Consider the following 121,896-nt stretch of genomic DNA (forward strand, 5'->3'; position numbering starts at 1 on the left):
AAAACAAGCAGTTTTCTGGCTGTGTGAAAACGTTTCACATGTAGATATATAGATATATGTATGTATAGATTATTATTTTAAATGTTTACTAATATTTACTTCAGTTAGTTCATATTTTATATATTTGTTTTTGTCTAGCAACCTCTAGATGTTGCTAGACAAATTTCATCCAATTCTGATGTGGACTTTCAAAATAAGAGCCATTTGAAATATCTCTATACATAAAGTAATTTTGACCAAAGTTGCTGTGATGGATGTAACTCAATAAATTATTAAAGAGAAAACCGGTTTTGTCATATTTTTTTTTTTTATAATTTTTATTTTTACATTTTTATTTTATTATCTATGGATTTATTTATTTTGTAAAATGTAAGTGCAGATTGTGCACATAGCAAAATGGCAAATTTCAAGGAAGGATTATATGTTATTGATCTTGATCTCAACTGCCCACACTGAATAATTTCCATGAATAGACACTTTTTGACCTTAATTTGCAAAATTAAAAAAAAAGAAGTGATTATGGTTTATTTTATGACACGTAAAGTATTTTCCAATTGTATGAAATTGATACGTTTCATTCTGAGAGATTATATTTTATAGATCTTGCTGAACAAAGCCCCTCCAATGCTGAAAAAAAAAAAAAAAAACAAATAGACACAATTCTCCTCTGCTCTTCTCCCTGTACACCAACAGCTGCACCTCCAGTCATCAGTCTGGCAAGCTTCTGAAGTTCCCAGACGAAACCACTCTCATCGGACTTATCTCTGATGGTGATGAGTCCGCCTATAGGTGGGAGGCTGACCGTCTGGTGACCTGGTACAGGGAGAACAAACTGGAGCTCAACGCTGTAAAAACAGTGGAGATGGTTGTGAACTTCAGGAAGAACTCAGCCCCAGCTAACCCCAACACCCTCTGTGACTCCAACATTGAGACTGTGGAGTCTTTCCGCTTCCTGGGAACTATCATCTCCCAGGACCTAAAGTGGGAGCTGAACATCAACTGCCTCACCAAGAAAGCCCAGCAGAGGATGTACTTCCTGCGTCAGCTGAATAAATTCAACCTGCCAAGGACAATAAAGGTGCACTTCTAGTCCTCCATCATTGAGTCCATCCTCACCTCATCCATCACCATCTGGTACGCTGGTGCCAATGCCAAGGACAAGAGCAGACTGCAGCGTGTCATCCGGTCTGCAGAGAAGGTGATTGGCTGCAATCTTCCATCTCTCCAGGACCTGTATGCCTCCAGGACTCTGAGGCGTGCAGGGAAGATTGTGGCTGATCCCTCGCACCCCGTCCCAAACTATTTAAGACACCTCCCTCTGGTAGGAGGCTGCGGTCCATTAGGACCAAAACCTCACGCCACAAGAACAGCTTTTACCCATCCGCTACCGGCCTTGTCAACAAGGCCAAGAGCCCCCCGTGACACTGGACACTGCCTCTCTCCCCCGTTCAGCACTTACAAGCTTCTGTTTTACATTAACGCATAGTCTACTGCGTATATAGCTTCTGTATATATATATATATATATATATATATATATATATATATTTTTTTTTTTTTATTTTTATTTTTTTTTTGTCTGCATCATCAACACCAAGTCAAATTCCTTGTTAGCGCAAACCTACTTGGAAATAAACTTGATTTTGATTCTGATTCTTAAATTTGACTATTTCACTTGCCAAAAAGTGATTAAGGAGGGACATGAAGATTGCTAAAAGAACTTTGTGAAAATAATAATCAAGCCTTATCCTGGATTCTCAGTCATATTCTAGTTATGGTTTTGACATTAGGACATTGTAGTTCAATATTTAAAAAAACATTAATAATTGAAATCTGGTATTGCTTAAAATATTATTTCAGTAGGCTTCATTATGCAATCTAAAAGACCACCACAAGTTCAACTGAATTAATTAATTTTCTTAAAACTGAGGTAATTTAGAATAAAAGTAATCTTGAAGACACTTTAGAGGGCATACAATCAAAGTAGCTGCAGTACAGAAAAGCTGCTCCACAATTCAAAATGTGTTCTACATACGCCCTCTAGTGGCAACTGACAGTTTAGCAGACAATTTCTACTTCTTGCATTGGATTGAAACACCTGTCCCCCAGTCTGTTTTGTGCTTCAAACCGCTGTGAATAATGTAACTAAAGCTAAACTGATGTGTTTATTCTTGGAGTCACAGTCTGAGAATTGGATCATAAAATGATTTAATGTGTTGCACAAATTAGAGGGAAAGCAAACTTTTGAGTATTAGGTACTTGCTTATATCTAAGTGTGAAATACAACTTTCTAAACATCGTCACAAATGAACAAAAGACTGGAAAGTGGCTTGAATGCAGAAAAAAATAAAAATACAGAGTTAAACATCTAGTTCTATGTAAAAATATACATACCATTAAACTTTTCAAATATCACTTCATGTTGCAACATTAAAGGTCAACCCTGGATTTAGATCTGGGCATTGACTTAAACATTCTAACACACAAGTTTGCTTTGATCTAAATCAACTCATTGTACCACGGGCTAAATGCTGTTAATGTCCTGCTGCAGAGTGAACCTCTATCCCAGTGTTATTTTTTTGCAACCTCTAAAAAGTTTTCTTCCAAAATTATTCTTATTCAGCTCAGATCATCGTTCTATAAACTCTGACATGCTTCCCTGTAACCAGATGAAGAAAAGCATCCCCACAGCATGATACTGGTTCCATCATATTACACCATGGAGATGGTGTATTCAGGGTGATGCACAATGTTAGTTTTCCTCCACTTTTCCTTTCTGCTACATGTTTGCTGTATTTCCTACATGGCTTGTAGCAAACATTAAATCTGACTGTAACAAACTGGTGTTTGTAGGTTATAAGTAGAAACGAGCACATCCACCTTTTTACATGACCACTTTTGCTTGCATATTTAGCACTTTAAGTAGCACGCAGCACTTGAAGCAAGCATATTTGCACATTTCAGAAAATAATAATTGCATACAATTTATTTTGGAAGTGTTTGTTGATTATTTATTGTCTTTCCTTTTTCCTGTTCTTGGATCCAATTTGGTCTTTAGTGTATTTGTGTGTGTTGTATGGTATTTCAAAGTGTTTTAGTGAATTATTTTTAGTGTGTTTGTACCTACCTTGTCCTTGTGTCCAAGTCTGTCAGCTAAGGGCTGGACCGAGGCAGGGAAATGAGAGGTCTGGTTGTTTATTGGCTTACAGGGTTTATATTTATCTTTTGTGTTTGGTTTAAGAAGAAATTAAAAATGGTGGGCAATGCCATTTTCTACCTCTGCCTGTTAACTTCAGCAGCTCATTTACTCCATCCACTGAGGCAAGCCAACGGTGCACATTCTTATTATGCTTTCTAAAATACCAGCCTCATTATTGCCACTCTTCCATAAAGGCCAGATTTGTGAAGTGCACATATAATAGTTATCCTGTCAACACATCCTTTCACCTGAGCTCTGGATTTTGCAGCTTGTCTGGAGTTAGTGTCTAATCAATAATCTCCTTGCCCAGCCTGTCAGTTTAGGTAGATAGGCATGTCTTGGTAGCTTTGTAGTCATGCTGCAATATTTTAGATGATAGATTGAACAGCACTGTGTGAGATGTCAAAAACTTGGAAAATGATGATGTAATTTCAGTTTTAGAATAAGACCTAATATAAACTTTGACACATTCTTATCTTGGTGTTCAAACTACATTCAAGTGGAACATATCTACTTCAGACGGCAATTGGGTGCACTGAATTTTACTTAGGTGAAACAGTTTTAAAAAAAGGATAAAAATGCACACCACCTTTTTAGTTTTATTTGTAAAACATTTTGAAATATTTTCAAAATGCTATTTTCTACTTTATGTCACTTAAAATCTAAATGAAAAAAGTAAGTTATATATGTAATTATACCTCTGTAAGGTACTAGCAGCAACAAGCTTGGTTCTAAAACTTTAACTCATTTGAATCATTCCATCCTGCTTGAATATTTAAGACCATTTAAGAATTAGGAAACCTATATTGTAAATGTAAAAATGTTTAAAGGTTTATTGGAATAAAGACCAATTTGATGGAGACAAGCATTGAAATCACAGTGTAATGCAGAATGCAGTGTATGTATCAAGTCAGAGCAAATGTCCGTCCAAAATCCTCTGATGGAGCATTGTTATGAAACTCCAAAGGCAAAACACTAATAATGATAAACAGTAAACTGAATGAGTAATAATATTTGATCTAATTGATTCCAGTGTAGCTCTGGTTGTAGGTTTAGGATTGTTGTCTTCCTGGAGGGTGAACCTCAGACCCACTATTAGTTTCAAAGGAAAATATATATAGCCTAATAATAATGAAAAATAATTCAATTAAGCCTGGCTTAAGTGAGACAATTTCTACTACTCTGCAGCCTCTAGCAGCATTAGTTTGGTACGTGGTGAACATGCAAATGTTACTAATGGCGGTTTTAACCACAGCAACATTACAGAGCTGTTTGAAGGAAGGCGGAGCTTCCTTCCGACGCCGCAGGTTCAGGGGGGAAAATAAAAAGGCTCCGCCGGCAGATGAATCAGCTGCTGGAAGGTTTTCAGGTCGTTGCGCTGCGCAGACGGGATGGTCCGCTCACACTGACGCTGAAGATGTCGCATTATGCTCTGGGAGGTAGGCTGTCTGTAAGACTTTCACTTATATTTTTTACTTTTATCGGATTGCGATTTTATCATCACTTTGATTTAGGAAAAGTAAAAACTGTGTAAAATTCATTAGGTTTCAATTTTTTTTTTTTGGGGGGGGGGGGGGGGGGGGGGATTCAGGCTCGTACCCAATCTCGATAAGACAAAAAAATGTAAACTTCTAAGTGTAAAAGAACATCATCTATGAATATGCTATTCTTAACGCAATAAGTACGACAGCCTAACATCATTACTCTCAAGAATGCAGGATGCACAATTCCCATCATTACTGGCTATATTGGCACTTCTTAGTGTAATTATTTCAGACATAATGGGCAATAACTGCAGCCTTTAAAAATCATATTTTTTTCAACATCACTGATTTAGCAGTGGACAAAAAATAAAGATTGTATTTCTTCCTGAGGATATAGAATATTAGACAGAAGAGCTGGCCAGTAGTACATTTTCTTGTCAAAACCTGTGCAATATATATATATATATATATATATATATATATATATATATATATATATATATATATATATATAGATAGATAGATAGATAGATAGATAGATATATACTTATACATACATATATTAAAGAGTAAATGAACAATATCAAACATCTGGGCCACACGATGTGTCCAGGGTTCCGAGAACCATTATTTTAATCCTTAAGTTTACTTTAAAAGTTGATGTAAAAATGGAGATTTGCTGCCTCTGTGCTTTTTAAACTGCATGTGTGACAGCAAAAACTGAACTGAAGTTGCATTGTTGTAATGGTGCGAATAAGTTGAGGTAGTCACTCTCTAATTTTACTCTACAAGATCCCACGAAACTGCATAAGAACATCTGCATTCATGGTTTTTAGTGTGGATGATTGGAAGCTCTGCCATGGAGTGGCTGGGGGGAATTAGATTTTGGAGTCATAAAAAACTTTATTCACAACTTATAGAGTTGGCTTTAAGTGGCTAAGTGTGTTTGCCCCCTCAAGGAAGGGTTGACTAAGAATAATTACCGGGAGACAAAATGGGAAAGATATTGTTACAGCACATTATTCAAATCAATTCCATTAAATTGTATTTATATAGCGTCAATTCACAACAAGGCTCTTTACAAATTGTGTTGCATAACAATGGTAATGTTGTTGTGTAAAGCAGTAGGTGAGAGATGTATATTTTAAATACAATTTGTGTTAATAAAGATGGCTGGTATTTCCTGTAACATTTGTGACAGGCATGCCTTTTATTTTGCAGTGATTCATTTCCTGATGTGGTCAGAGGGAATCACACCATTTGTACAAAAGACTCCCAGAATTGTAACAAGCAACTAGGATTGTCCAAAAAAAATAAATAGTTGCAGGGTGATTTGTTTGACTTTAATAAACAATTATGCTGGATGAGCAACTTCTGACAGATTCAGGCGTGGATTCTGATTATCCTGAAGTCTGAAAGAGGTTTTACGTGAAGAACAATACAGAGTGGAGAGCAATGACCAGACAGGGAGAATTCAGCCTTATATGTTTAAGGCAGAATATGACTGACAGTACACAAGGCATGATACATTCGGATGTTGATGCCCAAGCAAAACAAATAGTCAAGAGCATGATAGTCTTCATTATCCTTTTTGGCAGGTTTTTAGTTGTATTTATAAGTACCACATTCTAAGATAAGATAAGATAAGATAAGATAAGATAGGCTTTATTGATCTCACAGTAGAGAAATTCACTTGTCGCACATCGACTTAATAAACAAAAGTGCCAAGAGGACGAAAAGGTGCATAAGGTATATAGAGTGTGTCCACATATATACAGTGTGTCAAAAATAAAAAATAAAATAAAAAGACAAAGGAAATAAAGCAGATATTTAGGATGACTTATGTACATTCAGGTGACTTATATACAAATGGATTGACGATGTACATTAAGTGGTACCAGGTAAAGAACAACAATGAAGTGGTGCGATAATTATACAGCTGTAGTTGCTTATTTAACAGGATTATTTAACAGTATTATTGCACAGGGTATTGCACAGGTTATTGGTTCTGCTGGTATCATGTCACTAGATATGTGTGATGCTCATACAATGATCATACGATGATATTAAAATCTAGTGTAGTCCACATTAAACACTCTACGAAGCATGAGAGTGTTGCTTTGTAGAGTTATGACTTGTGCATAACCAAATCATGTTCTGCATTCTAGATGCATTGTTTCTCATTCTTTATTTGGTTATTTATAACCTCAGGCCATATTTCATATAGAAGCAGGGCAGTGGTGACTAACTGGTTTCAAACTGGACACATTGTGAGCCCATCTGCTTGGTGATGATTCAGACATTGTATGTAGATGATGCAGAAGTGTTGCTAGTTCTGGCAGGATGTATTGGTGTGGTGTACCCATGTTTTTTTTTTCAGCATACCACTGAAGAAAAAGTTGAATCAAATGCAAAAAGCCCCACAAATACAATAATTCAGTGCAATTCAATTTTATTTATATAGCACCAATTCACAAAATATGTGAAGGCACTTCACAAAGTCAAATTCAATCAAATCCAGCAGATTGCATTGAGTCTTGACAATCAGCATTCACTCCTCATGAAAGAGCGTAGAGCCACAGTGGATAGTTACTGCATTGTCACTGGCTTTGCAGCAATCCCTCATGTTGAGCATGCATGAAGCGACAGTAGAGAGGAAAACTCCCCTTTAAGCCGGGCGTACACTGTACGAGTTTTTCAGTCGTGGTACTTATATACATCTCAAACTGTGCGAGGGAACCGCGGGGTTTAAAAAGTTCACCGCTCACGATCTGTGCAGCGCGACGCTCGGACGAGACCGGACTGCTCACACTGTACGTCGTGTCCCCTCTGGGACCGCTCGCTGTGGGGACAGAGGCAGGCGAGCGACGGTAGGTGACAGGGACCCAGAGCAGGGGTTTGAGGCCCGCAGGAGGCACCGGGCGTCGGGGGAACGGAGGGGAGAGAGGAGGGACGAGAGGCATCGGCGGCCACGCAGCACGGCAGGTCGCCCGCCCCCCCCCCCCGCGAGCGGAGGAGTGCCGAAACAGGCGGCGGACCGCGGAGGAGTGCCGAAACAGGCAGCCAGCGCATTGCCGCCCTCCCCAATGCCCCCGTGAGCGGGCCGGGCGGAGGTCGCTTCAGGGACGCCCGCTCCCCTCCCTCCGCTGGCGGGGACGGAGAGGAGGGGAGGGCGCCCCCTCGTAGCTCTGCTTGAACAGCAGGATGTGCTCACAAAAACCTCACGACAGCCGACTGAATTTCAAACATGTTTGATTTTCACCGATCGTCCGATTCCTGATCGGGAGGTAGTCGTGAGAAGCCAGTCCCCCCTCCTCCCCCCCTCTACGATCAAGCTGAAATTCGGCCGATTCAAAAAATGCTCGCACGACTGAAGAATCGGACCGAAAAGGGGAAAAACTCGTACAGTGTACGCCCGGCTTTAGCTGGAAGAAATCCTTCAGCAGAACCAGAACCAGGCTCAGAGTGAACGGCCATCTGCCTCGACCAACTGGGGGTTAGAGAAGACAGAGCAGAGACATAAAAAGCACAGAAGCACACATTGATCCAGGAATCCTTTCTATGTTACACGGTAATAGTGGATGATCTGCTTCCCCTGGATGATTTCACAACTAACAGAACGCCAGACCAGATCTACCTACTATGAAGAGAAGACAGAGAGAACAAAAAGTTAAACGTTGAAATAACAACAAACAATGCAAATTGGAGAACAGTAGGAGAACTCAGCAGAGTGAGAAAAATAAACCTTGACGTCCTCCAGTAACCTAAGCCTACAGAGAAAGCTCAGGGTAACCTAAGCTACTCCAACTAGAAGATTTGTCAAAAAAGAACGTCTTAAGCCTGATCTTAAAAGTAGACTGGGTGTCTGCCTCATGGACTAAAACTGGGAGTTGGTTCTACTGGAGAGGAGCCTGATAACTAAAGGATCTGCCTCCCATTTTACTTTTAGAGACTTTAGGAACCACCAGTAGACCTGCAGTCTGAGAGCGAAGTGCTCTGTTAGGAACATACGGGGTAATCAGAGCTCTGATATATGATGGAGCTTGATTATTAAGGGCTTTATATGTCAGAAGGAGAATTTTAAATTATATTCTTGATTCAACAGGAAGCCAATGAAGGGAAGCTAAAATTGGAGAAATATGATCCCTCTTGTTGATTTTCATCAGAGCTCTTGCTGCAGCATTTTGGAACAGCTGAAGGCTTAGAACTGCATTTTGTGGACTTCCTGACAGTGAAGAATTACAATAGTACAGCCTTGAAGTAGCAAATGCATGGACTAGTTTATTTTATTTTTCTTTATTTTTTTATTATTAGCAGAGGCCAATTTAATGCCATCTTGATTAAGTGATTGATTGCAGGTGTACTTTGACTTGGGTTAGGGGTTCTTGGACTAAAAATGTACTTTAAGTACCCTAGCTGTATCATGCAGAAACTACATAATTGTGGTTGCTTTTTAGAGTGGACTAAATGTAAAGTCAGTTTGAAGCATCATCTGGCATGTCTATGTTCATAAGTTTAACCATAATTAAGTTTTATATAATTTTATATGATAGATTCAGTCAAATATAACAATTGTTAAATTAAACAAATTTATTTAGGTACATTTAGGTTGTAGATTTTGCATAGTTTCTACTCAGTGATACTGCTTAAAATCTTCCTAAACAAAGTATCTGCAATTTTTACACCAATCTAATTATTCCAATGGCTAATCTAAATTATATGTTTCTTATCAGTGTAACTCACTGCTTGTCAGCATATTCATCTCTTAATGGAGGGCAGCTGCCAGCTACTCTCTCTTCTGGGACTGCCAGGCCTGTGCTGGGAAAGTTAACGCTCTGCTGATGAATAGTGATCTCATCTTTATGGATCTTGGTGAATTTCAATCTCAAGAGCTGTTATGGTCTGATGAGAAAATATTTTACTGGAGGAACACACCTCAGGTTACACCAGATTAGAGTAAATCTTCCTTCCTAATGACGATGTACCTTCACATTTCTATTGACAGGGTAAACAATTTACAATTTGTTGAGTCCAACATCGTCATTGGCTTATATAATTTATATAAAAATCCTATGATGGTGGATGAGTCATCTTAATACACCCCCACTGCGTGACGTTGAATAAGCACAACGAATTCTGTGACTCCATTCTATTTTTATATTAAAAACCAATTTACAATTGCATGCAAATACCGATGACCGTGAAAAATACCAAAGATTTGGCTGGAGAACATTATACAAAACATAATGTATATAAAAAAAATCTGTATTGAATTTTATTCTTCCTTTTTTAAAATGTTGACACCCCTGATGACTCAACCTTGATTTTGAACGTGTAAATTGAAACCCAACTGAAAGTTCAATACATACAAAATGCTAAGAAAAATAATAATATAATGATTTGCTAGTGTGACCAAGTAACTCCATCTATATCGTTCCTATAATTATTTCAACATTTCCTCTTTGATTTCATCAAGCACACAGGCTGCAGACCAAACAAGATAACGGTTTACAGCAGGATCTCTTTCCAATGAATTCATCTTCATTTGGAGTCAAACACTGACGACGATTTAATTTGTCACTCTGTGATAATCTTAATGCCTGTGTTTCCTTTCTTGCAGCCATAATCCTATGAACCACTGTTGGGGTTCTTTCACATTCTGCTTTTCTGTGACATAAGGACATAGAGGGATATATAATATTACTTATGTAAGGGTTGCGTTCATGTGATTTATTAATCAGTGCCAAAGGATGCTATAATACTTTTAACCTGATAAACTGAAGCACTGTGTAGCCTACCTTCTAATGCCTATATGTAAATCTGTGTTTTTGTTTTCTAGTCCACCTGCAGGTTGTGCTGGCTGTGGGTCTGGCTGTGTTCTGCTACTGTCTGGTTCTTGGCTGCGTCCTTCTCTGTCGCAAAAAGAAAAAAAATTCCTCTGAGGACAAAGAGGCCGTTTTCCTGCGCCCCCATCCCGCTCAGAGTCAGACCGTGACATTAACTCATTCTCTGTGTACTCAGCCTGTCAAACAGCAGTATCAGGAGCTGGACGGGGATGTGTTGGAGTTCCCTTCTTCTAAAAGTAGCTCATCTCCATCTGAAGATGACCTCAGTACTCTCCCATTCGACACCAGCCCTTCCAGATCAGCCGAGCTGGTTCAGTCTTCCGGATCTACTTTCCCAATGCGGCGCCTCAGTACTCCTGCTCTTCCCTGCTCTCCCAGTAAAGCTGCCAGTCACGGCAGGGCCTCTTTGCCCTCCCTCACCAAGCTCAGCTTTGTATCCAAATCCCGCCGGGCGATGAGCAGACGCAGAACTGTTAGTGGAGAAAGTTATGCTTTCAGTGAGAGCAGTCGTCTTACTGCAGGTGCTCCCAGTGTTCTCGGCCAGCAGGGGGAGCTATGTCTCCCCCAGTATGGCTCCAACTCTCTCTCTGTCTCCCCCAAGCAAGCTCCTCTCCTGCACTACTCTCTGCTCTTCAGCTCTGTTTCTGGCACCTTGGTGGTCAACATCCTAGGGCTGTCTGGGGAAACTAGAAGGCGCAGTGGGGTGTTTGTCCGAGCCAGCCTCCCCCCACTTCACCCCTTGCCCCAGCAGACAGCCCCACGCCGACGCAGCCTGAGCCCGGACCTCATTGGCCAGAACTTGGTGCTCCAGGTGGGCTCTGTGGAGGATCTCCGCACCTGTACCCTGAGGCTGGCTGTATACAGCAAGGACTTCTCTGGGCTAAGAGAGGCTGCTCTGGGGGACGTGGAGCTGGCCTGTGACGAGGTGGAGTGGGAGCCTGACGCCATGACTACCTACACCAATAAGCTCATACCAAGTAAAAGCAAGCTGAAAAAGGTAGATGTATAAGGGTCTTCTCAAAATTGTTTAATATGTTTGTTAGAAATGACAACACAATTGCAAAAGACTACAAGTTTCTTGCCGTGATGTTTTTGAACTCTGACATGTTACACATAAATCTTTCTCACAACAGTGAACGAAATGACAAAACACCAATAAAAATGTGCTTCCTTAAAGCATTTGCCAAAGAGCAGGTACAGTCCCTTCGAAAGGTTTTCATTATGCTTGAGCTTTTTCATTTCACTAAGTATCCACAAACATCAATATACTTTATTGGGATTATTGGGATTGAACAACAGGATGTTGTGCATAATTGAGAAGTGGGAGGGGGAAAAATCGCAAAGAAAAATCTGGAATTAATTGTGTGCATATAGTTGTTCGGCTTTTACTGTTTTGGCACAACCAATTGCCTTCAGAATTCACTCAATGAATGACTGGGATCCACCTATGTTTAAATTCTCAGGGTGAAAAAAAAAACAGCTGTTCTGTGAAGGCATTAGAAGTATCCAAACTCTGGAGGAGCAGCAGAGATCCATAGCTCAGGTGGAATGACCTGTTGTCAACTAAACGCCATTCACTCAAATCACCTAAGATTATTCAGTTGTTGTTGTTGAATGAAAGCCATAGAGGGTACCTTGCAGTTTGCCACAGACCATGTGAAGGACACACCAAACATGTGGATGAAGGGGCCCTGGTTAGGTAAAAGCAGAATTATACTATTTGTTTTGCATATGTAAGCGATGTCAGTGGTGGAAAACCCAGCACTTTACGTCAAACTGAATACATCATCCTTGCTGTGAAACATGGTGGTTGCAGCACTTTGGTTTGGTGATCCTTTTCTTCGGCGGAGAAAGGGAAGCTGGTCAGAGTTAATGGGAAGGCGGATGCAGAAGGAGCAGAAATGCAGAGCAATTCAAAAGAAAACCTGTTAGAAGGTACAGAAGACTTGGGACTGGGAAGGAGGTTCACATTCCAGCCTGACAATAGGGCCAGAGATACAATGGAATGGACTGCATCAAAGCATGTTCATGTTTATGGATAGCCTCGTCCAAACTCTAATTAAGAATCTGTGGCACGTGTTGAAAATACTGTATGTTAACGGATACTCTCCATCCCACCTGACTAGGCTTGAGCTATTTACTACAGAAGAATGGGCAAAAATGTATGTCTCTAGGTCATTGGGCGGGCACCCTGGACAGTCCATCACAGGGCAATGCAGAGACATGCAAGACAAACAGCTATGCATACACACTCTCACTCATTTGACACATTTTTAAAACTTTAAAGAGGTGTGAAAACAATTGCAAGTGGCAGTAGAACATTCAATCCTAAGTTAGATGGGACACAAAGTTGTCAAAGAGATTTTACTACATTCTGCTACACTGAAGTTGGGTTGGAGGCTTTACTGTATTTTTATGCATCCGATTGAAATAAAAACGTGAAGCCTAGGCAGCATCAATTTGAGTCTAGCCTCTATCCAAATAAAAAAGAAGATGCTCATCGGATGCTCATACACTGAAACTGAATTAAACATGGTGAAAAAGAGATGTAGTTTTAAGGGTATGCACATCCACAAAGCCAGGTTATTGTGCTTTTTTTGTAATATATTTTATTTATTGTACATTCCTTCTTTTAACATATTTCCTTTCAGTTTAATTGCAGAGATAAATATCACATTATTAGAAATATTATGAGAAAAGGTTTTAGAGTTATTTATTCATCACCGTCTTTTTAAATCATAAAAACCTGGCATTTTAACGGGTTTGTAAACTTTTGAAAGCTGTTGCTTGTCTGTGAATTTCTTTGCTTCCGTCTTTTGTTTACTTTCAGTGAATGCATTAGAGATTCGCTGAACAAAGGCCTTCTCAAGGTCTTTGCAAAGTCTTTATAGTTGATTTAATGGATAGGGAAAGTTTTCTTGCACCCCTGAAAATAACATATATTTAATCTATGATCGCATCGAGCATCTAATCAACTATGCCATTAGCCAGTTTTCCAGAGATGTTAGTCACGGGGACCTTGCTGTTAGTGACTGCAGAACAAACAGGCCGAGTGAAACAAATTGGATGAGCGCCCACACAGTGCTCTCTGTGACTCAGCCGCAATGCTGCCAAAAGGCATTAATAACAGCCTTTTGGAGGGAGGTGAGCCTGAGGTTTCAATTGACTTTATTTACTCGTGAGCTGCACTGTTCTTGTTGGGAAACCCAATTTCCTGTCCCCGCCTCATGTCCAGTCATGGGTTATCCTTTCCATTCCACAGCATCATCATCCGCAGTCTTAGTGAGAGCAGCTGCTGGATGAAAACATGTGGATGTGGGACGGTTATAGAAAAGGCAAGGAGGCTCTTTATCTGGGAAAATGAAAAAATGGTGATGTCTATATAGAGATCGGACTCTGTGGATCCTGTAGGCCTTCGCTGAGTATGGACAACAACATCATTTTTGTAATCGGTGTAATGTGGCAGCGGGGGTATTGACGATAACTCATCTGCACGTTATTTGTTTTGACGTTTCGTTACCATAAAAGGCTATGACATTGCAGGCAGTTTCAGTTAGAGCTGATCATCGACATTTTTTTTTTGCCGATTTTCTTTTTCTGTTTGCACGCTCTGTACTTTTTAGTATGGGTATCCATAATTCACAGCAAACATTACATTCTCCCCAGTCAGAAAAGGCAGAATGCCGTAATGCGTGTCACGCTGAGCAAAAAACTGGTCTTCAGGTTTGAATAAGGTGCTGCGGCTGCAGGCCAGATTCCAACGCACAGGGGAGTCTGCTCGTTACAAAACAGCAGCAGCCAACTTTCAACACACCAAACAGATTAATTCATCGGGGGAAGAAAATACCTACATCTCCAAATTCAGTTCCATTCCAAGTACTCATCCCCCTTAAACGTTGTCACATTTGGTCACATACAAACACAAACTTGAATTAATTTTATGTGAATTTTATGTGATAAATCAACACAAAGTAGTGCATATTGTAGCTTGGGATGAAAAGGATATGTGATCTTCAGTTTGTTCTTACAAATAAAGATATTTAAACTGCACTGTGCATATGTATCCCCCTGAGTCAACACCTATAAAACCACCTTTCACACCAATGACTGCTGTAAGGTTTTTGGGTATTCTTCAGAAAATAGGACAAGGTTAGGTGTGTGAGTTGTGCCACATTTCTTTCCAGTAACTCCCTTTTGTTTTTTAGATTGCTATGTTTTTGAGTTTAGCATCAGCATTAATACATTTCTGTGTTCCATTTGTGGAAATGACATAACATCTTTTTTATGTTTCTTGGGTAATAAATATTTGTAATGGGGTTCATTGAAAAGAGGATGTGGCTGCACTCCAAATCCACAAAGGAGCAGCAAAAATTGATTTCACTCCATAGTGATTTGTTTTTTATTTATTTATTTATTTTATTTTATTGTCACTGAAATAAATAATGTTTTTTTTGTTATTGCTAGCTAATGTTGAATCTGCCGTAAGACTACTTCCTTTCTTGACATTTGTGCTGCTTTATTAACAAAATCTATGTTAAATGGGTCTAAATGTGAGCGAATTAAGCACATTTTCACATCCTTGAGGAGTTACATCTGATGCTCTCCTACTTTTGATGGTGCATGTAACTTAGGATAAAGGCTGTGGAATTTAGCGTCCAACTCTATAAGGATGGAGTTATATTTTTAATTTTTATTGTATACCTTATTTTATTTCTATATTTAACTGATAGTCTGAGCAAAATAAATTTCAGTATCCTATTCATATCCCAAAGTAGTCAGATACTTATCAGAAAAATTTATCAGAAAGTAGGTCATGCTGCTGTTTTCACTTTCAAGCAACCCACATCCTGAGGTGAGTGGGTCGTCATTATACAGCAGGGTGTTTGAACACTCTTACCTGCATTTAGGTATTGTTATTGTTGGGTCATTACTGAAATATCTGAGCAGCAGCTGTGTAAATGCTGTAGCAGAGTCGTACATGTGTCTGGAGAGAGGTGCAGCACTCAGGATGCAGAATTATTCAACATGTCCAACAAATTGCAGCCTTGCCAGGTGGTAATCAATATTTTGTTTGGTACACTGCTAAATGTGTAAGAGAGTGATGCTGAGGCATTCTTTACCTGCGGCAGATTATCTTGCTGGGTCATTCAAATGCAAGGTATCTCTTGATGAGTTTAAAACACGTGTTCATTTACATTCACATTGAAAAGCAAACTCGTCCTTGGTGTATTACAGCTATCACTTAAAAAGGTGTTGTACATTTGAGTAACATCCTCTGAGTTAAAGTGATAGCGACAGTGGCAGTGAACTGTAACACACTTGTTGAATAAAATTGCATTTGCTTTCCAGCTTCCACCAGTCTCTTGTGGGCTAACACTTGTTTAGCTGACAGGAGAAAGTGACTCTCAGGACTCTTCACAATTCAGGCTAATGAGAGCTGACGTGAAGTGACCAAGAGAATAAACATCTATTCGTTTTCATGGGTAGTCAAATGAAAGTATTGATAAAAAAAAACAGAAAATTGTTGACTATTAGCTTTAAGTGGCTCACAATATAATAGACACATGCTCAGACTGGCATGATTTTTAAATACATTTTTGCTTGAATCAAATATTTACTTTCTTTTATTTTGTCTTCAAAAGAATATAAAGTGAATGTCTGTTGAGAAAAAATATTGTTTTCCTTCTCACTAAATTTGGAAAGTCTGCATTTCTAACGTCTAGATTTCCCCTATTCTTTTTCCGTAGAGTTTCAGTTCTCAGGAGACTCTGGGACGCAGGAAAATCTCTGTTTGCGTGCCACGGACTTTGGGACAACTCTTCATCTTGCTGCAGTACCAGGCCTTGGCTCAGCGAATCAAAGTGATGATTCGAAAGGCTGAAAATCTGGTCAAGCTGACACGAATCCCAGGAACTCCAGGTGAAGATTCGCTTCTCACCAAAACTACATAATGTTTGTCTCGGACGCTTCAACTACTTAACATAATGAAGTGTTTAGTTACTTCATCAACATTGTGGACAAGGTTAATGAGAGAAGTAAAATAAAACTGATCATGCATGATTTGTATTAAACTAAACTCAAAAGACAAACATTTTACTTTATAGATTTTTTAGGACTCTTTAATTTTAGACCTTTTCGCTTGGGACCTATTAGCTTGATTATAAGCCCCAAATTATTCACACCCCTGAGAGATTTATCCATCCATCCATTGTCTGTACCTGCTTATCCATACAGGGTCTAACTCCAGCAGTCACTGGGCTAAAGGTGATGTACAACCTGGACAGGATGCCGGTCCATCACAGTGCAACACAGCAACACACAGGAGAAACAGCCATGCAAACACACCTAAGGCCAATTTAGAGGGACCAATTAGGCTACTCATGTTTTTAGACTGCAGAAGGAAGCCAGAGTACCTGGAGTGAATCCATGCATCCACAGGCAGAACATGCAAACTCCATGCAGAAAAGAGCATTTAAACCCAGGAACTTCTTGCTGTAAGGCAACAGTGCTGCTCCACTATGCAGCTCCTGACAAATTTAGATAAATTTTTTTTCACTCAAGAAGTTTATCAAAGAAAACGAGACGAGGATATCTCAAAATATAATAGAATGATGTAAAAGGAGTACCAATTAAAATACATGTATTTTTACAATTTAGCTTTGGTGAGAAGACCTCAACCTAATCTTTAGCTTTCACTGCAGTTTATTTGTCAGATTCAAGTTGAGACATTACAAACATTTCTATCATGATGTTATAATAATTATATTTTAAAGGTATAGTGGACAGTAATTTTTGGCTTCGAATGTTGCTTAGGTGTGAGGGTGTGCGTGCATTGTTATTCGTCTTGTAGCCCCCCCAACCCACCCCCACCTGAAGGTGAATAATAGAGCAAACAAGAAGCTTTTTCAAGTCAGAAACAAGGCCTACCAGATCTGGTGTCAATAAAGCTTTTCTTGCAGTGTAACATTTTTCTAGTTATAGCTGAAAGTCGCTTTCTATTGTTCACAAACCTCCTAAGAGCCAGCGTGATTCCGATTTAATCACGTCCAGTGATACATGGCCTCAGAATAACCTTCAATCGTCGTTTTCATAGGGTTATTGTGGACAGAAACCCCAACTTCATAAGCTAGACACAAAAATTGCCACCACAAGGTCAGCATGACTTGGTCACTTCGCTTTTAGAGAAACAAGGGAACGTTGTCTGCATCATTTTTAGCTCAATGCTGAAGTTAGTTACACTATAAATTGAAAAACTGGGTCATTGTCTCAATTTGTAAAGCTAATATTAACTAGAATTTGATTGGATGGGTGCCATTATCCTGTTCATTCCAGTTGCAGTCAGGCTGACCAGTTCCTTGTTTGGCGTATAACATAATCAGATCAGAAACTGATCAGCACTGAAGTCATTTCCCCTCCTGTCTGTGCCATATCTCACTGTATCTGATTTTCCGCTGTTTACGAGAGGAGGAAGCAGGAGAATCTGTACAAAGAAAAATGTTTGAAAACATATGTGATAGAGCCACAGCATTTTTCTATAATAGTAATCACATTAACTTTCTTAAATAGATTATCAACAGGGATTATATTTTCCAAGTGGTGTCAGAGATATGCAAAAGCGGAGCTTAGCAAGTGTCAAGAGGAAATAAACAAGCTTGTTTGGATTAACAGAGCATTGCAAGGATTTTCTGTACATGAACAATGACTGCCAATAATAAGGTAAATAATTGTGCAGGGTTTGTTTATTGATTACTGTAGAAGGAAGCTACATATAAACAATTTAATCAAATTGTTCCTTGTCAATAAAATCCAACATTAAAAATAATATTAATCAGTCCTACCAAACTGAAGGAGGAATACATTACCTCTTAATTGAATTACCAATTGTTCCTTGAAGGAGAGGCGATTTCTCTATTTTCCGAGAGGTAATTTTTTTATGAGGAAAAAAAAAACTACACAGTGAAACCAATAATTAAATCTACTATGAATAAACTAATGTCAACTTGCTAATGAAAAACAAAATGTTATGCGACTGGTTCAACGCAAAACCAAAGCACTTTAACAGTCTACAGAATCTGAATATTAATACACTTAGTATGTAAATGTTGAAGCCCAGATAGCAATACTCATATAAACATCATCCCTGCAATGAGAAGATGAGTGATTTACCCCACCAGTATAGCAAACTTGATATATAGAATACATCTCGGTTGACTTCACTAAACACTTAAACCTAAAGTGGTCTCATCTTTATATTAAGGTTGGATCTAAAAATTGGATCTATAAATTGCGAAAATATCTACAAGAGACAAAAAACAAAACAAACAAAAAAAAAACATGAAAAAATAGTTTCCAACACATCACTTCTACGATTTTTTGCATGCAAGTCTGGGGAGACTAACAGAAAGTTAACAGTTTACCCAAATCAATTCAGAAAGACCAGCAGGAAAAGTAGATTTGAAACTGTAAAAACATGAAAATAATTAATTAATTAATTAAAAATATTTAATACCCTTTCAAGATACAGCATATTTAAACACTAATAAACTATTCACCCAACGCTCCTACATGTAGCTGGACTAAAGAAAAGCACCCATCCCCTTATTGTCTTGTTTGGCCACATCCTAACATCTACAAATGGAAATATGGAAATAAAAAAGAGGTAGGCCTACCTATTGCCAATTCATTTTTTTTTTTCATTGGTATTTGGCATTAAGACAGCTGCTGCTGTCTTAATGCCAAAGAGAGGCCAACATATTTTACTTTCACAAGTGGAGCATTACTGCTTTCTCCATAGTTCTCCGCTTGATTTATATGTGCAAAAGGCTTTAGTAGATTTTATTCTGGGACTATTTCATCATTAATAGACACAAAAAATGGGAAGGTACAGTAGGAGAGAAAAAAAGAAGAGAAAAAGATAAAAAAAATGCTAAAAGGGAGAAAAGGGGATAGAATAGAGGAGAAGAAAAGGAGAGAATAAAATACCATTCATAATATGAGATGTATATAGTTACAGCTAAGCTAATAATAGGGGTTTTCTGTATAGATGTGAATCTGTAAGTACCTGAATCCAAGCACCTATAAGTGTTTGTGAGAGTACGCCTTTGTATGCAAGGTTTATCCATAAGAAAAATGCTCAATAGTGGTTGTGAGAAGCCAAAGACCCGCCCCCCAGAGCAGAGGCAGACACTGGGGAAACCAGAATCCCAGACGCCCGAAAGGACCTCCAGACTCCTTCTGTTGAGACCTGAGATGTCTCAACAGCAGGAGTGGGGGCAGTACAGGAGAGGGGGCAGAACAAACCCAACCTGACAGAAAACACACACATCCTTACTTAGAAACGAAAGTTTCTAAGTAAGGATGTCATAAGACAGTGGGGCTGGGAAATCCTCCCCACTCCCCAGCCATGTCCTACATGTGTGGCATCGTGATGGAGCAGGAAGAGGGAGGCATTCAGGGATGGAGAGGAAATGACTGGGGAGCAACAAGGCCTCCCAATTTAACAATCCATTCAACCACATCAAATATTTTACCAGATGCTCCAACAGCAGAGGCTTACATCATCACAGAGCCGAGGATGATGGAGGGGAGTACCAATATGTGCCGCTGGTTACATAAAGATAATTAAACACAATGTACTTATTAATGAAAGATTAATTATCATTAAATGAGGAACTTCAGCCAAAGTAAGATAATCAAAAACCCAAAAGTTATTAAAAGAGAATTTATCTCTCAGAAGCCAAAATAAATATTTATTCATGGCATAATTCTCAATTTTAACCGCTTTATTATAAACTCATAATATTGTATAAAGGAGAAGAAAGCATCCAAGACAACATTTATCATTCATCATTTATTATTATTATGTTTTAATTTATTTATTTATTGCTCCATGGCAAAAATCGCAAAAACTGTCACTTTCTGTTATACATTTCTCATGAGCAAAAGGGAGCAGAAAAAGGATAAAATCTTAGTTTGTCCACCCCTTGTCAAAAAACTAAATAACTGCTGAGAGGCTTACAGCCAAAATAAAGCAGTACCTTAACAAACATCTATGTTCAATTAAAACAACCAACATTTTTTTGAGGAAAACTTTAACATTTGCACGTAATAATACATACACAATCCACAAGGCTATATATATATATATATATATATATATATATACACACACACACACACACACACGTACATAAATACATACATGCATACATACATAAACCCAATACATTTACGGAAAAAAAACCTAAGAGTAACCTCTTCATATTAATACTGACTAAATATACTTTGTTTATACATATACTTAAATTGATAAATATTATTACAACTTTTGAGATCTTCATGAAGTGAATTCTATGGTTTTACCAATAATGGAAGGACACATCTGTTTAAGTGTTGTATGTGCAAATTAGTGTTTCAAATTATATTTTCTCCTACTAAACTCATTTTCTAAATGGAATGTGTGTTGTATTTTTTTTCTGGTGAATTTCTACAGAAAAAAAAAAAAAAAAAAAATATATATATATATATATATATATTTTTTTTTTTTATTATTTTTTTTCAGATGAATTTCTACAAGGCTGCACAATGGTGCAGTGGGTAGCGCTGTTGCCTTGCAGCAAGAAGGTCCTGGGTTCAAGTACACCCCTGGGTCTTTCTGCATGGAGTTTGCATGTTCTCCCTGTGCATGCGTGGGTTCTCTCCGGGTACTCCGGCTTCCTCCCACAGTCCAAAGACATGACTGGTAGGTTAATTGGCTTCTCCAAATTGTCCTTAGGTGTGAATGGTTGTTTGTCCTGTTTGTCTCTCTGTGTTGCCCTGCGACAGACTGGCGATCTGTCCAGGGTGTACCCCGCCTCTCGCCCGGTGAACGCTGGAGATGGGCACCAGCAACCCCCGCGACCCCATGAGGGATTAAGCGGTTTGGAAAATGGATGGATGAATTTCTACATATAGCTTTAAACATAATCAACCTGCTTTTAGATAAATCATAAAATTCAGCTAACCCCCTGGTATCGGCAGGAGAAGAGCCTTTTTACGTCAGTGGAGAAATTTAAGAGGTGTGTATTGTTACAACAAGCTGAATGTGCCTATTTATTTCCTTTTTTTTTTTTTTTTTTTTTTTTTGTCCCAGTGTCCTGTCTAGCAATGTGGCAATAAAAATTGATATCTTAATGCCAAATAGAGCTCGACAGATTTTACTTTCACAACTGGAGCAAACAGCTTTCGCCATAATGCTCCGCTTGATTTGTGCGTGTAAATAGCTTTATTGTGATTCCTGCAGGGAGAATTTCAAATTATATGGACACTACAATGGGAAAGTAGGAGAGTAAAAGAAAAACAAGAAGAGAAAAAAAAGAGAAAGAAGAGGTGAAAGAAAGAAGAGATAAAAGGAAGAGAATGATAAAACTTCCTCTGTCTGCTCCATCACCTGGAAAGAGACACAAAAAGAACAGCACAACCAACAGACATAAAGCAACAGATACAATCGTGTAACACCTTGATACCATTGCTAAATCATATGTATTATTATTTAAGCTGACATGTGTAATGTGATACCTAAAAAAAAAAGTAAAAGAAAGTAAATAAATTATAGCCTTTCTATATATAAGTGAACATTTAATACCTGGGACCCAGCACCTGTGGGAGATTGTGAGAGTGCACTAGTTTAGGTGAAAATTATCCAGAAGGAAATGGCTTGATAGTGATTGTGGAGAACCGAAGACCCACCTTCCCCGAGCACAGAGGCAGGGGTCAGGGAACCCATAACCCCGGACTCCCAAAGGGGCCCCCAAAGCAGTGCGCCCGAGAGGGGCCTTCACAGGAAATCTGCAACCCCCCCCTGAGGAAAGAGGAGAGACGACCCCGAGGAAATCCCCCAGCCACCGCAATGCCGACGCCCTCAAGAGCCGCGGGGACGAGCCCGTGGGCTCCGCCGGCAGCCGGCCGCGCTGAAGTGGTCCTGGCCATGGGCCCTGGGGGCCAGAGGCCCCAGGGGCGCCCCGCCCCCGCGGCAGGGGCCCCGGCCGCCCCCCGGGGGGCCAGGCCCCGCGAAGCCACCGCCAGGAATGTGCCGGCGCCCACCCGGGAACCCGCCCCGAACCCGAGGACCGTCAACGCGCCAGAGGGTCAAGGCGCCCGCCAACGCAGCGGAGGAGGGCAGGACGTGGGGGGATGGGCTCCGCACCTAGCGGAGACTTGAGATGATCTTGGGAGAGGGAGCGGACCGAACCCAAACCTGGAAAAAAAAAAAAAAAAAAAAAAAAAAAAAAAAACACTCATTCACACCATCCCTCCCTTGTGCCCCACTCGCCACACACAGACACCAAAATAAATAAATAAATAAATAAGATAAAAAAAAAAGAAAAAAAAGGACGCTTTACACACATTCCCACATAGCATTCACATCCAAAAATCCCAAGTGGGGGGGGGGGGTCACCACAATTCAACAATACGACTGCCTGTGCCCGACCCCCAGCCCCGCCCCCGGACCAGGCCCCCCAAAGAGGGGGGGCCGACACGACCCGTACGGGCCATCCGACCAAAGCCCCCCATCACCCACTATATACCTAATAAACCCCCTCCCACCCCGACCTTACCCTAGCCACCCCTGCCCCCCATCCCTTCCTGGGGAGAGCAGAGGCGTCAGCCCCAGATCCGGTAAGCCGCCGGCCAGCCGCAACAGCCCCCCGCCAAGACCCCGTACCCAGTGGCCCGCACCTCCTCCAGGCCCCAGACTCCGTGCCGCGATCGGAGATCGGGGGTGTGCAAAAGACCCCCGATCCTCCCTACGCCCGCTCAGATGTTGTGTTGTTGCATGTTGTTCTAAAACTGGGAGCACCGAAGGGGGTGCACGGCACAGCCCACCCCCCCTCCGGAAGGGAGCTGGTGCCAGCGCCCCCCCTCCAAGCAACTACCTAGAAGAACCCTCAATGTCTAAATGCGAGAGGGGGTGAAGGGAGCCGCCCGGGGCGAGGCTCACACAACATAAGCCCCCCCCCCCCCCCAGACGTCTTCCCCCCACCCCCCCATATCGTGGCCTACATGGATGTGCGTTGTGAAAATGTTTGGAGTGAAAGTGTCTAAAATGCATGATAAAATTGGGGAGAGGGACGTCACCAAAAGGTGGCAACCTCCAGTAACGCCCTCTCCCCAAGGACCTACATGTGTGGCGGCGTGATGGAGCAGGCAGAGGGAGGAGTCCGGGGATGGGGAGCAAAGGACTGGGGAGCCAACCCAGGGAGCCAGCTCCCCTACTGACTCCAATAGGCACCCCCGCTCCCCGAAAGCCCCACCCGGAGAAAGGGGCCCCTCCAGCGGCACCACCATAGCCCGGGGGCTGGGGAGAGGCCGCAGGGCCCGCCAGCCAACCACCCACCAGGACCAACACCTCTACCTCCCCCAGCCCACCCCCCATGCCAACTGTATTTAACCCCCCCCCCCAAAAAAAAAAAAAAAAAAAAAAATATTAATAATAATAATAATAATAATAATAATAATAATAATAATAATAATTACATTAATTAATTAATAAGATGGGGGACCCTGGCCAGCCAGCCCGCAAGAGCCATCCCAAACCCCACCCCCCAGGTGAGACCCGCACCGGGAGACTACACGGACCAGGACCGGGACAGGGGGCCGGACACAAGCCCACCAGAACGTCCACCAAACCCCCCCCCCCCCCCCCCCCCCCCACACCACCCGTAGATTTAAACCCTCCCCAACACTAACATTCAAACATCTCACCATACATTCGACACTAGACATCCAGGCTGGGTAAGTCACTACTCCCCCTCCCTCCCCTCCCCCCACTAGCAGAATGCCAACCCAAAGAAGGGGAAGAGCATCTGCCCTGAGATGTTAATGACCATGCCCCCCTACCAGCTCAACAGGCCCTGAGGACCCCCAGCGCACCAGAGGCCCCGTGCAGGGGCGGACACCCGGGCGCCCGCCGGCTCAGACCCCAAGCGGCACACCCCCCGGAACCGGAACCCCCGAGGCCCCGCCGGGGCCCCCGCCCGAGGGCGGCGCGCCCCAGGGACCCCAGGCCCCCAGACCCACCCAGGACCCACCCAGCGACAGCACAGCTACCAGGTCAGTAACCCACGTCCGTCCCCGCATAGCTCCCCAAGAGCGCCGCAAGCGGTGCTGTGGGCCACCCGTAGGCCTCCCAAGCTCCTCCCATATGGGGGCAACAGACCCTGGAGTCAGACCCACCAAGCGCCCCACTCCAAGTGCCCCCAGAGTCCCAGGAACCCCTCCACCCAGCCACTGCGCCCTGCAGGAAGCAACCCACCGCCCCTCATTCCACTAAGTGATAGTGCTAATCAAAGGAGCCCAAAGAGATTGCTTTAAACATAATCAACCTGCTTTTAGATAAATCATAAAATTCAGCTAACCCCCTGGTATCGGCAGGAGAAGAGCCTTTTTACGTCAGTGGAGAAATTTAAGAGGTGTGTATTGTTACAACAAGCTGAATGTGCCTATTTATTTCCAACAGATCACTATGTTGTTATCAACTTACTTCACGATGGTAAAATAATTGATACAAAGGAGACCAAACTGGCCAGTGGCCCAAACCCCATCTGGAACGCTCCTTTCCTGTTTGACCTTCCTCCTGGTGACATCACCCAGCTGCCACTGGCTCTCGAATTCATCGTCATGCAGGTTTGAGTTTGGGAAAAGTGTAGTGGTGTTCCCTAAAATGAAAATACACGCTGTTAATGAAAGATGCGATGCCCGGTCCAGTAACCGAATCTTGTATTCATTATTACAGGGCCGTCTCTACACTAGGAACAGTATTCTGGGGCGCGTGCTGATAGGCAGCGATGCTTCAGATGCAGGACAGGAGCACTGGAGGGAAATCTGCTGTCCGGGACAAACAGAAACCACCCGCTGGCATGTCATTCAGTCAGACGCAGTGTAGAACTAACTATATGTAAAAAGGAAGGCTCTGCCAGGAGTATAGAGGGTGAAACACTGAATCTACTGGGGTGGTAGGAATTTCCTCTGATATAACAATCTTCTCCCCCCATTGCATTAGTGATTGCTTCCCCGTGATTCCTTAATGCTGTAGTTTGTGAAAGTGTAACAACTCTGATGTACTGTGAAACTTGTATTATGATAATGTTGTAGGATTGTTTATTTTGTGCCAAGAAACTACAAATGCCAATAAGAGGACTAACATACAGTACATGCTATGTATTTTACAACTTTCTGTAACTGTTCCAAAATCTGTCTTCAAACTGATGTCTTTCACGTCCTTATATCTATCATTCTGTTCAGAGCTGTCCACAGTATCATTGTCATATTTGGCATGCCAACTGATTTTTTGCATCATTTTATTTATCCCCTGGTGAAAAAAAAGTATTTATTCTATTCGTCTTCTTGGATTCATTGGCAAAGGAAGAGCAATCTGCCATGTTGCAGACACCGCTTACATGTTGCTAGCAGTAACAACTGAATAGACTCTCTTCACAGTAGATCACAACAGCATGGAAAACCTTATTACATCAGATCAAACACTATTAGGATTTTCATTACATAGCTTTTCACCAGCATGGCCGGATGTAGGTCAGGAAGGTTTCTGTACAGAGCACGCCATCCTGCAAAACAATATTAATCTGGCATGGTGGTCTGCACATAAGAAGGAACAATGAACCACCACTATGTCACCACAGACGTTTGGGCAACCTCCGAGCATTTTGGGAACCCTCATTCTCCATCATCCTTGACAGGAAATACACATTCTGTTCTTGGTGCACCTCATAAAACCTCTTTAAGTCTCTACAGACATCATCTGACGGCTTGGTGAGAAGACTGGTACTGTTAGGGTCCTTGACGTTTTGGAGAATAGGTATAATTTAAAACGTACCATTGGTACAAGGATGTATAATCATGTCAGTACTGTAATGGGACAACAGGTGTCAGCAGAGCCACTTCTCTTGCTGCTTGGAAATATGCCTCTCTCCCATTAGAAGGGAGAGATGGAGGATGTTAAGTCACTTTCAATGAAATCCCTTGGCTCAAGTTTTGTGACAAAATGTGACCCTTTGAACAACTTTGAGGATTATTTAGATTTATAATATATAACATATTGGCTGATTGCCCGAGAGGTAAATTGGAAGCAATGGAAATGGACTTAACTTACCAAATGCACTTGTATGTCAAGAAGTGTTGGAACATCCCCTTATTATCTGGAGGATAACTGTGGTGTGTTTAATGCATATTTTGACAAGTTAAGATGAAATAAATATAAATTACAGGAAATCTAAAGTAATAAGTAAATAACTTATTGTCATTTCATGTACATTCACCGGCCACTTTATTAAGTACACCTTGCTATGACCAGGTTGGGCCCTCTTTGGTCTTCAAAACTGCCTCGACTCTTGCTGTCAAAGAACATGTCTCAAGAGGTTTTGGTCCACATTGACATGACATCATCATGCAGTTGATGCAGATTTGTCTGCTGCACATCCATGATTTAAATCTCCCGTTCCATCACATCCTTGTGTTTGGGTCCTCAGATCCCCACATGTCACACAATAGCTTCACTCGAAAGTCTAGAATTTATTTTCTTTCTACTCTGAGAAGAAACCATATGTTATTATATTAGACTTGTTGGTACCAGTGGACACCTTCCTGCCCATGGATCATTTCACAGAACTGCAAATCATCAGGGTTCCTTCATGTGCCCAGGGGTTCCCAGTTGTAATGCATGCAATTTAAAAATAAATACACTGTATCACATCACAGCTGAAGGTTGATGTGCCATACATGCAAATAGCCTGGGCATAAGCAATTTGTGTAATTTCAAATTTTCTACAAAGGGAATCAAACTTTTAAAGATGAAAGACCAAAACACCAAATCTGTGAAGTGTAAACGGTATGAAAAGAATCTCGGCATGAGGCTGTAAAGCGTTTGACGCCAACATTCCTCCCTGTTTTGTCTCCTCTGATGTTCCCACTCTTCTGTGGGAGGCAAAGTCAGTGAGATGTTGCTGATGCCTCTGCAGTCTTTTCTCTGTGTGGGCCTGCAGCCACTACGCTGCTGCTGCTTCAATCATTTCAGCTGCCTCAATCTTCCGCTTTGAGGCTGAACAACAAAGTTTGTCAAATGTCATGTTGTGCACTCTCTAGGTGTTTGTGTGGGAAAGACAGAGTCACAAACATAAATTCTAAATTAAAGAAGTTATCCTGACCCTTTAGAAGTTCTGGGTTTAAATACAAAAAGGTAAAGATAATACAGAAAAAAGCTGGAAGCAACATTTACTTACCAAGAAAAACAAGAGCCAAATATGGTGGGATCAAAAATCAAGAGCAGTTTTTTTTTTTTTATCTCAGGCCACTACAATGTCTGCAGTATTGATCCAGAGCTTGTTTACCATCTTGCTGAGCTCCAAGTATGCATGTACTAATTTGCAATGCACAGCATATGGGTAAAGCTTCATAATTTGGGTGACAGATAATGCCAGTGATAGAAAAACACAATATTTGTGACCACTGAATGGTCACAAATAACATCCAACATATTCCACACTGCACTTCAGGGCACATTAGTGACTCACACCTTCGTTTGGTTTCTTTTTGCACAACCTGACGTCTCCTGCCTGTCAGAGGGCACCTGCTTTTATCTGAAGAGACAGCAGGACCTTTCTGTTTAAGGGAGGAGGGGACACGTTCTTCTCTGTTGTAATACACAAAGCTGAGTTTCATGGATTTTCCCCACCGACTTTAAAAATGTTTTGCTGTTGTTGCACTGCCACGAGAAAAATAAAGAGATAGCATCGTTTGTGAGTTTGTCCAGACTAAACAAAACAAATGATCTCTTTACAGTAGCTCATATAACAATGTACAGCTCCTTTTAGTATTAATACCCTTTGAGCCAAAATCTTTAATCAATTTTACTCGGATTTTATATGATATGCAACAAAACTAGCAATCTGGAAACTCTTGTATGCCTTTATGGTCAGCCCTACTGAACTTTGTAGAACCACTTTTCACTGCAATTACGGCAGCAAGTCTTTTGGGGTATGTCTGTACCTAATTTGCACATTTTGTAGCAGAATTTCTATTAATTTTTTTGGCCATTATTCTTTGCATCTTAACTCAGGTTCGGTCAGCTTGGATGGAGAGCATCTGTTGGTTTTCAACTCTTGGCCCATATCACCAATTGGATATATGCCTGGACTTTGATTTTTTTTTAAACAGAACAGAATTAGAATCAAATGTGTTGTTCTATGAACCAAATTGGTTCATAGAACCTTATTCTGATTTGTCATTGTAGTTTTTTTAACTACCCTAAAATCTGGTCACGCTGAAAAGGGAAATATTTGTCAGAGAAAAACATGAAACTTTAGATTAGTATTTACTCTGCACTTTACATCCTTACTGAAGGAATTTATGAGAGTTGAATATATGAAAATAGTTAGAAGGCTGACATCTAGTGGATATCTGAGATAAAGCATATTTTGGTTGAAACCACATTACAAGACAATACATTAATGTTGTTTTTCAGATTTATAATACTTTTTCAAAATAACTAACTCTTAACAAGTTTTGAACATAATATTTGTTAGGTTCATATTTTTTTATGTTTACAAATGTAACTAACCTGTATCATGTGTTTTCATGTAGGGAACTGAATAACATTTAAATAACATTCTAAATTACTGAATATGATTACATGAGAATATTGACATCAATGTGTGATTTCTGGCAGCTGCTTCCTTGGCTCTGCTGGGGCTCTGCTGGTGAGTGGTGTGCCTTTGGGCCTCAGGTCTCTGGGCCCCGAGGCTGGATCTGCTCTGGCGTAGCTGACTGCTGGTGGAGCCCATGGGCTTCTGTGCACTCTCAAAACACCCACAGGTGCTTGGATCCAGGTGCTTATAGATTCACATTAATACAGATAAACCCAATAGTCAGCTTTGGCTGCCACTAAATGCATCTTGTATTAAACAATCATCATTTATCTACAGCATTTTGATAGTACTATTGCACAATGTCTCTATGACTGGAGCACTTGCTGTGTATTGTTACTGTTACGTCATTGTCTTCTGTCAGTGTTTTTTATGTGTAGTGTGTGTATGCAGCCCACTCTTTCTACCTGCAACCAAATCTACCCTCAGGACCTTGACCTTGATACTACTGCTTATTTTTCAATGATGTCATCATAGGTGTTGGTTGTTTGTATCTGTGATACTTTTTGTGTTTGTTCTATAGTTCTTTCTATCTCTCTTTCTGCAGGTGTAGAAGCTGACTCCGAGGGTGTTATCTTGTATTGTGTTTTTACTCTACTCCAATTTTGTTACCTTCTCTCCCTTTTAACGTTTTGCCTCACCTTTATCTCTTCCTTTCTTTCTCTTTTACCGTTCAGTTCCCGTGTCCATTGAATTTGAAATAATTCCAAAATAATGTCCAATAAATATTTTTTGCATACATATCAGGTGGAGTACTGTAGGGAAAGCAGCAATGCTGCACTTGTGAAAGTAAATCTGTTGGGCTCTCTTTGGCACTAAGAAACCTATTCTTAGTCCTACATTGCCAGATAGGACACATAAAAATAAATAAATTAATAAATAGAATTATTGATTCGAGTCCAGGTCAGTTACATCAGTGCATATGTATCCCTGTGTGAGTGCTTATGTATGCCTAAAACTGAGTTGTTAGACAGAGGAAATTCTGCTGATAAGCATTTCCAGGTGAGAGCTGTAGTCTCCACATTTGTTCACCACTGATTTAAAACAAATAGGCCCACACATGCATCACTGTGCCCCCTGCTACTGAAAGGTAAACGCCCTTCATTAGCAGGGGGTTTGATCATGGTATTTGTGTGCACTCTTGTTGGGATGTATGTGTGGGTGTGAGTGATTAACTTCACTGTCAGACCCCACATCTGTAGCCCACAGCAGACTCACAGGAGGATATGAGAACCACAAGTGAGATCAGGTTTTCTCCTCTCTGTTGTCAGATGTTTGTGTGACTGTAATTAATGGATGCTCTGTCACCATTAGACAAATTTTCACGCCCCTTAGTAATGGCTCAGGTTGCTGTTGCCCTTGAAACTGCAGCCCGGTCAGAGGGCTCGAGTTCAACTGCGCTGGATCAAAAGGCTGCCTGATGAAAATCGACAAGAGTGCAGCCAAGTTGGCCGAGACCATGATTGACAGGTGGAGAAAACATGTAAACATGTTGACACTCTTACTCACATGTGATGTAAGGAAGCCTAAGGGGACGTCCAGACATCATTAACAGGGAGGGGTTGACGCCAACCACAGGCGCTAACACACACATGGTTTTTAAGCATAAAACACAATTACTGATTTTGTACAATTGTTTTCTGCATTTATCTGTGAATAAGAACTATTTCTGCAGTAGAGAAAAGCCTAAAGCTCACGCTAAATAGTCCTTTAAATTTCAGCAATTACCAGCACATATTTTTCCTGTCCTTTATGCCAAACATGTCAACATATTTTGTCAGTTCTTTCATGATTTTCCTTCTTTAATAATATTGCTACATTGTAATTTTTGAAATATAGAAAGAGAAGATGGGAAATGCAACAGATCAGTAACAAATGGCCCCTGCTGTGCAACCTGTGGGACGGCATGGTGCACTGTTACAGCTGCAGAAATATTCCAGAACAGCTGGACTCAGTGTGGCTCTCAGCGTAAACAATGGACCAGGCAGCATTTAAGCAAAAACACATGAGATCCTTTGCCCGTAAACCATCTCCATTGTTGTTTTGGCTGACAAGCCCATCAGCGTAAAACACATTATTAAACCTCAAAGAATCTTGGATGGTTTTAGGAACAATGGAAATGGGTACTATTAGTGGTGTCTCCACCCCAGAGAATGTCAAACCATTTAAAGACTAAATTTCAATAGAAAAAGCTACATATTGGGTCGTTACAAAAGGAATAAAAGGCTATAGAGTGTTACAACAAGTGTTCAGCAAATATTTGAACAGTTCTTCTTGGATATTTTTGCATAGGTTGAGCATCAGTGTTTTACAAAACTATTAACAGCCCTTGAACATATCGCCAAAATGCAGTCACAAATTCCCCTGTAAAATATTAGGATTAACCCACATAAAGTAGTGACTAATTGTGAAAAAATTATTGTGCTTGAAATTGTACCCATCCATACAGATTCAACCCACCCTGGTTTATTAACTTTTTTTTTGCTGCTAATATGTTTCCACTGGTTTTGCACATGCAGAGACAAAACATTTTGCCCAGTATTCCAAATAAAATAGCTCATGCTTAGTCAGATTGGATAAAGAGCATATAAACAACAATTGTTATGTCTTGTCACGGGGTCTCTAATTTAGGTCTCAACTTTGACTGGGTCATTCTAAGACATTAATGTGTTTTGATTTAAACCATTTCATTGTTTCCCTGGCTGTATATTTAGGGGTGTTTTGCTGCTGAAAGGTGATCCTCCACACCAGTCCTTTGCAGCCCTGAGCAGATTTTCTTCCAGAACTTCCTGGGACGTTTTCCTTACAACTCTGACCAGAGTCAATGTTATTGAGAATAAATACAAAAGGTATGCATGCCACAATTTTGGAATTTTTATTTGTAACAAAAATGAAATCAATGTATTGTTATTCCTTGCACTTATAAGTTACGCAACACTTTCTGTTTGTCTGTCCCATATGATCCCAATAAAATGCGATGACATTTGTGAATGCTTTTGTAAAGTACTGCATTCTTTTGGTCAACCCTGATTGTAAATATTACAATAAATATGAACCTTTTAAGTGTTTTGTCTGTTTTACCATTATTAAAACTGTTGTTTTAAAGGTTTCTGTTCAAAGCAACAGTTATTAACAGCCTTTTGTCTCATATTGTTAGACCAGTACAATTAATATATGTAGGAATAAATGCTACAGCCAAAGACAACAACAGATTTCTTAATTGCTCTGCCACATATTCTGGAGCAAATGCATCTACAGCCTATTTGATCATAATGTCGTTTTCTAAACTGCCGAGTGAAGGCAAGCAGCCTGCTGCATGTATTTACACAGCATTTACACAGCCTGCAGACTGTGTCGACTCTGCGTCACTTCTGCTCCGCTCGACTGCCAGGGGACAGAAGAAAACAAACAGGGCCAAACCAACAATGGAAGTCAGATGATTATGTGACAATGACGTTAAAGGAAACATGTCAACTTAGCTGGGAGCGTTGTGTTGATTTGAGAGCAGAAAATAAAAGCTCAATATTTAAGATCTAAGCAGTCTTTCCCCCAGTATTACTTTGAACTTGAAATGGAATTAAAGCTCATCCAGTGTTACCACAATAAGTTCCTAATTAATAAAACTGGTTCAAAGTCATGATATATGATTCAGAAACAGTTTGACATTGTTTCTGTCTTTCAAATCAGTGCTCAACTCAACGAGGCTGGAAGTCCAAAACGGCCCACTGAATGTACAGGATCTCGCAAATGTATTAAACAATAAGAACTTTTTCATATTCTCAGCTTAAACAACAGTGAACTTTACTGGAATGTTATGTGACGATTCAATAAAATGTTCTTTGTAAATTGTGAAGTGAGACGAAAATTTATTTACAGTTGAAACCAGAAGCTTACATACATACTTTTTTTTCATACTTACTGTCAGACATGAAATCTGATTCTTTTCCTATTTGATTTCTGTTGGAATTACCACCATTATTTCTATTTGCTAAATGTCAGAATATTAAGAATTTGATTTTTTTTTACAAAAATTTATTACTTTCTTCATATCCAAAAGCATACATACACTAAGATCACTTGCCTTTAAACAATCTGGGAATGCCCAGATGATGATGTCTTGTTTTGGAAGCTTCTGGTAGGTTTATTGACAACATTTGAGTTGATTTGAGACACACCTGGGGATGTTTTAAAGGCACACTTTAAAACACTTTGTCTCTTTGTGTAACATAATGGGAAAGTCAAAAGAAACCAGACAAGATATCAGTAAGATAATTGTGGACTTCCATAAGTCTGGTTCATCATTGGGTGCCACGTCTAATTCCGGAAGGTGCAACGTTCATCTGTTCAAACAATTATACACAAGTATAAATACCATGGGACTGTCCAGCCATCATACCGCTCAGGAAGAAGAAGGGTTTGTGTCTCAGAAATGAACATGTTTTGGTCCAAATTGTTTATACCAATTCAAGAGCTTAAGCATAAGACCTTGTGAAGATGCTGGCTGAAGCTGGGAAGAGTGTTTTGGTATCCACAGTGAAATGAGCTCTGTACCAACATGGGCTGAAAGGCTTCTCTCCCAGGAAGAAGCTGTTACCCCAAAAGAAAAACATAAAAGCCAGATTAAAGTTTTCAAATGCACACTGTCCTATGACCCAACAAAGCTAAAATTAAACTGTTTGGCCATAATGACCATTGTCACATTTGAGAACATCATCAAGCTTGAGAACACCATCCCAACTGAGGGTAGCACCACCATACGTGCAGCTGCCACGCAGGGCTTACCTACCCCCTGCCCATAAAATGCCACCGCCAGGGGCAAAATGGCAGAGAGCACGCCCATCAGATCAGAACGTTCTTTTGCTAACAGCATTATAAAGTTATGAGATACTTTTTTACTAGAACTGTTCCTCTGAAAGGTGATTCTGTTTTGCTGTGTATTTATCCTTTACAAATAGGCTCATACGAGCCGATGGGTGAGAAGGGGTCTGACCACCCTGCAATTATTTTCTGTCTCCCATAAAGAAAGGAAATGATTACCAAACACTTGCCACAACTGTCAATCGCTGCTTCTTTAACCACTTTACTCCTCCTTTGGTTACCATATTTCAGCACAAAGTAAGACTTACCTACAGACAAAATTGTGCTCTTTCCTTGCGACATTTATTCACCACTTGCCTTGTCTTTCCCTGCCACTGGACCCGGGTTTCCAGGACAGACCGGTATTATTGTTTGCAAACTTGTTGGATATAAACATATTAAATTTTTATCCGTGTCTGCGACTGTTGCTGCTTATGAGTCTCAGTTAAACACGACAGATTTTCCTAAAAGATGAGTCTCCACCCCAGATTAAAGTATTTTGCAGCCTCTGACAGGTTTCCTTCAAGTGTTGCCTGATGTTTACCACCATCCATCTTCCAGTCAACCCTGACCAGATTCTGGTCCCTGCAAAATAAATAGATACCAGCAGCATGACGCTGCCACCACCATGTTTCAGTGTGGGGAAGGTGTGTTCAGGTTGATATACATTGTTAGTTTATTACAACACATGGGGTTTTACACATACAGTCACATGATAAAATGAGGCAGATTTTTGGCTTTTGAATATTTGATATGAATTTTATCAGCACTGACATTTTCAGGGAATATAGTCAAGCAATCAAATCATCATAAAATGCCTTTTAAAATGTTTGCACAATGTAATAAAAACACAGTTTCTGGTGATTAATAAATCAGGACTCCTCCACATTCACTCCCTTTTCATATCTCTAAAATCAGAAAGGCATGTCAAATCAGGTACATATGAATTACATCATTTTGAATGAATCCCCTGTTTAAACCTCAGACGTCAGTGTGTTGTGCTACTGACTGTTGATGTTGCAGCGAACACCATGATAAGATCAGAAGAGCTGCATGAAGCCTTCAGAATGAAAATTTTGGCAGTGCCTGAGTCTAGTAATGGAGGTAAAAAAGGACTCGGTATAATTTGAAATCCGACTTTCCACTATATAGATATTAGTCCACAAGCAGAGAACATTCAAAACTACGTTCAACATGGACAATGCAGGTGTCTGTTGATACAGATATCACTGCACAACTTTAACTTTCATGGGATGAGTGCCAAAAATAAACAATTGCTCTCTAACAAAATCATAATGGCCCAGACTAAAGTTTGCCCCAAAAAACAAACAAAGACAAAGAGCAGCACTTCTGTCATAATATTCTTAGGACAGATGAGGCTAAACCAGGATTCTTTGGACAACAGAACTGAGGACATCTTTGGCATGAACTAAACACTGATCTCCAGGAAAATAACCTTATATGACTGTGAGACATGGAGGTGAAAGTGGCAAACTCATCATCATGAAACAGACCATGACTTCTGTCTCAGAGAATGCTTGGAGAAAATGTGAGAACATCTAAAAAAAACTACTGCTCCAGAGTCACCAGCCTCTTGGCTGCTCATCTGATTATTCCCCTCTTTGCCTGGTCAGTATCAGTTTAGATGGACATCCATGTCTTGGTAGGTTTATAGTTGCATCACACTATTTCCATTTTTAAATGACGGACTGAGCAAGTGTTTTGTGAGATGTTAAACACTTGGGATACTTTCTCTAAACCCGCTTTAAGCTTGAACTTTCTGTCTGACCTGTCTGCTGTGTTTCTTCTTTGTGCTCTCCAACAAATTTCTGACGCCTTTATTGAACAGCGAGTTGTATTGTGAGATAAAATTGCACACGATTGGACTCTATCTTTATTATTGAAATGACAACTTTGTGCACTGGATTTTAATTAAGAACATCAAATTAAAAGTGGGACGATTACATATTCATGCTACACTTTTCAGAATAGTCTTTTTGGTTAAAGGTTTTAAAATGTTCTATAGTATTTATAAGGATTTATCACATTAAATCCTTATAAAACCCACTAAAGTTTGTGGTTGCAACATGACAATGTGTAAGAAAGTACCAGCTGTGTGAAGACTTTTGCACGGCCCATGTAAGTTGTTCTGCTAAACAAGCATTAAGTTTAAAAATATCCAATACCATGACAAAGAGCAACATCACAATGGGAGAATCACGTTAAATAGAGCCTTGTGAAACACAGAAACACACATTTGTAAACATGCACACTCTGTTCTCGTTACCTCTTAGAAAAAAAACAATGTTTATGTTTGAAACATCACACAACAGTAATCTATACTTGATAATCATTGCTTTCTACTGTCCAAAACATAATCTTGTTGAGGTGCTTTTAAAAGTGAAGATTAAACAGGGATACAAAGGTAAAAGGAGAGGTGGACATGCTCAGTACTAGATTTAGAGGGCAAAGCCCAATTTAAAATGAATAAAGTTAACTTTATAGGCCATGTGGTATTTACTTACACAATTCTGCAATGTCGTTTCCCCGCTGAAAATGGACACATTAGTCTGATTTGGCTATGGTAATTAGCATTATTAAAAGAAATGAGCCCACAAAACAGATCCAGACATTTACACACTGTAAAACAGCCACCTGGGGAATAAACAAATGGGCTTTTGTATTTGCTGACACTTTAAAGGAGACAAGTTGTTTTAAATACACTTTGTTCCAGGTTAAGAGAGTTACCAGCTGTACTATTATTATTGTTATAGTCGTATTTTACAGCTATTGTCAGCACACGTCCTTCTGTATATGTTTGTATTGTTGTATTAAAGTAGATGTCTCACCAAAATGTCATTACATTTACATAATGACAAAATTCTGGAGATGTATAATCAACCATATAGTTTGATTAAATGGAATTAATACATGAATAAAATCTTGTTCTATTAATAGTGATATATCCAAATGTATTTATTTCACCTTCGATTAACTCAACAACACTGTCGTTGATATGAGCTGACAGATTCTCATAATCGATGCCAGCCATGCATAGTATTCTAATTAAGCTTAAAGGGGACATATCATGCAAAATTCATCCCCTAAATACATTGTATTGTGTACTTGGAGTCTCTAGGAGTGCAGGAAATTATAATGCGTCCAGGTGCTGCACAGATTTCTTCATATTCTTTTTGGGTCATATTTTTCAAGTTTTCTAAGTTTTCCTCTGTTTTCTATAATGTTTTTTTTTTTTTTTACTATTTTGTCACAGTATTTGCTGTGGAACTGCTAAACAATGTCACAGACTTCCAGCTTACTAGTCTTGTGAATCTGCCATTTTTATTTCTTGGAGCTATTTTGTAGTCCAAGCTGAAGAATGCCGAAGCTGCAAGTTGATAAGTCATCAGTGGTTCATTACGCCGTATCCCAGTATCCTACAGAAATGGTCAAACTGTGTGAAGTAGAACACTCTGTGATCTGGAGGGAGGCATGGTGTGAAGGGCCTCCTTTAGATTTAAAGAGACAACAACAAACTGAGTTGTTCTCAGACCCACCTCAGAACCAGGGGAAAAGGGGGAGGGGGGGGGTAAATTAACGAGGAATTCAGACCAAAGCACTGCAGTTCCACTTTAACTTCAGATAGACCACAACTGAATGATTTCAATGTGAAAAGGAAGAATTAAAAAGCATGATATAGCCCCTTTAAAGTTTTACGATGATAAAACTGATGTTCACTGACATGTACGGTTGATATATACGGAGAGTAAATGTACAGAAAAAACCTTAACAACACAATTATTTCACTATAGAATTGAATGGCTATTATCACAAAATCCTTTGCAATGTAAGAGAGTTAGTTTGGCTTTCTCTCCTTTCTCACTTCAAAGATATGAGTCAGAAAGCCAGTCCTGTTGCGCTACAGGCTATGGCTGTTGGCTTTTAGCAGATGAAAGTTACCTCCTCAGCGCTCTCGCTCTCTCTGCAGCAGGCCGACCATTGCTCCTCCTCTTATGGTTTTGATTAAGAAAATTCAATGGTTTTAATCTAACCCAAACTTGTTTGTTAATGACACAACTTCCCTCTGACTTGCATTCCTCGTGTTAATGCGATGACGCCATTTGCAGAGAACAGTGGAAACAGCTGAAGAGCAGAACCAAACATTAACACGTTGTTTTCAAGAGCCCACAGATCAAGGAAGATGTATCTGTTGTGCCTGTCTGCTCCTGCCCATATGTACTTTTATGATTTTAAATTTTCCAATGTTTCCCATCTGCCACTTTGCAAATACAAAACCAACCTTGTCAAAAACAATTAATGCACATAATGGTATTTGTTACTATATTCCAGTGTGTTTAGTATTTGTTTATATTGTATTTACCCTTAAATATGGTGGCCATACAAACTAGGTGTGACCTGTGACATTGTGGGGAACAGTGCTTAGCTGTCAAGCAAAGTATGAGAAGCTACCTGTTTTATGGGTCAGTGAACACGGGAACACTGTGGGCCTGTCTTATCGGCATGTTTGCTGGTAGCTGTGTAAGTGAAAGGAAACTGTAAAACAACAGGAGGTTTCAAATGAGCACTTTGATTGGTTAAAGACATGCTCCAGTCATACTGTTGATCCCTCATAAACATGCTTAGTGTTGCTTCATAAATAACAAAGTGGGAGTCATGTCAAGTCCTGTGGCAACTAAATCCTGGGTTGGTGTGTAAATCTTGATTTGGATCTGCCACCGTGTTGTGATTTTAGTAGTAATTTTATCTGATGTCTATTATATGTAATGACAAAAATAACAGATTTATGATTTCCACTTAGGGTAAAACTCTTGGGTTTTTGTGTTTATTGAGCAGATTTATTTCTATTGATTTGCTAAGGAAAGCTTTTAGAAAGTTAGAATAAACATAAATGCATAAAGAATACAAACATAATTCTTTGCTAATTCCTTTTATTCTTTTCTAAATAGAAATACTCATAAACATGAATCTGATTGTCTTGATTGTCAGTGTTGAAATCTGAATGAAGTAATGATGGTGGTTTTGCTGGATGAAAAACAATGAAATATGTCCACATTCTTAATCAGATTATCTTCCTGTGATTTACTTCTCTGGACCTTAAGCAAAAGTAAATCACTTTGGGAACATACAACACTGCATTCATACAGAACAGCCTACAACAGTCTACGGGCAAAAATGTTCAATAAACTCGCGATTACTGAGAGGTTATAGAATGTTTAAGTAGAGCAGCAACCCAGCACAATACATAAAGATGTTTACTGTGGAGCAGTGGAACAGGTCACAGGTGAGAGACATGAGGCTGATTACAGTGGAGCAGGTGGCATGACAGAATTCAGAAAGCAAAAGGGCCTAAATCATAACAGCTTATGTTATTTTTAAAGAATAACCACCGAATTATTTGTTGTATGTGGTTGTAGCAGGGAGTGCCTTTATGTGCATCCATTCATGTTATTTGTGAGTAATCTTTGCATCAATAGATTCTGCAGAGCTCCGTTCCTCTTATGTCTGATGATATTTTGTTATAGTTGTCTGCCCTTCTCTCACTTAAAGTAAATTGTGGATTTGAGATAGTGTTCTCGGGCTAGTTAATCGGATTTGTGCAGTCACAAACTTGCTATCTGTGTAAATGACAATTCAATACATTAAACCCGCAGCAGACTAAAAAGAATAGAGTGCGCACTGATAATTTTCCTCTCTCTGTTCTTACAGATTATTGCAACACTTTAGCTTGCTTTTTTTTTTTCTTCAGCCACACACATACAGAACATATGTTTGCATTGTGTTATAGAAAGACCTCACATGGAGCATGAGATTTAACGTGCAGCTATAATTGGCTGTTTGTGGGTTTCTCTGATATGATTAACATCAGGTCTTTAGTGAGCACTTTTAATTAGACTGCAGTGATTCAGCTGTATTTCTGGCTGCAGTGTGGACATTGGTTCTGAATGTGTGTTGTATCCCAGAAAGATTGGCTGCAAGTCTCCCTTCTCTTTGCCTTTCATTAAATACTGTGTAAATAAATGTTGAATAAGCCTGTGTTTTCCATTAAGAGAGCTTTATCACCATTTCTGTTTGTGACTTACTGTCTGTTGTAATATTTCTTCTGGGCCACACAGCTGTGCAGCGCGGTCTGAATTACGACAAACGGTTTCACATTATCTTCCCAGAGTTTTGCCGTTTCAAACAGGGAATTCACACATTTTTCTCATTGCATACACTGCTGCATGCTGGCAACATGTAATGAAAAATCGGTCTTGGGAAATGAACTTCAAACATGCAATTTTTTTATTGGCTTATCTCACTTTGTGGTGTAGTTAAGTTAATAGGCCAAGATTTTGAAAGGTGCACAGCTGGATATCCTGTCGTAATGCATTCTTCAACCGTTGTTCAATAATGCTGCAGCCGTTATCAGATAACCTAAAGCTATAAGGCATTACTTAACAACACCACCGAGGTACAAAGAAGTAATAAATACAAATGTTTTTCTGTCACCTCACATCTAAAATATCTTTATTGCGCTTTAGTCAGACTGGAGTCAGTCAGCGGGTCTTTGTAAACATTGTAAACCTTGTTAAGCCTGGTTGTGCAGCAAAGAGAAGAGGCCAGCTCGTAACAATCCTGTTCTTCCAGGCTGTGACCCCATGGGCTTGCTGATCAGCAGTTTTGAGGATCTGCCCACCGTGTAAGAAACGGTCCGTCCTCTCCCAACAGCTTCTAATCCCTCTCATCCAAGGAGGTCATGGCCGTGTTGGGAAACATTCCAGACGTAGCCACGCTCTCTGCCCCATTAAACCAATCGCTGAACACACACAAAGTGGGAGCTGTCTCTGGATCGTTGGGTGATGGTGCTACAGCAGGGGGGGGTGACACCTCTTTGGCCTGACTGGTCAGGGAGTCGAATAGGGTTAACCCCCTACATTAGTTTGCACAGCTTCACACTTAAGCCACTTACAATGCCACTGGCAAAACTAATGGAGGTCACACACAGGATGGAAGCTGAAACTTGTGAATCATTTTTACAAGTCCTCCCCAGACTCGGGGTTCAGGCTTGTAGCTCATGATAGTTGTATCCCTTTTCATGTCTGAAATTGGGAAATACACTCGCAAAGTATGAAATACAGAAACCAAGCGCAAGAAAACTAAGAACACAGCCAAAAGTTGCAAAACAGGGGAAGCATTAATTTTGGAATACACTCCATAATATGTCCACACAAAATAAAAGTAGTTATTGTAAGCAGGGGTTCGGGTTAGGTAAAGATTCCAGCTCTAGTATGAATTCATTGTATAAATATTTATATGCCAATCCATCCAATGAGGAGGAGAAGGCCAGGAGAAAAGTTATCTGAGAGCAGTGGCTTAGAAACATGACAAACTGGCACCCCATAGGGGATTTAAAAAGACCGCATTGCAACCACAGTTTTTCTGTAATTCATAATACTGATTAATGTATTAAAACTCCTAAATTCTTTAAACGTAAGTGCTGAGAAACAAACTTTATTAATAGACCAATGTGTTTCAGCTTGTGGTCTTCATCGGGGTCGTCACAGAACATCCAACAGTTTGCTTTTTTTAAGTTTTCAAAGTATAGAAAAAAAGTCCAACCACACACAAATAGATAGGCTGATCACCCCTTAAACTGCTGAGGTTTGTTACAGCAATTTTATTAACAACTTCAGTATCACAAATAAACCAAACCCTGCTGTTGCAGATGCTGTGTCATCATTTTCTGCCAGACTTTAAAGAAATGTTATTTTATCTCCAGTCATTGTAAAGATTTTGTATATTTTTTTAACATATTTTGCAGTCTGTATCTCAACCCCTTATAACCATAGTCATTTAGGATAATCTAGCACACTGGGTTATATCTTTGCAGCAGTACTCTCTAATTGTGACATTTTTTTTTCTCTAAATATTACAATATGGAGCCTCAAACCCTGGGGCTATTGCTCCTGTTATTTATTTTAATTACCTTCATCTAATGGTTGATCAAAAACATTCAGACATTTCTAACCGGCTAAAACTTTATCCATGTGGGCCCTAGAATTGTCCCTTTTTATTTTGTCTTGGCAATTCAGACCACTTTATCACATCTGCCGTCATTAGACGGTTTCCCCTGTAGTGGACCAGGCAAAATGTGTTACGGCTTGAGTCATGTCAGAGCCAGACTAGTGAGTCTGTGTTCTCAGCTGCTGACTGCTGGGTGCACCTGTGAGACCAAGAGAGCCTCTCACTTTCAAAGCTCCTCACAAACTATAAATCACACAAGATTATGCGGATACAGTAGGGATGGGGGTGTTCATAGGGGCAAAATGGGGCTATGAATTCACAGTAATGAATTATGCTTTCAACCAGGGACCAGCTTTTGATGATGGCAATTTGTTTAAAATACAAAGATGATTGCCTGAGGGCTAGGACAACAGTGCGGGAAGTTTGTATGATTTTTTCCCCCCCATCATTATGTGTTATTATATTAATATTATGTTAAAACCAAACTTTTTACTGTTTAACAAAGATTCAAAAGGGGTGGAAAAGAAACAACAATATTGTGTTATGTGTTTTACAGACTTTATCCTAAATGCTTGCAGCCATTATGTCAAAATATCTTGATAGCATTATTTCAAACCTCTGGAAAAAACAACAACAAGAAAACCAGCATAACAACAGGGCAAATTAATACAATCATATAGAGTGCAAAATTCAACAAGGTAACTAAAGTACTGCTAGTCTGATGATTTTTTTTTTTTACATTTCCTTCCTTCCATCCATCCATCCATCCATCCATCCATCCATCCATCCATCCATCCATCCATCCAGGAGCAGGAAATGGATAAGGAATTGTCTCATATGCAGGTGCTGCTTTCATCTGTTGCGATGAAGAAAGTGCTTTAGGTTAATTAGCAGTATGTATGTTAGATATAATTCATCTGATTTTATAGTTCAATAATGCAAACAAAGCTTTATGAAAGCGAAAAGTTTGCCACCCAAACTGTCTCTCCTAAAGTATCGTGTTGATGAGCATAATACAATTATTTTAGCTGCTCCTGAACTGCCATTAAAGTGTCAGGACTCTTTAAGTAGTACAGGGAATAAGTACAGGGGATTTTTTAAATGTGATGGAACTTCACCTTGTTAAAATTCTACACTGGATTGAGCTGACAGAGATTTTGTCGGCTTAAAGTATAAATCTCACTTCTAAGGCTAACAAGAAACTCATTTTAACGCTGCTCAAACACGTCATTTACGGCGAAAAGCCTGTTAACAAGATTTTCTAACTTTCTCTGTGGATTTGATGCAAAAGCACCAGAGTAGCACTGAAGTGCCAACGAAGATGATAATCAAAATTCCTAAACATGTTCCTGCAGTGGACTATTTGTAAAAGTGAGCTGCCAATTGATGAACAACTCTTTTTTGTTTTTTGTGCCACTAGTAGTCTTTAATTGACAGTATGGTTGATAGAGAAAGAGGGTAAAGATAGAAGAAAAAAACAAGCAATAAAGGTCCACGGGTTCACTCAAACCCACCCAGGATGCACCCACGATTATATATATATATATATATATATATATATATATATATATATATATATGAACAAAACCAAAAAAGTTGCCACAGGACATCAAGTACAGCATTTGCAAAAGAGTAGAATGAACAACAAGACCATCTGGAAGATGCTTGGGAAGAAGGTGCCTGTTGTATAATATGCATACATAGAACAAATGTAAAATGAAACAAACTGCCTCTGTCTGTACTTCTCTATAATATCTTGCCCTATGGGTGAAGATGATCATAAGAAAGGAGAGCGATCAGTCCACAACTACACATAAAGAGCTTGTTAATGATCGTAAGGCATGGGACAGCATTTATCAAGAACACCATTGGTAAATAACTTTGCTGCAATGAACTGAAATCTTCCATCCCCATGCCATAGAAAGGACATGTATGGGTTTGAGTTTTCCAGAGAATATGTACATGATTCAGATAATACTTGGAAGAAAGTTGCTGTGTTCAGATGAGAACTAAATTATACTCATTGTACTTTATATACTGCACGTTAAACAGAAGCCAATTGGGCATCATCTCTTAAAGCAGTTTGCCCCTCATCCAAAAGGTTTATTCACGTCTGAACATAGATTGAAGGTATCAGACTTACAATTTAGTTAGAACAATGAATATTGAAAGGTCTGCTAAGGTAATTAATTAATGGAGCATTCAAGAACATACAAGTTACTGGTCCTACATCATCCCCACAGTTATGTGGATCATTCATGGTTTGGGGCTATCCTTTTGCAAAAGGTACAGAGGATGACTTTAGCACACCGAGGGTCAGATGGAGAGGGACGTGTACCGTAAAATCTTATACAAGAACATTCTTAACTCAGCCACAACATTGATGAAGGGTCATAGGTCTTCCATTATGAAAATTACCAAAAACATACTACAAAGGCAATAAAGACATAGCTAAAAGAGAATCCCTTAAAGCTTGATGAGTGGCTAAGCCAGTGTCCAAACCTCAAACCTACAGAAAAAGCATCATTAATTGGTTTGCAAACGACCCAATTGCAAAGACTGACTAATGTAAAAAAACAAAGTACTTTAATAATGACAATAAATGAGGACTTACAGGAATTGCACACAGGACATCAAGCACGGGTAAGTGGCAGCATCCGGAATGAAAATGGACAGAAGAACAGAAGAAACCAGCAGAGAGTAAAAGGAACCGGTGAGTATATATACTGAGAGAGAGAGAGAGTGAGGAATAGCATTTAATGCTGGTCAGTTAATTAGAAGTTAATGTAAAGCAGCTGGGGCAAAGCGAGCGCAGGGTGACTGAGGAAGGGAGACTAATTTATATGAAGCGAGCTGAACAGACATATAAGGAAACTATCAAATCAAGAGGAAAATCTTAGTGAGATCTAACAGAAAATAATTGAGAATACACAGGGGACAGAACACAATGAACAAGTAAGAAACTAGGCCTAAAGGAATAAACCAATAAAGCAACACCTGGAGAACATAAACAATAATGAGCTCAGGGAATTTACTTAATAAGAGGAGATCTAAAGAACACACTCAAACACAAAAGAAAAACTAAAGTCAAACATCCGGAGATCATAAGAGTGAGGAGAGCTAAAAGTCCAGGTTGTTCAGCAACAAGAGAAACCTAAAGGATTCAACAGATTTTTATACATGGAGTCCAAATTCTTTCAAAGACCTGTGCCAACCCAGTAGCCAGCTATGAAAAAAGTTCTGCCAATATGGGCCTTCATCAATTACTAGGTCATATTTTATATAGAGTGTTTTTTTTCTGAATTCTTGATTAATATTTAGTATCTACACATTAAGATGAAATCAGGAGGGGGTACTGAGGAGATTATTTCCCATAATATGCAAGTTACTTTCTTGTTGCAATGAAACAGATGCCATATCCTGTAATCTTGACATTCACATTAGATCAAATTGAATAAAAAAAAAAATATGAAACCCTATAAAAAAGACACAAACATAGCCTTTGCATGTCAGAGAGTGGAAATTTGACTCTGAAACCGAAGAAACTAAAACATCGAGAGAAGGGTAAGTTAAATTGCTTTTCCAGAGGTCAGGCATTTGTCAGTTTAATAACTTTTTTTCTGCCAAACATAAGCTTACCCTGAATCATTTATGTTATGTAAGGTTTATTGCAAAACAGAATCACTATTAAGACCTGTTTTGATTCTGATGGATCTTTTGTGCGTTTGGTTTGAACGATCAGGTGTTTACTCTGATAAGGGAGGCATGCAGCCCTCACATTTCTGAGTTGCCTCCTGTAACCAAGCTACAGACTTGCGATGAAAACTACAGGACATGTTTCATGGTTCTCCTCATCAGAGCTTTTAGACAATATTGCTGATTTAATATCGCTGCAGAGGAGTGCAACCACATATAAATCAGATAGGCATACAAAGAATTCTAGCATGTGGAAATGATACAGATCTATTTGTCTTGGGTATATTTTGAAACAGGTTTTCTCTGTGAAGGTTGTGTCATGAGTTTATCCTTCTTATATCATGTTCCCAAAGCGGAGAGCTTTTAGTGTCTTTTTAATTGTGGGGGCAAAAAGGCACCGTTAGCAAATAAAGGTAGTTAGTGATTCAGAGTTTTTTTTCCCTTATGAGATGGGACAGCAGTATTTTTTTTTATAGAAGCAGAAATTAAAAATATATCAATCAAACCAATAAATCAAAATGTATTCATATAGCATTTTACAGACCCCAAATAACCAAAGAATAGCAGAGATCTATAAAATAAAATAAAATGAGCTATGAAAAACAACATCTACAGTAAAACTAATGAAAGCGGTTGAAACAATAAAAAAGATTAGGCAACAAAACTAATCATAAAACCAGGCTGATACTTCTGCTCAACTGGAGTTAATATGCCATCTTTGCAGTAAGTGGAAGATAAGTTTGGGAGCTGAAGCAGAGAAAGCCCTGTCTCCTCGTCTCACAGAACGAGTCCTAGGAACATCAAAAGACAAGAGGTTACCCGACCTGAGAGTTACACTGGGAGCATGCTTGGGTAAGAGCTCTGATAAGTAAGGAGGTTCCTGATCATTTAAATATTTAAACACTAAATGTGAAACATCAAAAACAATCCAAAAACATACAGGCAGCCAGTGGATGGAGGACAATATGGGAGTAATGTGCTCATGTCTTCTTCATAGGATTTGATGTTGGAGAACCTCAGATGAAAGAAGTTAGACTGGACTACTGTTCTGAGCTGTTTATTGAATTTAAAATCTTAATCAAGAAATACTCAAAATTCCTGACAGCATTATAACCCAGTCCTGTTTCCATTCAAGTAAGCTCTCATCCAGAATGTTTCCTAACCAGATACCATGGGTAGACAGCACTATGCGGTCACTGCTGAAGGCCCAGGATGCAGCATTCAGATCAGGAGACAGACTGGCCTATAGCAGGGCTAGAAGTGTTTAAAAAAATACATCCAGAAGGCCAAGCACAGGTACAAGCAGAGCATATAAAACCGCTTCAGCAGCAACAACTGATGTGAAACATGGAGAGGCATCAGGGCCATCACAGACCAGCAGCTCAACAACGACCCAGCTCTGTCTGACACCTTAAATACTTTCTTCGTATGCTTCAACTCTGACTCAGTTCCAGCATCCCTACACCTATGTTAGAACGCCATTTGTGTACTTCAGCTCAGCCTTTAACACCGTGCTCCCAGACAGGCTGGCCCTGAAGGTCCTTAGTTTTGTTGCCCTGAAGCTCCATATCCACACAGCTCTGCTCCTGGATCAGTGACTTCCTCACCAACAGATCCCAGGTGGTGAGGATTGGGAAACACACATCTGCATCACTGATCCTCAACACTGGAATGCCGCAGGGTTGTGTCCTCAGCCCTGCTCTCTTCACCCTCTTCACCGACAACTGCTGTGCTATCCATCCCACAAACATGGTTGTGAGGTTTGTAGACGACACCACTGTGGTGGGTCTCATTACTAACAATGATGAGACCCACTAGAGAGATGAGGTCCACAATCTGACACAGTGGTGCTCGAGGAATACCCTCATCCTGAACACCAGCAAGACAAAATAAGTCATGGTAGATTACAGTAGGTCTAGGAAGACTGAACATGCTCCTCTCTGCATCCAGGGGGAGGTGGTGGAGCGTGTGGACAGCAGAAAGTTCCTGGGGATTTACATCTCCTCTGACCTCACCTGGGCTGTGAACACCTCCCACCCGGTAACAAATGCTTAACAACACCTCTTCTTTCTCAGGACATTGAAACAGACTGGACTTTCCACTAACTTGTTAATAAAACATTTACAGAGCAACAATAGAAAGCATTTTGTGTCTCCCAAAGATCCCACTCACCTGGTCAAATCAGTGTTTGTTCCTATTCCATCAGGAAAACGTTTCAGGAACATTAAATAAAAAATAACAGACTTCAAATCAGCTTCTTTTCCAAAGCTGTAAGGGCTATCGCCCCCTGCTAACGGTCAACAAACCATCAGCCCAGTTCATAATCTGTAAAATTTTACAAAGACACTGCTGGTCACACAGGTTTCTGATCTGATGAAAATCATTTACTCTGTCTCTCACTGGCAAATGTGTATTTGGATACTTGAGTCTCTGAGGGACTATGTGGCTAAAACCCATCCAAACTGCACAATTCTGCAACTAAATTTGTTGCACAGTATTGTCTGCTGCCTGACGTTTTTACTTAAAATGAGTCCATTGGTTGCTAAGGACTACATCCACATTTAAGATCCTCAGGGAGTGTTTTTGTTGGACAGTGCAATCAGCTGATATTTTTTAAAAGAATGGTAAGATTATCTCTTGTTGTGTCAACATGTTAAGTATAATTATATGCATCCTGAGCTGGTGTCTGCCCTATCAAAAATATCATTATGGCAACACATGGTGACAATAAAGCTTCTTGATTCTTGATCCAAGTTTTAATTTCATTTAAACTGCTTATAAGGGTTTCCTACTAACTGGGTTTTAGCAGGAGAGAGATTTGTATATCGTCAGCAAACCGTGAAAAGACAAATTGTACTTTCTAAACATGGACCCCAGAGGAAGCAGATAAAGGGAAGAAGAGGTCCTAAGACGGAACCTTGAGAAACACAATTCAGAATAGTCTTAGAAGAGGAAAGACCGTTTCCCTATAGGATATTTTCTTCTATGGGAGTTTTTTTCTAGTTCTCAAAAGATTATGTCGTGCAGAGAAACATGTGCTTCACAACCATTCAGAAACCTGGACAGGATCACTATGCTCACAAGCCAGAAAACTGCATTTTTTTTTCCATTTGGGGCTTTTCAGTTTTAGTTCAGGAAAATCCCCAAAAGCTGACAATGGATCATCCAATGTAGAATTGATTCTGTGATTGATGAAAACCTAAGGATAACTTCTTATTTCATAAACATGTGGATCCTGGAGAGAGAAAACTTTGTACCCCATGTATAACAGTAGGTGTGTTTTATGTGTGTGAATACAACCTAGACATATAAAACAGTAAAAGTTTTAATGTTCAGGTGCTGGGCTTCCTCATACAGAAATATGCCTTAAAATCCCTTTGAACAAGGGGGCTTTTGAATAGCCCAGTTTTTTTCGTTGTTCTGAATGGTAAAAATATCAACAACTGAAAGTAATCTTGCAGTTGGTAGTTTTAAGCTAAGCTAGTGCTATTAATTACAGAGCATTTTAACAATATTCACATCCCTTGAACTTTTACATATTATTCCCAGTTACAGGGGCAGACTTTAATGTATTGTATTTGGATTTGACAGACAACAAATATATTGCATTATTGTGAAGTGGAAAGAAAAAGACGCATGGCTTTAAAAGGTTTTTACTATTAAAAAAATCTAAAGAATTGCAGCATGTGTAACCAGCATGCTGAAATTCTTGATTAAACACTCTTTTGATGTGATGTGTTGAAGGTCACCCTAACCATTTTGATTTAATGTTCCAAGCTTAAGATTTACATTTACATCTATTTTTGCTTTTATGCTTGTCACAGATACGCTTTTAAACATGTATTTAAATAAAGATGGTAACATAGCTAAATGTATCCTCAGCAATGCATAAAAAATAGTTTTTCTTCCTTGAGGCCAAATATCCAGATAGATACTATATAAAAGCTACAAACCAAGGTAAAAGGACACTGCTTTCTGGGAACAAGAGAAACCATGGCCTGTGTGGTCCCAATAATGAGGTAGAGGCCTTCATTTCAACAGCTGCCTTTTTGCTGTGGTTCTTTAATAATGTTGCTTCGTGTATTTTATGAATTTATTTGATTCTGCAGGGAATGGAGCCAAAGAAGTCTGCACCGTTTAATTTGATGTGTAGGGTACCATATCAGCGCGTGTACACAGTGCATGTGTACTTCCAGTGTTATTTCTTTTGCAGTGAACAAAGCCAGATGTTTCTATTTAAGCGCATATAAGAACCCCATCTACTGTAGTTACCTAAAATCAGCAGACAATGCACTGACCAGTTTGCTATTCTGTCCTCAGAGGGCATCACCGGTCAGAGATCTCTTCCACATATATGCTGTCTTTTCATTATTTTAAGAGTACAATCCCACCCTGCAACAAGTAAGAATACATACATGGATGATCTACATTAGTTTTAAAAAATTGCAATATAAAATGTTTCGTTCGTTATTAAATCTTTTATATTGTACATTTGACGTTAACCTTTTTATGTTTCAGAACATTTGGCTTTGATTTACTCCTATTACTCACTAGGTTAGGCCTTAATATATATTAATTATGCTTTATGTTAGCCATATATCACACAGCTTCTCTTCAGCGTACTTTACAGTGATGTTTGAGACATGCTCCAAATGAGAGCCATTTTTCACAACAGTAATTAAAAAGATACATGCAGTACACACAAGCCTACAGTTCCTCAACTCACATCCTGGAGTTCTTCAATGTTTGTGAAAAGGGGGAAAAAACTGCACATAGAGCACTAGGTTAATCAGATTGCACTGTGTTCAGTCAAAGGCTAAACCCTATGGCAAACTTACATCTCAAGCAATCAGACTGTGATTGCATGTTTGCTTACAACAATAACAATAATAATGACTGGATAATTATGAGCCTATGCATGAGATTTCTACTTATGAGATTTCTACTCATAAATATGTTTTTAACAAACAATTTCTTCTTTTTCTGAAGCAGACACCTTCACCCTGCACCTTCAGCAGCTTTTCCAAGATAAACATAGATAAGTGTTTTGTAAAATGGGTTAACTTGTTTTGTTAAGACTGGTTCTGCTGCAAAATGTTTTATTGAGATTTCTCATCTAATCGCAAAGGAAAACACAAGTGAATAATTGCTATATTTTAACATGCGGTTAATGCAATGCACATGGCTCCTTAGGGAGAACCATGTTACACATTCTCTTTAGGAACACATCAAGTAATCACATTTCATATCATCCTGCACCATTAAAAGAGAACCATGCTTATACAAGGAACAACTTTAAGTCTTGATAATTTTTTTTTTACCAAGGACAACACCCCACCCCTTTCTTATTTTTAAAATTCTCCTCAGGTTTTGTTTCACAGATGATTAACCTTTATGTTGTTAACTGCTTTAACAACATAAAGGTTGGATTTACTTCTCCCCTTTGTTTGTTTATATGTAGCATATTCACTGAGTGAAAGTTGTTTGCCTAGCAAAACACTGTCATGTTATGCTAGTGGAAGGACTCCACTATGCTATGCACTAGGCATAGATGCTAAAAATGGTGATGGTGAATTCTAATGATAAAATCAATGAATTTACAGGTGACAAGTGGGAACTACCAATTGTAGACACAATGAAATTAAAGGGCAGGAAGGGTAATCTGGAGTGAGAGTAGACAAATCAGCAGTGGGTGGAGGGAACCAGGGAGCGTATGGCCTTGCACACACGAAGCGGATGTTTGGGGAAACAAACACATGTTTATGCATTTGGGGCTTTCATCCACATCAAAATGTCTAACACAACTAAAAATGATTATTTCTGAAAACTCCAACCAATGCAACGCTGACGTCACATGTGCAATCATTGCTATAAATTTGACCATGCAGTGGAGGAAAAATGAATGCTGATTTTTACATTGGTGATGTGGCTGACTGTTTACAGTATGTGACTAGTCTATCTCAATATTAAACTGGACAAACTCATTGCTACAAAATATACAGCAGGGCTGCACAGAGGTGCAGTGTGTAGCACTGTTGCCTTGCAGCTAGAAAGGTACCCACCCCACATCTCACCCACTGACAACTAGAGATAGGCACACCCAAGAATCAAGACAAATACCTGAAAAGGTTGTTTATTTATTACAAAGTTGCAAGAAAAGTTTACTTACCATTCTTGTTTCAGAACTAACAAGTGGTAGAGAAAAAGCCCTGGCTGTCAGAACTTCAAAATATCTGAACATTTACCTGGACAACCGTACACTTTCTGTTCTTCTTCTGCTTGATCTCAGTGCAGCCTTTTATAGCTTGATTGTAATGATGATGAAGAAGAAATCTTTTTTTTTTTGTCATCGCAATTTTACATTACAAATAAATCTGTCTTCTGCATTTAACCCATTCTTTAGGGAGCAGTAGACAGCTTGTTGCACCCTGGGAGCAATCTGGGGTCCTAAAGTCTCTAAAAGTAAAATGGGAGGCAGATCTTTTAATTATCAGGCCCCTTTCCTGTGGAACCAACTCCCAATTTTGGTCCATGAGGTAGACAACCTGTCTACTTTTAAAGGTGCCATGATATCACTGTATACACTATTCATTGTAGTTGGATATTACTACATATGTAAATTCTCCAAAGAATTTTATAAAAAAAATAATGTCAGCTTGTTGTTTTGTCAGGCCAAATGCCCCTCATCAGCAGTGGCGCCGAAAAGGGAGAAACGTTAAGACAATTCCAAGGGCCCCTTTCCTGACAGGGGCACCAAAATAGAAAATTTACAAATATATATGTGAGCTCTCGGGATGATTTGGAGTTGCTTTTGTCAGTGGGCCCATAATTTCTGGCAGCACACCTGCAACACACCGTAATGATATGCTTTTTTTTTTTTTTTTCAATTAGTTTGCTCAAAAACCCAGACTTGAATTTACTTCAGAAAATTTAGTTGGACATACAAACATAACAGAGTCATGTATTGGACCGCAGTGAAGTTGGTTTTAGGTTGGTTTTCGGTGGCCACCGAAACTGCACAGAGAGAGAGGGGCAGCCCCAGATCAGCATGCCTGTATCAGCTTGAATAGGAGGCAGTCACCACCCAAGCTGCGGAGCACGACTATTCAATATCCAACCCAAAACTAACTTTACCAACTCTGGGTTATAATTGTATGGTCCTTCTCCATAAATGAACTTCAATTACGCTGATCCTGTCTTTCTTCGGGAGTAAGTGGAAACTTACATTTGTTTTTGAGCACCCTCAGACATAAAAGCTCCCGTTTTCAGTAGCCATCCTCTGTTCTAGTGGAGAAGTCAGACATGCTTGCGTGACTCACATCATAAAATGAGCTAGTATCAGCTGAGGAGAGGAGGGGAGGGGAGAGGAGGGGAGAAGGAGAGGGGAGGCTGTTTGTTTGATGGTGTGCTCTGTTTGGAGAATAAGATTTACCTACAGTTACCGTTACCGTTTTCTGATCTGACTGTATTTGAGCAAGGAAACAAAGTTGACTGCCTATGAGCTGATCCTTGGGGAACCACTCTTGACATTCACACGGCCTTATCAGTGCACAGCAAACCATATTATACCCTCAAAACCACAAAAAAATTGTTGTCATGGCCCCTTTAAGACTAGGTTTATAACTTTCCTTTTTGATAAAGTTGATGGAGTGGCTTATCCTGAGCTATCTTTGTAGTTATGCTGCTAAAGGCTTAGGCTGCTGTGGGACATCAAGATCTTTTTCTCTCACTCTGCTGGGTCCTACAACTGTTCTCCAATGTGTACTGTTTGTTGTTATTTCAACTTTTAACTTTATGTTCTCTCTGTCTTTTTTCCTCTTAATAGTAGGTACAGTTTTCTATCCACCATTGCTCCATGTACGCTCAGTATGAGGGATTGCTGCAAAGCCGTTGACAATGCAGACGACTGTCCACTGTGGCTCTACGCTCTTTCAGGAGGAGCATATGCTGCTAGTCAAAACTGAAATCTACTGGGTTTCCCTAGATAGGAAACTTTTTGACCAATCTGTCTGTATGATTTGATTGAATTTGACTTTGTAAAGTGCCTTGAGATGACATGTGTTGTGAATTGGCACTATATAACTAGTATTTAATTAATTTGGATAGTGTCAGTGTGCGGAGTTAGAACCGGGTACGTGCAGCCTTTTCAGACCACAAGTGACCGCTCTAACCACTCGTTCAGCTTCTTCAACATTATGCAGGCCCTAAATGGCCCTCATTAGATAATGTCACACCTTGCCTAAAAAGAGATTTTTTTTACATACTTGTTTGTTTTTAACCCAACATACACCTTTTTATGTTAACTGAAATTAAATTTTTAACATAAAATGGACAAGTGCCACTTTTTTGAGTGTACTTTATTTCAAAACTTTTATAGACTACAATTGTTGTTTTGGGTTAGTTAACTGGCTATGAAAGAAAGCCCAACTTGTAATTAATTAATATCTTGTATGTGAATATTTAAAAAACAAAAATCTTTGGATTTTACTTTGGGTTCCTTTAGATATAGCCCATGCCTCACATTTCAATATACTTTTTTCATCGTTCCTGGTCAGGTTCTGTTTTTTTGTTTGTTTTGAGTTAGATTATCTTTACTTTGGGTTTATATATACATACATATATATATATATATATATATATATATATATATATATATATATATATATATATATATATATATATATATATATATATATATATATAGAGATAGATAGATAGATAGATAGATAGATAGATAGATAGATAGATAGATAGATAGATAGATAGATAGATAGATAGATAGATAGATAGATAGATAGATAGATAGATAGATAGATAGATAGATAGATAGATAGATAGATAGATAGATAGATAGATAGATAGATAGATAGATAGATAGATATATCTATATATATTCACCTTTTGGAGCTTTCGATTGCCCTATGAGACAGGATGAATAAAGTTTAATTGAAATCAATCCGGATTGAACTCGTTCGGTGTTTTTCGATTTTTTGATGATGCAAAAACCTTTTGTGATCTAAGCCTCTGTCTCTCTTTTACTTTGTCATTTACAAGCTATTTGCACATTGGGATTCTTAATTTCATTTGCCTTATTTTAGACTACTTTTTTTTCTGCACCTTCATTCAATACACTTCAACAACAAACACCAAGTTTGAAAAATTGCTTTGTGAAATTATATAATTTAAACACAAATCATAATTTGTCATTTAATAATGTGTCTATTTATTTACAGCTTGGCATGTGTTGCCACCGCCTTTAAGAAGTCAGGCTGTATACTCAGTTGTCTCCAGTCTCTTCTTTGGAGGCAGGAATGTAAATCCTGGGGGATTAGTGGGAACGCAATGGGCTGTGAAGCCCTCGGTAGCTCTCCAAGGGGTCTGCCTTACTGCGTAAAGTCAAGAGACTGGGTCCGGACGCGCGGCACACTCATTCCGCAGCCTCTGCGCGCGCGTCACCTCCGCGGGACACTTGATTTCTGATATTTTGAATAGCACTTCCTACGCCGGTCATAGGCACATGAAAGCAGTGACGTTCGGCGGATGTTAAGTGTTGCATTAGCAGATCATCTGTCCTGGGGCGAAAAGAAGGACATGGCTCAAATAAATGGGGCGACTCTTTTACCATTTGGGGCGATTTGTGCAGTTTTCCTGTGGGAATCTGGGGCCAGCTCCATCAGGACGACGATTTCAGTGGACACGTCAAGGTAAAGTGGCGAATCATCTTTCTCTACCACTCCATTTAATTCAGTTGACTTGATTTTATCATTTATTTATTTCAGATATTCTTAGATTACTACACCTAAAAACATGTTTCCTGGATTAAGCGGCAGATCAGATCAGTATCTGGAAACTTTCTTCGCTGAACAGGCTAAACCTAATCTAATTCAGAAGCAAAACAAGTACAAACCGTCGGTTTAGCGCACAGAGAGAGTTCTGTAATATAATTTAGACTGTTTTATTGATTTTCTGCGCGCAAGCTGTCACACAGGAATCCCCTGGATGAACTGCGCATCTAACAATCTGATTTGCGAGGAGACGAAGAGAGAGCAAAACTCCACAGGGTTTGAGCAGCACAGCCAAATCTCAGCTTTGCTTAAACATAACATGACGGATGTTATTCAGGTGCCCGGTGAGAGCAGGTCAGAAGGTGAGGAGGTGGATGTCGGTCAGTTGCGACCCGTTAAGCATCAAATTAAACCACTAATGGTTTGTTTCTCCACAAGTCTGATAGTTTTGAATTGCAATGAAACGAATCGTGGTTTTACACGTTGTTTTACAAATAACTCATACATCCAAACACATTTCAATGCAACCAATTATTTACAGAAGTGACCTAATTACCAGAGTCCCCCTGTGTGTAATTTAAATGGTCTATGGAGGTCTCAGATGGTTGTTAGAGAACATTGCAGAACAAACACCATCAGGATAAAAGTAAAAAGCACAAAGTTGGGGATGAAGTTGTGAAATATAAAGTGGGATTTTCTTGTAAAACAATAGCTCAAGCTTTAAACGTCTCACAGAGCAATGTTCAATCTAGCATCGAAAAAAGTCACAACTATGGCACAGCATTAGACATGCCTAGACATTGTTGCATCAACCTAAACTCCCAGGCTGGGAAATATACATTAATCAAAGGAGCCAATGACCCATGGTAACTCTAGAGGAGATGCAGAGATCCACAACTCAGGTGGAAGAGCAGCGGATAATTTGGTGAACATGCCTTTTTTTATAGAAAGTAGCAAAGCGAAACCCATTGTTGAAAGAAAGCCAATTAAAAGTCCCCTTTAAAGGTTTATAAGCCATTAAGGGAATGCAGTAGAAGAATATCAAAGATGGCGCTCAGCTCATGTGAGACCAACACTGAACCTTTTCGCCTACAAGCAAAACACCGTGGTGGAAAATTCTAAATGTACCTTCATCATGGTAAAACCTAGTTGTGACAGCATCATGCAGTGGGGCAGGCTTTTCTGAGGCAGGGATAGTGAAACAGATCTGAGTTGATTGGAACATGGATAAAGCTAAATACAGGGCAGTCCTGGAAGAAAACTGCAGAATGAGACTAAACATACAGTACAACCTGAGCTACAATGGTTTGGATCAAAGCATATTCATGTCAGAATGGCCCAGTCAAGGTCCAAACCTAAATCAAACTAAGAGTAGGTGGCGCAGCTTGTAATTCGATATTCACAGATGATCTCCTTCCAATTTGACTGTGCTGGAGGCTTTACTAAGAAGAAACCTGGGCAAAGATTTCAGTCTCTAAATGTGCAAATCTAATCGAGACACAGGCCAAAGGACTTGCAGCTGAAATCAAAGCAAAAAAGGCTTCCCCAACATATTGACTCAGGCAATGTTAGACCAGTTCCAAATGCAGATGACACTTTTTACACTTTTTTGTTGTTAATCTTATAAAATCCTCCAAATGCATTGAAGTTAGGGGCTGTAACAAGACAAAAAAAAAGCTTAAAGGGTAGAAGATGCTTACTATACTTTAAACACGTTTGTACTTTTTTTAAGACTTATGCTATTTGCTTCACATTATGTGTTGAAATTAATTTCTTAATATAAATCATATCACAGCCTTTAAATGGGATTTTGTGTAGTATAGACACATCTGAAATGGTCAGGCTACGATCACATGGTAATACAAGCCTGACAAATAATACACAAATATCTACAATGTTGTATTAGCAATAAAAGAAAGCAAAGAGACTTGATTTTCCAGCTGCTATGTATCATATGAAAGGGAGTTGATGGATTTCTGGTAACCATATTATGACTTTTTTGGAATAAACTAATTAAATGTTTGGTCTATTAAATTACAGAGTAATGACTAGTTGGTGTCATGGTTTGGCAGTTACCACGTATCAAATCTGTATTCACTTTGTTCAGTTTAAAGTAATAAAATAAACAAAACACTACAGTAAAGACTGAAAAATAGACACTCAGAATGTATCCAACTCAATTTAGGATTTCATAATAAATCACTTTTACGGCCTTCTGTCAGGAGGTCATAGTTCAAACTACAAATGTGGAACAAGCAATAAACTTGAACATGTCCTGGACCTTTGGTGTTCAGCTTTCTCCTAATCTCTGCTCCCTGTTTACAAGGATTTGTCTTTTAGATTTGCTATAAAACACTGGGGGTCAATCATTTCCATTCTTCTTCCCGTGTGTACTTCATTCCTCAGGATGGACTGTCCAGACAATAAAATCTTGACTGTGGCGTATCCCTGTGTCAGAGCTGGAGGGAAGAACGGCACTTGTTTCAGGTACGTTGTGTAACTTTTTATTATTATTTTTTTTTGCATTGCTTCTGACATGTCCTACTAGCCGAATATGTCTAGACCACAACACACATTTACATTTAGACTATTTAGCTCACTTTTGCTTCCCAGAGCAGTGATTTGCTCAAGGATGGTTTGGCTGAACAAGTGGCTTTCGATGTCTGTCGGGAGCACTGATTCTGATTTATTCCAGGGTTATGGAAAGGTTTCAGCAACCACTAACCCACCCTGCTGTGTCATTTCCACAGCTTCACAACAAATCCTTGACTGGAAACTCTAGTACCCTCCTGGGAGAAAAAAATACTCATTTCCTGAGAATGAATAATCATTCTGAGTGTCTGTAAATGTGTCATTATACATTATACCTCAGCCAACAGCAGCAGCTCTTTACCTTTTCTTAGTTATTCATCACTGTTGTAACATTTCTACTGAAGAGAGGAATATTTTTAGCTTTTAGCACATTATTTTTCCTTTTCATGACTTGCTGTTTCCATCTGTGCTGGCTTTGAAACAGCCACACAGAGCTTGAATTTGAATTTTCTACATTTGTGTCCAAGGCTAAAACATTTTGGGAAGGCAAGTCCCTCAAGGGGCCTAACCTAAAAAACAGAAGTCCGACAAGAAAGCAGAGTATTAGTTATCAAACTCAAGAAAAATAGAGACTAAACCACAACACAAAACACCAAATTTGGGTAAATTGCTGTATCATTACAGAAGAAGCCGGTTTTGAGTGAGATTAAAGAGATTATAAGAAACACACAAGGCTTTTAACATATGTCATATTCAAATGTTGGCTCTGTTTTAGCTCTTTGTTCTGTTAAATACAGCTTCTACGACGTGAATTTATTAACTGACATTTAATCACAAACCTGAACATAAATGCACACTCCCCACACAACATAAATGTAATGCAATATAAAACAGATCTTAGGACTTTTAGCTCTATATATATCAAATATGACTGTGAGATAGGCTTCATTTGAGGTCAAACTTTGGCTTAGATTGTGGTTGTTGGCCTAAGAAGATCCTTGAATAAATGAGGCAGTAGGTCTGGTGTGATGCCAGGCCATGTGATCTGTTTATTGTCAGATGCAGACCGTAACAGGCTCGGAGTCTTGTTTAATTTCTGGCTCAGAGAGAGATGTGTGGAGCTGGAGGAGCCCGATTAGATGAGGTTGTGTTTTTCGTTGCCATGTTTCAAAAGAGACCAAGATCAAATGGATTTTGCAGATGACCTCATATTACACTGGGCTGATAGGTTGCATGCAAACACAAATAATACTATTTCATTTTAGTCCAGCTAGAAATTTACGGTAAAAGCACTGCCTCAGAATTATGTCCCATCAAAGCGATTCTAAGCTTTTAAGGCAAGTCTGTGATTCTTACTCAATTTTCTTTATTTCAATCAATGGAACAACTTCTGTTTCACTGTAATGTAATACTATCCTCCGACTGGACTGTCCAGCAAGGAGAGTGACAACAGAGGATGATTAATTATCGGAAAATCTCTGATACACTGAGGACTTTCTAGTGTCAATAGAGATATAGCAGCTTTACTTTTTCTGGAAAGGCAGCTTTTACAGCAAGAGCCACATTGTTCATGGAAGACAAGAACAAATAATCTACAGCAGCATTTCGCAAACTTTTCATAAAAAGTACAAGACAGTAAGGCCAAAATTGTCCAGTTGCCTCATATGAATGGACAATTTGTGCCAGAATAAAAAAAAAAATCTAACTTCTGTGCCAAAGGCATGGGTGATTACAATATACAATAAGAAATTAGCAATCTATTTTTGCTAAGAAATCAAAATTAAAAACAGAGTTTTAAGTTGGAAAGTCTGAATTTTTCACCACTCTTCAATCCAGTATGGCTACCTTGCATATAAAGAATAGGAGAAGCAGCAATATAAAAAAAGAAACAAAAATCTGGTCACTCAACAGATCCTACTGGTATTCAAACTCAACTGGAACATGTTGAGCGAGGTATGATGTCACTCTCGTTGTTAAGTTTCAAGTTTATTGGCAAATACACCACATATGTCCAGAGAGCTCATGTTCCCAATTCTGTTTTTTACCTCAGTTTGAACAAGGAGTTCTCAAAATATATCTGCAATGTCTGTTTGTGAAAAGCTCAACATCAGTAGCTCAACATCAGTAGTTAAAATATTTTTTGCAAGAACCATTTTAAAGTACTAGTTCTCGATGTACCACGATTTTAAAACAGCAACATGAGGACATAATATGCACCAATTTGTTGTCTTTCATCATAAAAACTAGAATGGTTCATATTCATTGGAAAAACACGATTGGCTGAATGTTGTGGTTTGAGTTCAAACTACAGCATTTGCACTTCTGTTGGTTTGCATGTCATTAAATCATTCATAACTCACAGTACTGTGCAACTGAGATGGAAGGACCGGTTTTTGAATATGTCATGATTCGTGATAGAAAATCAGCCATGGAGACAGGCAACAAACAAAACAAACCTGAAGGTTTAAATAATGGAGAAAACAGGTGGGCAAAATAAGGAGACACAGATGATCAGGATCAGCTCATTAACTGGTGGCTCTGGCAGAGGGAGAATGATAAACCAGTGCAAACAGGGAGGAACGCAAGGAAGAAACTACATAACAGAACCGTTCTAATAGTACAGAGTAAATAAATAAGAAAACAATGGCACAAACTAAACGGCAACAATTAGAAATACACAGGAAAATAAGGAAGTAAAAAAAAAAAAACACCTGATAGCAGTGAACGTGCACTAATATGGCAAATTCCAATGGACAAAGCTAACAAGAGAATATATATTATGGCAATAACTATTGAACATAATGAACAATTGGAAAATACTGAAAAGCAACAACACAGACTGAAAACCAAAACCAAAGAGCTAAGGATTATGACTTAATAAAATCTAAAAAAAAAAAAAAAACATGATTTTCTTGCATTAGTAGTTAGTCCTGCTGCTGTGTAAAATCAGCTCGATATACAGATTCCAGATCCACGTTCTGGATTCTGGGGGGATGGACTGTGGAATATTTTTACTGCATCTCTTTTTTGAGTACATTTTGACTGAAGGTTTGTCTTTTCCATATTTATGTCAGTCAACTTTAGACACTATCTATTTTACAATGGTTAATTTGCTTGTATTGATTTATAAAACGATTATACAGAAATGGGACTGCACTGTGGGGAGGCCGTTAGTGCTGTCCCCTTCCAGCAAGAGGTTCATGGGTTTAAATCCAAGCCTGTCGTTTTTCAGCATGTGATCGCTCCTTAGACACTTTGGTTGTAATTCTCTTTGAGTTTCACTTTCAAAAGCAAACAGTGAAGCCTAATTTGTGTGCATTTATGAGGTTACTGAAGTTACTAAAGTGTAACTTTCATCTAAATCTAATGATATGCTCTGTTAACGTAATGTTATGCTGGAGAGGAAAATCAGTGTCTTTAATCTAAATATTACATCTATAGTTGTGTTAGGGGATTTGCAAGAGGGATTAAAAACATATACTTTTTTTTTTGCCTTGGGCCAATGTAAACTGCACCGCATTTTGAGAGACCCGAAGCTTGGCAAACCTGTCGGGTCTAGTTATGGTTGCTGACCAAAGGTTTCTAATTTGTACCCACAGCACTGCAGTGTAAGACAGGTTTCACATTGTATCCTGGTTATTTTCTGTTCTGTTATTTCTTTATCTGGCATGAGACTGGTTTTGCAACCAACTAGTAATGTGAGATTTTGGTGAAGGTTTTATTGAAGAAGACACATGCAATGTTTGGAAAGTTCACACTTTCCCATTCAAAATGAGTTGCAATAAAAACTATGAAGCAAATTATGGTGCTTAAACATATATGCACTCAGAATAAACTGCTTCAAGCAAGGTATTTGACTTATGAGTATATCATGTTGCCTGTTTTTATTGGTTTATTGTTACCTTTTTGGTTAACGGATGCCTGAAAGTCAGAATTAATTGAAATGTACACAGAATGCCTCTAACTCATTGGTTTCTGTGGTTTGTACAAATAAAGTATTGTTCTATAGGCAAAAGTCCAACCAAGCTGGCAAATATGCTGTGACTGAGTTTGTTAAAAAAATAAAATAAAATCACATAACACCCTCATCACATTTAAATTAAAAACAGACTGGGCGGTTGTTTGATTTCTATTCCTCAGCCACAGTTTTAAAAGAATTTGACTGATTAATTTTAACATTTCTCCTGTTTTAGTCATTTTCTGTTCTCTGGTGGTCACATTTATGCTGTGACAGCCCAGTTACACACAGCTCTGCCCAGACTATAGCCTGAGTGATATTGTGTGTCTATGAGGTCGCATGTTTATGTGTGAATTATTTCGGCATTGCCTGTGCTGCTGGCAGCTTCAGCAGGTTTGTGATCAGAGTTAATTTACCGCCCTGCCTCTAAACACTCTCAGCTGCAGAGCTTGATAGAGAACTGATGGGCTTGATAAACTATGCTCTCACTTCATTAACACGTCCTGGTTACAAAAATGCTGCACGGCTCATTTCGGCAGAAGATAAAACCCTATAACGTCATGATTGTGAGATCAGACTTACCCAAAAAAAATGGAAAATCTGATAAATGTTCTAGAGACATATCCAATTTTAACTTGGTTTCCACTTGTTTTTAACTGTTTTTATGCTGCATTTTAGGTGTTGTTGCTTCAATTATTCCTTTGTCCCAGGAGGATAATTTTGGTTGTGTTTTTTCATCACATTGTAGAAGTTTACAGTGCAATTTATTTAATTTTTACAAGACTTCTTTCTTAACTGTCTTCTGGCTCGTTGCTCTCAACAGTAATATTAATTTCTGTGACCAAAGTGTAAGTCAAAAAAATTCAGAAATTAAACATTTTTTTTCACAAGACAGCAAACAATACAGACAAAAGTTACAGAGGACTGATGATGTTACACCTGGAAGGCATCAATGCATAACACAATGGTCACGCTAGATAAAAGTTGGGATAGCAAAGTCTCCAGCTTGAAATTGAGGTCATGAAAAAAAATTATTTATATGACGATAGAGCTTGTGAAGAAGAGAAGTCAGTAGAAAATCCGTCACATTGCAGTAGCTCGGACACTTAACTCCTGGCACCATAAGGAGGGATTTATAAAGCCTCTGTAGTGACCCCTGTTTGACTGTAATTTACCATGGTTAGGACTTCTTGTGGCCAACAAAATCTATCATTCAAAACATTGTAGTTCTGCAAGCATTTAGGCTAGATATAACCTTTATTTAACCAGGTTTGTCTCATTGGGATCAAAAGATCTGTTTTTCAGAGCACATAGTTCAAATAAAAAACAGTTACAAAGCATTCTCTCTTTAAACATAGAAATAAAATATATTTACTAAAAAATACAAAACAGTTACAAATAAAGCTATTTCCTCTCTAATAAAACAATTGCACTAATGCAACTTGGATATGATGCTCCAGCCAATATTCTCATTCTGATGCGGAGAAAAAGCTGTTCTATGCTACTTCAGCTAATTATTGGTAAAATAACACATTTTCTTACCTGATAAACTTCATAGTCATAATCAATAGCTGTTTAGTCTTTGATATGCACATTTCTTACTCCCATTTCTTTGGTTCAGAGGATACCACTTCTTATGTCATTAGAGGTCAAAAATGCTCTGTGGTTTCTTCTGCCATGGGTTCGGGTGTCTGAAGTTTGTCTTTATTGGATCATGTCACAACTATCTCCTTATTACCAGTGAAATAATATGATTTAAAGGTTGACAAAAGTGTTGCTGACTGTAACTGAATGTTTCTGATGGAAATAATTAGCACCCAAACATATTTTCCTATTAGGCAAAGCTTGATTTTGCCAATGAAACTGGTTTCAAGATGGAAGGCTTGAATAATTATTTAGATAAAGAAACAAATAATGTAGTATTTGGATAAGTAATGATTGTTCCAATATTATTTTTTTTATTTTATTTAACCTTTATTTAACCAGGAAGTCCCTTGAGATTAAGATCTCTTTTTCAAGGGAGACCTGGCCAAGACGGCACACCAGTTAAAATACAAACAGAAGTACAACATAGATAAAATCTCACATAGAGGAAAAGACAGGTCACATAGGGCAGTTACATTTTTCAATTACATGACATTTTAACATGGCTTTAAATTCATTCAATGGGATTAGATCATTTAAATGGAGCAAGTTTTGTAAATTAGTAACATGAACATGAGGAAATTATAGCTGGATGTTTCCCGCAGAAAGAAATACAACTGAATCACATTTTCCTGTGAAGTAAAGCTTGATTTTTGTAAAAGGGGATGGATTTCATAATAGAAGAACAAGCAAAAAAAAAAAAAAAAAGAGTTTGGAATCTACTATGGGATATAATCCAGGGGGAAAAAAAAAGGGTTTTGATTTTTTTTCCAAGAAACCTTCAAGGCTGAGTCACACAGACTTTGGTCATTTTGCCTGGAGTTCAGTCTCTGAAGCATCTTTGCAGGGGTCTAGTATCATTTTACTGTTGGCCACTTTCTTGAATAAGTTCCCTAAAATTTATCTGATCGTTTTCTTCCCTGATTTATTCATTCACTTTCTTTGTTGTGTAGAAATATAGCTCTGCTTGACTTGGCTACAACCTCACCATCATCACAAGGCTTAAGGGCTTTCAATAGCTGACACACAGGATGTAAGAATAAGCCCGAAAATAAATATACTTTTTTCCAACCAATGGTTCGAGCAATATAGAAATGACCTGCAGGATGTAATTTGATCATGGTATGAAAGGTTAGAAAGGATGGCATTCACATGAAATGAAACAAGTATTTATTTTCTGATTCTACTCTTTTGACTCACAGTGCTATAAAACACAGAGCTTTAATGCTCAAGGTTGAATCTTGGTGAGGTTTTAAACTTCAACTGCTTGCTACTTTGACTCATTTTACAACTCGTGTAGGGGTTGGTCATTGCACCTGGCATTCCCAGTAAATCTTGTTAGACATATTTGAACTGCATTCAGTTTAATTTTTCAAAATGAAGTCTTCTGCTTGTATATACAATAATACATCTGCATTCTGAAAATGTCTTTTTCATTAAAAAAAGAAAGATTTCCCATGCCTGATGTGGTTTTCCAGTCAGTCTGAAAATCTTTTGTTTTACCTACTGGATTAGATTGCATTGAACTGATTGCACTTAACTATGGTGTTACTCCTTATTGTGATCATCTGGGATTCTATCAAGTTCTGTTTGTTTGCTTTTATTTAACTAGAAAAACATCCAAAAATCTTGTGAAAAGGATGTGTGGAAATTATGCGTGGAGATTTGCAGATCCCAAATAAATAGCCATACTTACTGACTGCCAAGACGATCTGGAAAGACATTCCTTGAGAGAACATACCCCGTATTTTGAAAGTGATGCCACATTATTATAATATCCTACCAGGCAAAATTTTATGATTCTTTTTTTTTTTTTACTCAAAAGGATTAGATGAAAATCTCAACATGCCTGGAAGCTCTGACAAAAAAGAAACCTTCTCAAGCACCAAAGCCAAGTCCAATCAGCCCTCTCTAACCATTGCCCTGTGCATCACCCAGAAACCTCTTAAGTTTTCATTACTGAGACCTGAATGAGAATGACTCTGTTCTAGGTCTGGACACGATCCCGACCTGCACTCTGTAGCTCCCGTCTCTTTGGCTGGACTCTGTGTGGCTCCAGAAAGACAGAAGCCAGACTTCTTTCTTGTAGCTTGAGCATTAACTTGGGGGTTGAGGTCAGGTCAGTTTTAGGCTGATGACCAGAAAGTTTCAGACATGCTAAACATTGAGATTGGACAGCTTTGTGGTAAGCCTGTCATTTGGGAAAGGTTAGTGTTGAAGTATTAATCGTTTCTCTTTGTCAAAAGTGATCACAAGTGTTTTCCTGAATGGCAAAAAAGTCAGCCTGAGAGGAAGTGCAGAAATCTTTTTGATTTGACCCAGTGCCCTTTGCTTGTGGTTGTCCCTGTATTATTACCAGAAATGGTTGTCAGCTGTGGCCACATGGGAACATCTTCGTTGTTGTGGTTTCTCTGAGACTTGAGGATATGTATTATTTCTATAAATATTGAGCTGGGAGCTTAAGAGCCAGTTACTAGAGTAAATGCAGAAGAAAATACATGCTGTTGAGCTTTCTAAATGAGATGTGCCATGTTTATGCTACAGCCTAGATCATCCTATTGTATGTCAGGTAATTTTAAGCTGCCAACTTCATCGATCTCTTCACCTGTGCTCCTTAGGCCTCTGTCATGATTAGGTTGGTTTTCCTGAAGTCAGTGAGCTTTTTGTTTGTTTTCATCATGTTTCATGGTGCATGTTGTTGGAGCACTATGTGGAGAATGAAAGGACTTCTTTCCTAAAAGCTTCATCCGGCCCATTATGGTTGTGTCATCATCAATAAACAAGCTTAAGCTATTTGTTGACATGCTGTGTGTATGGTGTAGGAGGAGATGACCGAAGACACAACTTTGGGAAACACCAGTGCTGAGAAATGTATTAGATGGAGTGTAGTGAGGAAATGGTTGATCCAGAGGCAAAGATGACATTTACATCTAAATAATTTACATTGTTCAATATTCAGTGTTGTGGTACCAGATGCTTTTGGAAAATGAATGATGGTGACCGTTTTAAGGCACAACAGTCATAATGAAGAGTTGAGGATGTGAGTGAAGGCTGTATCAAAAAGGTTGGCCCACAGCATCTTGGAGTTTTCACAGTTTCCACAAGTTCAACAACATGCAGAAACTTAACAGACATTATAAATGAGCATAATGTATTATTTATCAAACACCAAGGGAGAGAAGATGGTTAGAAGAGCACTTGCATCATAGTTGATAGACAAGATAAGCAAATCCATCAAAAAGTAAAGAAAAAAATAATGTTGCCAAATAATGTTCATATTATTTAAGAACTTTATTATTGTTCATAATATCTGTTTCCCTACAATGTTAAGCAATGATTTATTCATTTAAGAAATGTTAATACTGTCTCTTTCTCAAAAACTAAGAAACAGAAGCTTCTCACATACAGCTTCCTTTCACAATTTATCTACTACTTTTACCAAAACACAGAACAGTGGGAATAGATGATGAGAGAAACCTTTTACTCTGTCCTTTTCCCAGTAATGGATTTTCCTGCTATTGTTACTTGCCAAAAAGTCGTTTTTTATCCAATTTTGGAGGTTTGGGGTGCCAAGTGGTGCCAATGCCAAACACTAAATGGAGTTTAGTTCAAATGAAAGACATGTAAAATGAACACAGATGAATATAAAGAATAGCTGAGCAGGTTTAGGAGAGTGCATGAAAAATACCAGAGCTAAAAACTCAAAGAGTTGGAAAGCAGAAGACTTAAATCTAATTGGCAGACGGCCAACTGGCAGGCAGGTTGAAAGCGGACATGCAGCTCAAGATAGGTTCTGTTTCTCAAAAGAAAATACAAAAGAAAGATAGCAAACATAAATAATATGTTGGGAACTCATACCATTAGAACTACAGTGATAGAAGGAAATATAAACAGGATCAACTGCTTCTTTGTCCAAATCCACACCGGAGGTGTCTCTATATAGGAGGTAGATTGGACTTTGGCCACCACCCATATTAGAAATCCTTCTCAACTCAAACAGTGGAAGTTAAGTTGCATCAAATAGATGATGAAACCATCACTGGTGAGAGAAGAAATGCAGGTGTTCCTTGGTACGTACAGTTTATGTGCCACAAATAAAGGTACTGTTATGCAGACAGAGGACCCGGTAACTGAACCTGACATGGTGTTGCTCTTTAAAAGGTTTATTGTAAAATAAAAGGTGAAGATAACAAACGAGTCTAGGATTTAATACAGAAAATGATGGCAGAACTGGCTGGTGGCAGGTGGAACAGTCCAAAGGGCTGGGGAATAATAAAAAAAACAGAGACAGTCCAGGTTGTGATCAGAATCAGAAGCTGATGAGAATCCAGTGAGGACAGGGCGAGCACTGATTACGCACAGTAAAACAGGATAGGCAGGCAGTGTATATGAGCACTGGAATGAAGTTATGCTAGGCAAAGAGATGATTTGCCACTGACTGGCTGACAGAGCTGCGATAGAATGGCGACCTGTCCAGGGTGCACCCCGCCTCTCGCCTATTGATAGCTGGAGATAGGCACCAGCACCCCATGCGACTCCACAAGGGATTGACGTGTTAGAAAATGGATGGATGGATGGATGGATGGATGGCTGAGTCCCAGGTGAAAGAACTCTCCTGTAAATAGTCATGGCAGGTGCTGCAGTTTGTGTTGATGAGTTGAGGCAGAGTAGGAGGAAGCAAACAGCCAGGCAGCTCAAAAGAAAAACGGAACCAGGCTGTATGATAGGCTTATCTAAAAACTTTACAGTATCTTAAAAGAGTTCAATATTTTGTGTCACTAAGTTAAAAAAGAAGCGTGTATATTATGTAGATTCATTGCAAATAAAGTTAAATATTTGAAGCCTGTATGTTTTGTAATTTCAGGGGGGTTATGTTTTCCATCAATAAAAAAAAAAAAAATGTGAAAAGATCAGTTGCATAAGAGCAGTAAAAAATAATTTTAAACAGAAATGTCAGGCTTCTGAAAAGTACATTAATTTGTTTGCACTCAATACTTGGACCTCCTTTTATCCTGAATTAATGCGTCTAGCTGCTTTGATAGCCCTGCGAGAGACTGGTGATGCGTCCAGGGTGTGTCCCACCTCTCACCCACTCTCTGATGGAGATAGGCAACAGCCCGTCCATGACCCTGCATGGATAAGTGGGTATAGACAATGGATGGATGGATGGTTGCTTTGATAATAGCTGTCAGGGTTCAGTTTTGCCATCTCACCTTGGACAGTTCCAGATCCTTCCACCATTCACTCAGCCCAGTTCCACTCCACTCTAATCACCTCCACCTGTTACCAGTAATCAAAGAGAACTGGTTCCACCTGTCAACTCACCTATATAAACTCCCCTCAGTCAGCTCTTCCCTGCCGATTCGTCTTCACCCAAACCTCGTCTACCAGTCAGAGCTTTTCACATGTCTGCCAGTCAGAGCTTTCCCACGTCTGCCTGACAGTTTCCTACATCTGCCTGCCAGAGTTCCCTTTGTCGACGCCTGCTTCTTCTCCAGCGCTGCAAGTACTCACTCTGCTGTGCTGTTGGTTCTCCCGCTACTCCAGCGTTCCAAGTAATCTCTCTGCTGCGCTGTGGGCTTACCTACAACCCCAAGAGCTCCAAGTACTCTCCCTGCTGTGCTGTCAGCACTGCCTCAACCCCAGCCCTCACTCACCTACTCTGGAGGTGTCATGGTTCCCCAGTGCAGCACCAGCTGTCCTCCTGCTCTCTCCACTCCTCCAGCTCTCTCACCATCCACCTGGTCCTATCCGGTACATAGTGTTGGTTTCCTTTTTCCACTACTCATCCGACTTTCAATAAAGACTCTTAAAACGTGGGTCAGTGTGTGGCTGAATTCGGGTTTGAATCCGCAAAATCCTGACAGTAGCCTTTATGTCATCTGCATTGTTGAGTATGGTATCTCTTGATGCGCTAATTCTAGCCTCAGCCTTGATGGAATTTGGTGGACAATCCTTTCAATTACTGCAGTTATCCCTGTTGGTGATGCAATTTTCTCTTATACGTGTTTTCCTTCCTCTCAACTTTCAATGGATATGCTTAGATACATAACTCTGTGAACAACCAGCTTCTTTAGCAATGACCTTTTGTGGTTTATCCTCCTTGTGAAAGGTGTCAATCCCGGTCTTCTAGATCTGTCAAATCAGCAGCCTTCCCCATCATCACGTAGCTTACTGACCCAGAGTGAGAGACCTCTAGAGGCTCAGGAAACTGTTGCAAGTGGCTTGAGTTAACTAGGTAATTTGGGTATGACACCATCAGTTTCCAGTTCCCAACTTTTTGTGTGTCTGAGACATTGGATTTTGGATTTTTTTAGTTGTAAGCAATAATCAGTATTACAAGAAATAATGGCTTCAAAAATATTGCTTTATGTATAATGAATCTATATAATATATGAGTTTCACTTTCTGAACTTGGTGATAAAAATACTTAACTTTTTTACAGTATTCAACATTTGTAGACATCTTAGTGATCAATTCAAAGTCCATCTCAGTGTTACTTAGAGGATGACATTACATCCATCTTAACTTTATACAGTCATTGAAGTCATTAAAAATAACATATCTTTGCTAAACCCAGTCCTGGTAAAAAAAATGGACCAATCCTGATACACAGTATTTACTGTGGACATGATTATACCTGCAGCGTTTGGGTTATTAAATCATGCAACATAATAGTTGCATAGTAAAGTTGTTTGTAAAGGTACTGCTGCCAGACTTTTCAGCCTCGGATATGAGTCTTATTACACCCTAAATATTGTTTGCATGATTTAAGCTTTCAGCAAGTGTTGTTGGTCAGTGCAATCAACTGATTTCCAAAAGACAATTAAACGTGTGAAAACATGTCTTGTTGTGTCTGCGTGTTATATGTCATCTGTGTTATATGTCGGTGTTGTCATGAATGGTGTGGAGCAGAACCCAGAATTCAGCCAAAACAACGTTTCCTTTTGCTGGATTTATTGAAGTGCAAAATGAACAAAAACCACATCCAAAAAAGTGGGTAAGGCAGACATCCAATACACTGACAGGAACAGAACTGGGCAGAATAAACAGAAGCAGGTTAACCAAAACAGGATCAAGGTGCTGGGCTCTTACCAAAACAAACGAGGAGGCACAAACGTGTTGGCATGAAGTGTGATGAACCGACGGGGAGCAGAGAACTAAGGCAGGTTTAAATAGGCTGATAGAACAGGTGAGTGGAGGGAAACTAATCAAGGACAGGTGGGAGTGATTAAGGGAGCAGACAGGACACTAGAAAATAACCCTAAGACAAAACCAAACAAACCAAGCACAGAACTAAAAGTAGAGCTAAAACAGGGACCAGATAACTAACACAATAAAGGGCTAAACTAGAATCCAAAAACGGAAATAAATCCAAGGGCGAAAAGAGCTACTTTAACCAAATAATAAACATAAACCAGAACAGAACGTGACAGAGCCCCTCCCTCAAGGACGGATTCCAGACGTCCTTTGAACCGAAAATAAAACAGATTAGACCGGGTGGGTGGCGGGGGTTACAGGACGGAGGGACACAGTCCATACAAAAAAAACCCGACAAACAGATGAAACAAAATCCAAAAATGACCAATCAAAACCTGAACCAAAAACAACCCAGACAGGGTGAACTAACAACTAACAGAAAAGTCTCAAAAAACCAGAGTTTTAGAATAAAAAGTCTGGCAGACATCCCGGAGCACAGCCCCGGCGTGTCAGGTTCTCCGGCGGACGTCCCGGAGCACGGCCCCGGCGTGTCAGGTTCTCCGGTGGACGTCCCGGAGCACGGCCCCGGCGTGTCAGGTTCTCCGGCGGACGTCCCGGAGCACGGCCCCGGCGTGTCAGGTTCTCCGGCGGACGTCCCGGAGCACGGCCCCGGCGTGTCAGGTTCTCCGGCGGACGTCCCGGAGCACGGCCCAGGCGAGTCAGGGCCTCAGGAGGCCGTCGACGGACCAGCGCCCTCGGAGACCGTCGGCGGACCAGCGCCCTCGGTGCTTGACGCCTGGATAGGGAGAGAGCAGAACCTGGCACCTTGCTACAGGCTGCTACAGACGGAGCCTGGCTACAGGCTGCTACAGGGGGAGCCTGGCTACAGGCTGCTACAGGGGGAGCCTGGCTAATGGCTACGGGCGGCTGGGCCTGACTACAGGCATCGGGCTGGGCCTGACTACAGGCATCGGGCTGGGCCTGACTACAGGCATCGGGCTGGGCCTGACTACAGGCATCGGGCTGGGCCTGACTACAGGCATCGGGCTGGGCCTGACTACAGGCATCGGGCTGGGCCTGACTACAGGCTTCGGGCTGGGCCTGACTACAGGCTTCGGGCTGGGCCTGACTACAGGCTTCGGGCTGGGCCTGACTACAGGCTTCGGGCGACAGTGCGCTAAAGCTACGGGGAGCTGGCACTGGAGACAGTGCGCTAAAGCTACGGGGAGCTGGCACTGGAGACAGTGCGCTAAAGCTACGGGGAGCTGGCACTGGAGACAGTGCGCTAAAGCTACGGGGAGCTGGCACTGGAGACAGTGCGCTAAAGCTACGGGGAGCTGGCACTGGAGACAGTGCGCTAAAGCTACGGGGAGCTGGCACTGGAGACAGGGCTTTAAAGCTGCGGAGAGCCGGCACTGGATGCTCTGCTTTAAAGCTGCGGGGAGCCGGCACTGGATGCTCTGCTTTAAAGCTGCGGGGAGCCGGCATTGAAGGCGGGTCCTCCAGGGCCCTTTCTTGGGGCTTGGGCGGAAGCGGTTCCTCTTGGACCCCCTCATGAGCCTTGGGCAGCGGCAAGTCCTCCAGGACCCCCTCATGGGGCTTGGGCGGAGGCAGGTCCTCCAGGACCCCCTCATGGGGCTTGGGCGGAGGCAGGTCCTCCAGGACCCCCTCGTCGCCCGCTGGCAGCGGACCCTCCTGGGTCTCCTCCGGGGGCTTGAGCGGGGGCGGGTCCTCCTGGACCTCCTGGTGGGGCTTGGACGGAAACGGTTCCTCCTGGACCCCCTCGTCGCCTGCTGGCGGCAGACCCTCCTGGGTCTCCTCGACGCCCGCTGGCAGCGAACCCTCCTGGGTCTCCTCGTGAGACTTGGGCAGAAGTGGACCCTCCAGGGCCCCCTCTGGAGACCTGGGGAGAGGCGGACCCTCCAGGGCCCCCCCGGGGATAGGGGCCGGTCGACTATAGAAAGCCTGGAGGGCTGATCTATAGTACCCCTCTACCTCCTTTAATTTAACCTCCAGCTCCACTGAATAATGGCTGAAAAGGTCCTCTCTGAGGCATTTAATTAAAGGGGCAAAAGTTCTTATCTTATTCTCCAGTGTTTCATACTCGGCGTCACGGACGCCACCAGGAGGCGCAATGGGCTGCTCAGCTCCTGGTTCCGCCGCACTGGAAGGCGGACACGCGATCATGGATGAAGCGGGTGATCCCTCGGTTAGCAGGACGTCGGAAGCGGGTGGCGGTGAGGGAACAGTAGTTTGGATTACCCGGTCAGATCCGTGTCGGAGCCTACGGCGTCGTCCTGCGCGGGCACGCTGCGGGCCTTCATCTGCCGGAGGGACAGGAAGAGCGCGGGCTCGCGCTGGCGGGCACGCCTCCTCCATACAATCAGGAAAGAGACCTGGGTTGAGGAAAAGATCCGGACGGAGGTCAGCGATTACGTCTGCCTCAACCTCCTCAAATAAATCCGGATCAGGGAAAAACCTCCGAGTGGACTCATCACCGGAGGACTCTGGTGAGTTCTCCCCCATTTTCTGAGCGGACACCATATCACCCAATATGAGCCTTCCCGAGCGTAAGCTTCGAGCAGGAAGCTGGTTAACGTTGCTGCTGCTGCGGGGGAGACGTCTGGGACCTACACCGGGAGGACAGAACGCTAATCTGGTTCCCTTGAAAGAAGATCCCATTGTCGATCCTTCATCCGCCCCCAGGAAGAGATCCGGTGAGCGAATAATGCGAGCCGGCGAGCTGGGCAAAGTGCCGGCTTCGCAGAGCGCTGCTCTTCCAGCGAAAGAAAAATGAATTGGCGATGGGTTCTTATTTCTTGGTCGGTTCATCTGTCATGAATGGTGTGGAGCAGAACCCAGAATTCAGCCAAAACAACGTTTCCTTTTGCTGGATTTATTGAAGTGCAAAATGAACAAAAACCACATCCAAAAAAGTGGGTAAGGCAGACATCCAATACACTGACAGGAACAGAACTGGGCAGAATAAACAGAAGCAGGTTAACCAAAACAGGATCAAGGTGCTGGGCTCTTACCAAAACAAACGAGGAGGCACAAACGTGTTGGCATGAAGTGTGATGAACCGACGGGGAGCAGAGAACTAAGGCAGGTTTAAATAGGCTGATAGAACAGGTGAGTGGAGGGAAACTAATCAAGGACAGGTGGGAGTGATTAAGGGAGCAGACAGGACACTAGAAAATAACCCTAAGACAAAACCAAACAAACCAAGCACAGAACTAAAAGTAGAGCTAAAACAGGGACCAGATAACTAACACAATAAAGGGCTAAACTAGAATCCAAAAACGGAAATAAATCCAAGGGCGAAAAGAGCTACTTTAACCAAATAATAAACATAAACCAGAACAGAACGTGACAGGTGTGTGTTAAAACAATAACCCAAAATCTGGTTTACTAAACAAGTCATATTAGTGTAAAAATGAATGATCCATCCACCTTCTTCTAGGGTCAGCAGTCAATGAGGTTGATCCCTGCAAACTCTCCATCAGGTGCAGGTCCAGTCCTCGAGAGCCACTTTCTTGCAACTTTTGAATGTATCCCTCCTCCAGCACATCTAAATCAATTAATTGGCTAGTTATCTGGCCTCTGTAGAGCTGACTGGCTGCTTATGAGGTACTTAATTTAATACATGTGTGTTGGAGAAGGGATGCATCCATAAATTTGCTGGACAGTAGATCTTGGGGATTGGCGTTGCGCATCATTGGGAGTTGCTAAATTAATAACATTTTTGACTAGCAGTTAATTCTCTTAGTTATTGAGAATTCATTTATTTTTTTTAATTCATATTAAAAAATATATACATTTAGAACACAGTAAAGTAATTCCTTTTTGCAGAATATCTTATATATCTTATATATAGGGCTGGGCAAGTTAACGCGTTAATTTCGCGTTAACTCATTAGACTATTAACGGCGATATTTTCTTTAACGCGCATTAACGCATGTTGCTCACATGCTTTTATTTTGTAAAGGTCTGTTGCTGCGGTGTAGAGGTTTGAATCAGAACAGTAGGTGGCGATAATGCGCCAATAACCTCGCTGTCAGCCAAGCCTCGGATTCAGAGGAAGAAAGATACTGGCCGGAAAAAAACAAAGCCGACATGCGGAAGGCGGTGTTTCCCGCAGGTACCGCGAGCGAGCTTAGGCGGGGCGAGGCGAGGCGTTGGCGGCCGGAACAAGTTTTGTGCGGAGCGGAGCGGGGGGGGTCTGCTTAGACGCCGTCGGTGAAGTCGCTTCTCGTTTCAAAGCATCCATGTGTTTTGCCTGTTTTTCCCTGCCATTCACTATATGCACGTAAGAAAGCAACAACTAAAAACCGTGTGTCAACGTCAAATAAACGCAAGCAACGCAAGCATATCGAGTTAGCAAGCATTTCAGTTTAAAGTTCTTCCAGCATGGAATATGACAGAAACAAGTTAGTTGTAACCACTGCCAAGTTAAACTTTGGTATTGAACATAAAATGGTAATGCTGCTCCCTGCGGTTACCTCAGAAATTGCCTGTTTTTGGTAGATTTTTTCCCCATAAAGAGAATTCCCTGTCAGTGGCAATAAGCTTTAATTTATTATTATTGCTATTTTTTGTTTTACATGTTTAAGTTGAGCTTTACACTAAATATGTGTTACTGATAAGTGCTACAAATGTTACAACACTTTTGTTCATATGGCAGCAGAACATTAAAATAAAAGTGTTCTTTACACTACTTTTGAATTCATTCTTGGAGTTTGTAAATACAATGCGATTAATCGCGATTAATCGCGATTAATCAGGGCGATTAATCGCGATTAAATATTTTAATCGTTGCCCAGCCCTACTTATATAATATATAGGTTCTGAACATAGTTATCTCTAGTATGTGCTAGTTACCCAGAAGGTAAATGGCAAATTATATCTCAACTAAAAAAATACAGTATGTATACAACCCACTGGCATTAACTTTATTATACAACATCCTTTTTCCATCTTACCATTTTCCATTTCATCCCATAGAAGATTGTGTAGATTCAGTGAGAGTGAATAGGTTCTGATTGGTCCTTTTTCTAAGCCAACACTAAGATACACAACTTTTGACCAAATACTATTTGTTCCAACAACATCAATCTATCAATTAAAAAACAACAACAAAAATCCCCATTGTCCAGCAGTTTTTAATTTTTCCAATTATCATAAATGGAAGGGTTGCTTTATTGAAACTCCAGTCTTTTCGCTTGTCTTTTCTCTTCTGATGGAGCCATTCTGTTCTCATGAACATTTGCTTACTGGTTTCCAACTACTGATATGTGCACAACAAAGAGCAGATAAAAGCAAAGCACTTTTGGTATATGAGAGTGAAACAACAGACACAAACTAGCTTCAGCTGGACTGCTTAGCAAGATCTATAGCTGCGATGTAAACATAAAAAACTTAGAGTTTGTAGTGACAAATGAGAAGCAGGCAGAATACATCAGTGAGGTGTGATGCATCTGGTTCTGATTGAGGAGAGAAAGAGGGCTGCTTTTTGTAACAGGTGATGAAAAGCAGACGTATACATGTATTTGTATGTTCAAGTCCATATGCTGTCTCTCCTCTGTCTGCAACATGTTGGCATGTATGGCTCCCTGGCTGCAGGGCTGAACATACAAGATCTAATGGGATCTGCAGTCAGAGTTCCTCCCTCATACAGGGTATAAAACAATTATATACCCTCTGTTCCTGACTGAGGCTTTCTGCACATGATTTTACCTTACATAGATTAAAAGTATCAACTAATACACCTATCCACCAGTCCAGTCAGGAGGTGTGGCTGTCATCCAGAAACTTTCCCCTCAACGTGTACTCCAGGAAGTTGGCACCCAGGTCCATTCAAAATTGACTCCATCATCAACCCATTCCCCCGTTCGTCTCAAGCTCCCAGACCATCTCCGAGTTCACCCTGTCTTAAACGTTTACCATATCAAACCTGTCCTGTCCAGCTCCTTGTGCCGTCCGACCCCCTACACCCACCCAGGTCGTCGACAGTCATCCAGTATACACCGCCCACCACATCCTCGACTCTCACCCCAGAGGTCAGGAAATCCAATACCTGGTCGACTGGGAGGGGAATGGTCCAGAGGACTGGTCTTGTATCCCGGGTCACTTTATCATGGATTCATCTACCTCATCACAGACTTTGAGAAATCCAATGCCCCAGCTTCCTATGATGTTGGTAGGGGGTGAGGTCAGGTATGCGGTTCTGTGATGTGATTCTTACCTTTCTCCAGCAGGTTGTGACAGGTGGACACCGGCCGCACGTGTCTCCCATCCATCCCAATTAGGAGAAGCATTTTAGGTGGCTGGAGACGGACGGAAGTTGTCACAGCAATAGCTCACCCCAAGCGGTATCTGACCAAATTCTTGCTCCTCGTTTCTCCATGGTTCCTTGCTCTTTCCGGCCATCTCTCCTGGTTCCACTCTCAGGTACATCCACATTTGCATCTGGCTCCACCGAACTCCTTCTGAAGTACATAGACTCCCCTGTCAATTTCCAATCCCAAAAGCCTTCCTGGCACTCCAGTCGACCGCTGTTCCTCCGGCCTCAATGGCATTGCTACAATCACCATCAAGCCTGTCCACCCCAACGTGGAATCCATCGAACCTCCGACCAACTGCTACCTGTCTCATGACCTCCGGCTCACCACTGTTCATCCACCCCATAAGTCAGCTTTTGCCTCACCATCTTGCCATCTTGCTTGTTGGTGCTTAATTCTGGCCCTTTCACTTCTCCACAGTCTGTGACCAGAGCATCTCCCAGTCCAGTCCCCGGGTCCACTCAACCATCTTCCATCATCCAAACCTTGCAATAAACCTCCATAACCTGTTGTCTCCGTGGTTGTTACTTCAGGGTCATTCATAGAAAGTGTAAACATGACAGATGGATGAAAATATGTGTGAAATGTTCTTGATGAGAATCTGAAGATAAAACCAGGGTGTATTTAACCTAAACACACAGAGCGAAGAAGTATAAACTGTTTTCAGGGAAAGAAATTGAAACTGCTATGGCCCAGTCTATCCCCTGATTTGAGACTGTTTAACAACCTAGGGAAAGAACTGATTAACAGAGTCCATGAAAAAGGTCCTCAGAACCACTAGGATTTAAAAGCAGTTTGTGGTAAATAATGGGTATATGTCTGGAAATTTCATAGATTTCACTGAGAGTATTTGATTTGTAACCCATGTGCCATTGTACTCTACAGTAATTTCTTTTTAATTCATTGAATATGTGGATCACTTGGAGTTGTGCCCAACATCTGGTGTGAATCCAGCGCCATTATTAGAAATATGTGAGAAAACAATTGACATTTTCAATACTTGTTTTCTATATTTGAGATCACCCCTGCATTCATGGTGACAGAATTAGCGATAGTTACTGGACCAACAAAATAAAAATGCCAAAAAGAACAGATTTAGCCACAAATGTGCGACTTCAGACAGGTGCTTGAACGCTCTGTTCTCCTAGTCATGTCTGCATTGTTTTAATTTGTGGATGTCTGGATCAGATACTATTACTGCATTTGATACAGTGTATCTGCTTTGGCCTGTTTGTGCGCCCAGGTGCATGTAAATTACATCACCTTGATATGCTTGTAAACCTGTGTTCGCAGAAATAAAATGCTGCCAAATACTGTCCTAGTTTGTGGACGTCTGCTTGCAGTGAGTGGGACCAGATTTGATAAACTGTAAACATATGTGCAGTTGTAGGCTTTTCCACATATGATATAGCAGTATGTGTGTCCTAAAGGTTAAGTTTCACCTACCAGCAGCTTACTGTTAATCAATCTGGGGGGACTTCAGAGAGGCACTGACAGCTCTGAGTTTACCTCAGTCTGCTTCAGGTTCTGTGCCACAATGGTTGCCTCACTGCTGTGTGAAATCTCCGGAGTGGAAACTAATAGTCATTCAAACATGATACACTTAAAGATTGTTAGCATTCCACTGGGCATCTTGGCATCTTTTCTTAAACCTTCACTCTCCTATTATCCTTTCCTCCCTGTATACTTTGGATGGGGATCAATAAACTTCAAGCTGTGGGAACCCTAACAAGACTGTTTTTCTCACAATTTTTTTTTTTAGCAATGTTACACTGCTCGCTCTGTTTAGCCTTTCCCCAGAACTAAACATGGTTCTTAGTCTTTGTTTTCTCCGAAAGGACATTTATGAGACCTTTGTGTCAAGCTTCCTGTGTTTAATAGTTCTTTAATTGTCTTTGTATCGGTGCAGACTTAAAGCTAGACCTCCCCAACAACTTTGGGTCGTTGTCCATCTTTTTCTGATTAGTGCACACCTGAAGGCCCCTCTGGACAAGTACATTTAATGTTTCTTGCAAACAATCTGCTCCAAATTAGCTCTTTTCAACCCTTTTATGGCTGCGCTGTCACTGTCGATACCTCTGCAGAACAAATCACCAGCCAATTGACAACAGACTGGAACTGTATTGTTGTTGCGAGTGTTGTTTGAAGTCGACAACCGCTGCCGGGAGCATGTGTCTGCACATATGAAGCTCTGTTTCATGTAACAGAAATGAAATATGAGAATAGGGGTGCTTGTTTGGCACTGAACAACCAGGGAGTTAAAGATGAAAACAGCTATAAATCTCGCAATACCTCCAGGATTTTCCAACATCAATGCTGAAGTGAGGCCATTTACAAGAGTTGGAAAACCTGCATTTTCTTATCAGTCCATCACTCAGCATTTGTTATGTAGCATAAATATTTCTCAGAATTTTTTTTAGTCTTTAATGAAAAGTCAGCCTCGAAAAACCTCATAAGGGATCTCTCTTCATTAGCTTGCCCTCATTACTTAGTTACAGTACTTTCACTCACCCTGGGATTACACTTCTGTCCCTGCTTACCCCCGACTGAATGTAACCCGGTCTCCATCACTCACATTTTAATGTGAGACAGTTTTCCAGTCCACAACTGGGTTTTATTAATCTGCTCATATCAATATGTTCTTCCAAAAAAATCCTACAGGCATGACAGCAGAAACACATTGTTCAAGCAAACAGCTATCACTGTTGTTTTACAATGGTTTCTCAGATACGCAGCAAGCATCTGGGAAGTCTTGCAAAACTATGCATAGATCCCGAACTTTTTCACTTATTGTCATGCTACAATTACAGATTTCCAGGCAATGTACTAGGATTTTATGTGATGTATCAATACAGAGCAGTGCATAATTGTGTAGTGGTATAAAATACAAAGGATTTCAAATCAATACTAAAAAGTGTGGCATGCATTATATTTTCAGCCCTTCAGTCAGTACTGTGGAAACACTTTTCAACCTAAGTAGCTGCAAAACATATTTGGGCAACATCTCTACCACCTCTGCTCATCTGGAGACGGAAGCGTTCCCCTATTCTTATGCAAAATAGTTCAAACTAAGCCACTCTGAGTGTGTCCCAATTCAGGGGCTGCATCCTTCGAAGGACCCAGTTTATGTGGGCCCGGTCCTTCATTTGTCGTGAAAAAGAGAAGACAGGAAAAGATCGGCTTGTGAATCGGGACCGTCAGCCTCCATCGGCTGTCCCTGATCTTACCTTGGTGTTACTCCTGTTGTCTAGCCACCGAAACGGCGTGAAGCCTCTGTAAATAACGGTACATGTTTTTTTATTTTCCCCTTTACTTATTTATTATGGCCAACAATCTTTTGTTTAAAATATTGCTTTATCATCTTTGTTGATACATAAACATACTTCTAAATAAAATTCATTGAAGGCAAATACAATTTGTGCAATTTAATAGTAAAACGTTTTACGAGTTAAACACTAATTCTAAAACTTTCGGAGCAAAGCTTGAATCAATTTATTTGTAGAGAATAATAATGATGAAGTAACCAAACATCGACATTAGATATCTGAATCATTTCTCATTGCGGAAGGCTGGCAGGAGTTAGAAAGAAATGTGCCGAGAGAAAGGCGTTCTCTCTCGGGATACTGAGTCTAGACTCCCCCAGTCAGCTGGAAGCCGACAAGGCAAGTCGGCTGCGATCCCAGCACGTCTGAGCATCTTATAAATCAGTAAACCAAGCACATATTTTGGGTTAACATAGCTAACTTATTGTGTAAAAACTTTTTAAAAGTTACTTTTATGTCATAGAAAGCATAATAAATCCAACTTTATTCACAGGCTTTACTCCCCTCCACCATTGCTGCTAACTGTTAAAAAGTTCTCTGCAACCTGCAATGAATCATGGGATAGGATTAGACATGAAGGATACATCAAACCCATCCTTCAAATCGGGGAAAGGAAGGACATATTCGTGAATGAGTGTTAGAAGGATTTGTATATTGGGACAGCCTTTGCCCATGCTGTAATCGGCCTACAAATACATCCTTCGAAGGATGCAGCCCTGAATTGAGACACACCCTCTATCATACCTCTGATTCGTATGTTTAGAATTGTTTCCCTGTTGAAGGGTGAACCTCTAGCCCATTCTTAAACCTTCGGCACGCGCTTTGTTGACAACAGGAGCTGTGAAAAGTGGAGGAAGCAACTGCACAGAAGGTGGGGATTAGGCTGCTCTGAATGGACAGTGCAGTAAACAGTGCATGGCCGTCCATGCGGGCTTTGTTTTTTTTTCTCTGCGTGAAGAATTTTCTTGTGTTGCGTGAGACTGACTTGACAGCCCTGCCTATTAAGTTTGTTGCAGGAGAACAACAAACAAATGCTAAAATATGGGCCGTATTTGTACACCTGTGAAAAGGCGGAAAATAGTGTACGACCACTACTAATTTCGTAACTTTTTAAGGTTATTGGTGGCATCCGAAGGTTATTGTAAATTTCTTTGAAAATGTTTTTTCGCCTTGAGAACTTTGGTATTTAGTGTTGGTTTGTCACATAAAATCCATATAAAATACACTAAAGTTTGTTGTTTTTTTGCACAAAATGTAAATAATTTTCCAATATTATGAATAATTTTGCAAGGCAAAAAAAAAATCACTGCACTTATCAGCAGGTGACTGTGCTCTTCAACTGAGGTTGGATTTATGTTAAAATGCAATATTTCATGATATTTTCAATCTACACCCATAAATCCATCCAAGAAATAGTGATAACCTATATATGTCCTTCCCTTTTGTCTGATTCGCGTTTTAAACATTACGGGTTTACACATTTGTCGTAGGCTTTAGACGGGTGAATCATACCTCAGGGGGTCATAGATGCCACATTCCTGCAGAGACACTGAGTCTGGACGGGGTCACAAAGGCCACAGACCACAAGGGGAGCTGTGTCAGCCTTCTAAGCCCCACAATAACACTTTGGCACTTCTCACTTTCTTTATAGCATAAATGCTGTGCAAGTGCAGATCTAATACAAAGCCCGCCCAGCCAAATCTAAATGCCTGGATGGATTTTCACTCTACCTATTAATAGAGGTCAAACAGCGGGGAAATTATTATAATTCAATCCTGTAGCACAACTTTTCCTACATGTTCCAAGTAAGCCAATAAATGTTCTGTTTGCATATTGGCAGAGTTCTTCCCAGCCCTAAAACCACAATAGTTTAATAAGCCACCACATTCAGTGAAAACAAATCAGCGTTTTACTGAAATCTGGTTAGCATTTCTCAGGAAGTCGTGCATGAAGTAAAATGCATGATCACCAGGATCACAATAAAGCAGTGGGAAGCTGCATCATTCTCAGTCATAAGGGTTATTTGATGATATGGTTTGCGGTGTCTGAGGTTTGGTGTGAGACGGCACAACCCACAAAAGAAAAAGGATTGGAAAACAATGGGAGGCTGGTGTGGTAAGACTTTCACGTTTATGACTTTTATATAGAGGCACGAACATGCCGAAATGAAAGCTTTGGAGAATGGTGGGCGAGATAATGCTAAATTTTGGGAGTGCTGAGGCAAAAGACAGAGGAGAAGAAGCAGAGGCTGGGTTGTGTTCTGGTCAAAGTGGTGCAGGCCTCATCTGATGAGCTCCTAGTCAAAGCTTCCTCTGTTTGCAGCAGATCTGATGCTTCCCCTGAGGCCTGGGCCCTGGAAGTGGACTGGCAGAGCAAATAAACAGAGAGGAGGTGCTCACACTCAACACCTTAGCACATGTATACTAACACAAGTTGAAAAGAACACACATGTTTGTCTCTAAAAGGGACCTGCTGCTGTGCTAACACCCTATCACCTTTAGGAAGAAGCCTCTTTACAGGGTTTGCAGAGTTTCAATAAGGATGAAATTTAAAAGGTGATGAAAAATAGTTTTTGGCATTTAGGGTATTTTATTCACTCAATGTCAAATATTTGTAATTCATTGTGTCTATTGTGAAACCAAAAAAGTAATAGTAATGTTTTAAGTGAGAACTATGAAAGCACTTCAGACACCTCATAAAATGCTCTTAAAACTTCAGTCACCTCACAACAAGCAGCAAATGAGCAACAAGTTGAAAGGATGTAAACAAAACAAACCTGCGTATGAAATTAATACTGACTTCAAAAAGGAATATGAAGAAGTGGCTCCTCTCCAAGACCCCGTCTTATTTGTCTGCCTCATCATGCTAATGCGTTTCGGTGTAATGCATCACCCCACAACCACGCACAGTACAATGCAGCCAGCCAAGTTTTGCAGTTCTCTTCATCTGCAGAGGTTTTAAAACAAATAAATCAGCTACAGCTCGGCTAATGAATACAACATGCCCTAACTGTAACACGTATGAACTTCATTAGTTGGACGCATCCATCAAAGTGGCACACACATGGCTGGGACCTTGTCCTGGTGTGTCAGTAGGCCGTTGACCTCCACAGAGCTCTGCTTCCTGAGTTCCTCCCTGCCCAGTCCCACGAGGGAACGCTCTGAGCTCACAACAACCTTGATCCCCGAATCAAAAACCATCCTCCGCCTCCTCAAGTCAGTGTCCCCTTCTTTTTTTCTTGCTTTAATTTCCCTTTCCCCCTCATCTAAACAGTCATGTAAGATAAGCCACTTAATATTTCAACCATTTAAAAGCGTTGCACAAAATAAACAAATAATGAATTAATGAATTAATTAATTTTAATTCTAGATCCAGATCCAAATCCAATGCTCAGTCTCACACTTCTAACAGGTTAATAGTTTATTAGTCTGAGTATTTAAAGCAAGAGCATGTAAGATTTACATCCATCTGGTGGTGCACTAAATTAATTACGATCAACCTTACAGTCAAGCATGTAATAACTACTACAGAAGCCGTGGAGTGTCATAAATGTGACAATGTCAACAAGTATGTCCTCCATGTGTTTGGTCTCTACAGTCATTGTGTGAAAATAATTTTGGTGATCTGCAGACTCAGAGATAATCTCATGAACTAAGAGGGAGACAAAGATGAACAAACAAGCCGTCTCTGCCGGGAGGACAGAGCAGCTGCTGGTAACAACCCCAGAAAGCTCGGTTACATTACCTGACTTGAGCTTGGTTTATACTTGATGCATCCACAAGTTCCACGTGGCCATATTATGTCATTTTAGCTCCCACGCAGCCAAAGGTTTCTGTTCTGCGCACCTAGGAATATTCCTAACTTTGCGGACAACTCTGTGCGGAAAAACATTGCGGTTGAGCAAGGGTTCCTTCTGTTAGCGTTTTGTAAATATAGACATCTTTATGATTCGGCCCAAAAAAGATTACCGTGATCAACAAATTGGTAACAATTCTTGGACAGAAATATGGCGTCAGTCTTGGAAGAAAGTCAGTGACTTAGATTTTGGAAACAACATTTTTTTTTCCACTTCTACGTGTAGTACTTTTGGTGGAGGAGTGCAACACTGCCCTCTAGAGTCTAGGAAAATATTGCTGTGTCGGAAGAAAAGCCTTGTGGTGCATAAATGCTGCAGACGTTGTATCCACACATCTAATTTTGACGCGGAGCGTATGTGCGTCAATCATAAAGTAACCATTACAACACCTGGTCCTCATGCCTTCACTCTCCCTCTTCTCCCAGTATTTAAGCTGTCTGGTTTCATGTTCACATCACTGATTTCTACAGTTTACCTCCTCCTGATGTTTCCCTGCTTGTGCTCTATGTTGTACCACCTTGATGTTCAGTTGCTGTAAGTTTGTAATTTTTATTAAATATCACCTTTACCTCTACTACATATCACCTTTATCACCTTTACCTCTAATGCTCTGCATTTGGGTCCTTCGATGACAAACCTTGACACACCTACAGTTCCTGTAAGTAGTTATTTCCTCTGTGGAGGAAATTAGCAAAAGAGCTTCTTTAACAAAGATCATATTATTAATATGTTGATAAGATACACTTTCTTATCCCCCATAGAGGGAAATGAATTAGTGATTAGCTGCAGACAGTTTTAGTAACATAATTTTATTGGGGATAAATAAATAACAGGAAAAATATTGACTATTCATGAATAAAATTGGAGAAATGTATAAACAATTTTGTCCAGAGGAATTATATGTTGTTGTTTTTTACAAACATCCTCTCAACAATAAACATTTTAGAAGAAATAAAAGATGAAAGAGATGAGAAAGTATTTTCTGTACTGTACAGATGATGTCAATTCTCCTCCCAGAGTTGTGCGGATAAAGACGCTGCTCCTCTCAGTTTTTTTCCACCTTTTTTCTCAATATCATGTTGGCCATTTTGCCAAATACGACCAGTTTATACAAGTATGCAATCACAGTAAAATGCTAACAGGGGAGTCCATATTAATATCAAACAGATGAAGTAGTAAAATGGGGATTAAACATTACAATCAAATCAAAATAATGACGAGGATGTAAATAAGGTGTGGTCAAACATTTTAATGCTGTGTGACAATTATTTTACTTCGCTAAGTTTCATCAACATGTACCACATTTCTTAACCTTTCTCCTTTGATTATTAGGAGTGCGTGTGTGTGTGTTTTTTGTGCTATCAACCGATCACAGCTCTTAAAAGAAGTGTCACACCTATTAATGGGGTCAACTACACCTCCTTACTAAGATAAAACATATATGTCCTCACATCACTCATAGTCGCTTTCAACGGCTATCTGAATCATTCTTAAGCTAAGACACCTAGGTAGAAATATTTATGCTAAAATAGAAGGTTTCTGAAAGGACTGAGAATCTTTGGATACGGGCACAGGGCTCTGGATGATCTAGAGCGATAGTGGAGAGAGTAATGATGAAATATTTGTCTCTGTAAATGCTGTAACCTTGAGAAACGTTATAAAATAAGACAATTTTTTTGTCTAACATGGGGGAGGGGGTATGTATGTATGTGTTTTTTCTCACGTATTTCATTCCCACTACTGCGATGAAAACTTAATTTAGTGGGGGAAAGGTGAATATTTTTTTTTACCAAGGGTATTCATAAAAGTGCCACTGTATCTCTGTCTAGCAATTGGGTGGGAGAATTGGTCTCATTAAGCAGGAACATCCATGGAAAGCTTCAACAAGGCTGTCAGGACAACTGCAATGTATAATGGGGTTAAAAGCAGTGGGGGTTTACTCTGTAATATCCTCTTTAGCGCATTCCTGTCTGCAATTGCTCAAATAAATCACTGCAATGTTGTAGCTGAAACCATAATAGAGAGCATCCCCTCTGTGGGAGGAGACCACTTTCTAAAGTACATAATCTTCAGTGTAAAGTGATCCGGGCCCATGCCTGCCTCTGGATCTTGTCTCTGTGTTTCTAGCTGTGCTTTGGAGCTGATTTTGACTGGAGCTGCTCCAGCAGAGTGAGGTTACACAAGGGCGTGCTTACGCCTCTTACTGGGTCAACTCCATACCAGCTGAGAGGCAAAAAAGGCTAGATCAAGAGACAGACCTGACAGCAAGTTGGAGCTAGAGTTACACCCACACTGATAATTGGTGACCAACTGTCTGTTTGAGGTTTGATTCAAGAAAACCAATAAAGAAAAACCCAAAGTTCAGATCATGCATCTTTTTCCCGCCATAATTCAAAATGATTATTGCTGCCTGTCACTGTCAGTGTATGCTATGTCTACTTTTTTTGTATGTATCGAAGCTTATCGAAGGGTTACAGTGCATAGCTCAGCATGAACAATGTAATATCCAATCCTTGGCTCTGTTTATTGTAATTTATTGGCTCTGGATACACAAGCTGTCAGACACAGGAGCCAATTGTCATGGCTGATGATATCCATACTTACTGTATCAGTAAAGGCCAAGAAACGCTGCCCGATCATGTTCATTCTTTTTGATTATTAAGATACTTTTAATGACTGATTTACTGTAAAACGTGCTGCCTAGCACTGCTAATTTCCAAACGGGAAGACATAAATAACTTCCACATGGCAGTCATTACAATTCAATACATTTACAGTAAATTATTAGTGAAAAGACTATAGCAACTAAACACTGTAATGCTATTTTTTTTTCTATTATGCAATAGAGACTGAACAAAGAATCAGTTAAAGAATGAACACAAGTTCAGACTGTTGATGACAATCAGCAGTGTTGCACTCCCAAATTTCGATGAAACTGTCACTAAGCTCTGGACCGGGTCTGCAACCTTTCATCATACAAAGGAAAAGGTATCGACTTCCTTTTAGACGTGCTATCCATTAGACCAGTGGTTTTCAATCCTAGTCCTTGCAGTCAGCAAGGAAGGAGGTATGAAAATGAACCTGCATGCTTTCTGTCATAGTTCCTTTAGCATATGGAGCTTGTGATGTCCATGGTTGCATCCAAAACTCTCAAATTATAGATCTGACTCCTGTTCCTTTACCTTTCAAAGAAAGGTAAAGAAATCTGTTGTGGAAGAAACGGAGCTTCTGGTTGATACGCCGATTTCAGACAGCTTTTATCAAATATGTTATTATGCACATGGATGGTTATAGTCAAATCCAGGCTTTCGTAAAAATAACTAAAAAGTACACGCTTTCTTCTCTCCGGACATTTTCGTTAATTTCCGATTCGTTAATGAGCTGTACTTATACAATAGGCAAAGAATTGTGGGATTTTTTTTAGCTGGCAAGGGACATTACAAGCTCCTTATGCTAAAAGGTGTACAATAGGAAGCATACAGGTTCCTTCTACTACCTCCATCTTTACTGATTGCACTATTCCGACAGTGCTTATCATGGCGCACCATGACACATTTCTGCTTTGGCTAAAGAGTCTTTACCAATTAGACCGGTTCCTAAATCTGATCTGGTCATTTGGCCTGTAAAAAATCTAATTTTGGCCACATTTTCCTGCAGTGGGAACAGGGTCTTAGATTTCTGTTAGATCCTTTCCTGCACTCCTTTATCTCTCTCTCTGCGTTCTCTCTCAGCTCTCTGCTCTCATTTGCTCCTCATTCCCTCTTAATATACTTTCACCTTTCACCTGTCTTTTGCCTGATTCTCCACCTTAAAATCAGTACACTATAGGTTATCAAGCTCAGGTCCGTGGACCTAGTTAGGCCTGCATTGTAATTCTATATGTCTATTAAAGATGGCCGACTTGTAGACAGCCCAGGCATGTGTGGCGTTTTTACACATCAATCAGGACACACAAGTCAGTCTGCTTTGTTGACATTCAATAGCAACCTCAGTGAGAAGAAAAGAAGCCAGGTATCTGGCTTGGATCAGAGTGGATGAGTAGATCAGAATGTGGGAAAAATCCATCCATCCATCCATTTTCTAACACGCTTTATCCCTTTTTGGGGTCGTGAGGGGTGCTGGTGCCTATCTCCAGCTGCCAATGGCGAGAGGCGGGGTACACCCTGGAACGGTTGCCAGTCTATCGCAGATGTAGGAAACAAAAAGTTGTAATTAATGTTTTGTTGAAGTGTTCAAAAAGAAGAGTGTTCAAAAAGAAATATGCACCCGAATTTTTGGTTATTGTGTATTTTACTTGACACTTGAATTCACATTTGCATTGTGTCATAATTTGTAGGTGACAGTTTATGGTTTTAATTTACAGTAGATTCAGGTTGTCCTTGTCATTTATGTTCTATAGGACTTGCCATATTCAGTTATGAGTTTTGCCCTCAGGATTTTGCCACTTCTTCATATTTTAGATTTGTTTTTAGATTTGTTTGTCTTTTCCCTTTGTTCAATCTTTTTCTGTTTTACTACATTTTTTTATTTATTTTTTTGCCTTCTATTTATTTCTTACATTCATTTGTACTTGGAGTCTTGTGTTTATGTTCTTGGTCAGATTATGTCCTTGTATTTCTATTCAGATCCATTCATGTTTATTTCAGTCCGTCACCCTCTACCATAGCCCTAGCCAATTTACCACATTCAATCCACCTGTCCTCTGATCATTATCCAGCATCTATGTCACCTGGGACTTTGTCTATTTGTACCTTCCCGCCACAGTCATTCACTGCCAGATTGTCAGAAAGCTGGACTAAACCTTCCAGAATTCCTTGTCTGCCTAGCCTGATGTTTTGCATTTTGTTTGCCTGTTTGCCATGCTGGACACCTCATTGGCTCTCTGATACTGGACATCGTAGTTGTAGAAATTCTTTTAAGAAATATCAAGGCTGGCTTGCGACCTTGACCGAGTTTTTGATTTTGACCCCCTGTGTTGTTCTACTCTGACATCATCTGAACATGAGGAGTTTGGTACATCTACAAACCTACTTGGTTGCACACCCAAACTGAAAAGGAGATCATTAATCAGAAAGTCAGCCAAAAGAACCATTGTAACTTTGGAGGAGCCGCAGAGATCCACAGGAAGAATTTGTCAACAGGACAATGATGAGTTTGGCAGTCCACAAATCTGCCCTTTATGTCAGGAAATAAATGATTTAACAGTCCTGCTTGCAGTTTTCCACAGGCCATGTACAAAGGCACGCTCACACAGAACGTGAGTGTGGCTGTGACTTGGGATGAAAGACTGCAGCGGAGACAAAGCATTTTAAATTGGTCATGGAAGAAAAGCTGATAGCAGCGGTCGGAAAGGACCAAAGAACCAAAATATTGAAGGAAATGGTCAGATGAAACCAGAACTGAATTTTGTGATATGCATACAAAAACTGTGTAAAAAATAATAATTCTGCACACTACCTTAAACATACTATCAAACATGGCAGTGGCAGCATCATGTTGTGTTTTACTTTGATAGTAAAATAAATTATGGAGTCCATGAATCTGTTTCATTTCATGATAACACCATACGTTGGTATTTAACATAGTTTATAGATGTAATGAGACTAAATTTGAACACGTTCAAGGGGTTTGAATACAATTGCAAGGCAGCATAATTCAAAATATTGCTATAATCTCTAAAGTTATTTAACACCTTTGGACTAAAATATGGCCCACAACATGCTTTCAGTTTAATGTTCTGTTAAGTCTTAAACTGAGCCCCTCCGTCTGCTGGAGGTGAGCTGCTCTTTCTGGCTCAGCTCCCATAGCAACATAGTGCTACATGATCAGATTGAATCCATTCCCTATAGATACAAAGTAATCTAAAGAAAACAATGAAACAGGCTCAGGGTTCCTGGAGCTAATGGAAACCTTTGCAGTGTAGGTATGTGTCCAGAAGTTGACATATTTCAGTCTATAGCAAGAACGACAATAGTTTTCAGGGTTTAAATAACTTATATGAATGTGACCACACTGGAAACATGTATTACATAAAGGGGATTACATAAAAACGCTGTCAATGAAATGCCACTCTCTGAAATGCCACTCTCTGAAAACATTTGATCTGAAAAACGTTTCACCACCTGACGTTTAATTTAGACTCAAGTCCAAAACAGACTCTTTTAAAAGCAGCTATTAAAGGTTAAAGAGTTCTTGGCCTCTTTAAGTCTCGGGGGACTTTACTGTGTATGAAAAGTAAGAGCTACCGACTTGTTATCACGAACAGAGAGCAACGTAAGGCCAATGATATGCCAGTCAGAGCAGAAGAGTGAAGGAATAAATGGAGAAAAACAGATTATGTCAAAATCTAGTGAACATATAGAATGATCAGCGAAATACGAAGCCGATGTTGGTCAGAATCCATGTATGCATGTTTCAAATCTTATAGAAAGTGCGCTGAGTGGATGTGAAAAAGGACACTGGAGGAGAGGGAAATTGTCAGACTTGAGCTCTGTTTAATTAATAAATCCTGACTGATTTTTAAAGGCTGTTCCCAGTTATCCCAGCCCTCGAACATCCCTTGCCTGTTCTTTGGAGGGTTGAAGATTGTAATTTTGCTGTCAAATAAGGCTGATAGTCTCTATTTGATGCCAATAAAATGCTTCAAGCCAACATAAAAGCATTAGAAAATCTAACAATAGAACACACATGGACAGATTGATCTTTATCCTGTAAACTTTATCCTGTAAATTGTATCCTGTAATTTACTTTATCCTGTAATCTACTGCAATTCACTGTAATTTTCAAGCTGTATGCAAACGGAATTTTGTTCTGTACGCACTCTGTGCATACAAAATGACAAATAAAGTTGTCTAAGTCCAATATTTCCAAAAGAGTAACCTACAGTATATTTCATCCAAATTCTTTTTTAAAGCTTATGTCATGTTGATTTATTGCCCATCAGACATTTTTGGGGCAGCTGCAAGTCTTGTGGGGTATGTTTCTACAAATTTTGCACATCTGAACACATTTTTGTCCAAACCTCAAGCTCACTTATATTAGATGAAATACATCTTTGAACATTTTTCAAATCTTGCAATAAAATTACTATTGGATCTAGGTCTGGACTTAAACTGGACCATTCTCACAGATGCAGGCTATATCAATATAATCCTACTGTTTAGCAAACCTCTGATCCAGTCTCAAGTCTTTCGCCCCCGTCTAGCTGGTTTTCCGGACGTATTTTCCCATCCATCTTCTTGCAGCTCTGACCCACTTAAGGAATAGCATCCGGCAGCATCATGCTGCCCCCACCACATCAATGGTATGTTCAGGGTTTGCCTTCAAACATGGTTCCTTGTGTGCAGGCCAATATATTTAATTCTAGTCTCATCTGACCAGAGCAGCTTTGCAGTGTTCCCGACATGGCGAGCTATAAACAGAACATTTGTATTTATACCAAGAACACATTACACGCAGACTAACTAGTTTCTAATTCGGTGACTTCTGAGAGGAAATTGGTTGCAACAATTTTATCAAGAATCTTTATTGTCATTATGTAACTTTAATGTACTTTTGTAAAGTGCCTTGAGATGACATCATGATTTGGCGCTATATAAATAAAATTGAATTGAATTGAATTAATGAAAGTTTGGTATCAGGGTGTAAAGGGGGCTGAACAAAAAATTGCATGCCATATGTCATTTTTATTTTTTTGTTTGTATAAACGTTGACCATATTTTTACTTCATTACACTTCACAACTAATTTCTGCTTGGAGTTGGTTCGTCACAAATAGCTTTACCAATGCAATGGAGATAGTCACAAGCATAACGGGTGTGTGGTTGGCATCAGATAATCTCTGCAGTCATTAATGGTATGACATTAAAGTCATTAAAGATATCTTTTTAGATGGAATATGGTATACCGTCACACACTATCTCTGTGTTTTTCTCCAGTTTCTTGTTTACAAGGCTGGGCCAGGCCTGCGTGCATGTACGTTCATGTGAACAGCTGTCACTCAGTGCTAGGGCTGGATGATATAGAAAAAAAAGCATATCGATAAAATAGAAATCATACTGATCGATATCGACAATTATCAACAAATTCAAAACATATATTTTAAGTGCAGCCCTGGCCATTTTATGCTGTTGCTTAGCGACCAATTTTTAGATACAGAAAACACAAACACTGAATTCAAACTCAACCTTTTATTCAACCAACTTTTTATCAAAACTGCAAGTTTTTAAAAAAAAAGAAAAACATGTGCTCTCTGATCTCTTTAAAGGGGCGGAGCTTAATCTGTACAAGGAGCATTCCTGGGACTGGGTTTGTGATTGGTTGGGTGGATGTAATAACTGTAATATTAACCCACATAGCTAGAATGCAAAAGGAAGGAAAACTGTTATTCTATTGAACTTTTTATTGACCCTTTTTTTCTATCATCAATAAAAGTCTATTGATCAATATTTATTGTTATTGAATTAACGTCCAGCCCTACTCAGTGCTTAGCTCCACCATCAGAGCAGCTAGGAGCTAAATGGCGGAGGGCATGTCCAGCGGATGTAAACGTTCTCTTGCTAACAGCATTGTAAAGTTACTTCTTCACTAGATGTTCAGCAGTAAAAGGTGATGTTATTTTGCTGTGTAGCTATCCTTTGCAAATATGCGCATATGAGGTGATGGGTAAGAAGGGGAGGGGGAGGGGGCGGGGGGGTTGCAGCTGGAGTGGAGATATAGACAGTTGTGGCTTGTCACACATCTTGTTTTGTTTTGGTCTACAGACAGTGCTCAACACACCACCTAGTGGTGAACATTTGCTTATTGCTCCTTTAATGTGGCTAGGTATGTAACAATTTTCACCCTGGCTCTGAATAAAGTCCAAGGATCTGGACTGAGTAAGCTGTATTTATACATAATGTCATAGGACAAAGAGCCAGAATGTGTGGTGTAATAAAGCTAACATCTCTGACTGACCTTCTTAAACATTCACATGCAGAGAAAACTTGTTGAGGCCTCCTGTGTTGATTCAGTTTGCCTTATGTTTGGATTCTTATTCATGACATAACCAAACAAAAAATGTTTAGCAAAAATGTCTTCTCTTTTTTTTTTTTTTTTTTGTCTTTAAAACTACGCCTTTACACAAAAAAACAAGCCAAGAGCAAATAAAGTCATCCCACATCACGTAAGAGTGTCCGCATGACCCACACTAAATGAGAAAAAGGCTCAAGAATTTCAGGGAGGGTTATTGTGGGAAAGAAGAAATTCAGACATTTCAAACTTAGAGGGAGAAATGGGTCAAACTGACCCTCAACATGAGAGCAAGGCAGACCTTTTTGCACAGTTTTCCTGTACTCAGCACTGTCTTTTACAATGAACAGATCCATCAGTTAATGACAAAAATGAGCAATTAGATACATTAAAAGGGTTGTTACTGCAGACATTCATGGATATATAAGTCAAAAGGAGATTTGTTAGTCACTTAACAATGTTTTGTTGAAATACATGTAAAGTGGAGAACTTTTTTAGCATCTGTAACACATTAACCCATCTTGGAAGACCAGTTGACTGACTGATTAATGGATTGACTGATTGACTGAATGAGTGGCAGCCTTAATCTCGGCATTCGCTCCCCTTTCTCCACCTCACCTCCATGTCTGGCCTTATCCAACCTTCTCAACACTCCCAGCTACAGGCTGCAGATTAAAGCTGCTCTCATCTGGATCTCATCAGTGTGGACCAGCCTCTGTGTTTTATAGGTTATTTTTTCAACTTGAGAGGGAGACTCAATGTGATTTAAAGTAACGTTGTATGGAGGTTGGAGGTGAATAAAAGCAACTTTCTTTCTAAAAAAGGGACTGTGAATGAGGCAGCATTTTAAATCCCCCTCTGTCTTTACCCTTAAATGTCTGTGTGACATTCATGTGTGATATTTGTGCAGTGGCCACTTTCTGAGCCACTTCCTCGCTGTTCTTTCCAGCTGTAACACCTGTAACATGTGGTGGATGGTTATGGCTTGGTTGGCTGAATGAGTGTCACTTCCAAACATCATAAACTATTTGTGGTAAAAAAAAAAAAAAACAAAGAAAGAAAATAAAACTGAGCCATCTTAGCAAAGGCAATATGTGTTTGCATCAGCTACAATATAAACCAAATAAAAGGGGAAAGTTCAAATCTTCTTCATATTATTATTATTATTATTATTATTAAAGCTGTGGTTCATAATTTCTTTTGGGCTTATGCATCATTGCAGAGAGTATTTGCACCTCTTATTTTATGTTTGCCTTGTCAACTACACTGATTAGCACATTTAGGTCTATAACAGAGTCTGCAAAACAGGGAAAGGACTATTAAGGGCTGCAAGGCCCAAGTAAGGTAATTAGGTAAGTGAGTAAGTGAACAAAAGAGCTAACTATCCAAACAAAAAAGTACACCAGCAAATAAAAGTATATAAAATTGTATATTAAAAAGCAAATAATAAGTGAATAAGAAACTACAATGTATATAAAATTGATAAAAGAACTAGATCAAGATATGTTTAAAGGTCAATAGTGCCCATTTAATTTGGAGATTTAACATCTATTATCCTTTGCGTTGCCAACTATCAATAATTAATTAATCTACTTTAGGACATCACAAATCTATAGATTTACCTTTTAATCTACAATACAAAATATGCGATTTGTCAAAAGACAGAACAATCTTTTATTCTAATGTAGTACGGTAAGAAATATGGGTTACACATATCGGACAATGATTACATTTCTGATCCTTACCAAAGAAAAATGTGTCAAGAAAAGTTTGTTCAATAAGAAAGGTAACACTTCACAACATAGAGAATCCAGCAGATGATATGTTAGATGTGAAAAGGACATGAATCATTTCATAGAAAATATTTTACTTTCCCAATGTTTCTAAGGCTGTTAGAATTGGTCCCAAACACATGTGCATAACCACAGCATTTATAGATAGATCGATAAATCAGGAAATCAAATAAACTATATTTGTAGCTTTTTGTATATTTCTGTTTTGTAGAGCACCATCATTTTTCTGACGTTAGACATAAACTAGCTGTGCTGCAGAGTGTAAACAGAGACACAACAATGTGAGCATATGGGGGTTAATCTGAAAGCAAAAGGAACACATACCACTAGTACAACAGCCATGGCTCAGTTTAAAGGTGAGTGAACTTAAAACTGGGCTTCTTAATAAATGTGCTTGGTTCCCCAGATCTTCACTGCTTCTCTGCATCTGATCTATAGGTCACTCCATCCAGCTGCACACATTCCTCTCTGTCGTCTGTTGTCCTCTGACTTCCAGATGTGAGATGTCAACACGTCCCTCTGCATTTTCCTTAACACAAGTGCAGTTGTTAACACAGCAGTTCCCTCTGTGTTTACCTTTTATCCGCCAGTTTAAAGATCTGCTTCCCAGTGGGTTTTTGGTCTGGAAAGAAGGAAGTCTTTATGCCATCACATCCGCCCTTAGCCGCCCTTTCCTTGAGGCTTGGGTGGTTTGGTTATACAGTTTTATTTATTTATTTATTTATTTATTATTATTTAAAATAATTTATTTGTCATGCTGTGACTGGTCAATCGTGAACCTAAGCTATTCACAGTTGTATTGTGCATAAATAACCACACTGTGGTTATCTGATAGGATATTTAATGTTTCATATACTGATTCGTCTTATATAGGATATTCCCTAAAGTATATTTTCTTTGATTAAGTTAGTCAAGTATCTGTCTTGTCCTGCACTGTATTTATGCTCTTGTTTACCAACTTAACTGACTTTCCAAGCAGATTTATATTTTCCATAGAGCTCACTTTGGTATTCAAGCCAGGAAAAAATAGTAGCACTTCTCAATAACAACCAATTATTTTTAATTTAATTATTTGCTTCCTGATAGTGATAGATACGTGTCTATGAAAGTGGACAAACATTTAATTTTCTTTCCTTTTTTTGATGCAGGAGGAAGTGTTGTGATGGATTCAGGTTTGTGATGGGCCAGTGCATACCTGAAAGTAGGTAAACCATACACTGATCTGTTTATAGAACAAGCAGCACAAAACACAATCTGGGGAACACATTAGCATGTAAGCAGGGAAGCAGTTTATCCTAAATCATGGCTTTAGTGCTACACTATTTTTCTTGGCATTAAAATTATCTAAAGTTTAATTTTGCAACATTTTGGAGAATTTATGTGCAGAAATAAAAAATACTGTAGCTGGCAAAAGTATTAAACACACACGCACATGCACACACACACACACACACACACACACACACACACACACACACACACACACACACACACACACACACTTCCTTTAAGTGTGTGTGTGTCCTCATAGTGAGGACCTTGCCTTTACTTTCACTGACTTCCCTTTATTTTCAGCCCTTTCTGTAGCCTAACCTTAACCATTAGCCCAGAAAAGAGTGAGGACCAAAAAAAGGTCCTCTTCTTACATCACAGTCCTCTCTTTACTAGTAAAAGGAGCAAAAAATGTTCTCACTCAGCTTAAAGTACAAGCACACACACGTTGTACACAGTTTGGCAGACTGAAAACTTCTCCCCTTTCATTGTTGAAAAATAACTAAAGCTCAGTCAGATTAGAGATCGCTATCAACAGCAATTTTCACGTTGTGTCACAGATTGTCAGTTGGACTTAGGTCTAAACTTTGACTAGGCCATTTATTCCCTTTGTCAGTGTTTAGCTTCCTTCATGGCAAGCAGAATGGTGCTCTGGTCTGCTGTAGTTATGCCAAACATATTTGCTTTATAGGCAGGCTTAATACCTTGGTTTTAAGGTACTAAGGGTCTGTGTTTGGGGTCTAAATGACTTCCAAGAAACCAAATTTATACATTTTGTAAGGATAGGAAAATTCTAGAAAACCTTTTTTCAGCCAGCTGACTGGCAATGTTCAGCGGTACAAGGGAGAGCAGCAGCTCCTGCACTTTAAGTTCTTACCATACCACAATTGCTGGTGAAATTACTTGTTATTTAAGAGTCTTTTTAAGGCATAATAGTACAAGAGCTAAGAACTTTGATCAAAACAGTTTGTGAAATTCAACCATGGTGCATTGCATTGTTTGACCATCTAGATATTTCTTCCATGAGCTACTGGAGAACTCACAGCTGGACCTTACAGGATTGATTTTTAATCTGTATGAACAGAAGTAGTTCTCAGCAGTAAGAAGTGGTCTTCTCTTATTTTCGTCCTTTTTTTCAGGTGTGGATGTATGTGCTGCATCACCCTGCGAGCAGCAGTGCACTGATAACTTTGGTCGAGTCGTCTGCACGTGTTACCCCGGTTATCGCTTCGACAGGGAAAGACACCGCACCCACAAGTCTCCCTACTGCCTGGGTCAGTGCGGTTCTGTCCTGGTTTTGCTGCATGGGAGGCGGCCTGGCTTGTGCCGTCATTACAGTTCCCTCTAATGTGTTCGCTTTGATAACATTGAAAACAAGATAACAACTCTAATTTTAGCCTCCACGGTCCGTTCAGATAAAACAATTTACCTGCTCAATGTTATTGCTTTTGAACTCAGAGTTTATTGCTTGATCTGCTCTCTTGGCCTCCATGCATGTTTAATCTGTCCACAGACATCAACGAGTGTGAGGTCTCTGGACAAAGTCTATGTGACCATGAATGTGTGAACACAGTCGGCAGCTTCCTGTGTCGCTGCCGCACCGGGTACATCCTTGCACCAGACCAGCGGTCCTGCATCCCAGTGCACAACTGTGAGTTAATGAGTTTTATCCGAAATAGGATTTTGAAACATGCTCAAGAGTATTAGTCAGCATTATGTTTATCTCTATCTAATGATATTTTTAATGTGCTCTACTTTTGATATGAGTCACCACCCAGGGTGCTAATTTGTTGGAGGCAGCATTTATCATTTGGTGAAAATAAACTTATCTTACAGCTGTGCCCTGATTGAGTTTTCTATAACTTTTTTTGCATACCCAGTCAGAGTAACTTGTTTTATTTTTATTTATTGTTTTTAGGTCTGATGTATTTCATGAATTGGGGGGAATAGAATAGACCATTAAATTGCAGAAGGAGCATAGAAACACTATTGGCTTTATCATAAATTGGGTTAACGGGAAAGCACATACCTTGGCAGTGGTGCTGCTTCTAGAGTAGCCAACCAGCTTCCTAGCTTTCACCCAGACGCTAGAGAGCACAGCCTGCTGGTAAAGCGACATCTTCACCATCCGATTCATTGCATGTGCATTGCAAATATGATGCCGAAGCTTTAGCTCTTTCACACAGTCACCTTATTAGATCCAATTTGAACAAAAATACCCTGAATCCAACACCGTCTACAATACTGAAGGGTTGCATTTCCTTCACTATAAAGTGGACGAGGAGTTCATCTAGCTATTGTTTTCTGGTGTTTGCTTGTCATTTATTTGAACAACAAACAAAAGTCAATTTAGAAAAAATGCTGGTTGTGTGTCTATAATATTGTAAAACTTACCACGGCTGGATGTAGCTCTAGTTGCCTCCGTATTCTCAAGCGAGGCACGGTAATATCTCAGCATGGATAATTTGCTGTTAATGTACCCCAACTCCTTGGAACACAATAAACACCTCGCCTATAAATTAAGAAACAGGGAAAATTACAGTTATTTATAAGAAAATCTAATTAATGTTAAATATGTTAAATTTATCTCACCTCATTGGAAGAAATCAAGTCAAAATGTTCCCACACAGGGGAACTCCTCCTCTTCCGAGCTGGCTCCATCCTCTATTCAATTCAGTTCAATTAAATTTTATTTATATAGCACCAATTCATGAAACATGTCATTTCAAGGCACTTTCCAAAATCAAATTTTATCAGATTATACAGATTGGTTCAGATTACACAGATTGAGCAAAAGATTTCCTATATAAGGGTAACCTAGTTGATTGCATCAAAGTCCCGACAAGCAGCATTCACTCCTTCTGAAGAAGCGTCCTCTTCTATCCTCTACTCAATCTCCAAACTATCTTTCCTTCTCTGACCTAAACTCTCCAAACTGCCAAAACCCTATCCAAAACCTGAACTGAAGGCAACTCTCCAACAAATACCCACATTTTGATTGAATACCGAGGCTTTTAAATGCCCGTCAAAACTCGCTGCTTATTTGAACCACTTCTCGAAGCAGTCACATGGCACAGCTTGGTAGCGGGACTTCGGACGTCATCATTTTCTGCTACTCCCCTAGATGAAGCAAACCTCGATACGCACTTTGTGGAAACGCCTCCTTGATTACTCGACATACGCTTTGAAGCCACGGCTCATCTCACAACACCACTACTTCATTTGTTTGGCATTTAATGAGTTAATGAGCCACAGAATCAGACACATCAGCGCCCAATGTATATCAAGTGTAACCTACATGGGATTTCCTGAGATAGGCGGCGTGACCAATCGACATTAAAATGTTTGCTCTTGTGGGCGTTGTTTTTAAATAGTAGGAATTGAATAACTTGCTTCATGGAACACCCTCGTTAAACAGATAGGCTTCAGAAAATGGACGATGCTACCAGGAAGGAAGTAAAGACTTTTTTTTTTTTGTCGTGCAGTGAGTTCCTCGGGAAAGTCCGACACCTTGATGAGTGCTGGTTCCTGCTCGTTCACGTGTCAAGATTTCATGAACATGAAAAGCAGCCTGTTTCAGCTCAAGCTGCGACTGGGAAGCACCCAGTCGCACAACCAGGTAAGAGACCCATCATGTTTAGAGCACTCAAACCAAAAATAACTTACATATGGAGACAGCTAATGTCTCCAAAATGTGTTTGCAGGTATCTGGTCTGGCTAACAGCAGTGACAAACCGACTCGAGCGGGAAAAAGCACTGACAGCCCCTGTCTTCCTGGATTACCTGGCCCTCCAGGAGCTCCTGGTCTCCCAGGTAAGGAAAAGGTGACTAGGATGTTTGTGACAGCTCAAACGCCACATCTGAAGAACGTTTTGTGAAAGAGACTCCAACCAGAAGAAGTATTGGTCCAAAATTGAATAAAATAATGTTCTTCAGAGATATTGGAGTTGGATTTTAATAACCACTGCTCTCCCCTTGTAGACGTCCTCAATGAAATATAATCTGTCTGTCTTCACCAGGACACCCAGGGGAACCGGGAAGCAGCGGGGAGCCAGGAGAGAAGGGTCCACCTGGTCCAAGGGGTCCACGGGGAGACATGGGGCCCATGGGACCAGAACCTGACCTCAGGCACATAAAGAGGGGCCGCAGGGGGGCAGTGGTAGGAAAAACAAAAACTCCTGTATTATAATGATTTAATTCAGAGCACTAAATGGACATTAGATCAAAATCTAAATCCAACACACCTGCATATCATGAAATTAGAGAACATGATGAGTTTATGACATAACTGTTCTTGCAAAAATACTCCAAGTCCATATTGTTTTCTGCTTCAGTTCTCATGCATTACTTCATATTTCAATAAAAGGTTTGCAACCTTTTAATGATATTGCAGCTCACAAGACCAAGTGGAAACACGTGGAAACAGACAGTGGAGTTGTTCTCCATGAGGACACATATATCAGTGATCACTAGAGGCACAATAAAAACCCTGCAGCTCTGAAAACATCTTTTTTTTTTCTGAGTTCCGATTTTTCTGAATCATTTGAAGAACTGAGAGAATTATGTTGGACAACTTATTGTTAGTGGAGAAGGATGCTGCAGCATTTCTCTGCAACATACAGCCCACTGAAGAAGGACTCAATTCCCTGTGAGCTTTTCCACATTTAGGCCCAGAGCCACAAACTTTACAGTATTTTATTGGGATTGTATGCGATGGAGCCACACTGAATACAGCATCATCAATCCATAGTTTTCAAACTAAACTATAAATAAAATTCTTAAAATTTTGACCTGCGTTTCTATTCTGCATGATTTCAACCTGAGACAGCTAAAGGAAATGTAAAAGTCGGCTAATTGACCCGTAACAGCGTTAAGCTAGTAACACCATTATGATGACCAAGGAAAACACCAGAAAGGTCAGGGTCAAAGCCAGGTTAAGTTATAAAACAATATCCAAACTCGAAATTCAAAATGGCTACCATGAATATAACAGCTGATAGATACAGAAAAAATATGTTTTTATTTTCACTTCAGATGAGTTGTACTATCAGATGTTTCCGGCTCCGTTGGTGAACATGTAATGTCAGTGTTTTAAAATTAAAAATGCAGAGAAGTATGTGATTATTAGATTATATTTCTTGAAGGTAGTTATCCTAATCACTGAACAGAGGTGCAGTGATCCGGCTTTTTCTGCCTGATACTGATTTCCAGTGATCTATCAGATTTTTTTTCTCTGAGGACTTTAGCACCTGAAAGAGGAAATAATGTCTAATTTATTATAGGTATTAGTTTACTGGCCAACAGAACATTAAATTAAATGATTATCCCTGTTTATGCATCTATCTCTAGCAGTTGTCTGATTTATATAAAACTCAAAAATGCACAACAGAGTAAATGTTTTTGGGTGAGGTATTGTTGGTCAAAAGCAACATGATGCATTTAAAGACTAGGGAAAAAGGTCAGTTTTTTCAGTATTTGACCAACCACAAACCTATCAGAGTATCTTTGTTTGATTCTGATCGCTGTCCTATTGAGTGCTGCATCTCTCTAAACAATTACAAAACCTAAAAGGTTTTTAAACTTGGACCTAAAACATGGTTGGGTTTAATCTCAATTCTCCAGCCAAGTTCTTTACAAAATGAAGCACAACATTAGCAGCCACCGGCGATCGATCCAGACTCACTGTTCTCTGCTTCAGTTTGTTCAGGGAGTTCTCAGGACTTTCTCCACTGCTCTTCTACTTTGAGGGGTTTCAGATAAACGTAAAGTTCAGTATGTTTGAAACATTAGTTTACTATAACAGTTAATCCATTGGTGTTTATCTTGTGATCAAAATGTCATATGAGCAACTCTAATGGCATCCTAAGTACAACTTGTACAATGGATTAAGATAAGATCAGAAATACATTTATTGTTCCACAATGGGTAAATTCGGACAATTACCACGACTAAAATGTTTCATATGATGCTTAAACTAACTTTTCCAATTGCATACAAGCCAATTGGTCATGAAGTTAGTACCCCTTCTCGTGTCTGTGATGCCTTCTAATCTGTGAAAAAGCAAAGGGTTCCTTTATCAGCAGGACATAGTTCCTCTCATGATTACAAAGCTTTCAGCGTCACATTTGTACCATCAGACATGGTGACAGCAATAAGCCTGAAGCCTGAAATAAGCCTGAAGACCTAATTACCATGTTCTTATCATTCTTGCAGGGACCACCTGGGGCTCCAGGAAGAGACGGATTAAAGGTTGTGAAAGTGCATCTTTGTTTTTAATCTTGTGTCAGTATTTGATTCTGCATTTATGTGTAGCTGCAGTCGCCATCTGGTGTCTGTGTTGCACTAATGCAATGCTACCACTTAACCACATCATTGACTGCATGTTCTGCACTAACTGCTCTGACACGTTGTATCCATATTACACCTAGCTGAGATTTTATTTAACATTTTGACGCCCTCTTTCACTTAAACACTGAGCACAAATTCCATTTGTTGGATAGGACAGCTTGGAAATCCTTATTTAGGACCTCATAGGTTTGTTTTGTATATAACCTCATCCTAAGAACCTAATCATTACTTGATAAACCCCAGGTCAGTTAAGCTGTATTAATTAATCTATACTGTGGTAACAGTTCTGATGGTTCTGGCAAAGAGCATAAAAAGAAGTAACTTTTAGTCCAGTTTCCATTGACTCAATTGGCTTTATGTTGATGAAATAAAATTCATTTTTTTTATGATATAATTTAAGTCTAAAGAGAGAAGTCCATAAATTGCAATGCTGTATTAAATGATCATGTTTAGCCGGTACAGGCTGGTAGGCAGCAGGGATGCATTGGTGCAGTTTGATATTCTCAACAAGTTTGAGTCACTTTGACTCTCAAATCCATGAATAAAGTGCTGCATGTGTGGTAATATAGTCTGTTTAACATGAGTTCTGTATATAGTTGGGAGAAACTGGTACATCTTTGTTGTTTCCTACCAACAGGGTGAAAGAGGAGCGCCAGGACCCAGTGGTCCACCTGTGAGTATAATCAAGTTAATTCCTTGAGTTCTGCTTGGAGGAAAGTTCTCCTCTCTCTGCATCTTTAGCGGTTTCACAATCTGGATATCAAGCATTCACTAAATATTGTCTAACCCAATCCTTTCTGTTTTTAAAGACATCTACAGACCCTTCCACTGGCATCATACTCATTTGTACTAAGATTAGTTCCAAGATTTTCCTGGCAGTTGTTTATAACATGTGCTATCACCTTAAGAAAACAAATGCTGCAGAAGTTTTTTGAAGAAAAATATTCACACAGTTTTGGTAAAAATGTCTGTCAAAATCTAGCCAGTGATGCATGATGTCCACTTTAAAGGACAGATGATTTATTGTGACTTTCTCCCAACATAAAGTCCATACTTTACCATTTTAACAGTTGCATTGTTCTTTAGTTGCTTATGTTACCAATGTTTCATATAATATTATGGAAAGATTGGCAATATGTAGTGTTCTCTTGGTCCTGGGTATTTCTGTCTGACTGTCAGCCATGTGTGTTTCAAGAAATTGTTTGTGAACATGCACACGTTGCCCAGTAGGTGGCACTATATGCAGCAACATGTAGAGTCAAAGTAACTTAAATGCAAGTCTACACTCTCATAAGAAAAGTGTCCACTGAAATGACCGCTATGTCATAGGCTTAGAAATGTGCATGAATTATTTTACAGAGAAAGATCCTTATATTACTATTTAATGTTGTGCTTTTCTTTTTTTATTTCATAATTCCTGCTACTGCCAGTTTTCTTGTCTACTTTCTGTGTGCGAGGCCTGTGACCATGAAACATGAACTGGTCACGTTAACCAGCTTCTCCGTCTTTTGTGTGAATCAAGGGACCGCCCGGCTCCTTCGACTTCCTTTTGCTAATGATGGCCGACATCCGCAACGACATCATTGAGCTACAGGAGAAGGTGTTTGGTGAGCGGAGGGGAATCTCCCTGGACAGTCCCCCTTATTCCAGCGGGGAGGAGGATTTTGTGGAATGGGCCTCTGGACAAGAAGATATCAAAACCTGACCCTTTCATTGCCTCTTTAGACTATCATTCACCCACTTGAGGCTAGCAGAACAAACACCGTGCCTACCTTTTACTTTTGTCCAAAATCAGCACATCAGCATGTCAACGTGTAGCAGCTGAACCGAATGGAGCAGCGAGTCTTTTATGAACTCTAACAATGCTTCAAACTGTAAAACTGAGAGAATCTATCTTAAGCGGCTGCCAGCGCCGTTTTGCTGCCTTTCATTGTTGTGGGTGTGAGTGAGCCCTGTGCGTGCAGGACATCATGTGAGAAATATACAACATGAGCCTTTCTGTCTGAGCCTCTGAGCTCTGCCTTTGAGCTGAACCACTTCAAACGATGGACTTTATCGTCTACATCTCTTCCTCTTTCTGTGTCCATTCATGGAAGCTCTGCTGTGCCCCTGATGGATTACTGGGGCATTGGTTAGAAAAAAGAAAAAGAGTACAACCCAGGACCTGCACTGCTGGCCTCTCCTGCACCTGTCTGCAGTGTTAAGGTTTGACCTTTGCAGCTGTTCTCTGAGGCAACCTCAGAAAATATTTCATGAGATTCATGAGCATTGTGTTGTTGTAATTGTACAATTGACAATTGGAGCTTCATTTATGATTAGTAAAACTATATAACAAGTACAAACTGCTGGCATCTTTTACTATAACAATATGAAGTGATGCTGAAATCAAATACAAACGATGGTTATTGACATTTTCACATCTAACATGACGCAATGGATGTATTTAAAGTACTCTTTTATAGTCCACGTTTATCTTAATTTGTAAACATATTGTTAATGTTAGCAAATTAGTACATTTTCTCTCCCATGCAAATAATCCAAGTCTGAGATAAAAGGAAAGATGCATGAAAATAGTATTTTTCTATTTGTCTTAAAAGCAGCTGTAAGATAAGAGCTAACCTCACATTAAACGTGTTTAAACCTGTGCTGGATTTTCAAATTGATCATGATTTTGGGAAAGAAAGCTACTCCTAGTTAGTCTCTATAATAGTAAAGAGAACTACTATACTTGCACTTAGGAAATTTAAAACAAGTGAAACTGATAGAAAATCTTTCCACCATGCATGGTTAAAAGGGTGACGAGAGGTTAAGCTCACTGTTAGAGAACTAGCACACATGTACTGTATATGGTTGATCTGTGATCCAGTCTCTCTTCCAAAGAAATTGTAAAACTTGTTAAAGTGCAAAGAATCATGAACGCTTTGAAAAAACAGGACATTTTAGTAAAAATGTATGTCTCACCCAGTAAACGGAAGTGGGTGGAGGTGTTTTAGCAGAATGATGACTCACAATATATGACGAAATCAACACAGAATTGATTCATCTGACACAAAAACAATCTTCTTCCATGGTCCTCTTGCTTCTCTAACCTAAAATCATGTGGAAAAACTGTGAGGAGAAACAGAAGAGAAAATGAGAAGGACAGACTTTGCATGAGCTCAAAAAGTTTTGCCAAAACGTCAATGATCTCTCTCTCTCTCTCTCTCTGCATGCTCCAGTCTCATGAAACCCCGTCATAGAAGAATAAGTGATGTCCTATTGGCAACAAGGGGTTGTGCAAAAGTATTGACAGCAGATGTAACAATAGGCAATCAGAGTTTGGACCTTTGTTAAAGAAAATAAAACCTGTTTGATCATTTTACTGCAATGAAACATTTCATTTAAAGCTTTTTACATTTACCTCTTTTTATGAATTTACACTCATGTGTATGTATTTATTAAATATCTAACAAACTCAATAAATTAAATTCTACAACAGTAGAACAATTATGCAAACATAGATGCTTCATGCAAATTGTTGGATCTGGAAAATCCTTCACTAATAAAACCCCAGAATGGTTCATCTTGTGCCCAAGTTTTTGAGACCACATGAACCAATGAAAGCTTTTATAGTGCCAGCTTTAAAGCAATCCTTGAAATTACAGGTCATTTACTTTGTCCCAAACGCAGCCGGGAAAGCTTTGAGAGGTAAATCAAATAGCGATAAGTTTTCCACATTTAACTTCTTATGAAGCTTTAATGCACTCAGTTCTGCCAGCAGAGGGTGCTAAGTTACTGATAAACTATTAGCAGGATTACTTGGTAAAGCTTGACTTTAACCAGTAAATTTTCACTTTAGGCTTAATCTAATTAGTTTTTCATGTATCATAATTCTAAATTAATATTTACTTTCTCAGCGCCTCAGAAAGAGTTAAATATATCAAACAATTTGCATTTAGCAGGCCTTTACACTGATATGGCAAGATGACTTTTAATTTTCCTATGCTCATAGTGGAAATCTTAGAGGTCAGAGGTCAGGGCATTTGGATATAAAGAGTCTGAAGGATAATTATTGTCCGCAAGCTGTCAGTGCGACACTGTTTAGGTTTCAACCCACTATCAAGCAACAAGTTAAGAAAGATATCAAAAATAAAACTCTCAAGAATTTGACTGATGCTCTTATCTGGTTCAGACTATGTCTAATGTTGGGTCAGGGTGCTTTTAAAGTTTTCATACTGATTAAATGTTCCAGTAATTTCTGCTAAGCTTTATCATGCGACGGAAACAAAACCAGAGCATTTTCATGTAAAGTTTGCTGATATGAATTATGCAGGTGCAGTATGTGTTCCTGTCCATTGCGTGCATGTTACAGCTTTCTCACCTGACAGCTCCGCCCCCTGCCATGCGGTCACAGCTCTCGGTACAATCCCCAGCAGGTCAACAGGGATCAGGAAAAACAACGTGAAACAATTTCAAAATTGTGTCAGTAAGAGAAAGGCAAGAGACTGAAAGAGATGATCTCATTTCCTTCACTCCTTGTCATGCAATGGGAGGCTTTCCTCTCAGTCTGTAGAGGACAGCAGAGGCAGAGTCAACCGAGTTCACGTTGCACAAAGTTCTTTAGCATCAGGATTAATACATCTGTCACAGCAATCAGAATGTAGGGAACATCATGAGACAAAAACAGTCCTGTAGTCATATAAACATTTATCTAGAGGAGTGTCTCAATAAAAAATAATGTAGTTTAGAATGTAATTCAATTATTTTATTTTATTCCAAAAGTGAAACTCTTACATTAAACAAATCCATTTTACACAAACAGATGTATTTTAGGCAATTATTTCTGTTGACATTGATTTCTATGTCTAATGAAAATTTGGTCTTTCCAAAAATAGAATCACCCCACACAACCAATACAATTGTTTTTGTTTTGTTTTTAATACAGAAATGTGATGCCATAGCTACGTTATGGACTGCACAAGCGTGAGCAAAAGCAAAAGACTGATTTAGCAATTATCAAGCAGAAGTCACTGAATCCCTCCAAAAGAGGAAAAGCCAAAAAATATAATTGCTGAAGAAGCTGGCTGCACTACATTCAAGATTTATATGGAAAGTTGAGTGGAAGGAAAAAAAGTGTGCTGGGTGACAACAGGGAAAACTTCTGCCAACATGCACAAGGGTCATGGAGATGCTGATTTTATTTTCCCTCAGGACCTGGCACCTGACCACACAGACAAAAGCACAAATACTTGGTTTACATCACTTTGCATGTTTGGCCTCCAACCTTACCTGACCAAAACCTCAGAGAATCTATGGGATATTGTTAAAGAGACATCAGAGCTAATCCAGCCCAACGATCAAGGCCACTTTTAAAGCAAAACTTGCTTAATCAACACAGGAGTGCCACAAGCTGATCACTTCTCGTCACACCACCGTGAGGGAGCCAGCATGCAGAAGGAGCCCCAGCTAAGTTCTGAGTCCATATTCTACAGTACATGGACAGATTTTTCAATTGGCCCACATTTCTGGATATTTGTTATTCAAATCAGTTTTATTTAAATTTTCACAGCACATCATGTTAAGGAGATGACATGTAAAGTCATGATGTTAAAATTTAAAAAAACTTTGATGAAACGCCGATTCACATCATGGTTTAAGTCACAGTAAAAACAGATAAACAATGTAACCAAAAACTTTCTAAATTACGTTTGTCAATTTCAGAAAATGTAAACCTTCCTTTGGTTGTACCACAATGTGTGAAGATAGGCCTTTTTTATTCAAATATTTCAGAAACAAATTTCACAGACATACAAAATGTTTAAAAGCTGCCCATTTCATAAAAAAAGAGAGAGAGAGTGTTGTAAAGTGCATCCTCTGTAGTCATCACTAGAGTAGAGACAAACATCCCAGAATATATGCTGTGGAATATCAGTAGTTCTTTTTTATTAAACCATGAAATTAAACAAATATAAAACAGAAAAACCTCCATTTAACATTTCATTTTATTAAAGACAGTTTTTGCACCTGGATTTTAATTGCAAGAAAGTTTGTATTTCCAGCTCATTTTATTGACAATATTACAGATACCAAATCATGACGGTGGGTCACTTTCTATGTTCTTCATATGACCCAAATAAAAAAAAAAAACTACTACAAATTAAACAGTTAAAACAAGACAAACATTTAAATAAAATGAATAAGCATCACTGCAAAAAAAAGAAGAACAAAACGACTAAAAGACAATGTGACATTTCTAAAGCTTGGTTCAATATTGAACTCAAATTGAGATAACGAGAGTAAAACAGTGTAAACTGATGTTTACAATCTTTCTTTGGCTTTTATCAATGTTCCACATTTTTAACAACATCTGGCTCTGACGATGAAACTTTGACAATAATAATCCTGGTTCCCTTCTGTTAAACGACAACATAATGACAGCTATATTTAAGCTACTGTGGTGATTATTTTAAGTTTTACTTGTTATGACAAAAGGTTATTCAAGTTTAAGGATGTGATGAGCAATCAGAGAGAGAAGAATCTTCAAAATGCAGTTAACAAATAACAAAAAAACATACAGTATGCCCCTGCAAGGTCAAGATGAGTACTAAGTGGTGGCCACCACAGAGCCCTTCTTCTCATTGAAGAAACTTTTCAGAAGCATCACTTGGCCCACACCGATGACGAACAACAGAAAGGTTTCGCCCATTGACCAGTACGTCACCCGCTCTAGGAGGTGTTCTGCTTTGGTGCGGTCATGAGCTTCTCTTAGCCTGTACCACGTCTGAGAGTCAGCCACCACCTTCAAGACCTCATGAATGGCAACACAGGAAGACTCCAACTGAAGATGCGACATGAAAATAATCAAAAACAAAAAGTCATTAATTTACTATTAGCAAGTAACTGTAACACTGTAACATCAAAGCAGTCTAAAGCTTTGATATCTCTTTAGCTTTACATATTCCTGCAATGTAAGAAAAGAAAATCTGGAGCCTGGCTGAAGGTAAAGATAATGATTCTTACTCTTGCAAACATCTGAGAAACTACAACAAAAATAATGTCAAAATAACTTCCAAATGTGTTATAGGTTATAGTCTCTACAAATAAAGAACCAACAAATGTGGTGTAAAAGAAAATACGATGTATTATACTGTGTTCTTTGTGTACTTCTTATCAAATCATGCTGATCAACTCTTTCAGAAAACTACAATTAATACGCATAGTCGTGTAAAAACTAGTTTCTTCCCGTATGTTGAAGTGTTTTTAGGGGTAAGGACAGCACTTTACACAAAAATGATTTAACCACTTTAATAGTACGGTTCCATCATATAAACAATGAAAGAATGTGTTTAAAATACTGCTTTAAAAATACATTGCAACAAATGTGTCTCCACCTAGTGGACTTTATCTAAACTGTCTGCTGAAGCCAATCTTATAACACTGTAACAGCATTCAGTGTTTAACGTACAATTGAACAGAATTTGTTATGCAAGTATGGCAAACTTCTAAAATATTTTATTACTGTTTCATCTGACAAACAAAAAGTAGTGCATTATTGCCAAGGAAAAGGATACAAGGGTTTTTCCTTAAAGAAAATCAAATTAAAAGTGTGGCATGCATTCAACCGCTGAACCCTTTATTGTGATACACCTAAATAGAGTCCTGTTAAAACTATTGCCTTTGGAAATATAATCAGTAAATAGAGACCGCAAATTAACACAGCAGTCATAAAAAGGAAAAAAGAGACCGAAATAATTAAGCTTCTTGACTGGCTGGCAAAGCACTGGATGGGGGAGAAGTAACCCTGCACACCTCCTTGGATATTCCATTCCTGTAGTGATACATAGTGGTGGCAGCATCATGCATGGGGGATGCGTTCTCCAAGAAATAAAAACTGATGTTCAGAAATGCTCTCCATCCCATTTGACAGAGTTTCAACTGTTTTTGCAAAGAAGAATGGGCACACAGGACTGTGTAAAGCGTACCTGAGTGAGTGCTGTGCTGCTGCTCATGTGCTCTAGAAGAGGTCGCTCATCTCCATGCCGGAAGTCCACGTACACGATTTTATGTGTGAAGGTGGAAAACTCGTTGCTGAAACAGACCTTGTAGACTCCCTTCATGGCAGTGGTGTGAGAGAAGCTGTCGTACTGCTTCTTCCTTTCATTGTACAGGACATTGTTTTGGGGATCGGTGACAAAGCAGTCCACGTCATAGTTGCCCCCAGAAATGACCTGAAAACAAATATGTAAAGTTTGTTTAAAAAAATAATAAAAAATGTCAATGTTTACGTAACTGCCAGGCCCAATTCACTAAGTCATATGCACCAGAATAGATCCTTCTTTCCATACTAAATATTTTCCCCTTCAAATTCCAACAAAAAGTTGCAACAATAACCTAAAGCAACAGTGTCTGTCCAGTCCAACTAGGCAGGCGTCTTTCATGTTCAGCTCCAAACAGCTGATTCAAATGGTTGAGTGGCCTCCTCAGGGTCATCAAGTTCTGCAGGATGACCGGTTCATTTCATTCAGGTGTGCTGAAGCAGGGAAAAATAAAACCTGCAGGACACCAGCTGTTCAAGACTTACTTGTGAATACCACCTGTAATCATTCACATTAAAAGATCACAAGAAGTTCTGCCTGCTTGGAAGTCAAATCTGAAGGAATAGTGACAGTAGTGCAATGTGAAGATGAGTGTCTTGTGAAGCCAGTTGTTTATATATATATATATATATATATATATATATATATATATATATATAAATAAAAGCACAATTCAATCCCAGAAGATTTAAGAAATGTTCAAAGCTGGGGAGATGTCAGTTTTTATACACAGAAACGTGGGTCTGAACTTTATTTATATCCAGATCTGTTACCCCAGTGCCGCTTTTTGCTAGTAACGCCACTGTAACATATGTTTGCAACACTTGACCATAATTTAAACAACGCTGATAGTTACTTATATACTTATAAAGCACAAGTTTAATTTTTATATATATATATATATATATATATATATATATATATATATATATATATATATAAAAAAAGTAAGTTCGGCAGGTAACTCACTTGGAAGTCTATGTCAAACGTCACATCTCGGTCTAACTCCTCGTAGAAGCACTGCTTGTCGTTGTCAGGGAGTTCAAACGTGAGCTCCGTCGCGAACGCCACGGCTACATGCAGCAGAAAGCAGCTCAATCCCGGCAGGAGCATGGTGGAAAAGGAAAGGAAAGTGAAATTAAAGCGAAGAGCCGCAGAAACAAAGCGCTGTTTGCAGCCGATGACAGCTGAGAAGCTCTGACGTGGCGCCACCTCGGAGAACTTCCGGCCGGTGTTTCGCCCAAATGTGCACGCCTGCCGAAATTTGCGTGCCCTGTCGCGGGAGCGCGCCTCGCTCCGTACATCCACGAGGAAAGCGGGTGAAAATATGACCGACGGGCCTACTTTTTCGGGTATTCCTAATATTAACACGTTTATTGTCAGTGACAATAAACGTGTTATTATAGTGACTCACTATACCTTTAGGAAAAACTGTGGTTATTTAGCAGATGATTTCAACGAAATTGCGAACATGATTAATCAAAAGCTTTAAATGTCTCTGCTCCGCGGTTTGTTAGGCTCATCCCCCACTTTTCTAACAGAACAACATTAAGCACTGTGTCACATCCACACCTTTTAAATGAAAGGTGTTGGGCCCCCCTTTGAAAAAAAAAAAAAAATAAAAAAAAAAAAAAAAATCTGAATCCTCCCAAAATCTCAATAATATCTAAACATTTTCCTTTTCTGGGGCCCTGTGAGTTAGGGATTGCACTTGTATATTCTCCATAGTGCATGGACAAACGTGGAATTTATAAGTAAACTTACTTTCAATATATATATATATATATATATATATATATATATATATATATATATATATATATATATATATATATATATATATATATATATATATAAAATCATTGGGCCGGCTGAAAAGCAGTTTCTGGCTACGCCACTAGGTGGCGACATTTTCGGTTTTACTGAAATTAGATTCCTATTTATTGTGAACTTTATCGAGTAAATAAACAATTGCGGTATACAGAAGAACACGAGCAAACATTATTTTTTGAGAGGCTTTTTGTTGGTAGAGTTTGACATTGATTCCACTTCCTTAAGAAAATGAAGAACGTATGATGTTTTATAATATTCACTTGTTTGAATATACAATTTAGCCAGGAGAATTAGCAAATATATTGTAAAAAAAAAAAAAAAAAAAAAAACATATGGCAACTTTTTAAAGATTCGGAGAAATATAAATTACATATTTCCCATCGCAAATAAACCTGCTAAACTCCACCCAAAACCTGTGTGAGCGAGCAAAACTGGAGTCTTATTCTGAAAATATCATGAGTAATGCTTACGTAATACCCTGAGCCTGGACAGTTGAATGTGAAGTGACCACACGGGAATAAAGACGGGGGAAAAAATCGCTGTTTTTTTCGAGGGGTATTAACACAGCTGGCTTTCCGATTTAAACGGCCAGTGTAAAAGTAAAATTTGCTTTGAGCTCAAGTTGGCATCATTTATAATTTACCACAGATTTTAGTTTTCTCGAAGTTATTGGAAAATGCAAAACTACGCAGAGGTTCTGAAGGACTTCATTGAGAGGCATGCCACTGGCCTCACAGTCGGCGCTGTTACAGGTAAATCTATTTCACATCACACTGATAACATTTTGCTGTTTAGGACGTATTTTGATGCATTTGGCATTTTCTGAAACACTTTTAAAACAGGCAGGGCAGTTGGGGAGAATGCACACTAGGACAAATGTCAAAGTAAATTGTACATTGAACCCACAATACCCTCTGTATCATGACAGCCAATCATTATCATCTTGTTACAGTTGTTATCAAATAAGTAAAATATTTACCAGAATCAGCAGTGGAGCAAATAGTTGATAATGTACCATACGAGAAGCCAGATTGGACACTTTTGTAACGTTACTTGTCTTTTGTTAACATCTTCTTTCTCTCTCAGGAATAGGGATTCTAGGTTTGCGAAGATGGATGGCAGGAGGGGTGTGTCGCAGCAAGGCCAGGCTGGATGGCAAAACAGTCCTGATTACAGGAGCCAACGCTGGCATCGGGAAGGTGACGGCCATGGATATGGCTCAGAGAGGTTAGATCTTCTCCCAGTGAAGAGGAGACAGTTTTGGGTTTATTCACACACACACACACACACACACACACACACACACACACACACACACACACACACACACACACACACACACACACACACACTCTCTCTCTCTCTCTCTCTCTCTCTCTCTCTCTCTCTCTCTCTCTCTCTCTCTAGAAAACTGTATTATGTTTTTGGAGGTTTACAGAGATAACTCAGAGGTTTTGAGGTGAAGTTCTGTTGAAAGGATATAAGCAGTTGACTACCTGCAGCAGATAACCGTATTGGCCTCTTAATTTAGAATAATTTCAGAGTAGCTGGACCCAGAGTGAAGAAAGAAGGAAGTACAAATGGAGTTAGGACCAAAGGTTCTTTTGACATCTTTTAACAATTCCAATCTCAAAACTATCATAAGATTATTCATATATGAATCCTTTAGGTCACTTGCACAGAAGGCCTATTTCTACTAGAAATAAATATTTAATATCATCATTGATCTTCTTGATACGTACTAGGTAAATAATATGTGACGGTCACACTAAATGTCTGATATAAAGTTAAAGTTGCACAAAATAAAAACGTGTTTATATTGTCATACTTCTCTATTAGACAGAAAAGAATGACACCACGTCCTACCCTGGCCTCCCATGTAACTGATTATTGTTTTCTCTGTAAATAGAAAATCCCGCAAAAAATCCAAAAATGATGTAATGATGATTTAAAGCAGGGGTCTCGAACAGCACTCCTCAAGAGCCGTTGGTCTGCAACTTTTAAATGCATCCCTGCTTCAACTCACCTACATCAAATAAGTAAACTATCGCCCCAGCATGCCATGAATTTCTGCAGAGGTCTGGTAATGAGAAAGTGTTTTTTTTTTTCTTCGTCATAATAATTTCCCAATAAATACATTTGTATAACTTGTCATGGAGGAGCAGCCTTTGTTTGGTCAGCTGACCAGATGTGAGAAGGTCATTACTTCCTTATTCTAGGCACCGTATGCACAGAAAGCATTATTCCGTCAAGCAATTTCTTTGGCATATCACTGAAGAGAATTTAAACCACTGATCAGTATAAAACAAGGTTTTGGAAAAAACCCTCAGTATGTCTTCACATCAGTAACACTAACCCATGCCTGGAATTTATCAGGTGCAAATTGATAACTAATAAAGATAATAATTCCTACAAGAATAGTGGCAGTGTAAGTAAACAGATGCATAGCAGTATATTCCTATTCAATACTTTTTATTTTATCTTTTTTTTTGTTGTTTTTTTGCCTAGGTGCCAGGGTGATCATGGCCTGCAGAGACATTCCCAAAGCCTACAGTGCAGCAGATGAGATCCGTCTTAAGACTGGGAACAGTAACATTTTGGTCAAGAAACTGGACTTGGCCTCGCTGAAGTCTGTCAGGGAGCTGGCCAAGTACGTGCAGGAGAACGAGAAACGTCTGGACATCCTTATTAACAATGCAGGTCAGCATTTATTTTTTTTCCTTTTACAGACAGACTTTTGATGATTGGTTTTACTGGGACATCTTGTTAGGTTAATCTAATTGCTTTTTTTTTTTAAACCACCAAGGTATAATGATGTGTCCGAAGTGGAAGACTGAAGATGGCTTTGAAATGCAGTTTGGCGTCAACCACTTGGGGCACTTTCTCCTCACCAACTCTCTTCTTGACCTGCTGAAGAAGTCAGCTCCAAGTCGTGTTGTCGTTGTTGCAAGCGTCGCCCACGTGACAGGTAAAATGTTATGTACATCTTGTAAACAATTTTCTGCATATGTTAGCCTCTATGGATCCTAAAAAAAACTAAAAAAAAAAAAACGTTATCTTGCAGGTCAGATACACTTTGACGACATCAACCTAGATAGAAACTACGATAATTTGGTAAGCTATCGGCAAAGCAAGCTGGCAAACATTCTCTTCACCAGGGAACTGGCTGCGAGACTGCAAGGTATACATACATGCCCATTCCATGGAGCATCCTGAGAACCCATTGGACAGCACTGTATCAATACACATGTTGTGACTAACATTTTATATGATGGGTCGTTGTTTTTAAGGCAGCGGTGTTACAGTCTACAGCCTTCACCCAGGACTGATCCGCACGGAGTTAGGTCGCCATCTGTTCCCCCACTGGGCTTGGTGGAAGAGAACGTTGGCCTCAGTCCTGATGATGATTGTCAAGAGTCCCTGGGAAGGAGCCCAAACAAGCATCTACTGCGCTGTGGAGGAGAGTCTGGCGAACGAGAGCGGCCTCTACTACAGGTAAGTGCAAGTGAATATAGATTGTGATAACAACAACTTTAAGACATACAGAATTTCAAAGGAAAACAGGTGTTTCTGCTTTAACTCAGTTGGATATCATTTTAGCCCCACCTTTTTTCGTTTCTGTCAATTTAGACCTTGAAAAGAAGAGCAGATTTATGAAAGCTCCGTCAACAACATGCAATAAAATTCTGCCGACACATTCTGAGATTTTTTTCCCTTCTTTATTTGTTCCCCTATACAGCGACTGCGCTCGCAAAAAGCCTGCAGCTCAAGCTCTGGATGATGCTGCCGCCAAGAGGCTGTGGGACCTCAGTGCCTCCATGGTTGGTCTTTCCTAAGCATGGCCTCTGTTTCAGTAGCCGTTTCCTTCCAGCGGTGATGGTAACACTGTTTACATGGGAGAACAGAGCGCTTTAATTCCTTTTCGTTTTTTTCATCATTGAAGGGCATTTCATTAATTAAGAGTTTTCAAATGCTTATATATTGAAGCACGTGAATGCTTTCAGCACAATAATTTGCACTATTTACATTTATTCCAATGAAGTCATGCTTGTTATAAAGAGGTGCTAAGCTTTATTTTTATATCATGAACAATTCATATACTGCATGACCTTTTCTTTAATTGCACTTGTGATATAAAAGTACACATTTGTGCCAAGGAATGATGCCAGACGCACTGTAAGTTTGAAAGGTTGCACTTCTAAAAAGGCTATACAAAAATAGTTTGAAGTTTTTCTGCTTTCTGTTTGTGATTTTTATTTAAAAAAAATATGCATTTATGAGCTAAACTGTTATACTGCTCAAATTGAAAAGAAGCAGATTGAAACTAGATGATGTATTTTTGTGCTTTAGATTACACGTGCGTGTTTCAATCAAGCATCCCAGCAAGTTTAGACTCCTTAAAAGGCTGTAGGCTACAAATTAGAACACTGAAAATTATTATGAAAAAGAAGTAGAACCAAAATCAACCACTAGTTCCACACATTTGAGGTGAATGGTGTTGTGACCTACAGCAAAGGAGCATTTTCAGCCTCTAAATTCTTTATTTTAGATTTGCTTCTCGCAAGTGTAGAACGCTATAGACACTGGAGAGTCTGACTGCATCACCAGAGCAAAACTCAAGTAGTTTTTTTTTTATTTCAAAAGTTGCAAGTCCTGTTTACTTACCTATTTCACTGGATGCTTAATTAACAAGAGAATGGTATGAAAGTAAATCAGTATGGAAGCAAATGATGTTAACAAGGTGGGAGCTTGGAGACATGCAAGCCTGTTTTAATTAGCATATTGAAATTTTTTTTTTTTGATAGAACAACAGTGAGCAGCAAGTGTTGGATTTATTAAAAGTCCTTTATTGCTGCATGTTGAAATGCCTGGTGGAACTGGGTATGAGAAGAATGAAGGAAACATTGTTCGGGGTATTTATTTTGTTGACAGTAAAAAGCATAGAAAATAATCACAGTCTGAATCATCACAAAGTTAGAGCTCCATATACATGTATTGTTCCAACAAATAAAACACGCCCGCTATCAAGAATGCCTCCATACTCCACCGATTACATTAAATAGTGCAACTATGGTGCTACACTGCACAACAGCTGCACATTTTAAAACATAAGCGTACAATTTAGTTATGCTCCAATAATTATAGAGGAATAGTGGAAAAACTTGAAACAGTTAAAAAAAACATCCCAATCCCAGTTTTTGGTGTTTGCAAAAGCTATCAATTTGGTTTTATCTTTATTATTCTTTTTTGATTTATTATTACAATTTTCTCCATATATATTGAAGAATGATGAAATCCTTTACAGAAAAGATTCTGAGAGACTCCTAACTTGGGTATTCTGTTAAAAAAAAGTAATTGAAAAGAAAACTTGCATATTGCCTAAAAGTTGTTACGCTAATGCCAAGTGGTATTTGTGTACCATTACACCCAGATGACTGTGAATAACTTCATAAAACAATTATTCGTTATTTTTTAATAATTTAATGAATGACAAAAACACTTTTATATATTTTCAACAAAATACTAGAGACATTTAAGGCTTTAATACCCTTTTCAATGATATTTAACAATAGTAAACATAAGTTAAAGCCAAATTTTCGTTTTCATGTTCAGTTCTATATCTGGTTAATAAGTAAAGGAAAAGTGAAGCAAGAGGCTTCATGTAAAGGAAATGGCTCTTGACTCATGCCGACAGCACTTGGAGGATTGTTGCACTTTAGAGGAGATAGAATCTTGGGAATGTAAACGCCTCCGGGGCCTAAGAGCATGTAGGAAAAAGAAATGAAACCAATATGATGTTTGTGATGCTATGAAAAGGCTGGGATTGTTTCGTTAAGCGTGCCATGATGCCAACTGAGCTCACAAGGTCCTTAGGGTACAATATGAAGTCACTAGCAGTGTACTATGCTCACCAATAAAGTGGAAAGAAAAGGAAAATGTTTGTGTCAATTTGTAAATAACAAGGTTTTGTTAAAATCATGTGTTTAAATAGGACTATTGTCAAGTTTAAAGTTGTGTTTTTGTTAGCTGAATTCTATATCACATCCTGTTTTCAGGTTTTTTTTAAATAAAGATCATTTAGGTTTAAAAGTTTAGTATGATAACCGGCAAACTTCATTTTAAAAGTAAAGCTTTTTCTTACTCGAACATTTAGTCATTTAGATTTAGCATAATTGCACATTTGAATGTTTCTAACCTTCATAAGTGACAACAAACACATTCCCTTATAGCAAAACTATTTTGCACAATGTTGTTCTTTACGTGTTTATTTTAATTCGGCTGTAATTGACGCATTGAAATGCCACATATCGGTTTGTTGGTGTGACTGCAGCAGCGCAGTGAAACTACTCCCCTAATCATGAATTCCCCTTACTGCTTATGTCATCTACGGCAGATTTAGTGGGTTATGTCGGCCATGCTGTATCATGTCACGCTGTTAGTCTTCTGGTTAGCAAATTTTATGCTCAGATAAAAAAAACATCAACTAATCTATCAGCTCAGCCCCAAACTAACATCAAATCATTTTGAAAAGTTTACCAAAGACTAATTGAGACAGAAAGTGTCTCAGTGTGTACTCATTTAAGTTCTTATCTTTAAAAGTTGGCAAACAAATACATTTTTAGAAATTACATAGCAGTCTAAGATAGTATTAACAAAGGTCTTGGTAACTCTCTGCCATGAATGAGCTCCACAAGCTCTGACGGCTCTCCAGAACCGGCCTGAAGGGAATGTCAGGCACATGCCCTTATCAGTTCTCCGTCCAACGGATACAGAATCTATAGCTGGGCTGGAAAAGTGATAAGGAGATGTGAATGACCACAGCACCATCTGTTTACTCTCTGTCAAAGCGGAGCGTAGGGCCGGTTGTCTCTAGGACGAAAGAGTTAAAAGTTTTCAAGAGACCAAGCAGAGGTTTTCAATAATCCACCTTCCCTGTCGTCGGAGAACCGGCATCAAAAGGGGAATTTCTTCAGAGGAGATGAGAGACGGTGTGTTGCTTCCACAATTCAGCCAATGGAGACTGAAGCCATCTCCGCCGGTCCCTCGGGTCCACGGGTGATCAAGGACTGGCCGAGCTCTAACCAGTCACAGTTATAGGCTCCAACAGCGGCAGCACTTCTCCGTTTGCCTGCTGACAAACTTTGGAGACACACCCCATTGATGAGTTTTATTTCCCAGGAGCCCCGCCTAGCTCACACACATCTCTCTGCTGTCATTGGTTCCCCGGTTGAGAACTCACCATACCTGCCCCCCCGGGCGTTTGAGCACTTGAGCCAAAATGTTCTCACAGCTGTCAGTCACCGGGCAGAGCAGCCAGTGGGATGCGAGAGGGCAGGTTCGGTGGGTGTGTTTCACACAGGTGCGGCTGGGAGGCGCATTCCAGTACCAACATACCTGTCAGCTCCGCACGGTGTTCAGCTGCTCCTCGAAAGTAAGGCTCGCCGCTGACCATGTGCGCTCTCGTCTTTCTCTCCTCCTGGGGCCTGCGAGGAGGGAGGAGGAAATTACTTCCATTTCACCTGCACAAATAAGCACTTCTCCCCCTCCATGCTGTTTGTCTTTTAAATTCCCCTCTCCGTACCTTTTTTTTTATTGTCACGCAATTCCAGCATGTTGGTTGTCGGGAAGAATAAAAGGGAAACTATACAAAAGCTGCTGTCTCATGTAACCACCATGTTTTCTTTGTGCCTAGAAGGTTGTGTAGGAGATGAGTCAGTTTTTACAGGTGTAGCCATGTAAGTGCAATACGGTAAGTACAGGGAGCTTAAGGTTATCTAGGAAACCCAGATGAATCTGAGCATACACCTTAACATGTGGCGTCCGTCAGCACAGGTGCAGGCAGTGGCATGTACTCCCCCCACCCCACCCCCCTTTAGCACATGACATGATCTTTGCCTGCTTTCTGTCCATGGAGCTCATGAAGCCTTACAGAGAATGTGTATGAAGTTGGAGATTTGTGTTGTCTGCCCCTCTGGTATGCAGGTGTCTCTCTTGACCTCCCTAATCCGGCCGATTCTCGTTCTCTCTTTCTCGCTCCACCTTATCGCCCCCTCCATGTCTGAGTTTGTCTCTTTCTGACCGAGTACAGACGTGAACAGTGTACGCCTCGGGCAGGTGCGGGAATGTAGGTTTACTGCCTTCATTGAATCGAGAAAAAAAAAAAAAAGGAACAGAGCGTATGTGCCCAATGCCGTGACTACCTGTGGACGAGTCTGTGCCTGTGCTGAGCTGAGTCAGAGCAACCACAGTGACGAAGGTGCTCTCAGTCTACAGCTGTACTTCTTCTTATTACCTATCAGCCACATGTGAAAGATACATTCCTAGCTGTACAAAAATGTATTAGCAACCTTACAGATTTCTTCTTTTTTTGCTTTTTTTTTGTCACACTTCAATGGTTTAGAAATGCTGGTGAAGATTCTCAGTCATCCAGGTCATGGTCATTCCAAAAAAAGGTAAAAAACAAAGAAACTGGACTTGTTTTCCGTTTACGTCTTCAACTACGGAAAACAAGTCCAGTTGCTTTGTTTTTTACCTTTTTTTGGAATGGTTTAGAAAATTAAATAACTTTAATTCAACGCAAAGATGAATTAAAGTTTCGAAATGCATTTTTCCAAGACATAAAGTAATTGCCTCCTTAACATGAAGTGGCTGTTCCAACCTTGGTACCAAGGACTGTAACTAAACGTTTTACATCAACTGTGAAATGAGCCTTTTACATCGCTGTGGAGTAGTTTTGGCTCATTTTCTTTGCAGAATTGCTTTAATTTGGCTGTGTTGGAAGTTTTTTTTTTTATGCCCAAAAGGCCTGTTTACTCAATAAGGTGAACCAGGGAAGTTGTCCATTTTATGTTGACGTTTCATTTCCAGTTAACGCATAAAAAAGGTGTTTGTTGGATTAAATTGACTTTTTTCTAGGAAACACATAACTGTTTTTAACTCAAGAAACAGCTTTCTTATGTATTAACTGGAAATTAAACCTTAACATAAAGTGGACAACTGCCTTTGTTCACCTTTTTGAGTGTTTAATATCATGTCACAGCAGGTTAATCACATGTAAGTCTAAACTTTGATAAGGCACTTTCAAAACATTCATTTTGGGGGTTTCTGTGTACCATTCAGAGGTGGA

General features: G+C 39.7%; 5 protein-coding genes across 6 annotated transcripts in view; 3 read left to right on the plus strand and 2 right to left on the minus strand.

Annotated features, from left to right (window-relative positions):
* Positions 1-37, minus strand: part of LOC105930506 (semaphorin-7A) — a 22,391-nt gene extending 22,354 nt beyond the window's left edge. For both annotated transcript variants that reach the window (XM_012868750.3, XM_021319574.2), the window contains exon 1: positions 1-37. This exon is cut by the window's left edge and continues 396 nt beyond it. The gene's annotated coding sequence lies outside the window, so the exon portion shown is untranslated.
* Positions 38-4,558: 4,521 nt separating this feature from the next.
* On the plus strand, positions 4,559-28,283 carry LOC105930474 (synaptotagmin-4). The gene is made up of 5 exons (XM_021319579.2): positions 4,559-4,637; positions 10,522-11,525; positions 16,276-16,447; positions 25,026-25,192; positions 25,302-28,283. The coding sequence occupies exons 1-5, from the start codon at positions 4,616-4,618 to the stop codon at positions 25,449-25,451; spliced, it is 1,515 nt and encodes a 504-aa protein (XP_021175254.2). The 5' UTR covers positions 4,559-4,615; the 3' UTR covers positions 25,452-28,283.
* Positions 28,284-55,157: 26,874 nt separating this feature from the next.
* Positions 55,158-106,222, plus strand: LOC105930472 (collagen and calcium-binding EGF domain-containing protein 1). The gene is made up of 11 exons (XM_036136481.1): positions 55,158-55,505; positions 57,993-58,073; positions 96,390-96,442; positions 97,653-97,787; positions 98,027-98,164; positions 99,999-100,132; positions 100,218-100,326; positions 100,533-100,672; positions 102,727-102,762; positions 103,499-103,534; positions 104,384-106,222. The coding sequence occupies exons 1-11, from the start codon at positions 55,342-55,344 to the stop codon at positions 104,564-104,566; spliced, it is 1,209 nt and encodes a 402-aa protein (XP_035992374.1). The 5' UTR covers positions 55,158-55,341; the 3' UTR covers positions 104,567-106,222.
* A 2,602-nt stretch (positions 106,223-108,824) lies between these two features.
* Positions 108,825-112,184, minus strand: tmed3 (transmembrane p24 trafficking protein 3). The gene is made up of 3 exons (XM_012868747.3): positions 111,906-112,184; positions 110,823-111,068; positions 108,825-109,678 (listed from the first exon to the last, which is right to left on the minus strand). The coding sequence occupies exons 1-3, from the start codon at positions 112,047-112,049 to the stop codon at positions 109,445-109,447; spliced, it is 624 nt and encodes a 207-aa protein (XP_012724201.1). The 5' UTR covers positions 112,050-112,184; the 3' UTR covers positions 108,825-109,444.
* Positions 112,185-113,258: 1,074 nt separating this feature from the next.
* On the plus strand, positions 113,259-119,247 carry si:ch211-107o10.3 (uncharacterized protein LOC407663 homolog). Its single transcript, XM_012868746.3, has 7 exons — positions 113,259-113,521; positions 113,856-113,996; positions 115,278-115,469; positions 115,576-115,737; positions 115,834-115,950; positions 116,060-116,264; positions 116,509-119,247. The coding sequence occupies exons 1-7, from the start codon at positions 113,446-113,448 to the stop codon at positions 116,603-116,605; spliced, it is 990 nt and encodes a 329-aa protein (XP_012724200.2). The 5' UTR covers positions 113,259-113,445; the 3' UTR covers positions 116,606-119,247.
* Positions 119,248-121,896: the final 2,649 nt, after the last annotated feature.

Source organism: Fundulus heteroclitus, chromosome 4, assembly GCF_011125445.2.
Source record: "Fundulus heteroclitus isolate FHET01 chromosome 4, MU-UCD_Fhet_4.1, whole genome shotgun sequence".
Classification (NCBI taxonomy): domain Eukaryota; kingdom Metazoa; phylum Chordata; class Actinopteri; order Cyprinodontiformes; family Fundulidae; genus Fundulus; species Fundulus heteroclitus.

Excerpts from the sequence above, each read along its gene's own strand:
- tmed3 (XM_012868747.3), bottom strand. The coding sequence starts at position 112,049 with ATGCTCCTGCCGGGATTGAGCTGCTTTCTGCTGCATGTAGCCGTGGCG. Across the intron at positions 111,069-111,905 it reads CGTTTGACATAGACTTCCAA|GTCATTTCTGGGGGCAACTA; the intron begins GTGAGTTACCTG and ends ATTTGTTTTCAG. Across the intron at positions 109,679-110,822 it reads GCAGCACAGCACTCACTCAG|TTGGAGTCTTCCTGTGTTGC; the intron begins GTACGCTTTACA and ends TCGCATCTTCAG.
- LOC105930474 (XM_021319579.2), top strand. The coding sequence starts at position 4,616 with ATGTCGCATTATGCTCTGGGAG. Across the intron at positions 11,526-16,275 it reads GTAAAAGCAAGCTGAAAAAG|AGTTTCAGTTCTCAGGAGAC; the intron begins GTAGATGTATAA and ends CTTTTTCCGTAG. Across the intron at positions 25,193-25,301 it reads TCGAATTCATCGTCATGCAG|GGCCGTCTCTACACTAGGAA; the intron begins GTTTGAGTTTGG and ends TCATTATTACAG.
- LOC105930472 (XM_036136481.1), top strand. The coding sequence starts at position 55,342 with ATGTTAAGTGTTGCATTAGCAGATCATCTGTCCTGGGGCGAAAAGAAG. Across the intron at positions 98,165-99,998 it reads CTGCATCCCAGTGCACAACT|TGAGTTCCTCGGGAAAGTCC; the intron begins GTGAGTTAATGA and ends TTTGTCGTGCAG. Across the intron at positions 100,327-100,532 it reads AGGAGCTCCTGGTCTCCCAG|GACACCCAGGGGAACCGGGA; the intron begins GTAAGGAAAAGG and ends TGTCTTCACCAG.
- si:ch211-107o10.3 (XM_012868746.3), top strand. The coding sequence starts at position 113,446 with ATGCAAAACTACGCAGAGGTTCTGAAGGACTTCATTGAGAGGCATGCC. Across the intron at positions 113,522-113,855 it reads CACAGTCGGCGCTGTTACAG|GAATAGGGATTCTAGGTTTG; the intron begins GTAAATCTATTT and ends TTTCTCTCTCAG. Across the intron at positions 113,997-115,277 it reads CATGGATATGGCTCAGAGAG|GTGCCAGGGTGATCATGGCC; the intron begins GTTAGATCTTCT and ends TTTTTTGCCTAG.